Source organism: Ruditapes philippinarum, unplaced genomic scaffold (assembly GCF_026571515.1).
Source record: "Ruditapes philippinarum isolate M1 unplaced genomic scaffold, ASM2657151v2 ctg5075_1_1_1_1, whole genome shotgun sequence".
Classification (NCBI taxonomy): Eukaryota; Metazoa; Mollusca; class Bivalvia; order Venerida; family Veneridae; genus Ruditapes; species Ruditapes philippinarum.
Window position 1 is genome coordinate 1 of NW_026858111.1, and position 103944 is coordinate 103944.

Below are 103944 nucleotides of genomic sequence, written 5' to 3' on the forward strand. Positions count from 1 at the left end.
TTTTCATTTTTTTTTCAAAAGCACCTTATTGGTAATTCAGCGTGTATAATTATGTTTAATTTCTATCGAAAACTATCATTTGTCTTTAATATTATCGCTTTTATACTTAATAAAAATTTTTCTGTAAAAAATCCAGTCGGAATTTTTTTCCAGCTTTCAAAATTGGATTTTTTTATTTTAGAGAATAAGTTCTTCAAAAACTAGTCAGAAAGTCAATAAAGGATATATGAATGGTTATTTTTATAGTTTAAGCATTGCTGGAAAAAATTGAAATTCCGTTGAAATAAATAATAATGTTGGAAAAAATTCCAATTGGAATATAAGTAAATTCCGGCCGGACAGCATAATTCCGGGCGGAATACATGAATTTCCGCCCGGACAATTTTTTAAAATACAATTTTTGATAAGAAAAAAAATTAAAATAGTTTCAAAATGAAGTCAATTATTTATAATTAACATTAAAATATCATGATTTTTAAGTGTTTAGGGCAATTATAAATGGTAGTGAAGTTTGCCCACTATCCCGGTGGTGCAAAGATTTTCCCCTGTTACAAAATGAACAGGGCCCAGGCCCCTTCACAATTTTGACGAAAAATGCCTTGAGATGAAAAGACAAGTCATAGATTTTTACATACATATAAGTAACTATAGGCGACAAAAATAAAATATTCATGTAATTTACATTTAATGCATTGCGATATATTCAATAATGAATTTGAAACTTAATTTGAAATCTCAGTTTATCGCAATGCATATCACATTACAATATAAAATATTGCAAATAACAGTATTGTCTCTGAAATTAAATTGCAATAAGTATCTGGATATGTATCGTTATCAAAATCAAATATCGTGATACGTATCTTGGATGAAAAAATGCAAGTGCACAGCCCTACCAATAACTGAATTCTGTCTTTAGTGACAGGGTGCAAATATATGGACCCAATAACTGAGTATTGTCTCTGGCCACAGGGTGCAAATATATGGACCCAATAACTGGGTCCTAGGGTCTTCCTAGATGATGAAAGTTGGAAGTTGCCTTGGATAGCAGCTACATGTATATAGTATATAGTATATTCTTGGATCATAAATATTAAAGAATCATTTAATTGACCATGAATATGCTCTATATCATTGCAAACAAGATTTCATTCCTGTGTGATCAAGGAATGGTGTATTTGGTTAAACTAGATAATCAGGTGCTGGTTTTGCTAGGTCGTACATTGAACATCGGATATAAAATTGAAAACTGTTCTGGTCTTTCCACAGAATCGTCTAGTGAAAAGTAATATGTGAAGTTGATGATGAGGAGGAGGATCAGGATCCAACGTATGTTCCTGATGAAAATGATTCTATATCTGACTCAGAATCAGAACCAGATTCTGCCAGTGATATATATCCAGTGCTTACTGAAGATGCTTCAGGTAAATTTAGAAACAGTATATATTATCCTGTAACATGATAGCTTGCAGAATCATGTCTGTTTCAACTGGTCTGTTGGTAATCTTTTTAGCTCATCTGTCACGCAGTGACAAGGTGAGCTTTTGTGACCTCATGTTGTCTGTCGTGTGTCCGTGCGTGTGTCCTTGCGTCAACAATTTCTTTATACAACATCTCCCCCTAAACCAATTGGTGGATTTTGATCAAACTTCACAGGAATGACCCTTGGGTGAAGCTCTACCAAATTTGTTCAAATCATGAACCCCCCAGTCAAATTGGCCCCGCCCTGGTGCTTATAATTTTTAAAAAAGTGAAATCATCTCTAGAACCACAAGGCATAGAGCTTAGATATTTTGCATGTAGCATTTTCTAGTGGACTGCTACCAAAGTTATTCAAATCATGACCCCGGGGTCAAGATGGCCCCCGTCCTGGGCTTATTAGTGTTTATATAGAATTATATAGTAAAATTTTGAATATCTTCTCAAGAACAGAACCACCTCAGTCTCTCTTCTACCTTGACCTAAATTTGGACTAGATTTTGAATGGCCTTTCTTGGTTAACTAAATTTTACAAGTTTCTCCTAGTTCTTGTATCATGCTTGAACCCTTTGATACTTATATACAAAAGTGAAATTGTAACCCATGGTCAGTTTGTATCATCTTCATCACTCATTCTCACCTAGACCTTATTTTGGACTTTACTTGACTTTGTTGGCCAAATTTTATAAGTTTCTCCTAGGATTTATGTCCTTTGCTTGTACATTTCAATACTTGTACACTTCAATACTTGCATAAGTGCAATTGCAATCATTCATGTTTTGACTTTGACTAAATTTTACATGTTTCTGCTATCATTCATACCATTTACTTAAACACTTTGATTCTTATTTACAAATCTTAAATTTTTACTTATTAATCAATAATCATCAATGTATGTCACCCATCAGTTTGGTCTTGACCTATTTTGGATTTTAAAATCCTAAAAAACTCTTACTATTATCTGAAAACTTTGATAACTATAGGTACTGGTTATAATTATGCATCTGTATCACTCAGATTCAGTTTGGTGTTTGACATAAACATTTCCAATGATTGAAAGTAAAGTATTTAGAATTCTAAATATATATTAAATCCTTGAACTTTTAACACTTTCATCTGCATGCAAAACTTAATTGACAAAGCTGCTACCTGGAGCATAAGCGTTTATGGAATGCAGTGTCTTGTTTTACTTCCTGGTCTGTCAAAGTGAACAGTACAGTAAAAAGATTTAAAAAAAAACGTCTGAAAAATGTGCAAAAAGGTCCTTAATAATTTCTTAAATTTATGATAAAAAAACACCACCAGTTCTTGAGAATATGTGACACCATTATCATCAAAATATCATACTCATGCATTTATTGTTTTTAGCTCAACTATTTGAAGAATACACTAGCTATTGCAGTCACCCATTCGTCGGCTTCGGCATCGGCGTCCCTGTGGTTAAGTTTTTACGTGTAAGCTGGTATCTCCAAAACTACTGAAGGGAATGGATTGAAACTTCACACATTTGTTTGCAGTGATTATCTAACATGATAGGCACAGGGTCACATAACTCTGGATTGCCTCAATCCACAGTTATGCCCCTTTTTTGACTTAGAAATTTTTGGTTAAGTTTTTGCATGTAAGATGGTATCTCAGTAACTACTGAAGGGAATGGATTGAAACTTCACACACTTGATCGCAGTGATTATCTAAGATAATGGACACAGGTCCCATAACTCTTAATTTGCTTTTCAACAGATTTATGCCCCTTTTCTGACTTACAAATTATTGCTCAATTTTTTGCGTGTAAGCTGGTATCTCCATAACTGTATGTATAAAAGACTAAAGAAGAACAATTTTTGTATTTCAGCAGCAAATATTTTAAACATTTGTGCGGCTGTTTTGTATATGCAAATGTTGTTTGTGCCATTTTGGAACAATTTTATGTATTCATATAGCTTAGGCATTTCTATACTCAATAAAAAACACCCTTTTTGACAAGGCTTTAAAAATAGAGCGTGGCTGGTCCTCCGACAGCTCTGTTAGGAATCATAGTCTTTGAATATTGTTTTACAAAAAATGTAGATTTAGTGTAGCTCCAATCAGTAACAAGACAAAGAAGTGAAAATAGAAAATAACGCTGAGTCAGATGAAGGGGATTGTGGAACCTAGTACTTTTCAAGGAGTGATGATGGTAAAAATTTTATTTTTTCCCAGTCGACAGTACTCTTTGGTGTATTTTTATGTTACCCTTTTAAGGCTCAAAAAGGTATATGTAAAACTGTTACAAAATGCTTTTTCGGGTTTTTGGGATCTTTTTGTAGATTTACTAATTTTGGCCCAGGGGTTTTTGGGCCCTTTTATTTTAGCCCATTTTGCCCCTTTTTTTGTTTTTGGCCCGAAATCCCCTTAGTTTTTAAACTGTACAGGAATAAAAGAAAGTATATAAAGGGGGGGTGACCAGGGGGTTGCTTTTTTCCTATTTTTTTTGGCAAAAGTATTCCCTTGATTTAAAGTAAAAATTGTCACCAAAAGTTGTCAGGGCATAGCCCAAAGTTTCAAGCATAAATGAAAAATTTTTCCCCCACCTTAATTTTGTTTTGGTGGTTTATTCAAAATTGCGGGTTTTTATTGCCCTTTGATTTAAAATTCCCAACCCAACCCTTAAAAGTACTTTCGGGAAAAAAAATGTTTACTTCAAAAATTTACTAGACATTTGCTTACGCATAAAGAGCAAGCTGTAATTCTCAAAATTAGACTGTTGCCAAAGCGATCTGAAGAGCGAGCTGCAGAGTTTTCAGCTCTTGTGGTAATTACAAGCATAATGTGGAGGTTTTGAAGTTAAATAAAGGTACCCTATTCACAATGGGACGGGAGAGTCCAGACAAGTCTAAACACTATAGAGGATTACTACCCTTGTGAATATTGTAAAGGGTTTTGCCTAAAAAGACTATTGTGGCATCATGCCAGCAACTGTAAAGTTAGAAAACTTCGAAATGGGAGTGATGGTTTTTTTGTGTGCAATTCTCGTACATTGCTGTATAGTTCTCTACTTGAAAATGATGATCATGCCATAATGCCAATGTTAGAAAGAATGAATGATGGGGAAGTCAAAAGAGTTATAGCAAAAGACAAAATACTTATTGTAATTGACAGCAATATTGGATCAAGTAACAAAGACTTCTTTTAAATAATAATTTAAACATTGAATCCAGCCATCTTTCAGTTAGCATTTATTGTTGTTTTTTAATTGATTATTTTTTTAAGCAAAGTATTTTAACAGTTACTGGTATGCGAGTAGTTTCCGTACAAAAATCACACTGATTTTGAAATCTTTTTCAAATGTAAATTCACAAGAAATTACTTGTTACATACATCAAAGTTCAGTTTGTCACATGCAATCACGGTTATCTTGTTGTGTTCTAAATATAGAATTATGTTAGATATGAGGTTACGAAATAGCTCTTTATTTTGCATGAAGAGAAGCAGTTCCAGTACAAACATAAAAATTGACAAGATTATGCTATATCATTATATCAGCGCTCCCTTAACCTAAAATCAATGAGTAGAACATTTTACACGAGTTTCATATTTGTTTCATTGAACCTGCATTGAACATATTCTACCCGTAGAGAATGCCGGTATGCGTAGTCAAAATGGTATAAATCTTTATTCACATGCATTTATTTTCTATGCACGGAGTGAAGGACGTTGGGAAATGTCGTTTTTATTCATAATCTTCTTTGGGTTACACTTAAGGATATATTATGCTTATTTCTGATGTTTACAAATGTTAAAAATCTCTTCATAGTTCCATTATACATACTGAATACAGAAGATTCATCAGGTGTAAAGTGCTATATTTGGTTTAAAAGGTTACACAGGAATGTAAACTAAGGTGTAAACTCTGTACAACTAAATATGGGCATGAAAAGGTTGGCAGTTTTTAGCTCGACTTTTCTATGAAAAGGGGAGCTATCCTACTCACCTCGGGGTTGGCGTTGGCGTCACACCTTGGTTAAGTTTTTCGTACCACCCCACTTTATTTCAGAAGTATTAGAGGTATGGCTTTGAAACTTACCATACTTGTTCACCATCATAACTTCCATCAACAGACAAGAGTACATAACTCTGTCAAGGTTTTTGACAGAATTAATGGCCCTTTTTTTTACTTAAAAAGTGTATTGAGCTTGGTTAAGATTTTTGTACCACCTCACTCTATTTCAAAACCATTGGAGGTATTGCTTTGAAACTAACATACTTGCTTACCATCATGACCTTCGTCAACAGACAAGAGGACATAACTCTGTCAAGGTTTTTGACAGAATTATGCCCCTTTTTTACTTAGACAATACATTGAATATGGGTAAAATCCACTTATTGCCTTAACCCTTTGAGATATTGCTTTGAAACTTTTAATGCTATTTCACATCATTACCCCCATCTGTACGCAAGAGAAGGTAACTCTGTCAGGGATTTGTTTTAAAAATTAAGGCCTTTTATTGACTTAGAATCTTGGTTAACTTTTTTGTACCAGTCCACCTTTTGACTGAACTGTTTGAGATATTAATTTAAAAGTTGGATTACTTGTTTACCATCATGGTCCCAAAACATGGGCAGGAGAAGGTATTTCTGTCAAGGATTTTATTTGAATTATGGCCCTTTTTGACTTAGAAACTCAGTTAAAATTTTCATTCTTGTCCACTTGTTGACTTAACCATTTGAGATATTACTTTGGAAGTTGGAGTTCTTATGTGCCATCATGAGACCTATCTGTAAGCAAGAGAAGATAACTCTGTGAAAATGTTTCTTGATTTGTACTTAGAAATTCCTAGTTAAAGTCTTGTGTGCCCTTAACTGTCAAAGTTGTGTTTTATAGGCAAGCACTAAAAAAGTCGAGCGCGCTGTCCTTCTGACAGCTCTTGTTTTAAGAAATGAGATTAATTGGGCGACTTGTTAAAAGGGACTGCAGTTTTCAAAACAATATTTCTTTCTTTGACTGCTTAAATTAGACAGATTTATTCAGAATTTCTGATTTTATGTGGGTCATCTGGGGTCAAAAACTAGGTCAAATCGTAAAATAACCTTGTGTATACAATTGAGGCTGTATTTTTAATCCAATTTTCATAATATTTGGTCAGAATGTTTGTTTGATGAAATCAAGTTTAGGATTGTAGTTGGATCATCTGGGATCTACATCACTCTTGACCTGAATTTCGACTTATTTCTTGATTTCTACCACTACAACACTTGGCTTGTTAAATGCGTCTAGTTAATTGTTACCAATGGTGAAACTTGTATTACCCATCCTCAGTTTGACCTTGACCTAATTTTAGACTTTAGACTAATTTGAATGACCTACAGGTCTTGGTTAACTAACTTGTAATACTCCTATACTTAATTTAGACTTAAACTTACTGAATAACCTTTTATTCTTATAAGAAAATTTTGATAAATGTAGTTGCTGCCTAAATTATTGATCCATATCCTCAATTTTATTCATCCTTATCCTCAAATTCAGTTTGTGTTCTACATTGATGTTTACATTGTTTGAACTTGAAATATTTATCGTCTGAAATACATGATTATATACTGATGCTAAAAAGAAACAATGCACATTATTTTTTGGAATAATTTTGTAACTACTTACATGGTCGATACGTACATCATTTACTGTTTTGCTGTTAAACCTTTTCAAAAATCATGCCACCTTTTAGCTAAGAAAATAAGCTAAGTATCGATACTAAATTTACGTTTCTACACCAACGATTTGTGAATATTAACCCGTAAAATCAAAGTGCACAGTTTCCTTTTAGCATCAGTATATATCCTGGAGCTTTACAACTTCATCTGCATGTAAACTTTATTGACAAAGCTGCCTATGGGGGCATAGGCATTTATTGAACGGAAAGTCTTGTTAGCTTTTATAACCAGCTGATCCGTCTGAAACTGAAAGCTAACATTTAACCTGAAACAGATTAGTATTGAATACTTTGAGTTAATATGTCTCTGATTGTGAATGTTTCTATGCTTTTTTTCTGGATAAATTTGTTCTGAAAGATTGTTGTTGTTTTCCTTTTTGCCATTCATTCTCTTGTTCTGGGGACCACTCAGTGATCCATTGGATAAGAATCCCCGATTTGAAGCACTGGCCATTCACTGCTAGAGAATCATGGGTTCAGGCCCTGCTACCAATCAAGTCTGTTTGTGAGAAAGCATTTTCAACTAAACTTCAATGGATTTACTGTTGCCATACTCAAAATCCTAATTACTTATGACTTATGATGGCAACCCATGATTCTCAGTGTTGCGAGGTATCTACTGTGCTGCAAGTTTACCATGCTGTTGAAGCACCATCTTCCGACAAATTTTTATCAGTATATGAACCAGAATAGAGGGGCACATAATTTCAGGTACAAATATATTTTAATTGCTGTGTTTGGAGTAACCTAATAAGCAGAATAGGCTAGGATATTCTCTGAATATATGGATAAGAAACTGTTGGGTCATTATGTTAAATATACATTTGTATATATAAACTCAAATAATTGGGTCATATTATGTTGAGTCCCAGGGACCCATATACTAAGACTTCTGATACATATATTATTAGTTATAGAGGTTCTTGACGGGATATATGGTGGAATATAGCCTGACTGATTTATATAGCCGAGGGTTATATAGATCTCAGCAGGCTATATGTCCACCATATATTTCTTCAAGAACATATATAACGAATTTATAATACTGCAAATCCGGTATTGTTGATATTTATTCATTTATATTTACAAAAAAAAACGATATATTTCCGCCATTTGGCGTCATGTGCGAAGATGACGTCATGCCCTTTGTATATATCGGTATGACGTTATATCCAGATGACGACGTTAGCCAAAACAATGATGGGATTTAAAACAATACAGGCTAAATTTTATAAATGTGCGGTTGTCAGAATACGTTCATGATTACATTAGGTATAAAATATATTCAGTTAATAACAATATTTGTTCAAATTAGAACAATCCGTTGATTTAATTTGCGAATCGAGAAGCGTCCGCCATTTTGTTTTTCCCGCTGAAGCGGTTACCCATCCAATCAAAATCGTCCAGCTTTCATATATACCGTCTGCACACGGTGTATATGGCACCATATATCCTAGCTCTTGACCAATGAAATTTCGTGAAATTTATTTGCAGTATTGAATATATATATATATATATATATATATATATATATATATATATATATATATATACAAATACATATTGGGATGTGCGGGGTACCCGTCTATTCTAGACCTTTTCTGTGGGGCCTATATTCAATACGGGGTCTATATAATAACCCGCAAAATTTATGCCCCGTAAATACGTTAACTATGTGCAGAGATGTCATAGCTTCATTGTGCATAAATCGGTCTGAAATCGAAATCAAAATTGCATTGTCTCCCTTACTCTAAGTCACAACTTAATCTAGATCATCTACACGCTTGCATTGTCTGGTACCCTGCCTTCTATACTACCGATAACGTACTTTAAGGGGAACAAACCCAGACTTAGCGCGGGAAGAGATTCAACTTCCGGTAACAGAGTGGATGAATGCGGGTAGGTTTTTGGATTTCGAAAGTTTATGATTTGTTGAATGTTTGTGTGGTATTTAAAACCTTGCGATGTACAATTAATGGAGTAGTTGCGTCTTATAAGCACACTGAACTCATTTTGTCAATATGGCTTTATGTTGCATAGAGTGGAAATGTAATCTTTTCTCAAACTTCCGGTAAAACAGAGTGGAGGAATACGTGTAGGTTTTTGCAGTTCAAAGGTAAAATGTTTATAATTTGTTGAATGTTTGTGTGCTATTTAAAACCTTGCGATGTACAATTAATGGAGTAGTTGCGACTCGTAAGCACACTGAACTCATTTTGTCAATATGGCTTTATGTTGCATACAGTATAGTGGAAATGTAATCTTTTCTCTTAAATCGCTATCCTTATCAGTGATATAAGAACAAAAAATATGAAAACTGTTCAAACGTTATTACTTGTTCACCTGTTTATTCTATAAATTTTTCTTGAACATCACAGCAACTTCCCCAGATGAGAATTATTAAATTCCATCTAAAAAGGTCAATACAACAACCAGTGTCGGCCATATTGTTTCAAAATTGTCATCATTTAATCCACGGTACATGTGTTTTCATCTTCATATTTTATGTTTATGTTGTAAAATACTAAAGTTCATGGCTGTTGTTTACTTTACTCGCACAGAAACATGTTTTGGTATAAGCAATAGCATCAAGAAAGTGATGATTGTTTCAGGACATTACAGACACTTCACCCCTCTTTCACTGAAATTTGATTGAGACACTTCACACACACCCACCCCATTTTTGGTGGTGTATTTTACACAAATGGATGTGAAAAAAAGTTACATATTCTCAATGATGAAAAGGATGTTTATAATTTCAACAACTTTATTATAATATCTCATGAAAATTATATCCATGATAATACAAATACATGTATTTGATTTTTACAAAAAGGAAACATGACAGTCATAATGAACATACATAGTTGGGAAAAGAGTCAACTCGGCACGGGTCAACTCGGCCCACTTTACAAAAATATATATAACGTATTAACTTTGCTTTGCATTTTGTTAAAGTAAATAAATAATAAGAAAGATCTTATTATTATTATATATTTAAATACATTGTACTTCTGCCGAAATAAAGTATATTTAGAAAAAAATGTTATTTATTTGTGTCGCAGATTCGATAAAATTAATATAGATCTACATTGTAATCTTAGATGCATTTTTTTTTTGTAAAGTAGATCTAATATTAAAAATATGAAACAAAAACGTGTTTACTTAATATTATAAGCTTCTTATTAATTGCAGGTGGCCACTTATCAAATTTGAATAAATGCGTCAATCATAATTATCACCTAATTAAACAGTATCCTCAACATACACCCTGATTGATATTATCAATTTGATAATAAGTATTTAATTTTAAACCTACCACGATTCAGAAATACAGTGAGATACGCAAACGGTGATCTTTACTTGCAATTCTACTCATAAGAAAAGCCTGTCTGCTGCTAGTTCGGAAACTGTCAATTTGTGTATTATATATATATTAATAATTGAAAAGTGGGCCGAGTTGGAATAGGGCCGAGCTGACTCGGGGGCTGAGTACGTTTTAGGGCCGAGCTGACCCGGAATCCATACATGAACATAAAAACTAATATGAAATTAGGCAAAGCCTGTGAACGGGGAAGTCAGTTAAAAATCATTTATTTTTTCCGTTTTAAGCTCAGTGTCTTTCGGTATTTCATGCACCACTTCCGTTTTCACTCGGAACACTAAATGATTATTATTAATCCGAAAAGTTGGGATTGTCCGTTATTGGAATACCTCACCTTTTATCATTGAGTTACATTGAAAATGGCGGCGCCCAGCTAGAAAACTGGCATTGAAAATGTCATTGTTAGGTATAGAATTCTATATATTTTTTAATTGTTTTTTATTTGATTTCCTTTCAAATATACACGTGTAGTCTATAGCCGGGTAAGCCAAAACCTTTGACTTCCCTGTAATAATAGATAAGAAATATGTCCTAAATGTGTCTTAATATATTTGCAAATTTTAACATCTCAAGTAGGTTGCATCGCTGTTCTGGTAAAGTTTCTTTGTTTGATTTTTAATATTGAATAGTCAGATAGTCACAAGAAGATATTTATATTAAAACACATTGATTCCCAATTTGTTTGAATATGCACAGCAATAATACACTTATGTCATATTTGTAATTTGAGTAAAGTGAATTAAAATAAACTAAAAATAAAACAAGAAATTAGACTTTGAAAAGTAGAATGAATGACAAATACTTTTAACAACTATTACAAATATGAGGTATATTTCTTTATAAAATCGTGATTAAATTCCTTGTTGGCTTTAGACAATTACAATGCTCTTACATTTAACTGAGGTTTATAAGCCTAAAAACATAAAATTTTATTTTTTCACATAGACATGTGCACTTAAACAGAAATACAAATGAAATATAACCAAGAAATATACAAAAAATACATTGAAAATCATATGTTTGTGCTATTCTCAGTCCGATTTGAGTGAAAGGGGTTTAAAGGCTTTTCAATTTTGGGTCATTATTCATACAAAAATACTTTGTTGGCACTTTATCAGCTTCTACACCTTGTGCCTTACCTGTACATGTATGTCTGTCTTATCAGCCATCTGTTACTATTAATAGATTTTATAACAATAACATACAACGTGTAGTCAGGTGATTCTTACAAAAAAAAACAGGGAGAAATAGTTTGTAACTAAATAAAATAATTAAATAGAATAGGTCTCAAAAGATATAAACAACAAGATAATTTAAAGTTTTATTTCAAATATCATGCATAAATTATTTATCATAAAATAGCAACGCTTGACACTTTGAAATAAGTAAAAGTATCCCTAAAATCAATGACTTATCCATAAATATACATCATTAATTCATTTTATAAAAATTGTAATTGTCAATATTTGAATATTTCATTTCATTGAGCAATGTTATTGTATGTTTGAATTTTTGAGATTACTAAAAACCATTGTAGTCTTTAAATGTTTAGTAATTAATATGCTTTTATTTACAGATTTTAAGGCCTTCTCCTACCATACAGTACTGGACACGCGAAACCCGCACAATTCGCGTATTCGCGGCGAACTCTCATGCTTTATAACGCGAGCGAATTCGCGGCAACTTGAGACAATCGCCGCGAATTCAACTTGCGGCGATTTTGCCGTGAACATTTGCCGTGATTCGCGGGGAATAATACATGTTCATTTGTATAATAAATGTAGATCTATTTATAAAATTGTACTCTGTGAACTTGAAACCAGATATACATGTACAAGTACGAAAATTAATTAGTAGATCTACATGAAGTTGTATCAAGAAAACATAAGACATAAATTCAAGCATGGTCAAATTACCGATGTGATAAACTAATCCTGCGTAAATATTCCCGTACGACCTGGAAGAGTTATAGTGGATCACCGGGACATTTCGTTCTCTCGGGTGATCATTACTCAATTTATTACACGTCTGTAAAAAATAACACACGCAAGATTTGTCTCCTATAATTTCTGAATGGCGGATATTTGCACCCGTTTTAAAAATGTTAAAATATTTAATTGTTAGTTACCGAAAATTATCGCCGATTGTTGAAATTCCATAGCGCTAAAAGACACAAAAACACTCGCGCAAAAAGAAGCATCCATAAATAAAAGGAACTTAATGTTTCCATTGTTAAATACTAAATACAAAATTTACACACGAAATGACCTCTGACAAATGACTGGTCGGCTCTTCTAAAGATTCTGTGAATCTTTGATGTTTACACACCTGTAGTTGTTGCCGAATCATCAAAGAAATGCCGACACTCGATTGACTTCCACCTCTTTTTTATATATCAGAAAAAAACTGTCATTTCTTTTTGTCAAGGAATGATTACACATGTTTAATTATTGCTCAAGTAAAAAAAAATGTTGGATATTGATTGTGTCAATTATTGACATATTATTAATCGTAAGTGCATTTTGATTGTGATATTTTATTTACATTTTTATGATCTTGAAGATATTGTGCAATACTTGTGTCGATTTATAGTAATATAAATCCGTGCATGGGCTTAGTATTTAATCTGTGTCGTCAGTCATAAACAAACGAACATGTACCCCAAAGCACATTAAAATTACCACATGGTAAACTAGTGACCATGCAGTACTGTGTGACGTAAGGAAAATATCCTTCCCTGGTTGGTCGCTATTTATGTAATTAAATACTTTAAATAGTAACACCCTAATTTTATGCACAGAATGCCCTCGTTACTTTACATATTAAATGTGTGATTTAACTGCGATTTTATTTTTGTTTTCGAGGGAATTTTTTGGGTCGAATTTGGCGGAAATAAAAAAACCTGATTTGCATCTTGCTACTCATCACCTACTCATGCACCTGGCATTTTTTACTCGTGAAATTGAAGGTAAAGAATGTCTCAGCTCAATTTAAGTGATAAAACTTTTACAATTTTCAACAATCATAATTAGCGTATTAGACGTTAATAATTAGTTACACCTGTGAATCGGTGCTAAATGTCGCTTTGCATTGTTCTAAAAATAGAATATGTGCGAAAGTAAATAATGGATTTTAATTACATTTGTATTATTATCAAAATAACAATTGGACAATTTGTTATCGTGCGTTCTTTGATGTAGTACCAATTACCTTTTGTAATTTCAATCTCGTTTTATTGTTAACTAATTTTCACTAGCACCTGATTGCTTTGTTTTAGTATACAAAATGTATACGCTGTACATGTTCAAATGCTAAATATTTATAGATATACATGACATTTACAAGATTTTTTTAAAGTTTTCAAAATTAAAGACCACGGGAATGACCAAGTAGTACTTTCTAATACAATTATTGCTGAAGATTCGCCGTAAATTACGGCGATACATCGCGGCGATTTTTCGTGAACCGCCATGAAATTCGGCGAACTTGCACGCGGCGATGTTTTACCGCGTAGTGTCCCGTCGCGACATAGACTACACTCGCGGCATAACGCGACTTTTGCGGGTTTCGCTTGTCCAGTACTGTAGCTATAATATTAAACTTACAAATATAGTTGCCGGTTTCTACCGGCGACTAATGAATCAAAACAAGTAACCAGGTATCATTTATTTATTGGTTATTAGATGTGAATGTGAAAATATACGCAAGGTCTTTCGTTGAAATATTTGACAACTTTAGGAATCAGAGGCAATCTAAAACTAGCCTTGCACAACCTGTTCACGCTGCATGTTGCTCTATTTAACAAATTTCATTAGAATTTCATATTATTTTTGCTAAACATATCTATCTGGCTTATTTACAAAAAAGTCTAGCTAAAGGACGTTTTTGGGAGTTTTCAGATACACATAAATTATAGGCAAAATTAAAACTGTTCAATAGAATTTGTTTAAACTTGGCATGTTGTTAGAATATGATAACAGAAACATTTTAAGCGAACAAAAATGTGGGGTCACCATTCTCGTTTTTTAGTTATCTGCCCCTGAATCAGAATTTTCTACTTAGTTGAGGTCAATTCAAGGGTAGATAACTTCTACATACTTAAATGAATTCTTGTTTTTACTTCTAAATTATTTTTTTCTTTTTACTGTTGAGTACGATACATAATAACATACAATTCCTTTTATCATTTCTGTTAATTTTTTTCAATGAAAATAGAGATACTTTACAGGGACGGCAAAATCAATTGTCTGTATTGTCCAGATTGTCCCACAGCCTGTACAGACAAGTGGAAATTTTATAAAATACTATGTAAGTATCATACGGACAAGTAAAGAAATGCTTCAAGTAAAAACGGACAAGTTTTTTAGTCAAAATCAGATTTTGCCGGCCCCGCTTTAAATTCTTTAATAAAGGCCATTTTTAAGAAAAATATGCACAGGTTTAAAGAAGTGGAAGAAAAATTATCCACTCTTAATTCCTTTTCGAAATTTTGCAGATCAACTAAAACGAAGGTAAGCTTCATGAAAATAAGAAAAAAAAATGTATTGTTTTTTTTTTTCATTGCAAATTATCTGCCCTTGAAGTTAACGAAAAAGTCCAATTCAAGGACAGATAACTCGAAAGTAAGAACGGTGTCACCCCAATTTTTTTCCGCTTATCATATTCTAACATCATGCCAATTTTTAAGAAATTCTATTGTGCCTATATATCTTTATGAAAACTCCCGAAAACGTCCTTAAGTACTTTTATGCTGATATTACTTCATATGAAATCTGAACCAGTCAAGATCATTTAATTCAATTGTACTTTAAATATTAAGACATATTCTAAGCTGCTCCAGAACAGTGGCTGCTAAGATTTTTTTTGAACAATGTTCCTTATTGACAATTTTATAGAAGAAGTTTATTTGAAGTAGTGTTGGTCACTTAAAATGATTACTCTTTTAAAGTGTATACAGCTATAACTTTGGTATTTTTGAATTTCAAAATCATTGTTTATATTATGATTAAAATAGCAACAAATTACCTAAAACAAAAGAAATCTGCCCATGTATTCTATTTTAAAGAAAGCAAGTGGAACATGTGCAGTGTCTATTCTAAGACGCGCGATTCACGCTTGAATTTCACAGATTGCGCACAATTCAAAATCATATGTGTTGAAATCGCGCATCTATAAAAAAGTTAATAAAATCGTAAAACTTCCATCCCGCATTATATTTAGTTGTTTTGTTTACATTTACACCGGAAACCAAAGGGAGTTAACTCTAAGCTAATTATAATAATTTAGTACTGTATGGTACTGGTTACGTGAGTTAACGGAATGTTCCGTACCAACCGGAACTAGTGTGCTAGGTCTGACAGTTGGGTGCCATTTTAGTGACATAGTAAATAATCAAGAAAAATGAGGCAATTCCTAGCTTGGCTACGATCTAGATGTGAAAGATAGATCGATTCAATGTTTGTATTGTCAATCCTTTTATAATCAATCGCGACAGTTATATAATAATTTGTTTTCGTTTAAAAAATAAGGGGGGACAACTTCTGCTGCCTTAAATAAATATTTTCGTTTAATCATTTCATCGGTTGAACACCTCAGTTTAAACTTAATACAGACGATTTAACATTGGCAGTTTATAATTGCAACCCTTGATTTTGAAAATCGCCCCCTTTTTTGAAATAGAGGGGGGGGGGAATCATCCCTATTTTTGAATTCCTAGAATAGACACTGCATGTGTACAATTAAAATAGGGGAATATTTTGTTTAAGGAACTTTTAATTCTGAGTTACGTACAATATTTATCTATGTTGAATAACAGGGGCATTCTATGTTACAACTTTTGTGAGAAATTACAGCGATTTTTTCCCCTGAATTGTGAATGGGTCCGGTACCGTAAGAATTGTGAAAAAAGCATCGTTTCTTAACTAATTGTGAACTTTTTTACTTAAGATTGTGAATATCTTATTAAGCAGTAAGAAGATATACATATAGCTTTTTTAATGTAGACTAGTTAGTACTTACTGTTACGAGACATTTTGAATGCTTACAGAAATTACTAGACGCTTGTTTCGTCTTAATTACCTAAAATGCAATGTTGTTGATTTAATTTAATTAATTTGTTTATTAGCTATTATAAATTAACTCCCTTGTCGTCCTATTTGTAGTTACGAATTGAATTGCTATGAATTTAAATAGAAAACGAAAGTAGCATGCAGACGATGTTGATATTGTGTAAAGGTACTAATGGCATTGATTTGACCTAAAATGTGTTTAACCATGTTATTTATGAATATGAAATAATATATATATATATTAAAAAAAATCAAAAAGAAAAAAATATGTTATATTGTTATAGACAAGGTATGCAACATCCGAGTAGGAAAGTTATGGGTATGCCATAACAATATAATATATTTTTTTCTTTTTGATTTTGTTAATATATGTACATTTTATTGCATGAATAACAAGGTTTAACACTTATTAGGTCAAATCAATGCCACTAGCACATTTGATATTGTGTAATACAACTTTGAAGATCACTGGAAATCATCCGAGTAACCGAGTACTCGATCGGAAAAATGACCGAGTACTCGAGTATTAGTTTTGGTATTCGTTGCCATCCCTAATTTTAATAATTCAATTTTTAGAGGTGCAGTTATTTGCTAGGTTGTTCGTGCACAAAAATTTCAATAGAGATATTCTTATTGCTTATATCTGACGAAGACTTGATTGTCGAAACATGTTTACAATAATAATTTTTTGATTTATACTGGGGTTGTCTTTGTTATTCAACATTAATAATTCTATTGAAAATAGAGAGTTAGGAGATTAGTACCTTTAAACTTAGGCTCCCAGAATGTGGTCTTATATAGGGGCCCCATTACTGGTGAAATATGAGAAGAAAAAAAAAAAAAAAAAATATATATATATATATATATATATATATATATATATGTGCAATGATGATTTGTTGGGTCTTTGTTAGCAAACAGAAAGTAGTTTTACCTCCATTTCAAATTCAACATGGAGTCATATGGAGTAATAATTGAGAATGTGCATCTTACAATCTTAAGTTTTATATTGTTGACTCTTGTTGCTATTGGTTTATTGGTATTACGTGTATACATAAAATGGAATGCTTTATTTTTGAGATGGAATAATGATCTTCAGTAAAAGGTAAAGTTTCTTTAGTGTACATGTACATGTGAAAAGGAATATGTTTTTAGAGGTGCAGTTATTTGCTAGGTTGGAGGTGTGCAAACATTTTAATAAAGATATTCTGATTGCTTATAATGGCGACAAAATTATCCTTTATCTGTGGGCATCAAGTGATTGAATTCAAACAGATGTATATAAATTTTTTTGGGGTATATAAAATACTATCTGTATTTTCATATTTTCATATCCTTACATATTTATAACTGTTTAAAAGCAGCATATTGGCAGTATATATATATATATATATATATATAGTTACATTCCTCCATTAACGGGGCATTGGCCTATTCAAAACCATACTTGTGGGGTTTATATTTAGTGTGGGGCATAATAAGACCTCGCAATTCTAGCATGTTTAAAATTATGTAGAGGGGTGTAGGCTACCCTTCTAAAATAATGCCCGTAAGCCGGTTTTAATAGTTAATGCTATATGCACCACAAATGTATATATTTTTAATGGGGTTTTATGTTTCTTGTCAAAATGTTTTCACTATGGTAAAATTAAATATATAGTTGATATTATATAATTTAGTACCCCTTAGTTCTGTTGTTTTGAAATGTTCATTATATGCCTACATTATAGTGGCATATATTAAAACTGACTGTATGAAATAATGCCACTCAAGACGGTTTTATATATGGGCCCCGTAAATGATGGTATGTGTGAATATATATATATATATTCACACATACCTTCACTTACGGGGCCTATATATAAGACCGAGTTGAGTGGCATTATTTCATGCAGTCAGTTTTTATATATGCCACTATGTAGGCATAAAATGAACATTTCCATACAACAGAACTAAGGGGTACTAAGTTATATATATCAACTATATATTTGATTTTACCATAGGTGAAAACATATTGACCAATAACATAAAACCCCATTAAAAATATATACATTTGTGGGACATATACCATTAACTACTAAAACTGGTCTACGGGCACTATTTTAGAAGGGTAGCCTATAGGGCTGTGCATTGCCATTTTTTTTCTGTAACGATACATATCACGATACTTGTTTTTCTAAACGATGCGATTCACGATATGTATTGCATACTTTGAAAAAATGCGATGCATATTGCGATTCTTATGTTGCGATGCGATACGTATCACAATACTGACTTTCAGACTTAGTACATAAAATTTGGCCATTTGTTTACAGCATAATTACGAATATAATATAGAATTATTACAATAACAAAAATAAAACTCTTTAACTTGGTTTCTGATTTTGATCTTTCAACAATTTACTTTTCTGATTACTTAAGGAATAAAGGTATTGTTAATTATACCATAACAGCAAATTGATATCCACTAGTCTAACACTAAAGACCTCTACTGTAAATATGACAGTTTAAAAATTTCAGTCTTACAATACACCACTAAAAAATTTTCTTGTGAAAAAATAGTAACAAGTGTTTTACAGTTAGGTCAACAACTGTGAAAATAACAGTTAATCAGTTACTCTCTCATTTTTCTCGAAAGATTTGTGCTCAACCCCAGAGTATTTTATTTTGAGTTTGCAAATTTTGCAAACACTCGACGTCCGGTCTTCAACATTATACAACACTGTCTGTTGGTTCCCCAAAAACTACAATGTTCCCAAAATTCTGAATTGTATGACCAGGGAGGATTAACTATAGTTTCTCCTAAATATTTTGCAGTCTACAGTCATGTTTTCTGTTTTTTTGTTTTGTTTTTTTACGGGAAAATGACGTCAACGGAAATGAAAGTATAAATACATGACAAATATCACATGGGAATGTTGTCATCATCACTATTTTAATCGGACATCAAGTGCGACTAAATAAAATTACAAATTCGTGTTTGTTGAAAACGCATTGATCTCTTATTATTTTTTTTTTATTATAAACAAGTTCAAACAACACCAGCCCATTTATATAGAATTGATAAAACTTGGTTAGTTACCGTTAAATGATTGCGGACATGGGGAAACGAGATGAAAACGATGATATGATAATAGTCGCGCTTGTTCATTGTTTTCATCCGAGCTATTAATTTTTTCTTTCTTCAGTCTTTCAAAAAATACGTTTGTCCTTATATTCCTGGAAGATATTATTAGTGTATTGCGATACTTCCCGCTGTATCGATACATCGGGAGGTGAAATATGTATTGCATCGCAATATATTGGAATTTGTAATTTCATTACGATGCATACATCGAGGACAAGGCAGATCGCCATGCATCGATGAATCATTACACCTCTAGTAGCCTACGCCCCCATACATCGTTTTAAACATGCCAGAGTTGCGAGGCCTTATGTATGCCCCACATTAAATATAAACCCCACAAGTATGGTCTGAAATAGACCGATGCCCCGTAAATGGAGGAATGTGACTGCATATATATATATATATATTATATGTATAAATCTATAATTATGGGGCTTTTCTCTTAACAGGCAGTTTGGCCATTTTTAAATTGTTGATATGCTTAGTAAATATTCAAGCATATTTGTCCTTAGATATGCACATGTTAGATATATCTCTCTAAATGTAAGGAGTGCTTCTTTTTCTTATAAATACAAAAATACCTTATTGTTTTTGAAGATAATTCTGATATGATAATTTGTTTGTTGCTTTTAGAGGATAAAAAGATTTTCCATCAAGTTTTTTAGATGTAAGTTTGAATGTTTGCCAATCTGTACCCATCAATAAGTTTTAAATGTTACCCCTGTCTGTTCATGTTTGCCTTTCTGTGTATTGTATTTCATAAGATACAGGTCAAGTTTGATTTTCATGGGAATAATTTTCCCTGTTAAACTCAGACTTCGGCATTTTGTACCCCCACAAACAAAGTTTAGGGGGTATATAGGAGTCAGCTTGTTGGTTGGTTAGTTGGTTGGTTGGTTTACATCATGGTTTCCGGACCATAACTAGAGTTTGGAATGAGGTATTGTAATCAAACTTGGTATAAAGCAACCTTATATGAAGACTTGGGTTGGTATTGCATTTGGACCCCTTTAGGGTAAGGTCAAGGTCACTGTTACTAAAAATAGAAAAATGGTTTCTGGACATTAACTAGTTAGGGATGAGATAGTGTCAGATTATCTGTCTTGTTAATGTCTTGAATGAGTTCGATTATAGGTGACCGCCAATGAAAACTAGGTCACAGGAGTTAAAAATAGACAAATCTGGTAAACATTCTAGAGACTATAGTTAGACTCCAAATGTCCGGAAAATTGATCAGAAAGTTTATTCAATTGATTTTCAATTCAAGTTCGAATATGGGTCATATGGGGTCAAAAACTAGGTCACACTGCCCAAATTTGTTCAATCAAAGCTATTTTCTGTTTTGGATGTACACTTCCTGTATGTAACAACCTTAATTCTCTAAATTTTAGAAAGACAGCCAGAATCTTTTATGTATAAAGAAAATGAGGCCTGGAAGAAAGAAACCTGAGGATGTGGCAGCAGAGTGCATTGAAGCAGGAGAGGATCTCAAAGATTTTGTGATTGAACATATACCACCAAAAGGTATTAAATTTTGATTTATGCTGTTAATAATCTGACACTTGCTTTCGACGAAGTCTCCAGTCAAGCTATAAATCCTAATAGTTGCTATAATATTACATAGGTATATATGCCCTTTCAATTTTTTTAAGCTTTTATTTATTTCAACATAAATTCATAACGGTTAACTGGAGGCTGACCTTTTTTTCTGTGAATTCTTCTATTATTGGACAGTGAATTATTTCAAAACTAGCCTTCTTGTAGAAGGCTGCAAAGTAGCTGGTTATATAAACTTGTAGCATTTTAAATACCTGCAATATATACCTTTTGACAGTTTGATATTGCAGACAAAACAAACTGAAAATGCTAAACCGATGCTTGTTAGTGTATAAACCTTCGGTAACTGTAGGTTTGAACTCTTTCATTCGGTCTGCCTATCTGTCTGCTCAAAACTGGTATGAGAACTATTTAAGCTAGCTTGATTAAACTTGTGAATAGGTTACAATGTGTATATTTTGTGCATCAGTTTGTTTAGTCTCTGTAATTAAAATTGTAGTTACCTGGCATAATAAGAAGGAATAGTTAAAATAGGACACTGAATCAATTTCTGCAACAACTGTCAAAGTATTCTATATTTTTAATGCGACAGTATGTAGATTATGCAAACCATTTTGTTCCCCCCAACCCTTGATGAAAATTGTGTTTTTTATGGATACAGACCTTGTAAAATTATAGCCAAAACTTGTGATAACATTGAAATAAGTTGGTATCAGTATATGTAACAAGGCCATACGACAATTATAATTGTGCTATGGAGGGCAGCAGAGGGTTAGGGCCAAAAAGTGGGGTGGTGTGGTCGCCCTTATGCTATCTTGCAATAAATTCACTCTAAGGCTACCATCTTAAAAAATTCTTGTTTGTGCTAACCCAACTGATGGCAGTTCTGCGGTATGAGTAGGTAAAGCTTTTGGAAAGATGCTTTTTGTGAAAAATATGAATATTCTACTCTTACATAAGTATATTGCTTTGAATAAACATGTTTTATAATGGCAAATAAAGGAATCACTTCCCCGTCCTCTGTCCGTCAGTCCGTCTGTCACAAAACTTGTCCAGACTACTCCTCATAAACTACTGGTGCAATTTCATCCAAACTTTACAGGAATGATCAGTACCAGGTTTAGTTGCGCATATTGTCAGCATTTTCCGGTTCAATGATTTTTGTCAGAGTTATGGCTCTTTGATAATTTTTAGCTCACCTGTCACAAAGTGACAGGGTGAGCTTTTGTGATCACTTTTCGTCCGGGTCCGTCCGTCCCCCGTCCGTCCGGCGTCTGTCCGTCCCCCGTCCGTCCGGCGTCCGTAAACTTTTACTTTAAATGACATCTCCTCATAAACCACTAAGCCAATTTCATCCAAACTTCACAGGAATGTTCCTTTGGTGGTCACCTTTGGAAATTGTTCAAAGAATTTAATTCCATGCAGAACTCTGATGCCATGGCAACCGAAAGAAAAACTTTTAAATATCTTCTTTTAAAAAACCCTAAGAGCTAGAGCTTAGATATTTAGCATGAAACATCTTCTAGTGAGTGTCTTCCAAGTTTGTTCAAATAAAAGCCCTGGGGTCAAAATTGGCCCCGCCCCAGTGGGTCATTGATTTCCCTATATGCATATAGTAAAAACTTAAAAAATCTTCTTTTAAAGAACCCACAAAGCTAGAGCTAAGATATTTAGCATGAAACATCTTCTAATGGATGTCTACCAAGTTTGTTCAAATAAAAGCCCTTGGGTAAAAAATGGCCCCTCCCCAGGGGGTCATTGATTTTCCCTATATGCATATAGTAAAAACTTAAAAAATCTTCTTTGAAAAAAACCAATAGCTAGAGTTTAGATATTAAGCATGAAACATCTTCGAGTGAGTGTGTACAATGTTTGTTCAAATAAAAGCCCTGGGGTCAAAATTGGCCGTTGATTTTCCTTATATATGTATGACAAAAACTTAAAAATCTTCTCTGAAAAAACTCAAATAGCTAGAGTTTAGATATTAAGCATGAAACATCTTCTAGTAAGTGTCAACAAAGTTTGTTCAAATAAAAGCCCTGGGGTTAAAACTGGCTATGCCCCAGAGGTGTCATTGTTTTTAACTATATATGCATACAGTGATTTTTCTACTTATATAACAGACTCCGAAAAAAGGCCTCTTCCCAATTGAAATTTTCTTTAAAATCATGCAGTTTTCCCAAAAATATGAACTTAAACCAGCTTTTTTACTTCCCAAATCAGCAATTTTAGAGATAATTTTTCCCAAAATCAAGAGGCTAAGGCCTCTTCCCAATTAAGTGAGAAAAATCACTGGCATAGTAAAAACTTAAAAAATCTTCTTTTAAAAAACCCAATGAGCTAGAGGTTAGATTTTAAGCAGGAAACATCTTTTGTTGGTGTCTACCAAGTTTGTTTAAATAAAAGCCCTTGGGTTAAAATTGGCCCTGCCAAAGGGGGGTGGGGGGGCAGAGTTCATTGTTTTTCATGTGTGTAGTAAAAACTTAACATCATGAAACATCTTCTAATGGGTGTCTTCCAAGTTTGTTCAAATAAAAGCCCTGGGGTTTAAACTGGCCCTGCTCCGGAGGCCTGTATACAGGTGAGCGACCTCAGGGCCACCATGGCCCTCTTGTTATTTTTAAAGTTTGTCCGGACTACTTCTCTTATACCACTAATGCAATTTCAATGAAGATTTACAGGATTGATCTGTAGCTCAAGTCCTTGCGCATATTGCACAGGTTTTCCGGTTGAATGATTTTTTGCCGAGTTATGGCCCTTTAATAAAAAGGTGTTTTTTTCTGTGTGTTGCCAGATACACAAAAGCTTGTCCGGACTACTCCTCATAAACTACTGGTGCTATTTCATCCAAACTTTTCAGGAATGATCAGTACCAAGTCTAGTTGTGCATATTGTCAGCATTTTCTGGTTCAATGATTTTTGTCAGAGTTATGGCCCTTTAATAATTTTTATTTTTAAAGTTTGTTTGGACTACTTCTCTTATACCACTAATGCAATTTCAATGAAGATTTACAGGATTGATCTGTAGCTCAAGTCCTTACGCATATTGCATGGGTTTTCCGGTTGAATGATTTTTGGCCCAGTTATGGCCCTTTGATAAAAGGTGTTTTTTTCTGTGTGTTGCCAGATACACAAAAGCTTGTCCGGACTACTCCTCATAACTACTGGTGTAATTTTATCCAAACTTTACAGGAATGATCAGTACCAAGTCTTAGTTGTGCACTGCCTGTCTGTCTGTCACAAAACTTGTCCCATGAAATTGGCCATCATGAGGCGACACATGTGATCACTGATAGCTCTTGTTATACTGAATAGCCTATTAATGAAATAACTAACCTATAGATATATAAAATAAGAATCAAAATTTAAACTTTCTGATTGTCAATTTAATTCAAATCAGACTCGCATCTCATGCAGTTCCAAGTGCTTTTAATTCTAAAGATTAATATTTGACACACTTTTACAATGAAAAAGTAGGTCCATTACAAAATTCCCTGATAATAAAATTAGACAGAGACTCAATTTTTCTCATATCAAGATACATGGTACAAGAAATACTTTCATGTAACATTCAATGAAAGCACAGTTTTACAGATAGTTAGTTCCTGCAAGAGACAGCAACAACCTCAAAGACTGCTTGTGCTTTTTTATTCTATAGCTGTAACCGAATACAGGCTACTTCCCCGAAAAGAATTTCTGTAAAATCATGCAATTTTCCCCCAATTTTAAACTTCTGTAAATCCCCTGTTATAATTCCAAATGATTGGATTATTGGTACCTGGCACAAATGGTGTAGGGCACTGATTATGATAAACAAATCGGAGACAAGTGATTACTGATGGAATGACATTGACTCCTTTTCAACGAAAAGCTGACTTAGTTTGCTTAAAAAAAATCTTTTTGGAGTGGCAAATTTGATGAGTCTGTAGGGCTAATACAAACAAAAATTATTGTAATGGGTGGTCTTATACTAAACCATGTGTAGAACTTGACCGCGAATTTCAGTTAATTAAAACATTTATCTCAAGTGAGTCATGACTTTCTTGTTTGTATGGTAGTTTCGTTTTTCTTGATAGGTCGTGGTGTTAGAACAACGGTTACAAGAAGGAAAGGAGACTTCTTGATGATATATCCTGGTGAATTGTTAACAGAAGAAGAAGGGGAGGAACGCGAAGTCAAAAAACCATCAGTTTACAGATACTTTTTCAATTATAGAAGTAGAGGGTGGTGGTAAGTATTTTGGAAGTTGTTACAAAATAACAGATTTTTTAAAAAGATATTGAATATTGACCCATTTTCTTGAATAGCATTACTGTGATTAAGATATCTTAAATATTATAGCTGTTCTTATGATTCATCTCCCCCTATGCCTACAATAGATATTTCAAGCAATTTATATTACTATCCTTGTCAATTTCTTTTTTGTTTGTTACGCTTCATGATATTGAATTTGGATGAATTGGAACAAAGTGCAAGTTAAGTTCATTCTTAAATCAAGTGCAGTATTATGAGCCAATGATACTTGACTTAGCAAGTTTTTTTTTCCTACCATTTTATTGCTGATATCCTTTTAGTTTTTCCTAAGAAGACAATCTAATGACCTTTTCAAAATATTATCAATTTTTCATGGCGACCAACTGACTGGTTTTGTTTTTTGTTAGTTTATTTTTGTTTGTTTTGTTTTGGGTTTTACGTCACATCGACACAGTATAGGTCATATCGCGACGTTCCAGCTTTACTGCTGGAGGAAGACCTCAGGTGCCCTTCCGTGCATTATTTCAGGCACGATTGGGCACCTGAGTAGAACCACCGACATTTCGTAAGCTAGCTGGATAGCTTCCTCACATGAAAGAATCCAAATTTTCCTGTCGAGATTCGAACCCACAGCGGTGAGGGGCAAGTGGTTTGAAGTCAACGACCTTATCCACTCGGCCACGGACGCCCCTTGTTAGTTTATAGAAATTTATTTTAATTTGTGTTATGCAATGACCATTGAGCTATGCGCTCCTAGAATCATCTGGAACTAAACAGTACTAAGTAATCAGTGTAAAGCTTCTTTCTCAAGACATTTTTTCTTTGTTGTCCTTTGGAACACCTTATTTTTATTGCACAATGATAGGGTTGATTACTTGATACACATGCAAAGTAAATCATGACAATGGATTTTGGGTCATATTAACAATTTTTATGTGCTGATAGAGATACAGTGAGATTTTTTAAAAACATTTTTAACTTGACTGTTCGATAAAAGAAGTAGAGCTAGTCACCCGAACGTCTGCTTAACCACTTATGTTTAAGATTGCGTGCCACCTCAAATATTTTCAAAGTTTAATGACATATGGCTTTGAAACCTTGCACAATTGTTCAACATCATGTCCTGAACCTGTGCACAGGAGGAGGTAACTATCAAGCATTTTGAAAAAGTTAAGCCCATTTTTGGACCAAGAATTTACCTTTAAGTTTGTGTGCCACCCCAATAGATACTATGTTAAGTTTGTTTTTTTAAATAATATTCTCAAAGTCCATTGAAATATGGCTTTTTAACTTGGCACACTTGTTTACCATTATGCTCCAAATGTGTACACAGGAGAAGGTCTCTGTATCAAGCATTTTGACGGAATAATACCCCTTTTTCAACTGAATTTACATTTAAAGGGATATTCAGGCAAAATAATGACAAAAATATTAAAATGATCTTATGTACTCAAATCACGCTAAAATGACTTTTCTGGAAGTTTCAGCTTGAATTTTTGTTTAAATTCTATATATTTTGGGTTTGAAGCGTAAATATATCTATATATGTTGTACAAAATTTAGACGCCAGTAGAATCATCAAATAGTTTTTAAACAAGTCAGGTGACTTGAACAAACCCCTGAAGTTACAATAACAGATATTGTGGATATTATATGATTGAAACAAGCCTAAGTCATTCATTTGACATGTTCTTTAACGTTTCCAGAGTTTCCCAGAGTTCACTTTGACAACTATTGTGAAATGCTAGCGCTCTAACCTGACCCACGCGGGTCAAGTTAGGAAACCACCATTTTATTCTTTATATGGAGAAAAGTTTTGTTCCTTTGACTGTCTAAAGTATTCATTTTGAGGGCATTTACAGAATAATGAATGAAAAATTAAAAACTAAGAAATGAAAATTTTGCCTGTGTCTCCCTTTAAGTTTGTGTCCTCATTTATATACATTCAGGCCTAGACATTAACTTTGAATCAGGTTGTCCTGTCGGGCAAGTAGTTTTTAAAACTACTTGCCCTGACCTAAGACTTACTTATTCTGGCATAAAAATGGTAAAAATGTATAAATCAGAAGACAAACAAACATTAATACTTCTTGTATTAGGTAATGTTAACATAAGGCAATAAACTGGACATACTGTTTATGAAATTGATTTTTAGATAGACACAAATATTTTTTGTATTCAGTAGTTTTTCTAAAACATCAGTTCATCAATCATCATCCAGGCTAATTACGAAGAATTATATTGTTGTTGAACAGTTATTATATTAGATAAAACAATAAGTCATTTTAAATGCAAAAAATTTATTTAACAATTATTTTTAAAGATCAATACTATTATTTACATATTTCCAATGATATCTTTTCATGCACGCATCAAAATTTAAACGACAGCATGACCCGGGAATTACCTTGTACAAAATTAAATATACATGTAGTCTATTTTTAAAAAGTGGAAATACCTTACCGCGGCGCATGCTCATATTTTTGCTTCCATTTCCTATATCAACAAATGTACATGACCGTAGTATATTCACATTATTGATAATGATTCATGGTGTATTTTTGTTTTACAGATGTTTATAAATGAAAAGATGTTTTTTCTATTTATTTTGTACATGCATTTTGTCAATGATGCTTTTCAAAATAACTTGCCCGGACCAAACTTTTAGTTGTCCTGGACAACCGTTAATGTCGAGCCCTGTACATATGTATTTTCAAAGTCCATTCACTGCATTGACATGTGCCTTTAAAAGTTTGCGCACTCGTTCAATTTACCATTGTTTACTATACAATTTTTTCCTACTTATTATACCCCAAACTTCGGGGTTTTTTTTGGGGGGGGGGTATATAGGAGTCACCTGGTGGTGGTCGGTCGGTCCAGACGTCCGTTGCATTTTCCTTGTCCGGAGCATAACTTGAAGACTAATAGTTGAAATTCAATACAACTTCATACAATGGTCAAGCACATTGAGAGGAAGTGCAGTGCACAAGAACCATAACTCTATCTTCACTAATTACAGAGTTGTTGCCCTTTGTTAGTTTTCCTTGTCCGGAGCATAACTTGAAAAGTACTGGTTGGAATTGAAAACTACTTCATACAATGGTAAAGCATAGTAAGCGGAAGTGCAGTGCACAAAAACCATAACTCTGTCTAGAGTAATTATTGAGTTGCTGCCCTTTGTTACTTTTCCATTGCTTTTTTCTTGTCCAGAACATTTGTCATCTTGGGTCAAAACTAGTTCAAGCAGCCCAAATATAGAAAAACCTTGTTAACACTCTAGGGGCTACTGTTTCAGTCCAAATACAGGGATATATACTAACAATTTTAATCTTAGGGCCCAGACTGCTTAAAAAGAATATTTTACATTAAATATACAGCCATTTCCTCCAGAAAAAGTTTGGAGCCATTGGAAACTAGACCCCTGTTAATTTATATCCCTGCAAATATCTTGGAAATTAGTCAGAAAGGTTGTTTATGATTTCTAGATAAAGTTCGAATATGGGTCACTTGGGGTAAAAAACTAGGTCACGCAGCCCAAATATGGAAAAACCTTGTTAACACTAGAGGCCACTGTTTTAGTCCATATATCCTGGAAATTGGTCAGAAAGGTTGTGCTCAAGTTCGATTATTGGTCATCTTGGGTCAAATCTAGGTAAAAAAGCCCAATTATAGAAAAACCTTGTAAATACTCTAGGGGCTACTGTTTCAGTCCAAATATCCTGGACACTGGTTAGAAAGGTAGTTTAGATGATTTCTAAGTCAAGTTCAAATATGGGTCACCTGGGGTCAAAAACTAGGCCACACAGCCAAAATATGGAAAAAAACCTTGTTAATACTCTAGGGGCTACTGTTTTATTCCAAAGATCCTGGAAATTGGTCAGAAAGTTTGTTTATATGATTTCTAGGTCAAGTTCAAATATGGGTCACTTAGGGTCAAAAACTAGGTCACAATTTTTTTTTTTAAAAAGCAGTTGTATTCAGGTGAGCGATAAAGGGCCATTATGGCCCTCTTGTCTATAAATTGATGTGGGGTCTTTGTATACAGGAAGTTGGAGTCACATGGTAGTTAAAAATGGCCGAACATTTGTGCATGTCTAGTGGATTTGCAATTTTCTTATTAAAAAGGAGTCATGTAAACAAAGTATATGATTTTTTAAGTCGAGAAGAAAGAGTCAGATGTTGCATTCACACGTATGACAATGGATATGCTATATATTTTGACAGTTACATGTCTTATATATTGTCAACTTTGCATTTGGAAAGTAAAAAAATATTTTACATGACATTTTAGTGGTATGTTATTAAGTTCTATGTTTAGTTATCATAAATTGCTTCAAAATGCATTTCTTACCAAGAGTCAGATAATTCATCCTGCAGATTAATAGAAACTCTAACTATTCATATGTAAATATATATTGATGATGTGATTTGTGGGGTCTTAGTAGAGAGGATCTGGTTTGTTGGGTCTTAATGTATATGTTGTACTTTGTAGTGTGTTTGTGGGGTATTAGTATATATATATATGATGAGCTTTGTTGAGTTATTGTTTGTGGGGTCTTAGTATATATTATGCAATTTGTGGGGACTAAGTACAAATGATATGACCTGTGGGGTTTAAGTATTCAGCATTTGATATTTCGGTCACAGAATGTATGATGATGTTTGTGATGCACAATAATATCTACCTTGACTGATGACATTTAACACCATAAGAAAACTGATAATGTTTAAAATCTAGGTTTTTGTGGATTTAATATTTAATTGAATTTGATGACTTTGTGGTTTATGCCATTTTTAGCTATAGATTTTTCACATCTAAGTCAAAATAGTTATTTACCTACTGGCAAACAAGCAACTTTAATAAGTAAAGAATTGCTTTGAAAATTTGGGAAAAAAAACCGATTGTTTTATACTTTTTGCTCAGACTTTTAATTTACTGGCTGTTTCATTTAATTAAGGTGCAAATAATTTTAAGAAGTGATGAGTAACTTCTCAATTACATTAAACCTTATGATAGCTTTTAGTATACAGTGTATATGTAATGTGGGTCTTAGTATAAAAGCTCTGACTTGTGGGATTATGAGTTTTGGGCAAATTTTTGGATCTTATGTTATATTATGGTATAATTATGTAGCAGGGACTACCTTGGACTGAAAATTTAGAGAGAAGTGACTTCTCCCTTCAGGAAAAATAGTGACTTCTCCCTTCAGGAAAAATAGGGAGAAGTTTTGAAATTTAGGGTGAAGTGATCATCAAATGGAGTTATATCATTGGATTTTTTTTCTAATTTTATTTCGCAAAATATGCATGTACACCTTTATATGTACATGCATATAAAATATACATGTATATGGCATGGAAAATAAACAAATGTGTATTTGAAAATCGCTATGATGATATTTAATGAAGTACTAGTTGCTCAATAAAGTTTATTTAAGCATTTGATTTACATCAACACAACATTTTTTCATTTTTTTTTTAGGTTCAACAGTTTCTGACTCTTACTTTTAAATGCAATTTATTAAGAAGAAAAGTTCTTTAATTCATAATAATTATCCAAATTCTATCAATTTACATCAGTTTCATTGATGAATATTACTATCATAAATGGTGATAACAAATGTATATGGGATATTGTAAATCAAATAGGACATATAGGGGAACTAGTAAATCAAACAGGACATAATTATAGGGGAACTATAAATCAAACAGAACATACAGAGGAAATTTTAAAATAACAAAGATTAGGGACTACTGTAAAATCAAGGGATATTGTAAATTAAGACAAAATATAAGTTTTAGTAACTTAATTTTCAATTAGCTTGGCTTTTTCACGTTTTTTATCATCTGTTGCATTCATATCAGGATTCTTTCACAGCTTTAAAATTTACCGTATAATCAATGCGCTAAAATTTTTAGCGATGTGGATTTCCAAGTGTGAATTCCAAATGTGCTATGGCCACGCTTCAGCACGTGTGCTAATTAACGTCGGATTACACAATTAATTCTGCCTCCAGGCGTATTATGGGGTGGAGAAAATATACATGGTCAGAACATTTCATAGAGATTTTAGGGCGACTAGAATTTCGCTTTTTTCAGATCATATAGGGCGAAGTGAAAATATTTACGGCGAAGTTTTCGCCTGACTTTGCCCTGAAGGCAGCAGTCCCCCTGTGTAGTGACCTAGACTAAAAAGAAAATAAAAAAATAATGGAGATATTATTAATTAAATTTACCAGTACCATAAGTTTAAACCTAATTGTGTGAGCTGGTACAAGAGATATTGACATGGTACTTTTCACCTTGTATCAAGTTGTTCTTATGGGGGTGTTGTTATTGTCCCCAGCCTTTTAAAAAAAAAAGGGGGATATAGAAATAGGCTCCGTCCGTAGAGGTGCAACGATACCTTTCGATGCATCGAAAACCAGTTTTATGAGCGCCGATTCGATTCCCGATACCAACTACAACATTTTCGATTCGATTCCCCACCCAAAAATAAACATGGAAAAAAGTGAGAGTTTTAGTCTTTCCCTTCGCGCTTTATCACGTTGCATACGATTGGGCCAGTTTAAACTCAGTCATCCAATCAGTGGGCGCGTAATGTTTTATTTTCGGCAAACAAATCAAAATGGCTATCAACATAAATATTGATGAAATAAAATTAAAAATCCTCCTAAAAAAATTAAAAATCAAAGGTTTGCGAACACTTTAGGTTTCGGGAAGGCCAGGACACGGATTAAGCTACTTGCAAAAATATGCTTTACGGACGTGTCATATCCAAAGTCCGACAGTACGTCTAATTTAATGGCAACAATGAAAACGAAAACACGATGTGGACTTGGTTTTGGTTAACTTTATCCGTGTCCTGGCCTTCCCAAAATAAGTTTGATTAGTACTTCAGTAAGTATTGGGATTGATTATTATTTCCCTTAGTCAAGTGTGAAAAAAAGTGATAATTTATTGAATTTCATTTTTTCTGTATTGTTTAACTAGACTAAGAAGTATTGTGTGACAACACTGACATTAGGATTGATTATTCATTTTACATATTATGGGAATTATGAAACAGAATATCTGAATTATCAGTTTCTGACAACCTTGTGAAACTTTGTTCAATGTTCATTTATTATTTACATTAAAATTTACATACTTTGGTTAAATTCCTAGTCCAGCAGAAGGTATCTGTGATAGTCATGTAATGAGATGAATGATTATTTGCCTGATTTTAAATTATTTCTCTAAATAGACAAAGAGCTTTTTATTCTCATAAACACAATTATTAAGTCAAATAAGTTTATATAATAGTTATATTACAACAGACAAGCAAAGCACTAGGTTGAAGGCCACTCACTTTTGGAGCAGACAAGCAGAATTATACACCAAAGATAAATTAGTAATCAGAAATGTATCGAAGCGAAAAAAATCGAATCGGAGTGTCTAAAATCGAAATCGAATCGAACATTTAGTGTATCGTTGCAGCCCTATCCGTCCGTCTGTCCATCCGTCTGTCCGCACTCACAGGACAGTAATTATGTGGCTAGAGGGACAATAGGTAACTGTTCTTTCTCTTTGATATCATTCATTCCTTAATGCTTTTATGTGGCTATTTCCTTTTGTGTGGCTAAAAAGAACAATAGAGAGAACAATAGAGTAGCCACATAATTACCCTCTTTTTAGAACGTCCGTCCGTCAATCTGTCCATCTGTCTGTCTGTCCGTCACACTTTTGTGTCCGGTCCATAACGTTGTCATTTATCAAAGGAATTTGAAATAACATAGCACAAATGTTGTTATAATAAGACGATGTGTCATGCGCAACAATCAGACTCCTACCTCCAAGGTCAAGGTCACACTTGCTCATTCAAGGTCAACATTGTCTATTTGATGGTATATCATATGTCGTGCCGTGTTTCTTATCTTTGAAGGGATTTTGTAAATACTTGCCACAATTGTTCACAATAATGAGACGATGTGTCATGCGCAACAACCGGTCACCTACCTCCAAGGTCACATTTGGAGGTCAAAGATTAACATAGTCAATTACAGGGTATATTTTGTGTCCGGTCCATAACTTTTTCATTTATCAAAGGAATCTGAAATAACTTTGCACAAATGTTTGTTATAATAAGACTATGTGACATGTGCAACAACCAAACCCCTACCTCTAGGGTCAAGGTCGCTTTTGCTCATTCAAAGTCAACATTATCTATTTGATGGTATATGTTGTGTCCGGTCCATAACTTTCTTATCTTTGAAGGGATTTTGTAAATACTTGCCACAATTGTTCACAATAATGAGACAATGTGTCATGCACAACAACCGGTCACCTACCTCCAAAGTCAAGGTCTCACTTGGAGCTCAAAGATTAAAATAGTCTTTTACAGGGTATATTTTGTAGGGTATATTTTGTGTCCAGTCCATAACTTTTTCATTGATCAAAGTATTTGCCTACTTTAAGTTCAAGGTCACACTTAGAGGTCAAAAGTTAACATAGTCGGTTTTAGGGTATATTTTGTGTCTGATCTAGAACTTCTTCAGGATTTTGAAATAACTAGGCACAAATATTCACAATAATAAGACAATATGTCAGGTATAACACCTGCACCCTACGTTAAGGTCAAGGTCACACTTAGAGGTCAAAGGTTAACACTGAGTCTGTTATATGGTTTTTTTGTGTCCATCTATAACTTCTACTTAGTTCAAGGGATTTTGAAAATACTTGGCACAAATAGTAATATTAATAAGATGATATGTCATGCACAACACCTACACCCCTTCCTCCAAGGTCAAGGTCACACTTATAGGTCAAAGTGTTTACATGATAGAATTTTAAATTCTGTGTTTCATTTTACTAGTATTTTTTCATAAATTTATTGTTGCATTGGCAGATCTAACATGGATCATAATTTTGGACTGAAAGCCCTAAAATCCATACCTCAATCTTTCGAAATACGATTAAATGTTGCACAATTTTATGCTTTATATAAAACTTCCCCGAGGTGGGGGACCTTGGTAACTCTGTTACAAATTCTTGTATAAACATGAAGTGGAAGTGGTTTGTCAGCCATTTTTATGAAAGCATGGAGTCGAGCACATTTCAGATTGTTCATCTTATGATTTTAACTGTAATATTCTTGTCACTTGTTGTAATTGGTATAATAGTGTTTATAGTATATAAGAGATGGTATGCCTTATTTTTTAGTTGGAATAGATATCTTCAATAAAAGAGGTACCTCATGCTTATTGATATCATAAGTGAATTATTAAATTTTTCTCCTTTTTTTTTCTAAAATTTGTATAGTTGAGTCAAATTTTAATTCAAAGTTCAAGAGTATTAATATTGACTTTTGGGTAGGGAGAAGAAAAGTCATTTAATTCTCTAATCCAATATTTAATTCTCAGAAGTATAACAGAAATAATAACAATAAAACTTTTTTTTTAAGTTTACTGTGCTTTTGATGTCTTATATATTCCTAAGCAGTCTTGCGGTGGTATTAATCACATTTAGTGATAGTTCTAGTCACTTTTGCTAAGAAGTTAAAATACAGCTGCCAACTGTGAAATAATTAAAAGTCTGTTTTGCCCATATGCATAAAGATTTTACAGAGTATGCAAGGGAGATTACTGATATGATAGAATTTTAATAAGAAAAACATAAATTTCATTATGGCTGAACTAAGTTGCATTTAATCAATTTCATTCAAATAGAAATAGCTTTATTTCGTGAATATAAGAGATTTTGTATCAACTCAAGTTTTTACTTTGTTATTTAGATGACCAAAAGTGAGTTTTATAAGCATTAATATTTTGAGCCTCATTGTGGTGCAACTCCGCCTTTTGGTCATTCATACATCAACAAAAACGTAAATAAACATGGTAATCATCAAGTAAATCCTCGGTAAAGTTTAGTTTCAATTGTATAATGGTACATTTCCACACTACATAGAATCTGTTCAGCTTTTATTTGTGTATTTCTATTGTCACAGTGAAACAATTGTTTTCACACCGGTATAAATGGGAAAAAACGGCATTTTTCGTGTTTCATATTATAGCTTTCTATTAACTAGTACACCTGCATGACCTTTTAATAGAATTCATAATAGTATGAATTAGCATATAACTAAATAACATTAGTGTTACCATGGAGTTTTCCTCTTAAAAATCTTTTTTTCAGAGCATTTTTATCAAACTTTCAACACTAATGTTCAAAAAGGATATATAGACACAGTGTTTTTTTTCACCAAAATATTCGGCGAAATTCGGCCCCATTCCCCCCTCAAAATAGTATGTTTTTTTCCCCTCTCAAAGTCAAATTTTCCCCCCATATGGCAGCCAAAATTTGCCTGCAATGAATACCATTTTTTTTGCATATAACTGCCGAATAATGTTTTATTTTAAGCCTGTAAGACTTACTGTTAAGCAAAGTTGTTTACAATTGTTCCCAGGTACATAAGGGGAGCTACTCACGGCTTCCTAACAAGTTTAACATGCGACACTTTAAATTCTGCTGTCAATATTTTAGATCCGTATATTAAGAAAATGCGACGTATTTTAAACTTGTGTTGCTAGAGTTGCTCCCCTTTTCTACTCACCGGAAAGAAAACAATGTCAAACAAAAGTAAATCTTACAGTCATTGTATACACACCGGTCTCTTAAATATCGGTGTACACAATGATCTTACAGTGTTAAGTGGTGTATTAAAATATGCATTGGATTCGTTTTTGTTTCTCCTCATTTGTGAAGAAATAAAATTCCCCCTCCTATTGCATTTTTCCCCCTCCAAACGGCACCGACCCCCTTCCCCCAAAAGTGAAAAAAAACACTGAGACATATAAAGTTATGGGTTTTCATCGGACAACAAAATATTTTCACATTTTTGTTAAATGCAGCTTTAAACAATTATCACACATGCATTCCAAACCTGCTCTTGATAAAGAAAGCTGTGTTGCTTTTCTTTGACTGGCTTCATACGAATTCAATAACAGTCTATTTTAAGAAGAGAATTTAGAACTGCAATATCAATTTTTACCCTAAACACTATTCAGACTTTGCATTATACTCCTTTTTCTCTGAAATTGAGGAGTAAAAACCCCTTTGCCAAAAAATTAATTGGAGTTCTGCACCTCTTCTGTAGCTCAGACCTCTCAGATAAAAATCTGACACGAGGACCAATGTGGTTAGAGGCCAGAACAACTGTCAAAAATGCTTATTTGAAGCCTCAAATCTAAGAAAGCACTCTTTGTTTTATTTGATAAAAACAAAAATGACCACCTCAAATAAAAAAAAAAGCCTTCTTTACAAAATCCTAATTACAACCCTGCACGTGATTAGAAGAATTCTTATTTCAAAATGTTTTTCATTTATATTAGTGTTGATGCTACAAGTGAATTAGATGTGGGGCCTCGACTAGGTCGTCTGGTGAATCACGGCCGTAAAGATAGAAATTGTGTTATGAAAACCCTAGAGTTCAACAAAAGACCGTATCTTTGCTTGTTTGCTGTGAAAGATATTCCTCAAGGTGAAGAATTACTGTATGATTACGGCATTAAGGATATACCTTGGGAGGTATGTATGCTTAGAGCATTTGTGTAATTTTTTTGTGATCCCTTCTAAATAGCTGAGATTCAACATTTCCTTGCTATTAGTTTTATGCTATTTGTGTTTCTAATCATGTGTGATTTAAAACCAATTTTAGAAAGGAAACAACTTTTTACAAAATGAATATTTCATTTTGCCATACAGAGTTGTTTAAAGCTACTGGCCTCCAGATAAGCAAATAAAAAGAAATGAAATTAAATTGCATGTTACTGATAAATACTGATTTAGTCAGGTTTAATGTGTATATCATAAAATGTCATTTCTATAAAAATGTGATAGACGGCAAATTTTTTGGGCAGATTTTGTAAATTAGTATTTTCCTGTTATAGATTTTAGATCACATATTTGTTTTTAGCTCACCTGTCGCAAAGTGACAGGGTGAGCTTTTGTGATCGCTTTTCGTCTGGCGTCCGTCCGTTGTCTGTCCATCGTCCGTAAACTTTTACTTTAAATGACATCTCCTCATAAACCACTAAGCCAATTTCATCCAAACTTCACAGGAATGTTCCTTTGGTGGTCACCTTTGAAAATTGTTCAAAGAATTTAATTCCATGCAGAACTCTGGTTGCCATGGCAACCAAAAGAAAAAACTTAAAATATCTTCTTCTAAAAAAACCAAAGAGCTAGAGCTTAGATTTTTGGCATGAAACATCTTCTGGTGAGTGTATACCAAGTTTGTTCAAATTAAAGCCCTTGGGTCAAAATTGGCCCGGCACCAGGGGGTCATTGATTTTCCCTATATGCATATAGTAAAAACTTAAAAAAATATTCTTTTAAAAAACCAAAAGAGCTAGAGCTAAGATATTTAGCATGAAACATCTTCTAATGGATATCTACCAAGATTGTTCAAATTAAAGCCCTGGGGTTAAAGTTGGCCCCACCCCAGGGGGTCATTGATTTTCCATTTATACATATAGTAAAAACTTAAAAAATCTTCTTTTAAAGAACCCAAAGAGCTTGAGCTAAGATATTTAGCATGAAACATCTTCTAATGGGTGTCTACCAAGTTTGTTCAAATAAAAGCCCTGGGGGCAAAATTTGCCCGACCCTGGGGGTCATTGATTTTCCAAATTTCCTTATATGTGTAAAGGAAAAACTTAAAAAATCTTCTTTGGAAAAAACCAAATAGCTAGAGTTTAGATATTAAGCATGAAACATCTTCTAGTGATTTTCTACAAAGTTTGTTCAAATAAAAGCCCTGGGGTCAAAATTGGCCCCACCCCGGAGGTCATTCATTTTCCCTATATGTGTAAAACTATTGCACAAATTGAAAAATCTTCTTTGAAAAAACTCAAATAGCAAGAGTTTAGATATTAAGCACGAAGCATCTTTCAAGGTTTGTTCAAATAAAAGCCCTGGAGTCAAAATTGGCCCTGCCCCGGGGGACATTGATTTTCCTTATACGAGTATAGCAAAAACTTAAAAATCTTCTTTTAAAAAACCCGAATAGCTAGAGTTTAGATATTAAGCATGAAACATTTTCTAGTAAGTGTCTACAAAGATTGTTCAAATAAAAGCCCTGGGGTCAAAACTGGCCCTGCCCCTGGTGTGTCATTGTTTTTAACTGTATGTGTAAAGAAAAACTTAAAAAAAACTTCTTTAAAAAATACCAACGAGCTAGACCTTAGATGTTTAGCATGAAACATCTTCTAATGGTTGTCTACAAAGTTTGTTCAAATAAAAGCCCCAGGCTTTAAACTGGCCCTGCTCCGGGGGCCTATGTACAGGTGAGCGACTTCAGGGCCATCATGGCCCTCTTGTTTAGTTTGTATTGGGTTTTACGCCAATATTCCACATGATCTACTTTAGATCAGAGGTGAGAGACAAATGGCCATTAGACACAGTGTCCATGATCAATTGTCACAGAGAAATTTGCGCCCAGCCCGGGTATGGAACCAGCAACCTAAGGATTACTAATCCACTGCTCTACCTATTAATCTAACTGGGCGTGCTGGAGAGATTACATATAAACCGACAGTTTGGTAGCATTTAAAGATGTACTTTTTAGCTCGACTATTCGATAAGAATAAGTAGAGCTATTGCAGTCACCCGAGCGTCGGCGTCGGCGTCGGCGTCGGCGTCGGCGTAACCACTTATGTTAAAGTTTTTGTAATAGTTCAAATATTTTCAAAGTCCATTGACATATGGCTTTGAAACTTTGCACACTTGTTCACCATCATGACCCCAACCTGTAGACAGGAGGAGGTAACTCTATCAAGCATTTTGACAGAATTATGCCCCTTTTTCGACTTAGAATTTACGTTAAAGTTTTTGTAATAGTTCAAATATTTTCAAAGTCCATTGACATATGGCTTTGAAACTTTGCACACTTGTTCACCATCATGACCCCAACCTGTAGACAGGAGGAGGTAACTCTATCAAGCATTTTGACAGAATTAATGCCCTTTTTCCGACTTAGAATTTACGTTAAAGTTTTTGTAATAGTTCAAATATTTTCAAGTCCATTGACATATGGCTTTGAAACTTTGCACACTTGTTCACCATCATGACCCCAACCTGTAGACAGGAGGAGGTAACTCTATCAAGCATTTTGACAGAATTATGCCCCTTTTTCGACTTAGAATTTACGTTAAAGTTTTTGTAATAGTTCAAATATTTTCAAAGTCCATTGACATATGGCTTTGAAACTTTGCACACTTGTTCACCATCATGACCCCAACCTGTAGACAGGAGGAGGTAACTCTATCAAGCATTTTGACAGAATTATGCCCCTTTTTCGACTTAGAATTTACGTTAAAGTTTTTGTAATAGTTCAAATATTTTCAAAGTCCATTGACATATGGCTTTGAAACTTTGCACACTTGTTCAACATCATGACCCAACCTGTAGACAGCAGGAGGTAACTCTATTAAGCATTTTGACAGAATTATGCCCCTTTTTCGACTTAGAATTTACGTTAAAGTTTTTGTAATAGTTCAAATATTTTCAAAGTCCATTGACATATGGCTTTGAAACTTTGCACGCTTGTTCAACATCATGACCCCAACCTGTAAACAGGAGGAGGTAACTCTATCAAGCATTTTGACAGAATTATGCCCCTTTTTCGACTTAGAATTTACGTTAAAGTTTTTGTAATAGTTCAAATATTTTCAAAGTCCATTGACATATGGCTTTGAAACTCTGCACACTTGTTCACCATCATGACCCCAACCTGTAAACAGGAGGAGGTAACTGTATCAGGCATTTTTTTTACTATCAAGCACTAAGAATAGTCGAGCATGCTGTCCTACCGACAGCTCTTGTTTTTATTAAATTGAGATGATTTGATGATGGTCACTTCCATTTCTAATTTTTATGCACATTAATATTGAAGCAACTTCTGAAGTATGTTGGAAACCTCTATATAGAGATGAGATTGTTCAGATCAGCTTTTATCTGGAGTGTGGGACCTATAGCATATGAATTTCAGATGCTATAGTGCATTTTCCTTTTGAGCTGGCTAATTAATTTCTTTTTTTTCATTTACAGAGAAAAACTGTCACAGGTAAATACAGTTCATGCTGTTGAATGCACTGTTGTATGGTTTAAATCTTCCAACACCCTAATAAAATTAATGAAGCTCCTAATGTATGTCCAAAATCAGTCAAGAAATTGTAGTTTTATATATTTTCTTATTCTCCTGTTCAATTTTATTGAAGGAGGTCATTCAAATTTTTGTGTTTCAAAATTTATGTTTCTTCTATCTTGATATAAAACCATACAATAGTGCCTGTGAGTTCAGTTTATGTTGAAAAATTCATTGCATTGATATTGTTCTTTGATTATGCTCTACATATATTCATTTTACAGAGACTCATTGTATATACAGTGCCAGTATATATGAATTTATAAGTCAGTATGTTGCATTAGAAAGTGGGTTAGTCTGATAATTCTCTCGATCAGGTTTTACAATTTTTGTGCCTCCTCTACGGAGTAGTGGCGACATATAGGGATCACTTTTCCATTGTCTGTCCATACAAACCCACAGGTACTTGTGTGACTTGGAGAACAATGGGTAACAGTAAATTCTCTTTGATCCGATTCATTCCGTCTAGTTGTGTGTCTTTTTTATGCCTTGTGTGACTAAAAATCATATTAAATGGCAAAAAGAAAAAAGGAATAGTCACATAAGTACCATTTTGTGAGTATGTCCATCTGTCAGTCCGTATGGACTACTCCTCATAAACTACAGGGGCAATCTCATCTAAACTTTACAGGAATGATCAATACCAAGTCTACTTGTGCATATCCTCAGCATTTTTGGTTCTATAAGTTTTGTCGGAGTTAAGGCCCTTTTATAATTTTTATACCCCCAAAAACCATCTGTCGGTCCACATCATGGTTTCCAGACGATAAGCGTTTGGAGTGAACTTAAAAAAATCTTCTTCTGAAAAACCACTAGTCCAATTTCAACCAAACTTGGCAGGATTGATCCTTTGATGAAGGGCTTCCAAAGTTGTTCAAAGAATTGCATTCCATGCAGAAATCTGGTTGCCATGGCAACCAAAAGGAATTATATGAATGATTTTTAAAAAACTTTTTGTAAAGACCCAAAATGCCTAGAGCTTAGATATTTTGCATAAGGCATTGTCTGGAAGACTTCTACCAAGATTGTTGAAATTATAGCCCTGGGGTCAAAATCAGCCCCGCCCTAGAGGTCATTTGATTTTCACTATATGTACATATAGAAAAAACATAAAACATCTTCTTGTAAAGACCCAAAAGGCCTAGGGCTTAGATATTTTGCGTGTAGACCTCTACCAAGATTGTTCAAATTATAGCCCTTGGGTCAAAATCGGGCCCGCCGGGGAGGTCATTGTTTTAAACTATATGTACATATAGTAAAAACTTAAAATACTTTCTTATAAAGACCCAAAAGGCCTAGAGCTTAGATATTTTGCATAAGGCATTGTCTGGTAGACCCTTACCAAGATTGTTCAAATTACAGCCCTGGGGTCAAAATCGTCGTGTCCCCGGGGTCATTGATTTTCACTATATGTACATATAGTAAAAACAGAAAATACCTTCTTGAAAAGACCCAAAAGGCCTAGAGCTTAGATATTTTGCATAAGGCATTGTCTGGTAGACTTCTACCCAGATTGTTCAAATTATAGGCCTGTGGTCAAAATTGGCCCCACCCTGGGGGTCATTGGTTTTCCTTGTATGTATATAGTAAAAACTTCAAAAAAAATTCTTCTAGCAATTGACAAATGCTAGAGGTTAGATATTTTGCGTTAAACATTGTGAAGTGAACCTCTAGCAAGAGTGTTAGCTCTGGGGTCAAAATTGCCCCCGCCCCGGGGATCATTGATTTTCAATATATACATATAGTAAAAAATCAAAAAATCTTATTGTCTGAAGGTACAAGGCTTAGAGCTTTAATATTTGTTAAATGATATCATCTATAGGTACTCTTCCAAAGTTGTTCAAATTTTGCCTCTAGTGTCAAAATTAGCCCCACCCCGGTGGCCATAGGTTTCCTAATATGTATATAGTAAAAACTTAAAAAATCATCTTCTCTAAATTTACAAAGGCTAGAGTTAAGATATTTTGCATGAACCTATTATGTAGTGAACCTCTAGCAAGATTGTACAAATTATAGCCCTGGGGTCGAAATTGGCCCCACCCCTAGGGGTCATTGATTTTTACTATATACATATAGTAAAAAATTAAAAAATCTTCTTATCTGAAGGTACAAGGCTTAGAGCTTTGATATATGGTATATTATATCATCTATGGGTCCTCTACTAAAGTTGTTTTAATTATGCCCCTAGTGTTAAAATTGCCCTGCCCCAGAGGCGATAGTTTTCATTATATGTATAAAGTAAAAACTTGAAAAATCTTCTCTGAATTGACAAAGGCTAAAGGTTAAATATATGGCATGACACTGCGAAGTGAACCTTTACCAAGATTGTTCAAATTAAAGCCCCAGGGGTCAAAATTGGTTCCACCCCGGGGGTCATTGATTATCATTATGTACATACAGTAAAAAAATAAAAAATATTTTTGTCTGAAGGTACAAGGCATAGAGCTTTGATGTTTGCTATATAATATCATCTATAGGTCCTCTAGCAAAGTTGTTCAAATTTTTCCCTTGGTGTAAAAATTGGCCCTGCCCGGGGGCAGTGATTCTCATTATGTACACATAGTAAAAACAGAAAATAAAAAAATGTTTTCTGAATTAAACCCTTGGGTCCAAAATTTTTATTTTGCCCAAGGGGACAGTGACCTATTTTCTTGTCCTTTGATGTACAGCAATGAAATTTTGATCATGTGCACAGTTTTAGTTGTAAAATTGAACTTTGGTATCAGGTGACCTAGATTTTGATGATGTGACCTACTTTCTTGTCCTTTGATGTACAGCTATGAAATTTGAACCATGTGCACAGATTAAGATGTAAAGTGAATTTTGATTTCAGCTGACCTAGATTTTGACAAAGTGTCTTACTGTGTTGTCCTTTTATGTAGTCATGAAATTTAGGCTGTGTGAAAAATGACCTTCACCACCAAATTCACTAGACTCGAGTGCATTGATATATTGCTACTCTGATCTTTTATTGAATTAACAACAGATTTAACCACTAATCTGATAATAAGGGATCTATGCATTATGGCAATCTTCAAAATTGTATAGAAACAAAAAAAATCTGTTCCTACACTACTATTTAGTGTTGTATTAATGCGGTGGCATAGCATTTTTCTCAAATGCAATCTTGTTTACTGAGTTATCGCCCTTGAATATATAAAATGTTTTGCCCTGTTAATCATTTTTGTGTCTAAATCCTCTACACTGAAGCTGCAACATGAAATTGGCCATCATGAGGCGACACATGTGATCACTGATTGCTCTCGTATATAGAAGAGCATTTACAGTAATTCTAACTCCCACTATCTTGTCTTAAGTCTTGCTGAATAATGTCTGCATGTCCATAAGAAAAGTGAGGTTGGGTATGGGAATGAATCTGTTGCCAACAGCATAGTCCACAATAGGCACTTTTAAATTGAAGGAACATGCCTTTTAGTAACAAATACATTATGCACAGATCTACTGACTGATCTGTATTGCTTAATCACAAAATTGTTTTACTCAAGTTTTGTCCAAAGGGATGACAAGTTCTTGCCAGGGACATGACCCTCACAAGCTGTAAGGGTAATCAATTTGTTAAAGGTTTGGATTAACTTCATTTTAAGAACACAAGAAACAATATTATTACGGTTAAGAACTTTGTGTATATTTAACTCAAATTGACCTTAGTTCATTTATGACCTTGACCTTGAAGGTCAATTTATTGAATTTTCACAGATCTTTGAGAAAATTTACTACCCTGGTAATTAATATGTAGGTTATTTTCATAATTGGATTAAACAACTTTTAGGATAGGACCATTAAAAGGTTGAACTAACCTTGATCTTGAGCTTTAAATGACCTTGACTGCCAAGGTCAAATTACTGAATTTTGGTTAAATTGTTTTTATTTTGTATGAACTTGATTTATATGATATCTGGGCAAAATAAGACTTTATTACAAACAAATATATTTGATTATTTAGATTTGATCTTAGCCTATAAGGTCACATACAGTCAAGATCAAATTATTGATTCTTGTTAAAATATAACAACTTTCATATTTATAAATGAACTTGTTGAACACTTGGACAAAACAAGATTTGTTACCAAACAAACATATTGAGTCATTACGATGTGACTTTGACCTTTAATTCAACTAGGCAGTTAAGGGCAAATTATTGAATCTAGGTTAAATTGTCATGATGTTGTTATTTATATAAGGATTTGTTTAATACTTTGGCAAAACAAGACTTGCTACCTAACAAACATATTGCAAAGTTTCAGATGTAAAATTCAACTTTTGTATCAGCTAATCTATCAAAATAAAAAAGATAAAGTTTTATTTTCACTCTTGCTTTAATTTCTTTCTTAAAGAGCACAGGGTGGAGGCTCAGGCTACAGACACTCATGAGAACATATTTGAGGTCCTGAATACAGCAACTCAGATCAGACAAGAAGCCCAAACTACAGATAATTCACAGGACAAACTAGAGGCCCAGACTACAGAAAATCTGGAGATGATGCTGGAGATCCAAACTACACACAATCTACAGGACATATCAGAGGCCCAGACTACAGAAAATCTAGAGGTCATGCTGATGACCCAAACTACAGACGATCTACAGGACATATCAGAGGCCCAGACTACAGAAAATCTAGAGGTAATGCTGAAGACCCAAACTACAGACGATCTACAGGACATATTAGAGGCTCGGACTACAGACGATGTAGAGGTTGTGCTGAAGACCCAAACTACAGACAATCTACAGGACATATCAGAGGCCCAGACTGCAGAAAGTCTAGTGGTCATGCTGAAAACCCAAACTACAGACAATCTACAGGACATATTAGAGGCCCAGACTACAGACAAGGTAGAGGTTGTGCTGAAAACCCAAACTACAGACAATCTACAGGACATATCAGAGGCCCAGTCTACAGAAAATCTAGAGGTCTTGCTGAAGACACAAACTACAGACGATCTACAGGACATATCAGAGGCCCAGTCTACAGAAAATCTAGAGGTCTTGCTGAAGACACAAACTACAGACGATCTACAGGACATATCAGAGGCCCAGTCTACAGAAAATCTAGAGGTCTTGCTGAAGACACAAACTACAGACGATCTACAGGACATATCAGAGGCCCAGTCTACAGAAAATCTAGAGGTCTTGCTGAAGACACAAACTACAGACGATCTACAGGACATATCAGAGGCCCAGACTTCACACAGTCTAGGGAATATGCTTGAGACATTGACTACAGACAATCTACAGGACATATTAGAGGCCCAGACTACAGACAATGTAGAGGTCATGCTGAAAACCCAAACTACACACAATCTACAGGACATATCAGAGGCCCAGTCTACAGAAAATCTAGAGGTCTTGCTGAAGACACAAACTACAGACAATATACAGGACATATTAGAGGCCCAGACTTCACACAGTCTAGGGAATATGCTTGAGACATTGACTACAGACACTCTAGAAAACAGGTTAGATGCCGAGATTTTATTCAGTCTGGAGGATATGATGGAGGCCAAGACTACAGACAATCTAGAGAAAATGCTAGTGACAAAGACTAAAGACAGTCTGGAGAAAATGCTAGAGAACCAGGCTACAGACACTCCTGAAAACATGTTAGAGACCATGACTACAGACAATCTAAAGAATATGGTGGAGGCTGATACTAAAGATGTAAGTATGCTTCAAATTGCATTACAAAAGTACATTTTGAAATCTATAAACAACATTTATATATGTCTACATACATAAAGTCTACTAAACTCTTTCTTGGAAGAGCTTATGATCTTTTTTTCAACATCATTTGTGTGACAGCGACTTTGGTTTTAACCAAAGTGTTCCCTTGGGCCATTTTCTCTCAAAACAGCATTTACAGTCTAAATCTTGGTAACTGTGGTAATGCTGGGTCAGTGAAAACTTGACTAGAAAATCCCCATACTTTTTTTAGCTCACCTGAGCACTATGTGCTCAGAGGTGAGCTTTAGTTATGGTACTTTATAGGTTGTGGCTAGTAGTTTACTATTTCTTTGAATAAGATCTCCTTATTAACCACATGATCTGTTTTTACAAAACTTAGCAAGATTGTTCCTCATGTCATCTTTTACAAGATTAATATAAAAAGTTCCAGTCTGATGTTTAAGTAGGTCACAAGAGCTAAAATAGGTTAAAAAATGCAATCTTAAAAAAATCCTTTTCTTATAAACAACAACGTCCAGAGCTTAGATATTTGCCATGTAGCATCACCTTGAGGTCCTGTACTAAAGTTATATAAATCATGTCCCTGGGGGTCAAATTTGTCCCCCCCCCCCTCTGTGTGTCACATAGTTGATGTAGAGTTCTATAGGAAAACACATTTAAATCTTGTGGAAAACTTGAATGTTTTTATCTTAGATATTTGTCATGTAGCATCGCCTAGTAACCTTCTACAAAATTTACATAAATTGTTCCAGTCTGATGTATAAGTAACAAGACCTAAAATAGTCTGTTCTGTTTATCAACTTAAAATTGCAGTTCAGACATTTTCTGAAACTGAAGTCTAAATTCATGTTTTGTTTGGGTGAAAGCCTGCTGTCCTGGGGGTTGGGGGACTGGATGTCATTTTGAGGTAGGGACTTAATCTGTAAATATGAAACAGAAGGTTAAATTATTCAACAGACTGGCCCTGATTAGCTTATATGTGACAAGTGTTTCATTATTTAGGAAGCCTTTGTTGCTTTTGTGCTGTTGTGATGATAAAAGAAAGCACATGTAGTAAAATTGTTATCTTGTTATTGATATATAAGCATGATATAATCGTATACTCAGCGCACTGAAAAGTGCTTCTGTTCAAGTGAAAATTCATTATTTATCACACCTGTATTCAAATATTTATTAATTCAATTTGTTAAAATTATAATTAAACAAAAGTAAGTACTGAAAAAGCCTGAAGCAACAAAAAAATCCTTTGTACACATCCAGACATTACTCGTTAGAACAACTAGTTGTTCCTTTTCATTGCATAAGGTTCAGTGTGTACGGAAGTTTACATTCAGGATAATTTGTAATAATAACAACTTCATCTGATCTGCAAATTCAATTCATACATACTAATTGTAAGCCCAATATTCTCTTGTTATAGATATTTATTTTAGTTTTAAATTGGCATAAACTTTTTTTATGACATATACCCACAATGAAATGTTTTGGTCTTTTAAGGAAAATGACAATGATTGTTAATTCGCTGGCAAAATATATATCACTTCAGTTTTCCACATATAAGGGATAATGAATAAATTACTAAGAAAATGTGACGATTTGCAAATTATGAGTAAAATAATGCTATATTGGTTAACAAAAAAATTTGTCTTGAAACATTTCGTACGTAAACATTTTCCTCCCCTTAAATATATTCCCTGTTGATGATGATTATTTCTATGGAATAAATGAAGTATTTCATTTAGATATTAAAAGTTATAGCTTTGATTTTTGTGTGGGATCACTTCTCTGTCGTCTGTCGTCCGTCACAAAACTTGTCCGGACTACTCCTCATACACTGCTGGTGCAATTTTCATCCAAACTTTACAGGAATGATCAGTACCAAGTCTTAGTTGTGCATATTGTCAGCATTTTCCGGTTCAATGATTTTTGTCAGAGTTATGGCCATTTAATAATTTTTATTTTTAAAGTTTGTCCGGACTACTTCTCTTATACCACTAATGCAATTTCAATGAAACTTTACAGGATTTATCTGTAGCTCAAGTCCTAGGGCATATTGCACGGGTTTTCCGGTTTAATGATTTTTGGCCGAGTTATGGCCCTTTGATAAAAAGGTGTTTTTATCTGTGTGTTGCCAGATTCACAAAAGCTTGTCCGGACTACTCCTCATAAACTTCTGGTGCAATTTTATCCAAACTTTACCTAAATGATCAGTACCAAGTCTAGTTGTGCACTGTCCGTCTGTCACAAAACTTGTCCCAACATAAAATTGGCCATCATGAGGCGACACATGTGATCACTGATCGCTCTTGTTTTAATATAATGAAGTAATAATACCACATTTGAATGCTATTTAAAAGTTAAGTAGCTCTGTTTGACATTGTTTTCTTATTTGCTTTCATTGCAAAAGTAAATTTGTTTCTGTTTTGTTTTTTTATATTCATATTTGTGAATATTTATTAATATATGTTACTACATATCATGACTGCTCATTGTAGACCCATATGAGGAAGATGGCAGTGCAACCTTCCAGTCTGAAGTCTATACAGGCTGCTGCAGAGGAGCTGATCAAACAAACCAATGATCTGCAGGATTATTGTGTGAAAGGTTAGTGCCTGGCATTCACTAAACTTAATCAATCAGAAATATCTGCAAATTGATATGATCGCACAAAAAAACTAACATTGTTGACAATGAAATCAATATGTTTCAGTTTTTGTAGCTTCACTGTTTGATCAGAGTCAGCATTTTGTCATTATTAGGTCATTGCTGACTTTCAGTATTTCAGAGAACAATGTTGGTCCTTATAAGTTATCAAACTGTACATAAGTCAGACATAGTCCTTAAGCATTGTTTGTTTTATCACGACTTGCCTAATATAAATATTAAGATATCAACTGCTTTTATGACATTGCAGATCACAGTCATTTGACTAATTCTAATTCCAGATTGTTCTCAAGGCACCAACAAGTTTTTGAATGACCTACAGCATTTGTCATGTGAGCTGAAGCACCTGTCCAACAGGCTAGTCAATCAAAAGTCAGGGATGGTGTCAAGCCTTGCTCCTGAAAAGCGAGAAAACCTAGATGTGAGTGTCCAGTACTAGAACTGTAGACTCATTAAATTTTTAGCTTTATTTACACACTCTGACAATTGTAAAAAATCTAAAACCAGGGCTAAGATTCAAACTAGGATTTGTTTTATTTGCCACTGAATGCAGAGGAAATGGTAATTATAAGTATGTTTGTATCATAACTGTATGTATGCATCTTGTTAAGTTTGTCCAGAGGATAACCTGATTTACACAAATCATGGAAAATAAGTAAGTTACTAGATGAGTGTCTTGCCTTTCATATTTAAGTAAAGAGATCCTTTAACATGGTGTATGTCTGTCTTGGACAGCCTTGGGAAAAAGGCATCTGTGACATGTAATGTGATTTGTCTCTTACTCCTCAATTCTGAGGTACAAGCCTGTCTGATGGTAAAAGAACAGCATTATACAGACTATACATTGACTGATATTGTCTTAAGCTTAATGTCTAATTTGCTGAATACTTATCATTATAAGGCCTAAAGCTAGAGAGTGCTTTCATCTACATTAGTACAGATCTCATCATTGGTAATAAAGGTTGTTTTGAAGAAGCAAATCCTCTAGGAATCCATTTTAATGAAAGACATTTCCAATGCCAACTTCAGTAGTGAAATTCCTTGATTGGTGATGGGCTGTTGAAGAATAAAATTGATCTTTCCAACTTAAGTTATATATTAAAAGGTAAAAAGTTATTGGTTTGTGGTGTTTTACAGGAACTTGAATTACAGAACTTGAACATGAACCCACTCAACCAGCCAATAGATTCTTCTGCTGAATTGATGCAGATAGAAGACAAGCCCTTCCTGTCCAATGCCACCAGCTTGCACATCAGACAGGACAATACGGATTCTGGACTTGGTAAGACAATGACTTCAGTTTAATTTTCTCAAGTACTTTAAAGTGTCCTTCATTACTCTATATGTTGTGTCTCTGGTGTCAAGTTAAAAAGTCACACCTAAGAGGCAGGCAGCAAAAATTTAGTATATTCTTCTATTTCATCTGCAGTCCATAAGTTGGTCTTTCCTTAATGGATATTTAAATAGCTGCAAAATTGTTATATTATCATCAGACAGTGTGTCAAATTGAATTAAAGACAGAAGTCAGAGCTCCAAGGTCAGGGTTACACTGAAGTGGTCAACAGTAAAAAAAAAGTGTTTATTTCACAGGTCCAGTTCATACCATTGTCATTTCTTGATGTACTTTAAAAATATTTGCAAGTTTCATAACACACCTTTTTTATTGGCATGCACATGGATTTTAGGATTTATATTATTATTTGTATTATTCACCACACGTGATAGTTGTTCTTCCAGTTAAAATATAAATTATTATCTTTGTTTATGTCCAGATGTTGAGATGGGTGAGAGTGAAGAGTATATGCTCAAGGTGACCAATGATAGTGTTGTTAACATCTCCAGCAAGAGTTTCCAGAGTAAGTAGCACACTTGCATCTGTGTTTGGGAATACAATTCTACTTGGATTTAAAGTATTAATATAAGTTAATTAATATACCTTAAACATATACAATTGATTATTTATATGGCATTGGGCCTCATTAGCTTTGTTTTGTTCTATTGTCATGGACATACATACTAAAACACCATGGGAATGAAATTCACCAGTCCATATTAGCTCACAATCCAGGAGTCAAGAGTGAGAGTCACAGACCTGCCACATAATTTAGAATTAGTGTCAACGATTTATGACCAGTGGCAATGTTAGTGTAATGATATCACAATGAAAACAATACTTTTGTGACTTAAAGGTTTCCTACCAGATTTTATGACCTTTATAACCTGTTTGTGTTTTAAAAATCACAGGAATGTTGCATTTGTCATTTATTTTTTATAAATCATATGAGAAAATTAGACCTAGTGTTTAGAAATCAGCAGGTAAAACAGTTACTTGTGATTTCATTTATTATTGGTAACAAATATGCAACAATCTAATTTGCTTTTTAAAATTTGTGGTATACCATTTAAGAGTCCTTGAATTTTTCTGGAGAAAAATTGGGAATCCTGTAATATGGGTTTTATAAAGAAACAAAAGCACATGTGATTATGTGAAAGGGTTTTGACCCTAACTAAAGTGTATGTGTTAAATGTATATTTTGCCAGTATAATAATCTTGTGTGTCCCAGAGTTGTTAAATTATACTTGAATATTTCAGAAAGGCAAGTTGCTGTGGTTGATCCGTCTTGGAAAACTCCTGAAAATAAATTTGGACATGATCTTGTTGACCCACCATCAGATGATGAAAGTATTGTACTGTCTTCTGGTTCAAGCTATGTGCCATCAGGACAGTCAGGAGAGGGTATGCCTATTTCTAAGACATAAAGATTGGCTACCATAATTTAAATGCTGTTTATAAGCTCACTTAAACATGAAGTGTTCATTTGTGGTTTGAAGTCCGTTTAACCGAAGGGGACTTTAGGTTTACCCTCCGTCCGTCTGTCTGTCAGTCCGTCCGTCCACAAAACTGGATCCCGCGATAACGCAAAAAGTACTGAAAATATTTTTATGAAACTTGATATATAGATAGATGGCAGTATGGAGATTATGCACAACTTTTTCTTTTGTTCCTATGTTGAAAATTCTGGTAGCTATGGCAACAAATAGTCTGAAAATATGGCAAATTTAACACATAAACTGGATCCAGTGATAACTCAAAAAGTACTGAAAATATTTTTATGAAACTTGAAATATGGATAGATGGCAGTCTGAATATTATGCACATCTTTTTCTTTTCTTCCTATGTTGAAAATTCTGGTTGCTATGGCAACAAATAGCCTGAATTTCAAGATTTCTGATTTAAATTTTTCAGCTTTTTCACTATAATATGTATAAGTTCTTTATTTCTTAAGGTGTGTACTTCAACTTTAAGCATAAGTTTCTGCTCATCAACCACATCATATGTGACAAGGTTTACAACTCTAGCACAAAAATTATCAGTATTACCTCCCTTGAACTTAGAATTTTTATGGAAAAAAAATGTTGTCTTTTTTAAATAACTTCTTTATTTCCTAATGTATCTACTTCAAACTTCATATATATGTTTCTTATTATCACTCAACATTTTTGAGAAGGTTAAATACTCTAGCAAGTCTATTTCCAGAATTATGTCCCCCTTGAACTTAGATTTTTTTCAAGAAATTAGTATTTTTTACTCCAACTTCTTCATTCCTTATAGGATTTACTTTAAAATCCCACATCGTAATAATATGACAAGGTTGTATAAACATAATTTCCTTACTAGGCAGGGAAACTTAACACATTACAGTGATATAGATAAAGTTAGAACTCAAAAGATTTAAGTTCATTCATGCCATTCATTCATTCATTCATTCAATGGTATAATTAAATGGCCAATGGCCCATCAGAATGTTGCTGGGGTTCTAACCAGTAGGGGACTTATCGATTGCTTGCAATACTATGATAATTGCTTGTTTTTCATTGGAGCTCCCCCAGGAGATGCTTTGGTAGTTTAGCGCGGAGGAATGTAGTCTAGTACTGGTGTAACTCTCCAGGAACGATGGTTAGGAAACTACCCGCCTATATGACTGAAATACTGTTGGGAAAAGGCGTAAAATGAAACAAACAAACAAAACATTGGAGCTCACTTATAACGAACATGCTTATAACGAAAAAAATGGTTATAACAAACTAAAATATGTTTCCTTACCTTTTACCCTTCTTTATTTATATGTCTTTTGACATGCTTATAACAAATTTGGATACAGCGAAAAAACTGATATCACAAAGGATTGTGAAAGTCCTGTGATGCATATTTTAATGCAAATCTGCACGTATTTAGTGAATTTATTTTTCACAGTATTTAAAACTGATTATAGGTAATTGCTGATGGCAGTTTATTACCGTAACCGGTTATACATTTAAAATATTGCTATATTTGTTATCACACATTTGCCTGTAAAGAAAATTTTTATACTTGTAAAAAAAAAAGGTGTTAAAACTATCTGTTTGTTAAGAATAAGTCAAAGCAGTCCCATATATACTGATGTGATTTCGATGATTTTGGAGTGTTGTCAGGCTAATACAGTTTATTTTGTGATATCTAGTGAAAGTGAAGAAATGAATAGAGGTTTCTGTAAGCTGTCACTAAGAGACTTAATTGCGAATTCTTAATGAAATGGAGAAAGTGTTTAAATATAATTTTTTGAATAGATTGGCAAAATGTTTACAGATTAAATTATGATCAAGTTTTTTATTATTGTGTTTGTTGATAGAATATCATAAACAATGATTTAACTTATTAACATGCATTTTGTAGTTTGATATAATGTGAATGATCTATATCTTTTAATATGACATAGATATTGAACAAGTTGCATTAATGACCATAACAAAATTGTTATATCCAAACATTATAACAAAATTTGTTGTATGAATCCCAGGAATATTGGATATAACGAAGCAATATTCTAAGTCCCAAAATTTTGTTATAAACTTGTATCACTGTTCTTGGTGAGCCTTAATGAATGTTTGAGGAACTGTATGAATATGCTAAATTTGAGTCAATATAAATTGGAATTTGATTTAAAAAAAAACACTAAAATTAATGGTCAAATGAATATCCGATTTTAACATTAAAGGCCCAACTGGACTATAAAAGCCAGCAGATGGCACTAGGGCAGGTTTCTTATTAATTTTATGCATGCTTCACTTCAGGGACCCTTTTTCAAAGATTTAAGATTAATTACCAAATGCATTTAAACAACACTTGGCATGTATGTAGGCATAGATATTCTTGATATAGATTGACCAAAATTATTCAAAATAAAACTTTGTTAAGTGTGTTTCTGGAAAAATAAATACTGGCTGTCAAATTTGAAATTTGAATTTCCATGGGAGGAGCCAACTGATCATTACAGGTCATGAACCTTCAGTAGTAAACAGATGCACGTGGCAGTGTTTATTTCAGTGAGAGAGATTTGTAGCAGACGACACATTCTAATGCTGAATACATGATAAGAAAAAACAATAACTTTTACTGATCTTACTTTATCAAAAAGTATTTATATCCATCAAATTTACAATAATCCATTAATCTATGATTTTTTTTAATTTCAAAGTACTGATTCAACTTGTATTTAAATGGTTTAAACTTCATGAAAACAGTAAAAGTAACTTCCAGGTATATTTCATTTACACTATATTTTGTTGTAAATATCTTGTAGAAAAAATTACATTTCACAAATGTTTATCATTTGTATAAAAATTTTATATATTAATAGTTTAAAAATATTTTAAATTCCTGTCAAGATCATTTTTAGCAGTTTTTCTTAAAAGAAATGTCCCATGTAAGGCACATCCTTTGGATTTGGACATAGTTGTCTGACTTGATGAAAAACAACTGACTTCAAAAATAATATCTGGACAAGATGGCTTGATAATGTCTTTTAATTAATCTGATTAATCTGTGAGTTATATAAAACATCCATTAAACCTCTCCTGTGTAAAATCAGCTGTTTACATTCTCTCTGCAGGTTAACACTGCATTCTATTTTTAGCTCATGGTTTATAACAGACAGTTTTACATCACTGATTAGTCTTACCCACAAATACTCTCTGCTGCGGCAGCGAATGTTGCCCCTTTAAAAAGACAAATAATAAAATTCAAATAACAAAATCTTTTCAACAGAGCTCCAGATAATGTACTTTTTTAAATACGTTTTTTTAAATGATTAAATAAGTTTATTTTCAAAATTTGTGTATCAATTCTATTTCATCTCCATTATTTAATGAGGAAGCTATACAGCTAGCTTAAGGAATGTCGGTGGTTCTACTCAGGTAAAGCTGGAATGTCGCCATATGACCTATACTGTGTTGATGTGAGGTAAAACCCAAAACAAACAAATCTCCATTATTTACAAAATAATTGCAAATATTGAGCCATATTGAAACTTGCGCATCAACCTGTAAATTTGGAAGTGTAAAACATGTGTCAATTAACTTTTCAAAACCCTCTCCACCATGACGTCATCAAGTCATGACTTCACAAATGTTAATGTTGGAAAAATATTTTTTACTTAATTTGTGCTATTAATAACATACTATTTGCTTATAAAATATTTGTTCTTCCATGTTTATTTTGTTTTTATTATGTTTATATAAAATATACATGATATTTACTCTAAAGAGATAAAAAATTACACTTACGAATGGGGAACACCTATCATAAAGTTACGACAGATTTTACACTTAAGATTTTCTTAAGACATTTTGTGAAAAGAAGATTTATTGTAAGATTCCACTTACGATGAAAATTTGTTGTAAGTTTTTTTGTGAAAATGACTGCTGGGCTATTAGTTAGATGATGGATTTATTTTTGATTTATTGGATTTGTTTGACTCAATGATGATAGACAAAAATTATAGAATTTGTTTTTTAAATTTAATTAAAATAGCAATAAATGCAAAATTCTTTAATTTTGTGACCCGTTTTCAGGATGATATAAATTTATATGCAAATGATGAATAATACCAATGAAGGGGCTGGAAAGTGACCTGAAAAAATCATTTTCTCTTTGAAAGGATTTCGAAAAATTCTAATCTGTCGAAATTCTAATCTAGTAGCGGTGTGAATATTTAACATATTCTTGATCTACAGTGAATCAAATGTGGAAAATGGTATCACATAGGATATATCTCTAAACTTTTAAAATTGGTAGTTGTTTAGAATTTTCATTTGTACATTAAGTTTTTTTTATCAAACATGTTTATATCGAACATATGTATAAAAACAAATGTATATATTTGAGTATTAAAAAACAAATATTGGAACATCAAATTCCATATTCATTTTTGCTGTCCAAGAAAACATTTGCGAATTTATTTTCTTTTTTTAAGGGTCTTTTACAACTTATATTGGATCTGCTAGCTGTCTATCATTTGAAACCTATCTTGTGAGCTCTATATTTAAATATGGGGTATATATTATTAAATATGGAGTATATATATATATATATATATAACGCAAAGTGTACATGTATGCGCCCCATAAATGTGTAAAGCTATTACTTGAAGTGAACAAAAGCTAGTATATGCAAGTCATTGTAAGATTTTCTGTGAATTCAGACTTTTATCTTTTATACCTATATTTTATATATATGAAATTTTAGGCTAGAATTTATGGAGAATACAATGATACATGTATGTTGTTTTACAATACAACCTGTATTTGTATTGTATTTTACAGAAACTGATGAAAGTGAAGATGATGATGCATCTGTTATTATTCCTGAAATACACACAAACAAGAGATCTTGGAATACCTCTCAGAGAGTTACTGCTGGTGAAGATACAGGGTATGATGAACCACCGAGGAAACAGAAGTCCTTATCAGTGTTGGGGCCATCCACATCTGGGGAGATGTAAGTACTATACTCAGCTGACTGTGCAAATGGTCAGAGATGTGGAAAAAAACACATTACATATAGAACTTTATAAGTCTCTTAAAACATGCTGTTCTGAAGCATAGATAATATATATTGTTAGCTCGACTATACGAAGTATATGGAGAGCTGTCCTACTCGCCCCGGCGTCCGCGTCCATATTTCAGATTAAAGTTTTGGTGCAGTAAAATATTTTTCACTATAACTTTGTCATTTCTTAAGGTATCAACATCAAACTTCAAATATATGTTCCTTATCATCAACCACATCTTATGTGACAAGGTTCATAACTCTAGCACCAATATTTTCAGATTTATCTCCCCTTGAACTTAGAATTTTCCTTAAAAAGTACTATTTTTTTACTGTAACTTATTTATTTCTTAAAGGATCACCCTCATACTTCAAAGATATGTACCATATCATCATCCCCATCTTATGTGACAAGGTTCATAACTCTAGCACCAATATTTTCAGATTCATCTCCCCTTGAACTTAGAATTTTTCTTAAAAAATACTATTTTTTACTGTAACTTCTTTATTTCTTAAGGGATCACCCTCATACTTCAAATATATGTACCTTATCATCATCCCCATCTTATGTGACAAGGTTCATAACTCTAGCACCAATATTTTCAGATTTATCTCCCTTTGAACTTAGAATTTTCCTTAAAAAACATTTTTTTTACTGTAACTTATTTATTTCTAAAGGGATCAACTTCATTCTTCAAATATATGTACCTTATCATCATCCATATCTTATGTGACAAGGTTCATAACTCTAGCACCAATATTGCAAGAATTATCTCCCCATCAACTTAGATTTTTTTACTAGAAAAATGTTATTTTTGACTATAACTTTTTTAGTTTTAAAGGTATCTACCTCAAACTTCAAATACTTATTTCTTATCATCAATTACATTTTATGTGACAATGTTCATAACTCTTGAATCAATATTTACAGATTTATCTCTCTTTGAACTTAGGATTTTTTTAAGAAATATTATAACTTATTTACTTTTTAAGGTATTTACTTCAAACTTCAAATATATATTTCTTATCATAACACAAATGGTGTGTGACAAGGTCCATAACTCTAGCATGACTATTTCTAGAATTATTCCCCTTGATCTTGGAATTTATGTTAACAAATGTTATTTTTTTACTATAACTTAATACAATATTATACATAATTGATTTTTCTTTCATAGTTTTGTCCTCCTTACTGCGTCGAGTATTTTATTAGTCGAGCTTGGCTGTCTCCTGTGACAGCTCTTGTTCTCAAATGCAATCTTGTTTTAAGCCTTGTGTGACTAAAATGGCTAAAAATGGCTAATGTCTCCTGTGACAGCTCTTGTTTTTGTTATCTTGTTGTCCTGTCTTGGAAATCGCTGTGCTCACATGTAGGTGAGTTAAGCACCATAAGAAAACACTTTCATCATTTCTTTTTTTATGCTCAAAGGGAAGTGTATATGGTGATCTGATATCCTGTTCTGTCAATTATTCTTGTCCTCACTCCACCTAGTACAAACCTGTGAGAATATTTCAGTGAAACTTCAAAAAAATGTTTGTCACCATGTCAGATTGTGCAGAGTTTGGTGGTGTTATGCTTAAATGTTTTTGTCCAAGTTAATGGTCCTGCATGAGCAATTTGGGTGTCGCTGATACAAAGTAATAGCCACATACATGTCTAGTGGGGCATATTGTTTGCATTACCTAAGATTTACATATTTATCAGCAACAAGGCTCAAACTTGGTTACTTGTCTATTTCAGTGATGCTACAAGCAAGAATTCTATTGATGAACATCATTTGAAGACATGGAAGAAGTCTAGTTTTAAAAATGGTAATTGAATATTTTAGACATAAAAAATGTTATGTTTTACTCTATGATAAAAATGATTTTTTCTTAAAGATATACTAGGTTCATATTTGATATTTGAAATTAGTGATTATTGCTACACCGTCTCTTTGTTGATGTAAAATAAACATGTTTTGAGTACACACAGACTACATATGTTATGTTTTGAACTCTACACGCTGTAGGTAAATACAGTATGAATACATAGTGTGGTTAAAAAGACTGGCAGTTTTTTTAAGAAATGATTCAATTTACTTGACCCGTTGTACAGAATGCAGCTTTCAATACACTTTTTGTGTGTTCTGTTATTCAAATTAGACATATTCAGTATGAATTTCATAGATTTCAAACAATTTCTGCAACAAAAATATTTCTCTCAAAGATGAGCCTAGTACATCTTTAAAAGAACAAGAGATATATTGTGTGTATGAGCTCATTTTGGCATTGCTTAATGAAAAGGCCTAGATGATGATATTGCTAGATTTATCTTAGAGGTCATATAGAAGGTTTGAAGAAAAGGTTGCATTTACAAAGAAGTGGTATTATAAAATTAATCTATGAAATCTAATAAAACATTTGATAAAATTGTTTAAAATTCATTTGTAAGGTCTTTAAATGAGTTATGCAAATTAATTAGTTCACCTGTGACTTTATAGATGAACATCAATTTTTCAAATCCAAAGCATTCATATCTTTGTCATTTCTTATGCCATTTCAAAAATATTCGTATTGTTTTGTCCAGCTTTTGAAGCTCTGTAAAATTAAAGAATTTGTTAATTTGAAAATGTTCTTTCAATATGACCTTTAATTGTGTGATTTTAGAGGAGTAAATGTCCTTCCATTTTAAGATTATGGCTATAAATATAATTGGTGTATGTTTTCCAATAAGTTTAAATGTCAATTTATGTGGTGCAATTTACAATAGAACTTTGTTAAGTCGGAGTTAAAGGGACTGTCATAAAAACTTCAGTACATTGGGACTTCAACTTGTGTTAAGTTAAAAAGCAATGCCACTTACTTAAGAATATAACATTCTGACTTAGACAAAATTTCGAGCCTTGGCATATTGTGCTGCTTTTACGTCTGTGATACTTGAAAATTAGGTCATTAATTGCAAGGTCAAGGTCACTGAAGGTAACAAAATATCTAAAAAAAATTGTCTGGGGCATATCTCCTACACACAAAGTGGGATTTTAATAAAACTTCAAAGAAATATTCACCTCTATGAGAAGCTGTGTTGTGCAAATGAACTAGGACTCTAAGGTGAAGGTCATACATAGAAGTCGTCAGGGGCAAATCTTCTTTTTTGCAAAGAAGAATTGTAATAAAACTTGGCACAAATGTTCACCATTGTGAGGCAGAGTATCATGCACATAAATCAGGTCCCTGCTGTTAATGTCAAGGTCACACATGGGGGTCAAAGTTTAGATAAAAATATGAAAATGTATAGGAACCATTAATTTTAGTCATCCTTAATTGAGGAATTTTTGCACACATGTTCATTATCCTGACTACGGACATGAATCAAATGCAAAATCAAAGTCACTAAAGATGATGAAAAATCTAGATTTGGTTTGGAGCATATCTCCTACATGTATGGAAGAATTTTTATAAGACTTTGTAGAAATGCACACCACCATGGCTCCATGCATGATTAATTCAAGGTCACACTCAAGAGGTAATTGCTATGCATAGCCAGAATGCCCAGATCTCCTTCAAAAGCTTCAGTGATGGGCTTATATTGCGACAATGTTGCCCTTATTGATTAAAGGCAATTGTATTCAATGTAAATCCTACCAAAGGATTACTTCAAATAAAAAAAATGCTGATTTGGTAGTGGTGGTGGTAGGAGGAGGGGGTAGAGACCTAATAAGACCCAAGCATTAGGAAGCAGTTGCTGTCAGGGCATCAATCAGATCTTTCTTAAATATAATTTTCAGTTAATGTTGAACATTACCAATCAATTGATGGCAAGAGGAACTATTCCAAAAAAGCGTATTGCTACTATTGTAAGAACTTGTACAAGTCAAAGATATCAAAGCACATATTTGCTGTCCATGCAGCAGAAACAAGGGTGAGAAAAATCAGTAAAATGGAACTGAGAAGCAAAGAAAGAAAAGCAGAGTTACAGAAACTGAAGAATGAGGGCAACTTCAACCATAATGTTGAGGTAAACAAACTTTATCAATAATTTTATAGCTCACCTAAGCACAAAGTGCTTATGATGATCTTTCTTGCTCCTTAAATGCATCATTGTTCATGGGACTTCTGTATATCCCTTGGCTAAATTTTATTCTACTTTGCACTGATATTTGTTGGTCAGACCTCTACTAAAGGGATGTTGAAATACAAATTTTAACAAGCTTCTTGTTTGAAACCAGAAGGTCTACAGCTCCTGTTACTGATTTGTAGCATTTCCAGTGCTCTTTTCAAGGGTTTTTAATGCCCGTGTGTCAAAAAAATGGCAAACACTGGAGGACAGGTCAAGTTTTACATGGAGTTGTATTGGTTAATTGTAAAAATATATTGCTAGAAACAATTATGCTTAGAGCTTAGATATTTGGTAACATGGTTAAATTTTGTTCAGCTATATACAAATTTCTCTTCAAAGAGTACAGAACAAACTGAATTATTACTAAAATTGCACAAAAAAAATAAAAGCAAGAACAAAAGCTTAGCAACAACTGTAACTAGAAAAGTTATAATTAAGATAAGGATCAGATACTGGCTTTTATATATGCTGGAAATATTCATGTTATGTAAATCTTATGCACCTGTTAAGGGGTGAAGGTAAACAACAAGAGTGATCACAAGTGAATGAAAAGTTCCATTTTTCACCCAAATTGGGTAGACAAATTTCCATTCATTGACAATGACATAGAGTTTGAATAAACCAATAAACAGAATCTGAAATAGCAGAAGACATGCTATTCTTATCAGCTGTGTTTCGAGTAAAGGTAACAGGCAACTGCGTAACTCTCTCTATACATCATATGTAAAATGGCCTGATAAGTCATAGGTTTAGCAGTAAAATTAAATGTTTTTGTGTCAAACAATAAGATGAAGAATAAATCTAAGATTACAAGCTTTTCATTGATATAATAAATTGAAAATCTTACAATAAATCATAATTAAGTGGCAAGTATCAGAATGATAATTCTACTTGAGATTAAGGAACATACCTTGTATATTTTTCACTGGATATACCTCGGTTATATGGGTATATTGTGGGCTGTAGTCCCTGAGAAAGTCAGAGAGAAAGGTCCTTGAATAGTTCTTGAAAAGTCCTTGATTTTTTTATGACTTGTCTGAATGAACCATATCACATAGACTAATGTAAACACATTTGAATATTCTTCTTTAAAACTTGGAGGCCTATGGCCTAGTGTTTTATATGTAGAACAACAAAATGGACTCTTATAATGTTATGTAAGATCTTTCCAAAGGAGTCAAAGATAGTCCCGCCCTAGGGGTCACTTTCTTTCATAAAAACTTATGTATTAGAAAATTCAAAAGTCTTGTCAGAAACTTTAGGACCCAGATCTTAGATATTTGGTATTAAGCATTGCCTGGTGGGTCTATCTACTTAAGTTGTATAAATTGTGTCCCTGGTGCCAAGGTTAGCCCATCCTGGGGCTCATTTGTTTTACATAGACTTATAGGACAACACATTGGGATCTTGAGGCTTAGATAGTCTAGTGAATTTTATTCAAATATCCTAAAAATTTGTCAGAAAGGTTGATTCAATGATTTATAGCTTAAAGGGATACTCAGGCAAATTAATGATAAAAAAATATCAAAATGATATATGAACTTAAATCATGCTAAAATGACATTTTTGAAAGTCCAAGCATGAATTTTTGTATAAATTCTATATATTTTTGGTTTGAAGCGTAAATATATATATATGTTGAATGACGCTGACAGAATCACCAAATAGTTTTCAAACTAGTCCTTTGACTTGAAAAACCCCAAAAGTTGCAATAACAGATATTGTTAATAGTGTATGATTGAAACAAGTCTAACCCATTCATTTGACATGATCTTAAACGTTTCCAGAGTTCAGTATGACCACTATTGTGAAATTCTAAAGCTCTAACCTGATCCACGTTGGACAGGTTAGAAAAGTACTGTTATATTCTTTTAAGAGGAAAAGTTTTGTTCCGTGACTGCCAAGTGTATTCAGTTTGAGGACTTTTACAGAATAATGAATGAAAATTTTGCCTGTGTCTCCCTTAAAGTTTGAATAAAGGTCATCTCTGGTCAAAAACAAATCCATTATTGCATTCAAAATTGGTTTCAAATTTTGTCATCTAAGGTCAATAACTAGGTCACAGCACTCGTTTATTAAAGATTCCTCGTACATTTTTAGTCCAATTATCATGGAAATATATCAGAAAGGTTGATTAATGATTTCTAGCACAAATAAGAATATAGGTCATCTTGGTTCAAAAACTAGGTCACAGCGCTTAAATATGGAAAATCTTTGTTCCTCTCTATAGAGGTTACATTCTTAGCCCAAATGTCCTGAAAAATTGTCAGAAAATTTTAATTTGATAATGTTTAGCCCTAGCTCATATTTTGGTCATCTTGAGAAGAAAATTATGGTCACAAATTGCAGTGTTACTCATATGAGCAATAATCATTGCCCTCATGGCTCTCTTTTTTGTGTATTTTAACAGGTTCTTCAGAAGAGAGGGAAATTTCATTGTCTTACAGAAACCCCTTCTGGCCAATCCAAGGCTTATGACTATGTACACTGCTGTTATTGCAAAGGTTTTTACCATCATAACTTCTGTGGAGTCATGTTAAAACTTGTTGTTCAAAACCAAACGGGACTACTGAAAATGACACTGAGGGAAACCTTAAATTAGAGAAGCTAGATGTGAAATAGCCCCATTTCTTCAACAACAGGATGAAGACATTGAAATGTTAGAGGAAGTTGTTGATAAAATGAAAGAGACAAAAGAAAATCCCTGGTGTAAAGAAAATTTGTCAGGAAGATGAGTTAATTAGGCAGTTTGGGTTTTATCTTCTGGAAGAGGGACCAACAAGAAGAGCAAAGACTTAAAGACCTAGATAAACCGTCAGAACAAAGATGAGAACTTTAGCTAGACTCCTGGTAAGATTAAAAATGAAGAGGAACTGTTCAGCTATCCTTTAAAGCCATTTCATATGTCCTCAAAATTTGATTTAGTGGCAAAAACTGTGAAGGAATTTTACCAAGATACTGGTTCATCACAGCTGGGAAAAAGCTTAGGACATTACATTAAACAGGTTAGCCTGCTGAAATCAAGTATGTGCCTTCGCAAAAAAGACTATGGACGAAAACAGGATGCGAAGGAGTTCACAGAAATGTTTGATGCAGAGTGGAAAGGGAAGGTTTCGTCAGTCGCCAACAGAAGTAAGCGTCTGAAGGCGATGAACAAAGAAATGATCTGCCTTCAACGGAAGATTTAGTTACACTAAAAAATTTTCTTGTTGAAGAAATGAGAATTCAAATAGAAAAGAACACACCTTCTATGCTGAGTATGTTTATATGACACATGTACTGATCGCTCGCATAGCACTCTTTAACAAAAGAAGAGTAAATGAGGTCTCTGAGCTGACAGTGAGTGACTTTAAGAAGCGAATAAGAGGAAATGAATTAGATACAAACACTGAAATCTACAATTCCCTGGCTGTCAGTGAAAAAACTCTGTTAAAGAGGTAATGCTCAGTATTCCTTATTGTTGCATGTAAAACTGATTTCAAAAATTTTAGTAGAAGTTCAATTTTTAGTACCTTTCAAGTTTTATTAGTGTCAATTAAAGTACTTATTTCAAGTGCTTTGATTTTGAATTTTTTTTTTTTTCAATAGTGCATAGAAAACATTGATAGACAATAATGCATGTCATTTTCATTGGCTATGCTATTCGCAGCACTGAAACACAGTACTAGAAATATTTTTATGATTTTTGATGACTGTGCACAATTTTTATACAGATAATGCTGCCATTTGTTTATGGAAAATGTTGGTGATTGCATCAGAACTACAAAAATATAGCTGTAAAGAAATATCAAGCTATTGTGATAAGCTGTTAGTAAAAGTTGTCTGGTTTCGGTGACAGTAACTTTGAAATGATACTTTGATGATCTTGCCCATGTAACTGAAAAATTGTGGAATAAGGCATTAAGAAAAATTGGCTTTACGACTCTTGCAAAATAGGCTGTTGTTCAACTGCTTACAAGATTTCTAGCAACTTATATAGTGGTTGCAAAAGACATTGTCTTCCTAAGTACCATGTAATATTCTTTATTTCAAATCTGAGTTCTGTAGTTTGTTTCAATATAATTGTGTCCAAAAACAAAGGCAAGCTTCAATTTAAGACATTTTTCCGTACTCACAACTTACAGGTGGGTGGTATATTTGCCTTGTCTCAGCCTGATAAAATTAATGTGATGCAGATGTTTCCTTATCACATTGGTCAGTTCTTTAAAAGATATTTAATAGCTTTGAGGTCTCTAAAGTACTGATATATTTGGAAAACAAACAAATTATTATCAGTATTTATTTTGTTAATGTAGGTTGTAATTGCTTTATCACTTCAGAATGGAACTGATTGAGGTGAGGGGGAAGAGCACACGGGGATTTAGAAAGGTTTTTGTGATTCTAAACACCGATATGGTGCAAAGCCTGTCACACCTTTTAATGGTTCGTGCACAGGTTGGGATACCATCAACAAACACTTTCTTGTTCTCAAGAGTAACTGATTCACCACAGGATGGATGTGAGGCCTTGAGAGTGGTCACAGCAAAGTGTCCAAATATGAACTTCCCAGAGCGAGTCAGGACTACAAAATTGAGGAAATACTTGGCAACAACTACCCAGGTAAATGTGTATTTTTAATGTTTTGCTGAAAGAGGAATGTTACAGTTTTTAAGTGACTGAAAAGGTGTATAGTGGTTGAGGTGTCCTCCTTTTGTCTCTTGGGTTGTAGGTTTAACTCCTGCCTGAGTCATGACCATCTTTCCTCATGTGCCACTGGTTGGTTCCAGGAAATGGATTTGAGATTGATTTAAATAAGCTTGAATTAATATATTTAAAGTTGACTGCAGATTCCTTCCCTTGGAAAATTTATGCAAGATGTCCATGAACTAGTCAAACATATATGCACCTTAGAACAAAGTTTTCATGGTGTGCTTTTTTGATTTTTAAAATGTCAGTTGTCTGTTCTTAAAAAATTGCTCTTAAAAGAAATGTTACTTGGATGAACCTGTGAATTATATCATCCATTGAAAACTTAGGTCATGAGGGAATAAAAGGGGTTTAAGAAGAGCTTAAACAATTTTTTTTGTCTTTAAACCGTCAGTCTTACAAGTTTCTGTAGAGCTCTGCTTAACTGACTTAACTGGTTATCATACATGTATTTTGCAGATAATGGATATGAGAGACGATGAACTAAAATTACTCGCGGATCATATGGGGCATTCAGTGGCCATACACACTGAAGTGTATAGAATGCAAACCTCTGTACTAGAAAGAACTAAAGTTGCAAGAGCTTTGCTAGCATTAGAAGATGGCAAATTACAGGGGTTTAATGGTCGCAACCTTTCATCTATCAGCCTTGATGGTAAGTTGTAAGCTTGACAAGTATAGGAGAAAGGATACTCACAGCATCAGTTCTTAGCTTGAGCAAAATTTGAGATTTTTTTTCTAAGAAAATTGAGGGCCTATTATAAACCTCTTTACACATATTCATTTTATTTTTTAGCTTGACTATTCGATAAGAATAAGTAGAGCTATTGCAGTCACCCGAGCGTCGGCGTCGGCATAACCACTTATGTTAAAGTTTTTGTAATAGTTCAAATATTTTCAAAGTCCATTTAGGCTGTGTGAAAAATGACCTTCACCACCAAATTCACTAGACTCAAGTGCATTGATATATTGCTACTCTGATCTTTTATTGAGTTAACAACAGATTTAACCACTAATCTGATAATAAGAATAAGATAGGTCAGGGATCTATGCATTGTGGCAATCTTCAAAATTGTATAGAAACAAAAAAAACTGTTCCTACACTACTATTTAGTGTTGTATTAATGCGATGGCATAGCATTTTTAGCTCGACTATACGAAGTATATGGAGAGCTGTCCTACTCGCCCCGGCGTCTACGTCCAGATTTTAGATTAAAGTTTTGGTGCAGTAAAATATTTTTCACTATAACTTTGTCATTTCTTAAGGTATCAACTTCAAACTTCAAATATATGTTCCTTATCATCAACCACATCTTATGTGACAAGGTTCATAATTCTAGCACCAATATTTTCAGATTTATCTCCCCTTGAACTTAGAATTTTCCTTAAAAAATGCTATTTCTTACTGTTTCTTCTTTATTTCTTAAGGGATCAACCTCATACTTCAAATATATTTACGCTATCATCCTCCCCATCTTATGTGACAAGGTTCATAACTCTAGCACCAATATTTTCAGATTTATCTCCCTTTGAACTTAGAATTTTCCATAAAAAATATTTTTTTTTTACTGTTACTTATTTATTTCTAAAGGGATCAACTTCATACTTCAAATATATTTACGTTATCATCATCCACATCTTATGTGACAAGGTTCATAACTCTAGCACCAATATTGCAAGAATTATCTCCCCATAAACTTAGATTTTTTTTACTAGAAAAATGTTATTTTTTATTATAACTTTTTTATTTTTAAAGGTATCTACCTCAAACTTCAAATACTTATTCCTAATCATCAAATGCATTTTATGTGACAATGTTCATAACTCTTGAAGCAATATTTACAGATTTATCTCTCTTTGAACTTAGGATTTTCTTTAAGAAATATTATAACTTCTTTACTTTTTAAGGTATCTACTTCAAACTTCAAATATATATTTCTTATCATTACACAAATGTTGTGTGACAAGGTCCATAACTCTAGCATGACTATTTCTAGAATTATTCCCCTTGATCTTGGCATTAATGTTAACAAATGTTATTTTTTTACTATAACTTAATACATAATTATACATAATTGATTTTTCTTTCATAGTTTTGTCCTCCTTACTGCGTCCAGTATTTTATTAGTCTAGCTTCGCTGTCTCCTGTGACAGCTCTTGTTAATTTTCTATTTACTCTCTTTGTAAAATTGTATTAACTTTTAGAAAACCACAATGATAGCATCTGTCTAGCATGTTAATAACAAGTTAATCAATTAAAAATTAGATAATGATGTCAATTTGATAATCGTTTTATGGTCTTATAATCTGCACAAGTGTCAAATCTCTAGCCTCCAGCAATTACATTATCTAGTCAATGTTTGTTGAACAGAATGTTTACTAATTATCACTTGCAACATATATTTGATGCTGACTTCTAAATGATGCAACATTGTGGATTTTTTATCGCTCCAAATAGTTTAGTTTATTAGTTTGGAACAGGATTTTCTTTACTTTTTAAGTGTCATAAACTTAAAAGAAATATGGTAAGTTTTTTTCAGAAATATGAATGCTTCAAATGTAATACACATACTTATGATTAGTGATAAAAATATAATCGATTATACTCAAAGAGGTATTCAATTTTAATAATCGATTTGATTTATTTAGAATTGATAATAATTGAAAAATAAATATATAGGTGTATTCGTTGTATTAAAAACCAAATCTTTTTGCTAAGGTTTTCTATCCATTTCTTACACATAGGGCCGCATTACGGAAAGTGAAATTTCCAAATTCATTTTCATATTTTATCGCCGCCACACAGTGTCATTTTTGTGTCGCCTGCTACAAAGTATTATTCATGGTGGACTTACCTAAGTTCAAGGATATATAGATTGTTGTCAGTTAAGGGGTTTATCATACATTCCCATGTGAAACACCCTTTTCTGGGGTCTATATTGACTACAAGTTGCAACATGTGTGGCAAGGCATTTTGTCACAATAATAAAAACCCCATAATAAGGTACTGAATATATGTTTATACACAGGAAGTGTAGCCATATTTAAAAATGGATGCTTGCCAGGTCAGGAATGGAATTGTATCTCCTTAAAAATGGATGAGATTAACATATTAATTTGTATTTTGTGTGTAATTTTAGGTATCATATTAGTTTTTATGATGGTTATATCTTTTGTAATATTGAGGTATGTTACAAGAATTATTAATACCTTAGAAACTTGGGACAGTTTAATGAGACCTGGGCCTAATTGCTAGTCCTTCATGCTGTTGTGTTTACATTTAAAAGGTAATGTTTTCGTTTTCATAAATATATAGATCAGATGTGGTTCATTTAGTGTATTTTGAACTTGTGTTTATCAATAAATGTTCTCTAGTGTCTAGTCTACATATGACAAGGAAGATTGGATATGGTGTATATATTACTAAGCACAACAACATGTGATATTCAAGTCAATATGCTCAGTAATAAAGGACACTTAACTTCTGTGACTATTTATTTTGTCAAAATATCTCAATTAGTGGTGTATATTGTATGATAGACCCAAGGTCAATTTTACTTTTATGATGTTATTTATAATATTCCAAATACCCCAGAAGATCATATACCCAGCCTTGTATAATGACATGCATGATAAGAGGGAAAAGGTACCTAGACCAGTTTTTTATTTTTTGCAATGCAATGGAAAACATTACCTTTATTAAAATAATCAGTTTATCGTTAAGTTTTAGAAATTTTTAGAATTCATTATGATGAATTATACAAATTTTTATGCGGGGTATGCAGTTTATGCAGGCAGAGTACCTTTATTTCACTGAAATTTCACAGAAACAATTAATATTTTTCCACATTGATATAGGTTACTGGTAAGGTTTGCAAATTTTAATAAAATTCTGAAAAAATATTCGTATCTGATGTTTGGAATCAGTTTGATAGTCATATACATGTTGACACTAGGATTAGACCCCTTAATAAAAAACTGTGACTATATAATATAATATTTTTTTTGTATTATTATACTGAATTTCAAACAAGATACCTTGCTAATTTTTTTTACAATATTCATCATAAAGGTATGAAAATTTACTGATGCACAGAGCCAGTTTATACAGAAAACATTAAAACCCCACTATTTTGTATATTGTTACAGGAACAGGAAATAGCAAGCAGCCATCTTGGATTTATCATGTGCTTTTATGGAAATTGAAAATTGTGGAATTATTTTTTTTAAACAGTTTATATTAAATGTTCAACTAATTACTTTTTCAAGAAAAATGACTTTTTTTATTGGAGGAACTAGTTATGGAAGAAAATAGAACTGCACGTTCTTATATCAGATTGAAGAGATGTGCACATCTATTTGCATGTGTAGAATTTTGCAGTGTTAAAAATTTTGATTTCCATGTGGATGAATACAGTAAACGAATTTATTTATTTGACAACAAAAGTGTAAGAGAACTTTGGCAATTTATTTTGAACTGTGAATATAGAGGAGCTTGTATTGTAAATATAATTCCAGATGTTGTACCTGAGTGATCAATGTGGTTGGTTGATTTTGTTAACATTTTGTAAGTACCTGTCAAGTCTCATGCTTAAAGTACAGGCAACGGGACTCCCAACAAAAGTTGTGATATGCGGGGAGCTAGTTTCGTCGCAAACAGCGACAAATTTTATGCTATAGAGCGAACTTTTGTTGCAGAGCGCGGACAGATCTACAGTGAAAATTTGCTCACTAAAGCAATTTCACGACAATGTTTTAGCAAATTTTTGCCATTAAACTAAATTTACTAATGGTCAATAAATGGAAATACATAAATGTGAATAATTTCATTTTTATTGTTAGCTCGACTATTCGATAAGAATAAGTAGAGCTATTGCAGTCACCCGAGCGTCGGCGTAACCACTTATGTTAAAGTTTTTGTAATAGTTCAAATATTTTCAAAGTCCATAGACATATGGCTTTGAAACTTTGCACACTTGTTCACCATCATGACCCCAACCTGTAGACAGGAGGTGGTAACTCTATCAAGCATTTTGACAGAATTATGCCCCTTTTTCGACTTAGAATTTACGTTAAAGTTTTTGTAATAGTTCAAATATTTTCAAAGTCCATTGACATATGGCTTTGAAACTTTACACACTTGTTCACCATCATGACCCCAACTTGTAAACAGGAGGAGGTAACTCTATCAAGCATTTTGACAGAATTATGCCCCTTTTTTGACTTAGAATTTACGTTAAAGTTTTTGTAACAGTTCAAATATTTTCAAAGTCCATTGACATATGGCTTTGAAACTTTACACACTTGTTCACCATCATGACCCCAACCTGTAGACAGGAGGTGGTAACTCTATCAAGCATTTTGACAGAATTATGCCCCTTTTTCGACTTAGAATTTACGTTAAAGTTTTTGTAATAGTTCAAATATTTTCAAAGTCCATTGACATATGGCTTTGAAACTTTGCACACTTGTTCACCATCATGACCCCAACCTGTAAACAGGAGGAGGTAACTCTATCAAGCATTTTTTTTACTATCAAGCACTAAGAATAGTCGAGCGTTGCTGTCCTACTGACAGCTCTTGTTATTTTTAGCTTAACTATTCGATAAGAATAAGTAGAGCTATTGTTGTCACCCGAGCGTCGGCATAACCACTTATGTTAAAAGTTTTTGTAATACCTCAAATATTTTCAAAGTCCAATGACATTTGGCCATGAAACTTTGCACACTTGTTCACCATCATGATCCCAATCTGTAGACAGGAGGAGGTAACTGTATCAAGCATTTTAACAGAATTATGCCCCTTTTTCTACCTGAAATTTACGTTAAAGTTTTTGTAATACCTCAAATATTTTGAAAGTCCATTGACATATGGCTTTGAAACTTTGCACACTTGTTCACCATCATGACCCTAACCTGTAGACAGGAGGAGGTAATTGTATCAAGCATTTCGACAGAATTATGTCCCTTTTTCAACTAAAAATTTACATTTAAGTTTGCATACCACCACAGATATTTTCATATTCTATTGACATCTGGCTTTGAAACAAGTTGAAATTTTATACTCCTTTAACAGCATAATAGGACTCTCTTCGAGGCCTATAACTGTAACATGGTTTTAAAGAAAATTTAACCCTTTTGTTAACTTAGAAAATTTTACATTATCAAAGCTTTTTTACTGTCAAGCACTAAGAATAGTCGAGCGTTGCTGTCCTACCGACAGCTTTTGCTTATGTATCTCAGAACTGACCTCATTTTTTAGCTCACCTGTCACAAAGTGACAGGGTGAGCTTTTGTGATCGCTTTTCGTCCGGCGTCCGTAAACTTTTACTTTAAATGACATCTCCTCATAAACCACTAGGCCAATTTCATCCAAACTTCACAGGAATGTTCCTTTGGTGGTCACCTTTAAAAATTGTTCAAAGAATTTAATTCCATGCAGAACTCTGGTTGCCATGGCAACCGAAAGAAAAAACTTTAAATATCTTCTTTTAAAAAATCCTAAGAGCTAGAGCTTAGATATTTGGCATGAAACATCTTCTAGTGAGTGTCTACCAAGTTTGTTCAAATAAAAGCCCTGGGGTCAAAATTGGCCCCGCCCGGGTGGTCATTGATTTTCCTTGTATGTGTATAGCAAAAACTTAAAAAATCTTCTTTGAAAAAACCCAAATAGCTAGAGTTTAGATAGTAAGCATGAAACATCTTCTAGTAAGTGTCTACAAAGTTCAAATAAAAGCTCTGGGGTCAAAACTGGCCTAGCCCCAGGGGTGTCATTGTTTTTAACTATATGTGTATAGTAAAAACTTAAAAAAATCTTCTTTTAAAAAGCCCAATGAGCTAGAGCTTAGATATTTAGGATGAAACATCTTCTTATAAGTGTCTACCAAGTTTGTTCAAATAAAAGCCCTGGGGTCAAAATTGGCCCCACCCCAGGGGTCATTGATTTTCCCTATATGCATATTGTAAAAACTTAAAAAATCTTCTTTTAAAGAACTCAATGAGCTAGAGCTAAGATATTTAGCATCAAACATGTTCTAATAGGTTTCTACCAAGTTTGTTCAAATAAAAGCCCTAGGGTCAAAATTGGCCCTGCTCCGGGGGTCATTGATTTTCCTTATATGTGTATAGCAAAAACTTGAAAATCTTCTTTGAAAAAACCCAAATAGCTAGAGTTTAGATATTAAGCATGAAACATCTTCTAGTGAGTGTCTACAAAGTTTGTTCAAATAAAAGCCCTGGGGTCAAAACTGGCCCCGCCCCAGGGGTGTCATTGTTTTTAACTATATGTGTATAGTAAAAACTTAAAAAAAAAAAATTCTTTTAAAAAGCCCAATGAGCTAGAGCTTAGATGTTTAGCATGAAACATCTTCTTATGGGTGTGGGGAGGGGGGGGGGCTACAGGTGAGCGACCTCAGGGCCATCATGGCCCTCTTGTTTATAAATTATATGAGCAAAATAAAGTATTTGTAAAATATCATTTGTGTCTTAGCATTTTGTAGCTTTCTCAAACATGAATATATTGGTGCATAATAATGTTAAAATGGTGTAAAAATCATAACACACATACACACTTAGAAGAGCAAAACATCCTTTCTTGCAGAATTGCCTGAACCAGAACCGGAGGTATTGCAGTCACCCGAGTGTTATGATGTAAATGATGAAAATGATTCAGAAGCTGAACCAGAAGCTGAACCAGAAGCTGAACCAGAAGCTGAACCAGAACCTCCTGCATGTACAGGTATTTATTGTTTATGGGTATACATGTGTATTTGTATCCAACAATAGGCCTCTCCGTCTCTTTTAAGCAGGAGTTGTTTAAAGGTTTTCCCCTTGGAAAATTCTTTTAAAATCATGCAGTTTTCAGCCAAAATGAAGTTTACATCACATTTTTTTTGTTTCCATTCTGCAAAAAAAAAGACTAGTATATTTCCCCAGAATGAGGGCAAAAGGCCCAATGCCCAACCTTAGAACAAACCTGCACTACCATTATATATATCCAGACTCGAAACTGAAGTTTCCATGTAACAAAAATATGACCAGACTTAATTTGTTGAGCTAAATAAAGGACAGTTGCCCTAGATGTAAGAGCTTAGGGTTGCATTTTGATTAACCTTACTATTACTACATGTAACATCTCCCTATTTCTTTCTGATTTAAAATTTTAAAATGATTTTCTTTAAATAAAGGATATTTTCACAAAATAAAGAAATCTCCCTCTTTTTCCTTTCTAAACTTCCTTTTTTTTTATCTAATTGTAATTTCTTAAATCTCCCTCTTTTTGAAGTAGATTCTCCCTCTTGAACAACGAAAAAAATTCACTTGTATGAAAAAAGGTCTGTGCTTTTGTTCTTGCTCAGTAAACATGTTGGTATTTGCATCACATCTTGGTTAAATTTTATATGCAAATGTTTTATTATGAATATCAAAAATATGTCAAAGATGTTAGCTGCAAACACGACTTGTCTTCCCCACTATCACAGCTACTGTTAGAATCACGTGTCTTAATGCAGGAAACATTTTAAACTTGTATGTTTAAGTTCAGCATGAATAATATCATGGATATCCTGGAAAGCATCAAATGTTCACATTTGTTTCCCACTATCAAAGCTACCTCTTTAATCAAGACTGATCATTTTTGTTTGATATTAATTGAAATATTGGACCTTTTTTGACAATTCTGATTACTGGTTTATATAAAAATGGTGATGATAGAATTGTGATATATATCATAGAATTTTAAAAAAAAATCTTGTCCCAATCAAAGGGTTAGAGCATTAATATTTGGTATGTAGTATGGTCTTCTTATCCTTCATAAAGTTTGTTCAAATTTGTCAAATTTTTGATATATGTATAAAATCAAGTATTCCATGAGGGTTCTTTTAACAGTGTTACACTTCAGTAGATGTAAAAAGATTTGCATGTTTCTTCTTGTTGGGTTCTATCAGGTAAGGGAATTTGTATTGCTGGAAAATCTTTGATAATTGTTTGTAACCTTTCAGGATCAAAACCGCGATGGTCTAAACAGGAGGAGAGTGCTCTGAGAGAAGCCTTTGATATTCAGATAAAACAGAAGAAAAATGTTTCAACAGTGGAGATTAGGGAAGCAAAAAAATGTTATCCTGTGCTACAAGACAGATCAGAAGCTGTTATTCGTACAAAAATAAACAATATCAAATTAGGAAAATATAAAAAAAAGTATTGAATTAAAGAACACTTCAGAGGATTCTTGCATTCTTAGGTGGTGCACACCTCAAGTACCTCACAACATTCCATTGTTATGCCCCCACAATGTGGGAGCATATAGCGTTGCACTTGTCCGTCCGTCAGTCAGTCTGTCCGTCCGTACGTCCCGAAATCTTGTGAACGCAACTCCTCTTAAACCGGATGGCAGATTTTGCTTAAACTTACAGGGATGAACAACCTTAATGTGTAGATGGTAGTAAAGGAAGGAATTTTCGCTGCGACCAAATTTAACAGAATTATGGCCCTTTGTTGATCTTTTCACTAGATACTATGTAAAATTTTGTGAACGCAACTCCTCTTAAACCTGATGGCAGATTTTGCTTAAACTTACAGGGATGAACAACCTTAATGTGTAGATGGTAGTAAAGGAAGGAATTTTTGCTGCGACCAAATTTAACAGAATTATGGCCCTTTGTTGATTTTTTCACTATATACTATGTAGAAATTTTGTGAACGCAACTCCTATTAAACCGGATGCCAGATTTTGCTTTAACTTACAGGGATGAACAACCTTCAGGTGTGGATGGTAGTAAAGGAAGGAATTTTCGCTGCGACCAAATTTTACAGAATTATGGCCCTTTGTTGATTTTTTCACTATATACTATGTAGAAATTTTGTGAATGCAACTCCTCTTAAACCGGATGGCAGATTTTGCTTAAACTTCCAGGGATGAACAACCTTAATGTGTAGATGGTAGTAAAGGAAGGAATTTTTGCTGCAACCAAATTTAACAGAATTATGGCCCTTTGTTGATTTTTAGTTTTCAACTTGTGGCACATGTAGTCCAAAAAATATTTGACCTAGAGTCATAAGATTGACAGAACAGTGGCGTGTGGGGGCATCCGTGTCCTATGGACACATTTCTAGTTTTTGTCTGTAAATAAGTAAAAAGTAGGGAAAGATTCCTCAAAGGCCATGACAATTAGCAGTATACAGTGTTATTAATGTATATGAAACATTATAAGGAAAGACCATGAATGAATGTGCAGATAATAAGTGAAATGTGAATTTGCTGTCATGTCTGTTTTTAGGAAGCATTTCAAACAATATGTATGTGTACCTTTTAGGCTCCCAGTCAAGAAAATGTTAGGCAGTCTGATTACTGTGAAAAGCTGAATGGGGCTGAAGGTTTGAACTCTGTTCTGCTGTCTGTCAGTCTGGCTTGCTCTTTTTTCAAAATGCCTGCAGGGATTGAGCTGATTCAGTTTATACCCATATTAGCCAATAACTTTCTTTTAATGTAAAGTACTTAATGTTATATCAGCATTATTTTATCTTTTGTATATCCTTTGTAAGCAATTAAGTAATTGTAAATGATTAGCAATAACTCATATAATGCAGCATAAGCTTCATTCTTAATTATCCTGTTCATTTGAATTTTTAAACTTTTCACCTCTTGAAACCCCTTTTTTGTATTAAACTGCCTTATGACTTATCAGAGATGGTTATTAATTTGAGTAGCAACAGGTGATGATTAGGTTTCAAAATCAATTGATGATTATAAAGCGAGTATAAGCACATATATTCCTAAATGTGTAACAGTACTTGTGGAAGCTTTTCTTTTAAGTGCTGTTTTGGACCTTAAAACATACTGTTATGAACAGTAATGTAATGAGTTGTGTAATACCCTAAATTTGGCAAGGGAAAATTCTGGGAAGTTCACTGAGTTTATAGCAACCCTGTTTTGATTTTGGGTTAACTTTTTGCCCAGCATGCAATGTTCTACCATCATTCTCAGTAAGTTGAAAATATCAGGAACTTAACATTTTTCTCCCAAATGGCTGCTAGATTTTTTGTAGAGAAATAAAGCCCTTTTCAGAAATAGAAAAATTAATGCTTTGTAAACTGCTTGAAATTTTATTTATTTCTGTTCATAGATATTTAGTATATTTCAGACAATGAATCATTGCTCATATATTGAACAAATTTTCCATTTTGGCATAGGGCATAACTAAAAGGAGAACTGTGTATAATAGAAATTGATTAAGTGATGAGAATGACTTGTCTGAATATTGTTTTAAACATACACAAAACTGGTCCTTAATCCTATAAATTGGAAAAGAAAATCTGAAAATGCCTTTTAAAGTTAATCTGATTTTGAAAATAAAAGTTTTCATCAGTTTGAATAAAGAATGTCATGGATTTTCTGTTACATATATTTGAGTGTCATACTGTAACCTTAAACATTGAATTTTGCTACTTTGACAATGTCTGTTTTGTTGCTTTTTAACACTTTTACCACTTGCTTTTGTTTTATAGATCAATTTATTTCAGAATTTAAATGTGTTAGATGTGTTTGCATTATTAAAGATTTTGATTCTACAATATAATTATATATGTTTAATTAGTCTAGTGAACTAGAATTTGTTTTGTACTGATCACATAATAATGCTTCCTTTAGTGCCATTAAGATCATTCAATGTTTATGCAGGATGTAAAAATTGCATTTCATTTCAGAATTGGTTATTTATAAATCTAGGTAGTCTGCTTTTGTTTTTGGGATGACCTTTTCTGTACTATTTGAAGTTTAAATTCTAACATTTTGTGTACCTATTCAAGTTAAAATTCTAACATTTTGTGAGTTATGAAATCTTTTAGACAGTAATGGCTTGTTTATAGGTCAATCACAGTATATGAATATACTTTAGTACAGATTAAGCAATGTATATTTTTTTGTCCCTAAAAAGAAATGTTTAGTTGCTGTTTTGTCTATCTGTCCATCAGTTTGTCATATTTTTGTCATAACAAAAACTGTAACATATATCAACATAGAGTTTCATAGGTAACATTAGATAGATAGATAGATAGATAGATAGATCAGGAAAATACAGTGTACAAGAATCATAACTTGTCTTTGCATAATATCAAACTTATCAGTCTTTGTTATTTTTCATACTTAAATTTTGTCCCACACCAAAACTAAAACAGGTTATCAACATGAAAGTAGATATATCTCATCAAAGACATAGTTCACATTGGCATGATATAGGAGTTATTGCCCTTAACTTCATTTGAATTAATAATGAACTTTCACTCCTTCAATTTGAGGAGGTATCCCACAGTGATATCAAGATTTAGTCCTTTTGGAAAAAAGGATTCATTTTGGGACCAAGCATTAATTTTTGAAGTATCCATCAGTTTTATAGTTTCTCTTGTGATTATTCAAAATAAAGGTATTATTCTCCTGGAAATGATATTCCATTTATTTACCTTTCTAGAATATATATCAATCTCCCTGAAGTATTGCTCTGTTATCTTAAAATATATTCGTGTATATAATGTGAAATAGTTTTTTCAATGGATAACAAATTTATGAGCTCACTTGATATTTACTCAATTTAGATATTGACTGAATTTCATTTCTTTGCTGCTTCATATGTGATTAATGAATTATATACTGTCTAGTGTTTGGAGTTAAATATTTTTCTTTTAAAATGACCACCTTTGTAGTAGAATAGCAATTTTTGTGCCTGTTAAGAAAGTTTTTTTCTAGCAATGTTAGTATCTGCTTTTTTCTATTAGTTATTTTTAGCTCACCTGTCACAAAGTGACAGGGTGAGCTTTTGTGATCGCTTTTCGTCCGGCGTCCGTCCGTCCGTCCATAAACTTTTACTTTAAATGACATCTCCTCATAAACCACTAAGCCAATTTCATCCAAACTTCACAGGAATGTTCCTTTGGTGGTCACCTTTAAAAATTGTTCAAAGAATTTAATTCCATTCAGAACTCTGGTTGCCATGGCAACCGAAAGAAAAAACTTTAAATATCTTCTTTTAAAAAACCATAAGAGCTAGAGCTTAGATATTTGGCATGAAACATCTTCTAGTGAGTGTCTACCAAGTTTGTTCAAATAAAAGCCCTGGGGTCAAAATTGGCCGGCCCCGGGGGGTCATTGATTTTCCCTATATGCATATAGTAAAAACTTAAAAAATCTTCTTTTAAAGAACCCAAAGAGCTATGGCTAAGATATTGGGCATCAAACATGTTCTAATAGGTGTCTACCAAGTTTGTTCAAATAAAAGCCCTGGGGTCAAAATTGGCCCCGCCCCAGGGGGTCATTGATTTTCCCTATATGCATATAGTAAAAACTTAAAAAATCTTCTTTTAAAGAACCAAAAGAGTTAGAGCTAAGATATTTAGCATGAAACATGTTCTAATAAGTGTCTACCAAGTTTGTTCAAATAAAAGCCCTGGAGTCAAAATTGGCCCCGCCCCGGGGCGTCATTGATTTTCCCTATATGCATTTAGTAAAAACTTAAAAAATCTTCTTTTAAAGAACTCAAAGAGCTATGGCTAAGATATATAGGTGTCTACCAAGTTTGTTCAAATAAAAGACCTGGGGTCAAAATTGGCACCGCCCCGGGGGTCATTGATTTTCCTTATATGTGTATAGCAAAAACTTAAAATCTTCTTTGAAAAAACCCAAATAGCTAGAGTTTAGATATTAAGCATGAAACATCTTCTAGTAAGTGTCTACAAAGTTTGTTCAAATAAAAGCCCTGGCCCGGCCCCAGGGGTGTCATTGTTTTTAACTATATGTGTATTTGTAAAAACTTAAAAATAATCTTCTTTTAAAAAGTCTAATGAGCTAGAGCTGCAACGTTGGGGGTTGGGGGGGGGCCTATATACAGGAGAGCGACCTCAGGGCCATCATGGCCCTCTTGTTTATTTTATATCTCACTTGACCTTTTAGTGGCCATGGTGAGCTTTTGTGATCATTTGGATGTTCATTTGAAGCGCATGCATTAGTTCATCAACCAATTTTAAAAAAATATGCACACAACTTGTCTGTTTTGATATTTGGTCAGATCCTCTGCACAATATGGCTGCCAGAGCTAGAAATAGAAACACTGAAATGACTTTGTTTCTTCACACCAGCAGTTTTGATTTCTAGCTCAAGTTCAAATGTAGGCCATCTGGTATCAAAAGCTAGGTCACAGTGCCCAAATCTGGAAAAACTTTTCAAATGTCCTAGAGACTACATATATAGGTCAATTATCCCTTAAATTGATTGAAGCGGTAAATTATTATTATTTATTCAAATTATAGTTTCCAATATGGGTATATAGTAATACATAAACTCAATTAATTGAAATATTTGTAATATGTCAATGAAAAAGATACATCACTTGCAAAATTCTTAATGGCATATTGTCCCTTGAATATAAAGATTCCATGTATAGACTAGTTTGCTTAGTGTACTTCGATACCATTGCTACACTTAACATATTATCTAACACAGCTTAGCTTGTCAGGTGAGCAGTATAGGGCCACCAATCATCCTGTTGATATCTCTTTGTTCATTATATTGTAAACTATCATTTAAATCTATCGACTAATTTGACTTTAAAATAACATAGAAAATTACTACATGTACTAAGAAAATGTTTCTGTTCTTTATTTGAAAAACTCATTTAGTTAAAATAATATGCATTATTTGTTATTATAATATAATCTCTAGTCCTTTAAAAGTGTATAAATCTATATCGGATGAAAAGTATTGCCAATATACATAAACTTGAATAAAATGTTCAGGAACAGAATATTCCCCTACTATATTTACTTGGTTTATCGATTTTTTTGGGCATGTTCCACTTGATGTCAAAAAATAGAAAGACGAATTTCTTTCATTTTTAGGTATTCTGTATCTATTCTTCTTGATACAAAGCATAAAACATGAAAGATATAGCTTTATACACTTTAAATATGTTCTTTCTAAAGAAATTGAAATTTAGAAATTATTGCTCTGAATATTTTGCAATTATGTCTTTTAGTTCAGTTCCTGTTAGTATGTTAAAATGTTAAATGTTATATTTGCTTTGAATGAATGTCTATTATTGTAAGTAATTATGTTCATGGAAACATTAAAGAAAAAAAATGGTTATAATAGTCTTTTTTATTTCTTTTGCTTTTTGGTTAAAAGCTAGAAATATTAGCACTCTAAAACCACATTTTTGTGTCACCTGCTACAATGTAGTGGCAACATATATAGGGAGCATATCTTTGTCCTCTGTCAGTCACAAAACTTGTCCAGACTCAATAACTGCAGGTGCGATTTTAACTAAACTGTACTGGAATTATCAGTACCAAGACTAGTTGTAAATATTTTTTTGGCTCTTAAGTTTAATGATTTTTTTTTAAGTTTGTCCGGACTACATCTTCTAATGCCATTTTAATAACACTTTAAAGGTTTGTTAACACCTCGAGTCCTTGCGCATATTTATCAGTTGGTTTTTTTGTTGTTGAATGATTGTAACTGAGTTATGGGCCTTGAATGAAAGAGGTATTTTGGCCAGTAAATGAATTTTGTGTCGACTGCAACATAGTTGTTTGTATGATACAAAATAGCTGATACATAATGGGAACACTCTTCCATCTGTCACTCATCTTGTCGGACTTCTCCTCAAACTCATTAGGTGTAGTTTCATCCAAACTTTGCAGGAATGATGATTACCAAGTCTAGCTGTGCATATTATCTGTATTTTCCAGTTCAATGATTTTTGTTAGAGTCATGGCACTTTAATGATTTTTATTGTCCCCCGCCTCTTCGAAGAAAAAAGGGGGTTATAGAAATAGGCTCCGTCCGTCCGTCCGCCCGTCACACTTTCGTGTCCGGTCCATAACTTTGTCATTTATGAAAGGAATTTGAAATAACTTGGCACAAATGTTTATTATAATAAGACGATGTGTCATGCGCAACAACCAGACCCCTACCTCCAGGGTCAAGGTCACACTTGCTCATTCAAGGTCAACATTGCCTATTTGAGGGTATATGTTGTGTCCGGTCCATAACTTTCTTATCTATGAAGGGATTTTGTAAATACTTGCCATAATTGTTCACAATAATCAGACGATGTGTCATGCGCAAAAACCAGTCACCTACCTTGAAGGTCAAGGTCACACTTGGAGGTCAAATATTAACATAAGTCTGTTACAGGGTATATTTCGTGTCCGGTCCATAACTTTGTCATTTATCAAGGGAATTTGAGATAACTTGGCACAAATGTTTGTTATAATAAGACAATGTGTCATGCGCAACAACCAGACCCGTACCTTCAGGGTCAAGGTCGTACTTGCTCATTCAAGTCTGTTACAGGGTATATTTTTTGTCCGGTCTAAAACTTTTTCATAGATCAAAGGATTTTGAAAATACTTTGCACAAATAGTCAATTTAATAAGAGGATGTGTCATGCGCAACACCTGCATCCCTACCTCCAAGGTCAAGGTCACACTTAGAGGTCAAAAATTAACATAGTCTGTTATAGGGTATATTTTGTGTCTAATCTATAACTTCTTCATAGTTCAAGGGATTTTGAAATAACTTTGCACAAATAGTCACAATAATAAGCCGATATGTCAGGTACAACACCTGCACCCCTACCTCTTAAGGTCAAGGTCACACTTAGAGGTCAAAGGTTAACAGAGTCTGTTATTTGGTATATTTTTTGTCCCATCCATTACTTCTTCATAGATTAAGGGATTTTGAAAATACTTGGCACAAATAGTCACAATGATTAGATGATATGTCATGCGTAACATCTGTGTCCCTACCTCCAAGGTCAAGGTCACACTTAGAGGTCAAAGATTTACATAGTCTGTTATAGGGTATATTTTGTGTCCAATCTATAACTTTTTCATAGTTCAAGAGATTTTGAAAATACTTGGCACAAATAGTCTCAATAATAAGACGTTATGTCATGCACAACACCTGCTCCCCTACCTCCAAGGTCAAGGTCACACTTAGAGGTCAAAGCTTAACATGATAGATTTTTAAATTCCGTGTTTCATTTTATTTTTCTAACAAATTTATTGTTACATTTGCAGATCTAGCATTGATCATAATTTTGGACTGAATGTCCTGAGATCCATACCTCAATCTTTTGAAATAGCACAATTTTATGCTTCATATAAAACTCCGGGGCGGGGGACGTTGGTAACTCTGTTACAAATTCTTGTTTTCAAGGTTTTCCAGACTACTGTTATACTATTATCAAAAACATTGAATAAAGTGTTACAGGATTGATGTGTACCTCAAGTCCTTGCAGATATCTTCGTTGTTTTTTTTGTTTTTTTTTTAACAGTTTTAACTGAGTAATTGCCCATGAATAAAAAGAAATTTTGGTCCATGAATGACATTCAGTCAGGCTACTTTACCAAGAAACAGTCCTGTCACCCCTATATACAAATGCTCAATTCAAGCTATCATCAGGATACACATGGGATCATGGAACTTGGTCGGTGTAAAAACAGATCTATATATATACTTTTTGTTTCAGGTAATCAATGAAATTTGTGTCCGCGTTTAAATCTTGGATATACCAGGTTGGATTAAAAAGTTGGATCATTACATCAAACATTGGAAGAAATTGTTGAAATTATATTAGTCACAGTCTTGCATTAATATCTACGAAACTTTGTCAAATCATTGGAAATACGTAAGTTAAGTTAAAAACAAGGTCACATTCTGATATAATGCTCATATCCACGATACTTGGTAGCTTGACCACCCACCCAACTAACACGTATAAATATTTGTTGGCTTCTTTGAGGACCCCACTTTCAAATTATTATACATATATAGAAAATAATGGGGTTTTATATATTATTGTAAGGGGCCTTTTTATAGACTTTTATACAATATTTATGGGTTATGATATACACATATGCGGGGTTTCGACTCTGCCCCATAACCATGGTCTCATTTAGCGACCCCGCAAGTGAAGGTATGTGTGAATATATATATATATATATATATATATATATATATATATATATATATATATATATATATAAATAAAACAAAAAACACAGTCCATGAGTTAACTTATTTAATTATTTGCCAACCGGTTTCTCTTATGATCATCAGGGCAAATGTGACGTCGTCGCATAGTAACGACGACGTTTTTGTGTACACATGTGTACGCATAATCTAAAAATAGTAACGTCATTATATAGTATTAAGTTTTTGGATTAAAAACATCAATAAAATAGCGTTCTTTAGATAACCTAGCTGAAACGTTTTTACTGTGAAATTTATAAAATGGGAAAATACAAAATTTCGGGTCTTTTTTAGAGCATTTATCTAAATGCTCACTTAAAGGTAATTGTCTGGTTGATGGGTCTCTTATCTGCTGAGCATGAACAGTTTTTCTGTTTCTGAGTTTGTCACCTGTTTGGCCTATGTAAAATTCTTTGCAGCCGTTGCAAACTAAAACATATAAAACATTTTCAACAGTACAGTCCATATTTTCTTTTGTATGAAATATTTTATTCTGAAGTTTTAAAGAATATCCTTCTATTAAATAATCACAGAGGCCACACCTCTGTTCGTTGCATTTTTTAACACAGGGCATTATATTGTTTTCTTTAAATTCTGAACTTATTAAAATGCTTTTTAAATTTGGTAATTGTCTTTTGCATTTTATTATGTTGGTATTGCTTATTATCTTTTTCATTTTTTCATCATGTTTCAGAATTTCCATATTTGTTTTAATTATGCCAAACAATTCTCTGTTTTTCGGGTTATATGTTGAAATATATGGAAGAATTTTGTTTTTTGGTTGCTCCTTAACTTGAAGTAAGGTGGTTCGGGGAATCTCCAAAGCTTTTTTAATACCAGTTTTTATAAGTTGAATTGGAAATTTTCTTTTAATTAGAGTGATGGCGAGTTCCTTAAGTCTAATCTTAAGTATTTCCTTATCAGATACAATTGCACATATTCTTCTTGCTAGTGAAAACGGGATATTTGTTTTAATGTGTTTTGGATGACACGATTTAAAATTTAGATATTGTTTAGAATCAGTACTTTTAAAATATACATCAGTGACTATATATGTTCCTTTCTTAATAACCATTACATCTAAAAACGGAAGTCTGTTAAATGCTCTAAAAAAGACCCGAAATTTTGTATTTTCCCATTTTATAAATTTCACAGTAAAAACGTTTCAGCTAGGTTATCTAAAGAACGCTATTTTATTGATGTTTTTAATCCAAAACTTAATACTATATAATGACGTTACTATTTTTAGATTATGCGTACACATGTGTACACAAAAACGTCGTCGTTACTATGCGACGACGTCACATTTGCCCTGATGATCATAAGAGAAACCGGTTGGCAAATAATTAAATAAGTTAACTCATGGACTGTGTTTTTTGTTTTATTTATATGTGACTTTTTTCCGGCACTTGTTTTCATTTTTTGTATATATATATATATATATATATATATATATATATATATAATATATATATATATATATATATATATATATATATATATATTAAATATATATATATATATATATATATATATATATATATATATATATTTAAACACAAGTTATTGGGTCATAATATGTTGGGTCTTGGAAACCCATATACTAGGTCTTGTGCAAAAAGCGATGTCCAGTATAAAACTCCAGTCATCTTGAAACTGAAACTATATACCGGTAGTATGAGGGGTGGGACAGGGTGGAGAGGGTAACTTAAACAAAAAACTTTTGGTAGTGGGCACGTAGGAGAGTGGTCTTGTGTTTGTTATTTCAAAGAAACTTCTGACGAATATTACCTCACATTATTATCTGGGAAGGGCTTAATCTAATGTTGTGAGAACTTGTTGCCCAACCCATTTGCATTTTGATATATATATATATACTTTATTTGTACGCTATATTTGTAAACATGTATTAAATGCAATAAAATATGTTTAAACTAAAAAAAAACTCACATTTAAAAAATGAGCACAGCGATTGTCACCAAACATCCAGATGCAAAAAAGATCCTAACTATGAACCTTCAAGGACAGTCATTACTGACCGAAAAGCAGAAAAAATGTTACAGACTGTCATTGAAAAGTCGGTGATTTATAAATCTCCCGAAGACTATATACTGGCTAGGTAGGGACACATCATACGTGGAATCGTTCAATAATGTGATGAACATCTTCCAGGACAAGAGGATTGCATTCAGTGATGACACATATCAAGTCCGGTCAATGCTAAGTGTTCTGCCCTGGAATCACAATGTTTACCGGGATCATACATCAGTATGGAATCCAAAAGATCCACGAGCACCACGCAGGCAACGTGGTAAAAAGAATTACAAGCCTTACAACTACAACTACAGAGACCAAATCTGGAATAAATATATGGATACTATCTACGGCCGCGCAGAGTAAGACAACAACATAGGCAATAATTAAAACAATATACATTGTATTCAAACTAATGGATCATAAGTGATTTGTACATATTATGTGAAAATAACGATAAGTTTTGTGTACACTGTTTCAATGTAATTCATTGAAAGTGAAAATGAAACAAACATTTAATATTTTTAACTTTACTTTTCATAACCATAATTTAGTTCACCAGAATTCATAAAAAAATAAGTTTTGTTTCCCAAAAAAATAAAAGAGTCAAGTGGACAAACAGATAAATGTAAGTTACATTTTTCTATATACAAGGCATTTCTAAACAATTAGTATTTACTGTTTGTATAAACCGATTTCATAAATTATACTCTTCATTGTAAAAATATGTAATTGCAATATACATCCTGACAGCACTGCTATTACCTTTTCATCAAATTGCAAAATTATTACCCCCCAATAAATACACAACTTCTTTATCTCTCCTGAATGCTGAACTCTCCTATACTATTGCAGACCACATGTTTATATTTACAAGCATGCTGACCTCAGGTCATGATAATAAAACCCCGCCTCTTGTACCTAATATGCTTAATGGCCATCCGAACGGATATCTGAGTTCACATTCCCCGGCCTTTAACCCTGTAAAATGAATGCGATCGACTGAGACGAAGCTCCGCCCGCGTAGGTGAATTGGAACGCACTATATCAGAGGGGTAACCTTTATAAACTGCATCATCTCGTTTGTCTCTAGAGTTGCTGGAAAAAGGTGGACCCAATAAGTAGTGATGCCACTAGGACCCACTTTTTTTATCAAATTTGTGTATAAAATGAAATATATGAATAAGAAACTGTTGGGTCATTACGTTATATATACATGTATATGCATATAAATAGTTGGGTCATAAAGACCCAGATACGAAGTCTGGTGTATATTCACACATATCTTCACTTACGGGGCCTATTTATAAGACCGAGTTGAGTGGCATTATTTCATGCAGTCAGTTTTTATATATGCCACTATGTAGGCATATAATGACATTTCCAAACAACAGAACTAAGGGGTACTAAGTTATATATATCAACTATATATTTAATTTTACCATAGGTGAAAACCTATTGACCAATAACATAAAACCCCATTAAAAATATATACATTTGTGGGACATATATCATTTACTACTAAAACCGGCCTACGGGCACTATGTTAGAAGTGTAGCCTACGCCCCCATACATCGTTTTAAACATGCCAGAGTTGTGAGGCCTTATGTATGCCCCACATTAAATATAAACCCCACAACTATGGTCTCAAATAGACCGATGCCCCGTAAATGGAGGAATGTGACTGTATATATATATATATATATATATATATATATATATATAATATATATATATATATATATATATATATATATATATATATATATATATATATATATATATATGTGTGTGTGTGTGTGTGTGTGTAGATATATCTTCAGACTTTTTTTATGTCTTCTGATCTTTCTTCCGCATCCTTTACTCTTTCTTCTGACTAATTGTACTCTTTCTCAATAATATTCTTGTACTTTGTAAGATTATGGCATTTCAACAGATACATGTATCACATACATATTCGTCTTCTATCTCTTCCTCGTCGTCTGAATCTTCATGATAGTGACGTCACATTCATTATCTTCTTTGGTCTTACATAGTAACAAGTTATTTCCTATAGCAGCCATTGACTTACATATAAACCAGATACTTTCCATAGCAACCATTGGCTTCAATATCAAGAAATGGCTTTCCAAAGCAACCAGTGACTCACATAGCAACCACTACCAAAGTCTTCATTAACACCAAGAACATTTATATAAATGGTAGCAACTTGCCAAAGTATCCATTGCTTTTCCATAGCAACTAGTGACTTAAATTGCAACACTTGACCTTCAATAGCAACAATTGAATGTCATGGCAACCACGGAATTTCCATATCATACATAGTCTTTCATACCAACCGATGACTTTTTACAGTAGCCATAGACTTCCATAGAAAACAGTGACTTCTAATAGCAATTAGGGATTTTCATAGCATCAATTGACTTTCCATAGCAACCACTGACTTTTTATAAGAACCATTGAAATGATAAACTTTCAATTGGAACCATAAAATTTCCATAGCAACTGTTAATTTCTATACAGTGACTTCAAAGCAGCGACTGCCTTTTCATATTAAACTGTAAATTTCCATGGCAACCAGTGAATTACATAGTAAACATTGACATTTTACATATCAACCATTAACTGACATAGCAAATATTTACTTTTCTTAGCATATACCCGTAAAAATTTAAAGCATTAATTGTCTTCCTAAGAAACCGCTGGTTTTGTATAATAATTATATCAACCACTATAGTTTACAATATAACTTGTTCCTTGTCATAAAGAGTTTTCTTATTCAGGCAAAAGGTATGAAGGCCCTCTTGTTTGTAATTCAACAGTTGTCATATAAGAAATAACAATTCTTGCTAAATACCAATCGCATAACAATTTCCAGTTTTTCAGAATTGTGCACCCTTTTCTAATATCGAGAAAAATGGAGTTCGGACATCTCTATTACTATTATGTACGATATGTTGTTATCTATATTGTGTTACTTTAATTTAACAAATAATCCTAGAATTGCTAGACATTGTATCAGGTTTGACGAAAGTTGCTCAAGTTGTAGCATTTACAATATGTTTCTATTTTTGTATTGATAATATGTCCTTTCTATTAAATGTTATTTCCTGAATTGTTTTAATTAACAACAATATTATTTTAGACAGACATCACATTGATATTCGATTTCTAATGAATATGTTGCAATTTTATTATGAATGCCTAGTGGCATCGAGTGTCTAGGCATGCATATATATATATATATTTATATGTATATATTTCTGGGACAATGAAACAGGTTCAAATTAAATATCACACGGTGATAATACGGGATATTGAATGATACACAAAATTCAATTTAAACATGAAAAAAAGAAAAGAAACAAAAAACATATGAGGTACAATATTCTCAGATGAATTGCGTTCTCTAATTTAGACAAATTAATTCGAAGACACGCTTGGTCCTAGGTTTCCGAGTTCTTTTTATATGGTCATTGGGCTTTTTCTCTTTGCAACACTATTTTTATAATCATTGCTGTGTTATTTATATATCCATGACAATTGTAAACATTCGCATAGTGGAAATCAATTAATTTGACACAGTTTCGTTATGTATAATATTTGGCACTCTTTGTTACAGCGTATAGATAATACTTTTCTACAAGCGTTTTAATATAAAACCGGTGTGTGTACATTCATCGTTCGCTGAATGATTCGAGCTGTATGTAATCGGGATTTCCATATTTGCACATTTATTATGTCAACTCGTATACTGAATGTTGTCCCATATTGCATTCGAGTGTTAAAGTTGTTATATGTAGAAGTTTTACAAAAAATGAGATGGAGCACACATTGATGATAAGCCTGAGGTTTGACACACATAAAAGCAGTTTAATCTCCCTGATGGTGTCCAACTGCCGTCCGTTCTAAGGCCGTTTCACTCTGTGATACTTCTGTAACTCCTTTCAAATTTATCCGTATAAAAGGCAAACTAGTCAAAGATTTGGTAGGTTCTGAATCTTTTAGTTTTGTTGACAGAACATGTATCTTATACGGATCGAAAGGCAGTCAGTAGACAATCGATCTTCAAGTTCCAGCACTTACTATAACCTCCACTCTGAAAAAACATAAGTAACACATTCTTAATAAATAGGTCTTTTTATGATTTAACATTCATGAATTGCACAAATCACTCATACATCATTCCAGCGGCTTTCAATTAACATCTTCAACATTTTATCATACAATATCGTAAAACATTATACATTAACAACAATATTTCACACTTTCCAGTTTATTGACCCGATACTTAATGTTTTTACATACCTTATCAATAATAATAATAATAATGATGATGATAAATAAATAAATAGAAAATAATATAAGGACAATGTAGATGTCTCTTCATCACAAACCTGAGCTCAACTAAACACAAAATAGTCACATGATCAAACGGGCGGAAATAACATAACCACTGACCCATAAATATACTGGTCTAGAAACAAAACCAACTCTCTAAATGACAAATAATATCACAGATTGTGTCCCTGTTACTCACTTCCTAGCTATGGCAAATCACGTCCCGTCATTATCAAAACATACAAAAAAATAATCAAGGTAAAATACTCAGAACAAAACTACACCAATTGAATACTCCATCAGCAATTTGACACCATTAAACAAACAAAAGCAACCCTTAATTAAGCGTCAATACATATCATTTCAGTGTTTTCTCATTAATTTTACTATCTTGACATTATTTTTATATTAAGTTCAGCATTGACAATTATTTTTATAATTATCAACAATTAATAACTTTATATGGTAATATTATTTGCTTTCTCTCCGCTTTTTTTTAATGCGACCTCGCTATTCAACTGTGCAATAAAATAAGCATTTAAGATAACACATTTCAATATAAATTAACATGTATTTAATTGCAACATTTAACATGTTAATTTATTGCTAAAGTACATTATAAGCATATAATAATAACATATATTATAATAAAAACATATTACATATAAACATCAAAATCTACGACTTCTTCTCAGAGAGGGTATCCAAAAGTTGTTGATCTAGATGTATGTCAATTCTTTTAAGTACTCCTGAGTTCATCAAGACATCTTACGCTTGTAATCTGGAGTCATAAGGTATTGGCACCATCTGATACATGTTAAACCCTTGTTGCAATTTCGGTTTTCTCTGATCTCGTCTTTATGTTCTAGGTGTTGGGGTTGGAGTTGGATTTCTTGCGATACTATGACGAGGCATTGGCCGAGGTCTTCCACTTTCTGTGGCTACTTCTTCTATATCATCTGTCTGTTGTTCTGCTGTTGCATTATGCTGATCTGTATTGACTTATGTATCCAATATAGTTGCTACTCCTATGTCTGGACCATATGTGCTGTAGATATATTTTGTTCTGCGGGAAGTTTAACCAATACAACTCTTGTTTACAGAGAAAACAAGAGCTGTCACCCAAGTGACGAATGCCTCCGAAAAGGTTTCTTAAGCATGCAGGTATTATGAAAAGAGAAGATAATGAAAGTAACTAATTGCTGAATATTGTTCATTGTATTATTGTACCTGTAATCTCTTATTTTGATAGCATGAACATTCAAAATATAAGTGTGACCTTGACCTTTGAAGAAGGGACGTGGCTCCTTGACGCGACAAAATGTTGTTTTAAGATAGACATTTGTGCCAAATTATTTCAAAATCCCTCAATGGATGACAAATTTACAGTCTGGACATGATTGTTGTGTAAGTGGGGACACGTGGACAGACGGACATGAGTCTTAGCCGCGACATATTGTCTTGATGTGGTAGAAATTTGTGCCAAGTTACTCTAAAATCCTTCCATGCATGACAAAGTTACAGTCCGGATATGAACTGTTCTTTAAAGATTGAGTACATTCAAACTATAAGTGTGACCTTGACCTTAAAGGTAGGGACATGTGTCTTTGTCGCGACATGTCGTCTTGATGTGGTAGACATTCATGCCTAGTTATTTTAAAATCCTTCGATGTATGACAGAGACGAATTTGTGTAACTATAAACTCTAATTGTGATAAAGTGAACTTCAAAATGATAGAGTGACCTTGACCTTTGAGTTAGGGACGTGATTAATAGACGCAACACATCGTCTTGATGTTGAGGACATTTATGTCAAGTTATTTAAAAATCCTTTTATGCACGACAAAGTTACAACTCGGACAATACTGTGTGTACATATTAAAATAGTGAAAAACAAAATCCCTAAAGAAAGCCCAACACGGCAAAATTGTAAATTGTCGCAGGCTCGGTTTGATTGAGCCTGTTCATGGACGGCAATGGAAATTGCAAGTTACCGTCCATGCCCCCTAGCACTGGCTTATGCAGAATTCAACATTTAAACACTAAAATGATGAAATTTTGAATTTAGAAATACGACGGTCATCATGGAACCTTCAATATAACACAGTAGTGTCATTCCATGAAAAGCGGCGTATAAACGAGAAAACAATGGACGGAACTAGATAAAAAATAAAGTGGAATTTTGAAAGGGGATCTGAGGTTATGAAGCCTGCATATCACAGTCAAGGCGTCAAAAGACAAATTTAAAAAGCAGGCAACATATCCTAAGGGTGATTATACAGTATTCAAGCAGGAATACTGGAACCACAAAAGTTAAAAAACTCCAAATTTTCTTAAAATAAAAATAAAAAGGGCCCAGGTTATAAGTTTAAACTATCGACAAATAAGGGAAATCCACGACCCACCTATGAAAGGGCCAATTTAGGCTCTAGGGGCCCTTTTAACTAACGTTTTGCATATGTTTCGTAAGCATTTTTGTAGTTTAATGCTTCTGTTAAAACTAACGTAATCCGTAAAATATGATGAGCCAGATCATCAAGGACAGACGGGGTTCAATGAACCCAACCCCGACACGACCCAGCAACAAGAGCTAGTTGGCAAGGAGCCCGGGTGGACCCTAAACTAAAACAGGACATGGCGCAAGGGAGAGCCCGGACAGGCTTATCACTAAATAAGAATATGATACATAAGAAGAAATAATAGTAACTGACAAAGAAATCAAAAACTAAGAAATAAAAAAATGATTGATTAATAGGCCCACTAAGTAAAAGGGGAAGGGGGTAGAAAATTAGGGAAAGGGGGGGGGGTACAAAACTTACAAAACAGTTTTTTCTCAAACTTACGTTAAGAGTAGTTCGTAACTCTTCAATGCAGGTTTTAATAATTATTTATTTAGGAGGTCTCTAGGAAGTATTTGACAAAATAAACTTGTTTCTATCAGACAATAAAAAATAGTCAATACCTTTGGTATGTAGAATGTTTTTGATCTCTTTCTATATTGCTACTTTATTAATTACAAAGTTATTTAAGTCCGCATGGTGAAAGTCTATCTATTTCCGATTATTTTTTATTACAGAATAAAACACGAACGAATAAACTATACATTGCATTATGATAGTGATCTGTAATTGTGTTGATAATTTTTTTACATCCTACACTTATGGATCTCTTCAGCACATATGGAGCTCAAATGCAATTTTAAGCAGCGATTCCTTCGTTTGTAGCCAAGTTTCAATAAATGTTTCAATCAGGATTTGTTCAAATGTTAAGCACCGGTCTGTGATGAAATTTCATAACATAGCTGTATTTTGAGTCCGTTTATTCACATTTTCTTCATATGCATTGCATTGGACACACCGGAACACACGACGGAAATAATATTTCGATGAAGACTGTTTACAAATCCAATTCAAAAATGGGTTATATAGAGGAGAGCCAGGAGGATAGAATCACATTTCGATTAAAATTTCTTAAAAGAATGTTTGAACTTGATGTAACTGTTTAAAAAATGTGAAAACTTACCCTGCGATTGAGCTAATCACACATTCACATCTGGTGTTATACTTCACATCTGGATGAGTGGACATTCATGTATAAGTTTTACCGATCCTCAATTTTGAGATCCATATGGGGTTCCACACCGTGTATACTCGCCAACGCTTTTCGTATCACTCAAAAAGGACGTGTCTACACTCTTTATGGCCAGTGGTTCAATAACCTGTCTAGTAAACTTGTTATAAGAGTGTTTGTTGACAATTTTATTCGCGCTATTAAAACAATTATTTCTTGAATGATCTTCAATATCATTTCCTTGTGTTGTACCGAATTTCATAGCTTGAAATAAAGTCTGACATATTTGATGCTTCTTACGGAGAACTCAGTTGAACTTTTCTTTTCTTTGCATTTTTTTCTTTTTGTATTGGGAAATAAAACATAGCTTATGCTAATGAAGTTATTTTAATTTTCAAAATTAAGTTCACTGTCGTGATTTGTTAACACATTAACAAAAACGATGAATACAGTGAATAATATATTAGCCATGTTTTATACGGAAAAACTAACACAATTAATTTGGTGCCATGAATTTATGACATAAGGACATTCGTTTATATCTTACATTTGGTGTCTACATACTTATTATAATGTTATACGCTTAAATACAAAAACAGCTTTGTCTTACCAAATAAGAACAGTAGAAAAAATGTACAATTCTACCTTCTCTGCCGAGTTTACTTAATATTTTATTGTTTCAGGACACGTTTCATATATCATTGTTTGTATTTTGTCATTCTTAGTTTGAAAAGGAACTGGCTATACATGTCTTAGAAGAATGTTATGCTTAATAAAACATGTTGTCATAGCTGTTGTTTATGTTGCTGTTGGTTGATTTTGCAAGTGTGTTTTTTCCATTCATTTTAAGTGTTAAAATATTGGCCATGAAATATAATTAACAAGGTTTTGTAACTTCCATTTGTTTGGTTTTTTACTATAAGAAAAGGTAAAGAAACCGTCTGAGTATCTCATTGTTCACTTACATTAAGGTTTGAGTACCTGCGTAGATTCAGTTAAATATGTGTAAATGGTTGTATGTGAGAAGTTAGCAGTTAACAGTAAGCTAAGCAAAAAGGCATTACGATTTATATAGGGAAATCAATGATCTGCTGTTATGCTCAGCTGGGTAAGCAATCTAGCAGAGCATTCCAAAATAAAGTGTAGAAATGCTTTGCTGGTATGCTCAGCTGGGTAAGCAATCTAGCAGGCCATTACTAAATATAGTGTAAAAATTCCCTGCTGGTATGCTCAGCTGGCTATGCAATCTAGCGGGGCGTTCCAAAATATGGCGTAAAAATGCTCTGCTGGTATGCTCAGCTGGCTAGGCAGTCTAGCGGGGCATTCCAAAATATAGTGTAAAAAGCTCTGCTGTTATGCTCAGCTGGCTATGCAATCTGGCGGGGCATTCCAAAATATAGTGTTAAAATGCTCTGCTGTTATGCTCAGCTGGGTAAGCAATCTAGCGGGGCATTCCAAAATATAGTGTAAAAATGCTCTGCTGTTATGCTCAGCAGGCTTAGCAATCTATCGGGACATTTCAAAATATAGTGTAAAAATGCTCTGCTGTTATGCTCGATTTGGTAAGCAATCTAGCGGGGCATTTCATAATATAGTGTAAACATGATCTGCTTGTATGCTCAGCTGGCTAGGCAATCTAGCAGGGCATTCCTAAATATAGTGTAAAAATGCTTAGCTGTTATGCTCAGCTGGCTAAGCAATCTAGCGGGACATTCCAAAATATTGTGTAAAAATGCTCTGCTGAATTGCTCAGCTGGCTAGGCAATCTAGAAGGGCATTCCTAAATATAGTGTTAAAAATGCTCAGCTGGCGAGGTAATCCAGCAGAGCATTCCTTAATATAGTGTAAAAATGCTCTGCTGGCTAAGCAATCTAACAGAGCGTTCCAAAATATAGTGCGAAAAATGCTCTGCTGGTATGCTCAGCTAGCTAAGCAATCTATCAGGGCATTCCGAAATATAGTGTTAAAAATGCTCAGCTGGCTAGGCAATCCAGCAAAGCATTCTGAAAATTAGTGTAAAAATGTTCTGCCGGAATGCTGAGCTGTCAAGGCAAACTAGCAGGGCATTCTTAAATAAAGTATAAATTTCGTTGGTCTGCAACTGATTATTTGACACTCGTAGACTTTCTGAAATATTTAGTGCCAATGCAGATAATGACATTTTTGACTTCTACGGGACCCTCAAGTGTCTATTTCTTTGGTCTCCGACTGATTCTGGGACGATCGCAGACTTTCAGGAATTTTTGGTGTTAATGCAGATAATGACATTTGTGAATTTTTAGGACCATCCAGAGTCCATTTCGTTGGTTTGCGAATGTTTCTGGAACACTCGCAGACTTTCAGAATTTTTCGGTGCCAATGGAGATAATGACATTTTTACTTCAAAAGGACCCTCCTGAGTCTATTTCGTTGGTCTGCGACTGATTCTGAGTCACTCGCAGACTTTCAGGAATTTTTGTGTCAATGCAGAAAATGATATTTCTGACTTATTGGGACCTTTCTGAATCCATTTTTTTGGTCTGCGACTGATTCTGAGGCACTCACAGACTTTCAGGAATTTTTGATGTCAAGGCAGATAATGACATTTTTTACTTCTAGGGACCATCCAGGGTCCATTTTTTGGTCTGCGACTTAATCTTGGACAGTCACAGACTTTCAGGAATTGTTGGTGCCAATAGAGATAATTACAATTTATGACATTTTGGACCATCCAGGGTCTTTTTCGTTCGTCTGCGACTGATTATAGGGCACTTGCAGACTTTAAGGAATGTTTGGTGCTAATGCAGATAATGACATTTTAGGGTAAAAATGCTCTGCTTATGACTAAGGGGTCATGATCTGCAATGGCACTTAACATCCTGAAAGTCTGCGAGTCTCAAGGAATCAGTCGCAGACCCAAGAAATGTACTCTGGCGGTTCCCTTAAAGTCAGAAATGTCAATATCTTCATTGGCATCAAAATTCCTGAAAGTCTGCAAGTGTCCCAAAATCAGTCGCAGACCAGCGAAATGAACTCTGGGGGTCGCTAGAAGTCAAAAATGTCATTATTTCCATTGGCACCAGAGATTCCTGAAAGTCTGCGAATGTCCCAGATTCAGTCGCAGACAATGAAAATGGACTCTGGCGGGTCCCCAGAAGTAAAAATTGCCATCATCTCTATCATGTCTATTGGCACCAAACTTTCCTGAAAGTCTGCGAATGTCCAACAATACGCTGCAGGCCAATGAAATGGACTCTTAAAGGTCCCATAGAAGTCACAAATATGAATATTTCCATTGGCACCAACCATTCCTGAAAGTCTGCGAGTGTCCAAGAATCAGTCGCAGACGACCAAAATGGACTCTTGAGGGTCCCTAGAAGTCCTAATTGTCAATATCAGCATTGGCACCAAAATTCCTGAAAGTCTGCGAGTGTCCTTCAAAAAAACGCAGGACAATGAAATAGTCTCTTTAAGGTCCTTAGAAGTCAAAAATATAATTATTTCTATTTGCACCGAAAGTTCCTGAAAGTCTGCGAGTGCCTCAGAATTGCATAGAAGTCGAAAATGTCAATAAAACTTTGGCAACAATCAATCCTGGAACTCAGAATCAGTCTGCCAACTGAGCATTCCACCAGAGCATTTTTTAACTATATTTCGGAATGCCTTGCTAGATTGCCTAGCCAGCTTAGCATTCCACCAGAGAATTTTTACACCATATTTAGTAATGCCCTGCTAGATTGCCTAGCCAGCTGAGCATTCCATAAGAGCATTTTTTTCACTATATTAAGGAATGCTCTGCTATAGTGCCTAGCCAGCTTAGCATTCCAGCAGAGCATTTTTACACTGTATTTAGTAATGTCCTGCTAGATTGCCTACCCTGCTTAGCATTCCAGCAGAGCATTTTTTAACACTATATTTAGTAAGGCTCTGCTAGATTGCCTAGCCAGCTTAGCATTCCAGCAGAGCATTTTTACACTATATTTAGTAATGCCCCGCTAGATTGCTTAGCCAGCTTAGCATTCTAGAAAAGCATTTGTTCAATATATTTAGTAATGCTCTGCTAGATTGCCTAGCCAGCTTAGCATTCCAGAAAAGGATTTGTTCAATATATTTAGTAATGCTCTGCTAGATTGCCTAGCAAGCTTAGCATTCCAGCAGAGCATTTTTTACTGTATTTAGTAATGTCCTGCTAGATTGCCTAGCCAGCTTAGCATTCCAGCAGAGCATTTTTTACACTATACTTAGTAATGCCCTGCTAGATTGCCTAGCCAGCTTAGCATTCCAGAAAAGCATTTGTTCAATATATTTTAGTAATGCTCTGCTAGATTGCCTAGCCAGCTTAGCATTCCAGAAAAGCATTTGTTCGATATATTTAGTAATGCTCTGCTAGATTGCCTAGCCAGATTAGCATTCCAGAAAAGCATTTGTTCAATATATTTAGTAATGCTCTGCTAGATTGTCTAGCAAGCTTAGCATTCCAGCAGAGCATTTTTATGCTGTATTTAGTAATGTCCTGCTAGATTGCCTACCCAGCTTAGCATTCCAGCAGAGCATTTTACACTATATTTAGTAATGCTCTGCTAGATTGCCTAGCAGCTTATCATTCCACCAGAGCATTTTTACACTATATTTAGGAATGCCCTGCTAGATTGCCTAGCCAGCTTAGCATTCCAGCAGAGCATTTTTACACTATATTTAGTAATGCCCTGCTAGATTGCCTAGCCAGCTTAGCATTCAAGCAGAGCATTTTTACACTATATTTAGTAATGCCCTGCTAGATTGCCTAGCCAGCTTAGCATTCCAGAAAAGCATTTGTTCAATATATTTAGTAATGCTCTGCTAGATTGCCTAGTAAGCTTAGCATTCCAGCAGAGCATTTTTATACTGTATTTAGTAATGTACTGCTAGATTGCCTACCCAGCTTAGCATTCCAGCAGAGCATTTTTACACTATATTTAGTAATGCTCTGCTAGATTGCCTAGCCAGCTTAGCATTCCAGCAGAGCATTTTTTCACTTTATTTAGGAATGCCCTGCTAGATTGCCTAGCCAGCTTAGCATTCCAGCAGAGTATTTTTACACTATATTTAGTAATGCCCTGCTAGATTGCCTAGCCAGCTTAGTATTACAGAAAAGCATTTGTACACAATATATTAAGTAATGTCCTGCAAGATTGTCTAGCCAGCTTAGCATTCAAGCAGAGCATTTTTACACTATATTTAGTAATGCACTGCTAGACTGCCTAGCCAGCTGAGCATTCCACCAGAGCATTTTTTCACTATATTAAGGAATGCTCTGCTATAGTGCCTAGCCAGCTGAGCATTCCAGCAGAGCATTTTTTACACTATATTTCGTAATGCTCTGCTAGATTGCCTAGCAGCTTAGCATTCCAACAAAGCATTTTTACACTATATTTAGGAATGCCCTGCTAGAATGCCTAGCCAGCTTAGCATTCAAGCAGAGCATTTTAACACTATATTTAGTAATGCTCTGCTAGATTGCCTAGCCAACTTAGCATTCCAGCAGAGCATTTGTTCAATATATTTAGTAATGCTCTGCTAGATTGTCTAGCCAGCTAGGCATTCCAGCAGAGCATTTTTACACTGTATTTAGTAATGTCCTGCTAGATTGCCTACCCAGCTTAGCATTCCAGCAGAGCATTTTTACACTATATTTAGTAATGCTCTGCTAGATTGCCTAGCCAGCTTAGCATTCCAGCAGCGCATTTTTTCACTTTATTTAGGAATGCCCTGCTAGATTGCCTAGCCAGCTTAGCATTCCACCAGAGCATTTTTACACTATATTTAGTAATGCACTGCTAGATTGCCTAGCCAGCTTAGCATTCCAGAATAGCATTTGTACACAATATATTAAGTAATGTCCTGCTAGATTGTCTAGCCAGCTTAGCATTCCAGCAGAGCATTTTTACACTATATTTAGTAATGCCCTGCCAGATTGCCTAGCCAGCTTAGCTAGCCAGCTGAGCATTCCAGCAGTGCATTTTAACACTATATTTAGTAATGCACTGCTAGATTGCCTAGCCAGCTGAGCGTTCCAGCAGAGCATTTTTTCACTAAAACTAGGAATGGCCTTCTAGATTGCCAAGACAGCTGAGTATTGCAGTAGAGCATTTTTACACTATATTTAGGAATGCCCTGCTAGATGCTCAAACCAGCTGAGCATTACAGCAGATCATTACCTTCCCTATATAATTTGAAATGCCTTTTTCCCTTAGTTTCACTGTTCACGGGCTAACTTTCCACTTTACTAAAGGGTTCCACTATTTAACAATAAACATTTTGATATTAAAAAACTAAAATATGGACGGGATGTAAAAGACAAAAAAATTTAAATTTTGATCAATGTGAACAAAATTTATTTTTTAAAGAATTTTTTAGTTTTTGGGTGTAGTTTTTGGTCGGGAAACCTTTTTATGCGAAATTAATAAATAATTTTGGCTCTACTTTTTTTTTCCAAAAAGCTTTAAAAAGCTAAAATCGTGGGGAAACGCCCTTTCCCTTTTGAAATTTTTTTTACACTTGAACTTAAATGGGCCTTACAACCACAAAAAAATAAATTCTGTTTATGTTAAATGATTCTTTTTTAAGGGGTTTAAAAAAATTATTTCCCCTTTTTTTCCATACATCAATATAAATAAAAACTTAGAGGCTATATTGCAGCTATTATAAAATTAATTAATATAAATAAAGGTTGGGGGTTAGGTAATTATAACTTGATAAGTACTGACTGGAATTCCAAACAAGTTCAAACAATTGACAAGCACGGTAAGATAAAGTGCAATCCACAAGAACCATAACTCTATCTAAAGTAATTATAGAGTTAGTGTCCTTTGTTACTTTTCCATTGCATTTTCCTTGTCTGGAGCATAACGTGTAACATAACCGCTAGTTGGAATTCATTGCAACTTCTTAAAATGTTCAAGCACATTGAGAGAAAGTGCAGCGCATACGAACCATAACTCCATCTTGACTAATCACATAGTTATTGCCCTTTATTACTTTTTTCTTGTCCAGTGCATAACTTGAAAACTAATGTTTGCTACTTTATACAATTGTCAAGCAAAAGGAGTTGCAATGCACAAGAACCATTTCTCTATCCAGAGTAATAATAGATTGATTGCCCTTTGTTGCTTTTCCTTGTCGCAAAGCATAACATGAAATCTACTGGTTGGAATTCAAACACAAGTTACTTTTTGCCAAGTGCATTACTAGAAAACAATGGTCAAGCGCAGTGAGATGAAGTGCAATGCACAAGAACCATATATCTATTCGGACTAATTCCATAACTATTGCCCTTTGTTAATTTTTCTTGTCAAGTGCATAACATGAAAACTAGTAGTTGGGATTCAATACAACTTCATACAGTGGCCAAGCACATTGAGAGAATGAGCAGTGCTCAAAAACCGTAACTCTATCTGGACTTATTACAAATTAATTTAATAAAACTTCATTAATGGTCAACCACATTGAAATAAAATGCAACGTACAAGAACCACAGCAATCTTTAATTGCCCACAACCATTACTATTTCAATTCTGTACAAGGTTTTTTTGTTTCTAATAACTTCCTCATTTTCGAATCAGTCTTAATCATATTAAGTGATAGCCCTAGTTTCTTCAATATTAATGGTTCTCTAATAAATCACCCAGATAACTTCTAAGGTTGGGGTAAGGGGATAGAGTTGGTGTTTTGGGGTTAAGATTAAGGTAAGAGTGTAAGGGTTCGGATTTTAAAGCATAGTTTTTGCTGCGAAACATATTCTTAAAGTGTCAAACTGAGGAACCACTGCTTTGTTTCACCTTATAACACATTTACTACATGTACTTTGCTTAACATTTCCTAGAAATTTCCTGCAATATAAAGAATATGAAATGCTCGGCCAATCGTTAAAAATCCTGTAACACCATTCTTTATGGTTTTATATCATAAATATGATGCTCAAATTAAGATTTACCAATTGTGTAAGTTCCATCAAGTATTATTTATAAAGATACTACCGAATTTAACATTTCATGTAAATAAAGGGAGGTAATAAAAAATTATTTAAGTCAAATTTTTCAATAAAAATTAAATGCATATATTTTAATGATTACATACAATATGTACAAATATTTGCAGTACATACTTTACGTATTCTTCGATGTTTGAAAATTGTTTTATTAGCATAATTATATACATATATATGTTACTAGGAATGTGTGTAACCAGGAATTTCTTTTCTTTTTTATGTTTCATACACATGATATTTTTATTGCAAATTCTTTTTGTGTTGCCTCTACGGAGTAGTGGCGACATATAAGGATCACTTCTCCGTCGTCTGTCTGTCGGTCTGTCTTGTCCGTCCGTCCGCCTGTCCGTCCGTCCGGACTGCTCTCATAAACTACTAGAGCAATTTCATCCAAACTTTACAGGAATGATCAGTACCAAGTCTAGTTGTGCATATTGTCAGCATTTTTTGGTTCAATGATTTTTGTAAGAGTAATCGCCCTTAAATAATTTTTATTTTTAAAGTTTGTCCGGACTACTTCTCTTATACCACTAATGCAATTTAAATGAAACTTTACAGGATTGATCTGTAGCTAAAGTCATTGCGCATATTGCACGGGTTTTTAGGTTGAATGATTTTTGGCCGAGTTATGGCCCTTTTTTAAAAAGGTGTTTTTTCTGTGTGTTGCCAGATACACAAAAGCTTGTCCGGACTACACCTAACTTTACAGGAATTATCAGTTCCAAGTCTAGTTGTGCATATTGTCAGCATTTTCCGGTTCAATGATTTTTGTAAGAGTTATGGCCCTTTAATAATGTTTATTTTTAAAGTTTGTCCGGACTACTTCTCTCATACTACTAATGCAATTTCATCCAAACTTTAAAGAAATGAGCAGTACCAAGTCTAGTTGTGCACTGTCCGCCTGTCTGTCCGTCTGTCACAAAACTTGTCCCCACTACTCCTCATAGACTACTGGGGCAATTTCATCCTTACTTTCCAGGAATTATCAATACCATGTCTAGTTGTGCATATAATCAGCTTTTCATGGTTAAAAGAATTTTGTCGGAGTTATAGCCCTTTAATCAACTTTGTTTTTGAAAGTTTGTCCGTACCACTATTGCAATTTCAGTGAAACTTTACAGGACTGATTGTTAGGTGAAGTACTTGTGTGCATAATACACAAATAAAATCATTTTTAGCCCTAATATTTTTAATCACATGCTACAGAGTAGTCTCGACATATAGGTTATCACTTCTTTCGCCAATATATGTGTTCTTGCCCGCGGTCACAAATTTGTCAATCCAAACTGTACAAGGGATGATTACAACGAAAAGTCTAGTTTCACGGTTCATTTTGAGGTCAGTCAGTAAAAGGTCAAGAACAACAGCTAAAATGGTGGTAAGCAATGTTTTTGTTAAACCCTTATAGTTTTCCTGTTTATGGCACCATTCAAATCATGTGTAGAATGAACATATATCTTTCTAATATGGTTTTTAATGTTCAGGTATATTTTTAATTTAAGGTCTGCTCAGACTGGTCATTGTATTTCTTGAATTGTGTATTTACAAATCAATTAAATTCCCTGACTAAGGAATTAATGACTTGACTTTAAAATTTATTTAAGTTACACATGGTTTGAAACAGGAAGGAATAAGACTTTCCCGTATATACTTTTTCAAGTTACATACCTATTCCTTCTAGGGTTCGCCTTCAAGTGGTAGTGCCGCGCATCACAATATCTGTATGGTCTTTTAGTTTTGATATTGTTTAGGTAATTTTGTAATTACGAATACACCATGTATATAGCAAATAGTTTTATATATTTATACAGTTTTTCATTTCCCATCAAGATATAGTTCATGCTTTTCATTTTGCATTTATCATCGAAATACCATCGTAGCATTGGAATCATCAACTTAAATACTAGTAAAAATATTAATTCATAAACAGACATATCTTAGCAGATACAGTGATGGCAGAAGAACCCATAAGTTACTGTTCATCGCATGGATCCACCTGTTATTTGCATGCAACCATAGTTTATCCTGTTATGCCTTCAAGGCTGGTGTTTGAATACAGGAACTGACATATCTTAGCAGATACAGAGATTGCCCATCCTAGCACTTAGAATCATCAACTTAAATAAAAACATTAATGCATGAAACAGACATATCGTAGCAGATACAATGATGGCAGAAGAACCAATAAGTTACTGTTTGTCGCATAGATCCACTGTCA

At 33.6% G+C, this 103944-nt stretch overlaps 2 protein-coding genes across 5 annotated transcripts; both read left to right on the top strand.

The window, feature by feature from the left end:
• The first annotated feature begins 8762 nt into the window (after positions 1 to 8762).
• LOC132752133 (uncharacterized) lies at positions 8763 to 73360 on the top strand. 4 transcript variants are annotated; one of them, XM_060742417.1, is made up of 14 exons: positions 8763 to 9062; positions 21135 to 21267; positions 25377 to 25530; positions 36924 to 37119; positions 40642 to 40657; positions 45094 to 46415; positions 48935 to 49043; positions 49385 to 49524; positions 50256 to 50385; positions 50876 to 50959; positions 51697 to 51840; positions 56745 to 56919; positions 58712 to 58782; positions 60738 to 61005. In XM_060742417.1, exons 1-14 carry the CDS (start codon positions 9057 to 9059, stop codon positions 60986 to 60988), a joined length of 2931 nt encoding a protein of 976 aa, XP_060598400.1. In that variant the 5' UTR covers positions 8763 to 9056; the 3' UTR covers positions 60989 to 61005. The 4 variants fall into 4 exon arrangements, with proteins under 4 accessions (XP_060598400.1, XP_060598402.1, XP_060598399.1 ...); XM_060742416.1 differs by having other exon boundaries at positions 8765 to 9062; positions 50241 to 50385; XM_060742418.1 differs by lacking the exon at positions 8763 to 9062 and adding an exon at positions 9069 to 9279 and having other exon boundaries at positions 50241 to 50385.
• On the top strand, positions 63987 to 79297 carry LOC132752134 (protein TsetseEP-like). The gene is made up of 5 exons (XM_060742421.1): positions 63987 to 64506; positions 65389 to 65668; positions 66215 to 66410; positions 73355 to 73492; positions 74754 to 79297. The coding sequence occupies exons 1-5, from the start codon at positions 64337 to 64339 to the stop codon at positions 74954 to 74956; spliced, it is 987 nt and encodes a 328-aa protein (XP_060598404.1). The 5' UTR covers positions 63987 to 64336; the 3' UTR covers positions 74957 to 79297.
• Positions 79298 to 103944: the final 24647 nt, after the last annotated feature.

What these genes read in the sequence shown, in the direction of transcription:
- LOC132752133 (XM_060742416.1), top strand. An exon ending in CTCCAGCAAGAGTTTCCAGA is followed by an intron (nt 50,960 to 51,696) that starts GTAAGTAGCACA and finishes TGAATATTTCAG; the next exon opens with AAAGGCAAGTTGCTGTGGTT. An exon ending in ATCAGGACAGTCAGGAGAGG is followed by an intron (nt 51,841 to 56,744) that starts GTATGCCTATTT and finishes TGTATTTTACAG; the next exon opens with AAACTGATGAAAGTGAAGAT.
- LOC132752134 (XM_060742421.1), top strand. Translation starts at nt 64,337, where the DNA reads ATGACACATGTACTGATCGCTCGCATAGCACTCTTTAACAAAAGAAGA. An exon ending in ACTTGGCAACAACTACCCAG is followed by an intron (nt 65,669 to 66,214) that starts GTAAATGTGTAT and finishes TGTATTTTGCAG; the next exon opens with ATAATGGATATGAGAGACGA. An exon ending in TTCATCTATCAGCCTTGATG is followed by an intron (nt 66,411 to 73,354) that starts GTAAGTTGTAAG and finishes CCTTTCTTGCAG; the next exon opens with AATTGCCTGAACCAGAACCG.